The 108,903-nt window shown below is 42.0% G+C and overlaps 1 protein-coding gene across 1 annotated transcript; it reads right to left on the bottom strand.

Moving 5' to 3' along the window:
* Positions 1 to 5,432: 5,432 nt before the first annotated feature.
* On the bottom strand, positions 5,433 to 67,775 carry PGBD5 (piggyBac transposable element derived 5). Its single transcript, XM_072331607.1, has 7 exons — positions 67,094 to 67,775; positions 41,045 to 41,472; positions 32,668 to 32,802; positions 22,488 to 22,668; positions 16,157 to 16,354; positions 10,765 to 10,870; positions 5,433 to 8,966 (listed from the first exon to the last, which is right to left on the bottom strand). Exons 1-7 carry the CDS (start codon positions 67,773 to 67,775, stop codon positions 8,771 to 8,773), a joined length of 1,926 nt encoding a protein of 641 aa, XP_072187708.1. The 3' UTR covers positions 5,433 to 8,770.
* Positions 67,776 to 108,903: the final 41,128 nt, after the last annotated feature.

The following is a 108,903-nucleotide window of genomic DNA, read 5'->3' as shown; positions in this document are numbered from 1 at the left end:
GTGACAGCGCTGAGGTTACACATGTGTATGTGTCTCAGTGTTAATCATAATGTGTTCATAATTTCACAAATTAAATTCCTTGTGTCATTCAATTAACGTGCTAAAGATGACTCGTGCTGCTGCTCGCAGCTCCGATGACAGCCCGATTACACACAGCGTCAGCTCAGGTCACGGCGCATCCAGGGACCGGAGAGCACAGTGCTGGGAGCAGTCCTACCACAATGGAGGGTTTAAATGAATTCCCACTTGGCTCATCACAGCTAAATGTGTTGGCCAGCATGTGGCGGGGGCCTGTGGTCATCTCTTTTGGTCAGCTCTGGCACAGAGTGGCCTGTGGAGTGATGTACCTGTTGGCACCAGGATGGCACGTTCAGGCTGCCCCTTCGGCCACCTGTCTGCCGGTACAGTTGTAGAGCTCAGAGCTGCTGAGCACGCCAGACTCTCCTCCCCTTCCTTTACTGATAGTAGAAGGAGCAACCTGAGAAAAACAGCCACGTAATAGAGGCTGGGTCCATGGGGATGTTAAGTAGCTAAGGTCAAGGGATGCACTGCCAGTTGCTTTTGGTCATGTTCTACGTTCACTAAAAATCCATAATTTTTCTTTGGACAATTTAGATGCAAACTAAACTTCTTCCCTTGGAAAATACTGGTTGCTTGGAAGAAATAGACTGTGAGCAAGGTGAAGGTACAGCAGGCACCCGATGCATCCCAGCAAGAGGTCAGTGCTGAGCCACACACACTATACAGCCTGGTCCTTGTGGGGGACACAGGCACATGGCATGGGGGAAATCTCTCCTTCATTTGCTGGACTGTGACCTCACTTAAGTTTTCTCTTGCAAGGTTTCTGCTTCCTTTGTGGATTGGGGTTTCAACCATGTGATGTGCGTTTAGCTTTTTCTGCTAATGCCACACACTTGGCATGTGGGTGATGCTTCCAGTGGGTACTACTGGTGGTGCAGATAAAGCTTGGCAAGGCAGAGCAGCAAGGATAAAGGGCCCGTACCATTTAGCAGACATTGGAGCCCATGTCCCTGTGCTCAGCCCACAGGGCAGCTGGAGGCACTGCGTGGGGTGTTGAGGGCAGCAGGGCCGTTCCCTTTCTGTGTGCAGCATGTGTTGGGGGCCTGGGGCTCTGTCTACACTCAGTTCCTTCATAGAATATGTATTTGTACTCAGTGTCTGGGTAAAGGCATCGGGTTTTCAGTCTATAGCAGTCTGAGAGTGAGAATGTGTAATTTATCTGTGGGTATTTTCCCCAGGTCCTTTCACCTACACGAATTGCCAAAGCTATTCTAGAAAAGAACGAGGCAGAAAAGCAACCGGTAATATATCTGACTGTATTTCAAAGTTGCTGATTGTAAACAAACATCGTTGAAGAAATAAATTCACATGACAAGATATCAGAGTGATACTATAAATCCATTCTGTTATTGTTGCCACACTTCACTTTTTTTTTTTGTTTTTTGTTTTTTTTTGAACTCAGAATTTAGCTCATGGTGTACAAAACTCGTAAAAATTTATTGCAAGCGTGCCTTTGTGTAGAACAAAACCGGTGTCACAAAAGTAGTTCCCTGTCCCATGCAGAAACACAGCTGTGGATGGCTCTGTGAAGAGCTCACACACATGCATTTCCCCGAAAGACGTGGCTGTTAGAAAACTGCTCGGAGAAATTAAAAAGAAAAGGAAGCGATTGCAGCGTTTGCTTTACCTCTGGAATTTACATCTGCAGCAGAAATCTCTGGAATTTTTAGGAATATGGACCTTTGCAACAGAATTGTGATCGCTGATGTGAGCGCAGCCCGAAGGAGCTGAGGCCAACCTTTGTGTTTGGTGCAGTTGCCACATTAGATGGAATGTTGCTTTAACATTTTAAATAGAAATGAGAATGAGATGGGGAGATTCCTTTGCCAGAATTCCCATCTCTTCCCATGGTACCCCCTCAGCCTACCTCCCTCCCTTGCACTCCTTGCTCTTTGACTTCCGATGTGCACAGTGTAAGCAAAGGCATGGAGCGAGGCTAGCAGTGGAGCGGCTGTGCAGAGTGGTCGTATTGAACATCAACCTTTTCTTTTGGACTCAAGGCAGCAGGGGAAGGGGAGTGCACATGCTGACAGGTAAGTTAGAAGGGATCATCTGGCTCCTCTCCTCTGCATGCCCAACCTCTTCTGTTCCCTCTGCCTCTTCACTGCACCAATTAGCCTCACCTCATCTTTGGTTGCCCCTGGTCTCTCTTCAGAACACAGGGTGAAGTTATTTTTTAACTTCTGTACTGAAATGCCAGGCAAACATTTGGCTTATAAACAGAGGAAAAATCCAGGCTGCGAAAGTAAGTGCGAGACCTGCAATTTGTTTTCTATCAACGGAGTAACTTGGTTTCACAGAGAGATGCAAACAGTTCAACACGCTTTGCACACACCTTGGCACAGATTAATTGAAGAAAAAGGACTACATCGTGACTTTGACACCGAGAGGGTGGAGGCTCTGGACAGATGAACCTAGTGTACCGGGCTCTTCTTCCTTGTTTCTAGGCTTTTTTGGTAATGAGTGAAACTGAGTGCTCTGCTTGAAATCCAGAGCGTTCTGTAAATTCTTGAAGAGTAGAAGCGTTTGCAGGCTTTTTGTTTCTGATGAACAGAGGTGTTTGGGCACTCACCTTGCCTCTCTCTGCTTATCCAATTGGATCCTGAATGTCCCAACCCTACAGCACGGTGCCACGGTCCTTTTGCATTAGGTTCTCCATCCAGATTCCCCAAGCATTCCAGGATTGTTGCAATTACATCAAATGAGCACTTTTGCAGAGTCATGTTTTCACGGATAGAATTTTTGCACTACACATGGTGTGGACCACTTTGACATCTAATGCTAGCAGTCATTGCTTCAGAAGAGTGATACAAAAGGGATTTACCACGTAAGGCCTTTCAGTGATACCTAACAGCTGCTCACCAGCCCTATCAAACTGGTAAGTGTGAAGGGTTTAAGTAAAAGATGAGGGGAAAAAAAAAAAAGAGAGAAAGGAAAAAGAAAACCAAACCACTGACAAGAAAAACAAACTGTAATACCTTGGACAGTGCTGAGAGCTGTCATAGACATTCCAATGGGAGCAGTGGGGAGGCGATGCCGAAATCTCTTGGGCCCACATGAAACCTGGTGGAGCAGCACTAACGGGGCAAAACAGGAACACCTTCACAGTGACTGCAATTTCTAAAGGCTTCGGAAACGATACCCTGTTCCATCTGTGATTTTCAAAATATCAGGAAGGATCAGTTGAAGTAATACTACAGAAGGAAATGGAAAGGCCAACTCTGTGTTGTCACCTCTTCTAGGTGGTGAACTGACCAAGAGCTGGTGGGATGACTGAGATAAGCTCAGGGAAGTTCTTCAGGGCTAAATTTTGGAAGAATTAGAGTTTTTGTGTGGAAGCGTGGGTATTCTCAGCTGTTCCCCAACAGTGAGACGACCACATAAGGGCCATTCCAGTTTGAGTTCATGATGCTTCTGGAAAGCAAGGCAGATTTGGGAAGAGCCTTTACGAGAGGAAATATATACCGAGTAGCACTGGCAACAGGCTTACATCCAAGCTGGATTTTTTTTCTCTGTGCAAAATAGCCTAGTTAATAGGAAGGCCAAATACATAAATGTTTTGAAGCTGAAGTTTCTCACCTTTCAAAACATCAGGAATGTTTTTTTTGACACTTGCATGTTTTTCTCAACCAGACTGAGATGTATTTGTGTTTAACAGACAATCTCACACCAGTCATAGCAATCAGAAATTGCTGTGGTACATTCCACAGCAGGGATGGATGGAAGACTTCATACTTTCCTCAAGACTGCCTTAGTAATTATTTCTCTGAATTCTGCACTGATGTCTAGTCTTCAGCAGAGCTTTGGATTCTCTGTTTATTTCCCTGCTTCCTCCTCCCCTGGCAGGTTGGGCTGCTCTGTTCTATTCAGCTTCCTCCTACTTTCAGCACAGCTTGGATTTGACTCACATAGGCCTATATATGCAAAGAACCGGTGCTGTGCTCCCACAGCCCTTGCTGCAGAGCAGGATGATGTCTGTCCTGCTCCCAGTTTTAGTCTGGAAAAGCAGATCTGACAAAGAACAAAGTTGCTGAAAATGCAGAACATGGACTTAATCAGCAAGAGTGCAAGCCCCGTTATACAGTTTCATCATGCATTTATCTCTGCTGTGCCTCACTGATTATGAAGGGGAAAGCTCCTATATGAAGGGATAATAGTGTCTGATGACTACCGCCGTCGTAAGAGCACTTTCCAAGAGGTAGACACACAGAGCTATCAGTGCAGCATAAACCTCTGCTCATCACTGAAATCAGCCACAGGACTAGTGGATGCTGAGACATGCAAGACACAGAGCCAATGGAGGACTTACTCACTAGCTCAAGGCAGTCTACTAAATACTAGAAGGAAAAAATATATATATCCCTTCAGCAAAAATAAAAAGCCACAGCCATAGAAGTACAGCTGAAGGTGATGAAAGGGCTTGGAGTTGCTCTCTTTCATGCCAGTCTGGAAATGGGTAAATGTATTTTTCTGAAGAAAACAAAGTTGTACCCTATTAGTGGCACTGGGATGTCACGGTAAATGAAGAAGAGCTGGGGCCAGAGAAAAGAAGTGGAAAACAGCCAAGAGGTGTCTTTAAATTGTGCCATAGTGTCGAGTGCACAAACGGGCTGAAGTAAAAAATGGCAGAGTTTCTGCAAGCCCTTGGAGCGTTTTTCAACTAAGACAACAGCAGTGGAAACCGTTTCACGGTGGCTTCTGAGATCTTGTCACATTGTTATATTATGCACTAGGAAAGAAATGCTTTCCAAGAATGGATCGTGGCAGGACAGAGATTTCTTGAAAGAAGCACTGTGCATAGAAGGTGGTCAGGATGTCTCACTGATGGTCTTCGTACTCTGGAACAGAGTTTGCGTACCATACTTAAATCATGTTCAGAAGTACATGTGAATTAAAATTCAGTTCAGCAGGAGAGACACGAGCCTTCCTGCTCCCACATCTACTTCAGCTTCAAACCCTCTTTCCTACCTCTGTGACCCGCTTAGCATTTCCACTGTCTTTTAGCCACTGCTGTGCTTTAAGGTCCCTTACCCAGATTGTCTCAAGGATACAAAAAAAAACAAGACAGAAAAACGTGGTGTCATTTCACAAGCTATTGCACAATTAACATACACGCGCACAGTACAACTAGCATCCTTGCACTACTTTGAGACTAAACCATTTTTTTTCCCCTTTAACTAGGGAGAAGCTTTAGTGTTACAGGTGGATGGGAAAACCAAATCTGAGTCAGCCAGTGTGCAGTAAAGGAAATGCTACAGAATCTAAGCTGCGAGAAGCAAACTTTTACTTTATAACCTCATTCAATTTCTTCCTTAATTATTTTGCTGTTTTTTGTTTTTGTTTTTTTTTTTAATAGTAACTTAGAGAAAGTGCAAGATGCTTTTTCAACAAGGAGAAATCCTAACGTCCCTCAACCCTATCCACTCCAAGTCAACAGATGGAGAAGATAAGGTGGAACAGTTATCCATGGGTATAAACTATGCTTTGGTGGGTTCTGCTTGTTGGCTTTCAGAGCCAAAATTCAGGCATTTTGTACATATAAATATATATAAATATTTTTGCTTACTTATGGAATGTTTGTGCATGCGTTGGGCACCAGTTCAAAATGATGAAGGATGATTAAGGCTAAGAAAATGAAATTCATTGCAAAGCTATAATTTTGTTTAAATTTTTCTCCTTTGCAAAAGGAGACTAAAGCATCTTCCCTGTAATAGTCAGCCACTGTGTAATCCCCCATCAACACCAATTCTAGGGAAAACTACTCAGGACCCAGTCCCTGAGGCAAAAAGCTAGGACCTCGTCATTTTAGCTCAAGTAATCCACATAATTAACGACGTAAGTAAGTAGAAAAACTCAATGTTCCAAAGCCTTGGACCTACTGACACCTGAAAAAGAAAAGGCATTTTCTAAATGGGAAGGCATAGATCCAGGCCTTCAAGCATACACGGTAATGACGTAACAATTTGCAAAGGGCTCCAGCTCTAGCTGAAGGGGCTACGACATAGCTGGAGAGTGCTGTGCTTGCTCCTCGGACACACAAAGCAGCTCCTAGGAAGCCCTGCCAGCCTCTCTGTTGCTGCTGGGGGCATCAGCATCTTGCAAATGCTCTGGTCTAGCAGGGGAATGAAAGGAAGCTGGGCTCGCAGCAGCTACTGTTCATGCAACATTTGACCTGCAGAGTTCCTGCCACACCTTTCCTTATGATACTAACTCTGACTGCCATATAAACTTACAAGGCATAATGAAGTTGTCACTACTCATCCTGTCACAATGAAAGCTGGCATTGCCTGAGCAGAGAGCTTGCAACAATAACACCGTTTACTTTCAGGTATCTCTGTGGAGTTTCTTCAGAAATAGAAACTGAGGGCTGGACATTTGTTTTCTATGTTTCGTGTTAGCCTCACCCCCACCAGGATATTAAGACTGGTAAGACCCAGCCACGCCACACATTCAGTCTGCAGAAGGATCATCTCCATTCCCTGCTGGGACAAGGAGATTTGAACTCATCCTCAGGGTCCTGCATAGCCCAGCATTACCAAAGACTTACAGCGGTACAAACCCTCCCCTTCCTCTTGAGCCTCTGAGGCTTCCAGTTGTAACCTACACGGTTGTAACCTTTGCTATTCTCTTTTCCAGGATGGAGATGCTGTGGACTGCCAAGTGAAAACAGGCGCTTAAGAAACCTGCAGTTTGTCACTCATCTTGAGGCTGGCAGGCAGAGCAGGACAGGTGGGGTGGTCTCCAGGTTGTACTGCAGGCAGAACCACTGAGGTGCTGGCTGTCCCTTTACTTTCCCTGCAACCAGGTGAGATCTGCCTAAGCGTACTCCAAAAATCAAGACGTTGGTGGAAACAGAAAGCTGTCAGCGCATGGATTCTCTCTGGGCCAGTCAGTGATTTACCAGCCCCTGCTGATTTGCACAATGGGCATTTGCAGTGCCTTGGCATCTCTGATGGTCACAGCAATTGAAATCATAGAGTTCTGAAATTCATGTTCATGACCCTTTATATAAACTGGTGAGGTTTATACTGATCATTACATCAATCAATTGCTCCATTCCTCTTAAATCAGCCCAAGTCATTCTTTCGTAAAACTTCTCAGGAAATGCTAAGCTTGGAGACCAAAAATCAGTTGGTCCCTAAAGCAACGTGGTTTATGTCCTGTAAGGTAACACAATCCTGTCTGTTTCCATCACTGCTAACCTTTAGAATACAGAGGGGTTTTTGGTGATTGAGTTCTGGACTGAAATCAATAATGTGTAGAGAGCAGGGCAGTATTTCACCTCCATATCAGTTCTCTCCTGTTTCAGCCACACTTCCCTCTCTCTTCACTGCTTCCCAAAGCTTTACTGCCTTCAGATTCCACCAACGCCAAACTGTAGCAGCTCAGCCACAGGCACCAGCACGTGACAATGCTTGTCCTCTACAGTGACTCAGAACAGGTGAACTCTTTGGGCTTGCTCTGTTTTAGTGATGTTTAACTTCTAGCTGTAACTGGACTTCTTTCTTTTTGCAAAACACAACACTATGTTATTTTGATAAACAAGTAATCTGCTTAATTACAGCTACTGCAACAAGCCCTTTGTTCTAGTGAGAAGAATTCCTACAGAACATCCCGCAGTGATCATGCGAAACACACAGCTATTAGTGAATTACTCTCTTCCTGCCAACTGTGTGCCAAAATGAAGTTCCAAAATGACCTGAAAAGCCTTGACACTTATGAAAGGAAATCAAACAAATTGTTTTTTGTTATCCACTTAACAGTCCATTATGTCAGACTTTAAAGCAACATACAAGACAGTTGAAATCAAGGAAACATATGACTGTTATGTTCTTATTTCTGACCTGTATACCAACCATGGCAGTTAAGATGTGAGGCAGTATTAATTCACTCACTGTTCATGTATAAAATGTTTCATCTTAGTTAAAAAAAAATAATGAATCAGTGTCATGTTTTTCCATTTTAAATGTACTCATGTATTTGGTTTCTTCTAATCTTACTGCGTTCTATGGGGGATCAAATCGCCTTACGCTTCAAAAAGAAAGAAGAGAAAGAAAAAAGTCTTGACCAGTTCCCAGTTCCTGGCTGCCTGCCTTAAAGGTCTTGTTTGTCAACATGCCTATCTGGGATTCGTGTCTTGGAACTGCTTCTTTTAGCACACTGTGAGGACAGCAATGATTCCTACAAGGTGGTTGGCACTCTCAACCACAGCCCACGGTACAGACTTAACACTACTTGTACCAGAATTGAGTAACTCCAAATAAGGTACTTGTACCAGAATTGAGTAACTCCAAATAAGGTACAGAGTTCTATGCAATGCCCACCTGGGCCTGCTGAGCTATCTCAGCTCGTGGCAAGCACTGAGCCCAAGCATGACTTTACAAGATGACCCTGTTTAATGAATAGCATCGAGAGACAACTAATTTAAGTTCATTTCTGGTGTACAGATACCCACAGGGCATTCGCATATGCAATTCTGTGTCAGCGTTTCTTGTGGCACTTTCTGCGGAACGTTTACACATCCAGCTGCTACTAGGAACAAAGTTTCCACCTCTCTAGTGGCATCACTTGGTGTTTTTGGATAAGGACAGCACTGGTGGTGTCAGAAGTTCCTTCCTTTGCTGTTCCAGGTGTGGTATTTTCTTCTGCTTACCTTCCACCTCCTGCCTATGCCACCAAGAACATTACATCAATGGGAGGGTGAGGTGTCATCCAAGCCCAGAAGCTCCTTTACAAGTCTTTCACCAAACTGTGCGCGGCTATACCTCGTCACGTGGTAGGCCTCTGACATTTTGTAGAGGATGTAGGCATTGTTTATAGCAATGCTGATGGCAAACCAGAATACTTGCTGCCAGGTCTTGTTCGGCTTGTGGGAAATAAAATACCTACCAAGAGAAAAGGCAACAAACAAACAAATAAACAGTATTCAGCCATCACTTTCATCTGAATGCAAGGAATAACCCTAGAAGAGGATTATGCAAAATAGAAGCAGGGCCAGTACTTACTGCCAAGTGCAAGTATGATCTTCAAGAATTCTGTACTTTGTATTTGCAATCATTTACAGTTAGTTGCCTGTCTCTTCAGTTTTGGAAATTTCTAGCAGTGTCCTTGTTTCAGGAGACAAAACTTCAGCAGCATTCACCTCTGCACACAGCAAAAAAAAACGAATGCCATGCTCCTAGAGCATGCATGTGACAAACGCCCAAGTGCTGGGAGCCACTGGTCTAAATCCCTTAAAACTGTAATTAAAAGAAAAGACTCAGGCCTGTTAGAATCATAGAATTACCCAGGTTGGAAAAGGCCTGAAAGATCATCAAGTCCAACCGCAGCCTAACCATAGTACCCAAACTCTAACAACCCTCTGCTAAATCATATCTCTCAGCACCACATCCAAACGGCTCTTAAACACGTCCAGGGATGGCGACTCAACCAAATCCCTGGGGAGCCTATTCCAGTGTTTAACTACCCTTTCTGCAAAGAAGTGTTTCCTAACATCCAACCTAAACTTACTTTGGTGCAACTTGAGGCCATTTCCCCTTGTCCTGTCACTTGTCACCAGTTTAGGGAAGGCTGCTGATGCCTCTCCTCTCAATTATTTCAATTGTAAGAGAAAAATTATTTCTGCTGTTGTCAACAGTATGTGGGAGGATATGGGGGCAGAGACAGAGCACCTCCTCTCCATAAGGCAAGAGAACTAGGACAGACTGACAGCCTTATATTTAGGTTCTGACTAATTCTAGGACTTCCAGAATATTCTCTTCAGTCATAAGATTTTCCACTTTTCCATTTTCTCTTTTTTTTTTTTTTAAATCTACTACCTCATCTCTTTCTTTGTGCTGCTTTCCACACACCAAATTCTTGCTACTTTGCTCAGATTAACTTAGAAAATCTCTGCTGCTTTTTCTCCTCAGTATCTAGCTCATGAAATCGTCTGCACCTCACTACTACTCCCACTGCCAAGCTTCCCCGCTGCTGTTCTTACTTGTCTCTGTTTCTCCATTACATTAAGAGCTAGCAATGAGCACACCAAAAGGAATCCAGGAGCCCAAATATCTGTACTCTGCTCTGCCAATTCACCTGGATTGGCTCTGTATTCACAGCTGAGCATCTTTTGGCTCAGGGTAGCTCAAATATCACCAAGACAGATCCTCACCTCCTGCTGATAGGAGTGGAGAGCTGAGCTATCCTGAGAGACTTGGAGACCTTTGCTGAATTCTCAACTTAGTCTTGAATTTGATGTGGCCAAGAACACCATCAGCCTCTTGGCTCATCTTCCCAGCTTCTCTTACAAGTCATTTTCAAGAAGCTAAGAACATAAGACTCATAATTTTCTTTTTTTAGACTGGTAGGTAGGTGGGTAGAGCCAAAAGGAGACTAGCAGGCCTTACGAGATTATTCAGAAGGTGAACGGAAGCAGTAAAAAAATGCAATGTGCTTAATGATGAGTGCTCATTCATCTCTGTATTCCTGCAGAGATTCCCTACAGCATGGCTAGCAATGCAGCTCTCACCACTATGCAGAGGCAGATTCTGGTCTTTGACTGGAACAAGAGTTTTGACAGAAATGAATTAAGTCAAAGCAGGACTGTGCTCTCAGCTGCAGTTCCACATGGAGAACTCAGTCCAGCCATGGGGAAGGATTGAAAGAAATAAACACCCTCACACCCAACCCATTCTCACTTACTTGCTGTATTTGTCGTCGTATTTGCAGATATAGCTAAGGTGAGCAGCAAATGCTTCAACCGCCAAAGGGCATGGAATTTCTCCGCTTTTTCTCTTAATTATAACCCCTGCATCAATTAGAAACATAGCAGTTTTAAATCCACATGATAGGTGTGGCCATTGAAAGATACAGTTTACATACACTGAGCATTATATAATACAATCTTGCAAGTTTCTGTCCCAAAATCAGGAGGCGGCCCCTCTGTTACCTGCAACAGAGATGCTAATTTGACCAATTTTTTTCTTTGGTAATACACTGAACAAGGGAAAAAGGGAGATGAATCAATATTTAGTTGGAGGTGACAAGGTGTTAGGGAGACAAATGTTCTCACCGTATTTCAGGTAAAAACCCACCACCCTAGTCACACAGCAGCCCGCTACCAATAGCGTATCAGTCTCTCTTCTGTAAGTTCACAGTGAGTTGTGATCAGCTCTAGAGCTGTGACTTGGTATTTCCTGCTTTGAGCTCTAGCAGTCCTAAACAGTGAAATGCGTCCCTTCCTCAGATCTGCCCCTGAAGACCAAGAGCAACAGGGTTTCCCCACTCCAGTGGGTGCTACTTGGCAAAAAAAAACGCAAACTAAACCAAACCAAATACAAGAATCGCCTCAGTTTGTTCCGTGTGTCTTTCTCCGAGCTTCTTCCAGTGCTACCACAGTATTTATGAGCCCAATACTCTCATAAGAAATTGCCCCAGCTCTTTGCTTTGTGACTCCAGGCTGCAGAAGGGAAGGACGAATGGAGTAAAGTTGAAGTACCTTATTAAGTTGGTTCCCTTGTTTCCATGTTCCTTCAGCATTTGACAGTCAGGTCTACAAGGCATGGGCCACCTCTTGCTCCATGACTACAGCTGACTGCCTAGGGATGATCCTTACTTCCTACTGGGCACAAGAGTGTTTTTCTCCAACTCTAGAGAAGCAAAGGCTTGGCTGCATTCTTTCTCAGCAGTGTTTCAGTACAGATCCTAGGCTTCCTCACTTCTCCATCCTTCAAACTCCTTCCTTCAGCCAACTCTTTTACAGCCATCCCTAAAATGCTCCTCACGTTTTGATTGCAGACTTCACCATTTCATTCCTTCAGCTGGAAGTCTCATTCCATCCATAATCTCCGTCAAGCCCCCCGCACTGTCCTAGCTGGCAGGCTCTATTTTGAAGCAAGACTTGTGACATATATGAAATGTCACGTTACTGCTGAGCCATGCAACAATTTATTTGGGGTTTTTAAATTCTGATTTTCCATGAGTCCAAAACAATATCACCTTTAAAACATTCAACACTCTCACCTCTTCCCCTCCAGAATAGGGCGTAAATGTCCCCTCTCCTCTCCCCCTCCTCTGGCGAATTTCTATTTCCTTTGCAATTTGCTTTGTATTCACAATCCTTAACAATGCATTGTGACGGCAGCTACGTGGGCACCACACACTCCCTCTCACTTTCTATTATGTTCTGCACAACCGTTCCTCTGTACTGAGAACATTAAGTAGCTTCATATGCACATTATTTTTATGTCCTCCAGGCAGCCACAAGGCTGCCCCTCCAGGGAGGCAACTGCTGGAGCTGGGTCATTCCTAGCTGCAAGACTCTGTGGCAGGAGGCCCCAAGCAAGCTGACTCACCCGCACCTCTGATGAGTTATTTCCCCTCCTGGTCCTCCCTCGGTATCACTCTGCTCAGTCCTTGGCAGCCCTTCCCAGGGGAGCACACCGCCTGTGCTGCAGCCGGCGCCTGCCTGCTGCTCTGGTGCAAGCTGCTGGAGTCAACTTTAGGTTTGGATTGTTTCACGTTCCAAGTGCCATATGACTTTTGATCTGGATGTACATTTGTTACGGTTCTTTCTCAGAGCTGCAGACAGCTTAATTTAAGCTCAAGGCTTAAATTTAAGTTCAAGGCTTAATTTAAGTTCAAGGGCTTGCCCTCGTTCCATCTATCCCTCTTGCCATACCTGAATACAACCCCATAATTTCAATCTCACAAAGGATATGTGTAAATTTAAGGTTATAATCCTAGAGCTTCCCTGTCCTGAAACATATTTTTAAACATTCAGCATCTTAACCCAGACTTTCCAATTCAGAATTAGATTTTTTTCAGGAAACAAAGATGTCATCACAAAGGCATCCCTCGCTCCATCTCCAGGACTAAGAACAACACTGGGACTTGCTTATCAAAGCAGTGTACACAAATGCAGTGCTTTCACAGCATCTCCCATCTTTTCATTGTTCCCTCTGTACAATCCTCAAGACGGGGTGGGCAGAAATGGCACAGACAGCAAGGAGAAGCTAATGTGAGTTTCCCAGGGAACTGCAGCATTTGATACTGGCTGTGTCAGTAGGATGTTATTAGCACCTAGCTCCCGATAGTGCCTTCTTGTCATTACCACTGTCTCCTCTCCAGCTGCCTCTCCATGCTCCCCTTGTCTCTCTCTAGCTTTCTATCTAGTCCACACTTGTAAGTGTTAAACCCTACATCTACCTTTTACCACCACCAGTCACTGGTGAGATGCTACCACGTCACTTACAGCTTTTTGGCCCTTGCCCTCTGCACGTGTAGCTCAGACTTCATTTTCCATCATTAGCTAACTTTTAACATATAAACAGTTTCTAAGTAGAGCTTAAGTAGAGCTGGCATCTGTGAAAGCTCTTCTCAAAAAGAAGCTCCTTCTCAAAAGGAGAATATGTTTTTGCTTAAACACAATACACTTGAAAGAAATCGGCCCAGCCCTCTAATAGCTTGCAAAGGAGCTGATGCTTCCAGCTCTGCATGCTGCCAAAGCCCTAGGATTTTCATGGTCTCCAGCAGGCTGGGAACACCACACAACACCAGGGACCCTGAGGCTCCCCATTCCCTCCATAGGCCAGAAAACCCAGGATTCCCTGAGTACGTGGTCATCCTGCTGTGCAGCAATTGAGGTTGCTGCCTCCACTGTTTTGCATTGTTAAAAATAAATAAAAATAAATAGGAGAGGATTTTTGTTATTTCTAGAACACAGCCCTCAAGATGTGTGCCAAGCAGGCTCCAGATCTTGAGTGGAAAACAAAATGCAGCCATGTCCCCCAGACAGGAAGGTCTGGACCAGCTTATCACCTGGTCTACATTAAGAGTAACTTTTTACTCTCTGGGAATCCTGATCTCTTTTGACTTCTGTAGTACTGAGACCAAGAAAAATTCAACTCAATTTAAAGCTTAAGGGAAATTAAAAGAACACTGAATTTTGGTCTAGGTAGAAAAATTGTACTTTATAGCAGAGTAAACAGGACTTTTTTTTTGCAAGACTAAGGGAGTAAGACTCACCCTTTAGCATCCAAGATGATGTATTATGACACACTGTTTCAAAACATCTGTAATAAACAGCGTGCTGCATCTGTGAATAGCATTCATAGGTAACTGTGACAAGAGTAACTGCTCTCCCATTGCCTCTGGCTTAGGTGGGATTTGCCTTCCAGGTATATGCAAGGTTTACCTTCCCTACTTTCCTTTAAATTGCAATACATAGCTCACTATATTAGCTCCACTCACCTTTGTTCTCATGCTAGGTTTTGCTTTGTCCATCTCATCTTTTATGTTTTTATGTTTTCTTTTCATGGCCTCTCCACTCTCACTAATGTTTATGCTCAGGGTGGAAATGCAGTTTACTATCAAGTAATCCCGCGGGCTCCATTCTCTATCTGACTGCTCCATGTAGGTTTCACTCCCATTTACTCCTTACTCCTCTCCCACTTAACACACTTGCTCAGCAGGTCTGTGCTTCAGGCTTACCTCAAGGTAAGCCTTTCTTCCTCCTCCGTGTCTCCATCATTTAGAAGGGACTATGGTGGTCAAGTTGCCTTCATCAACTCTTACTGCACTGACTTCAGAGATACCAAATTAGAGGCAAGCAATCTGGTCTCATACCCTCCTGCTGAACCTCCATCTGTTCTCAGATCTTCACCGGACACCCCAGCGTAGCTCTGAAAAGCCCTCTCAGTTTTCTGCTCTGATTCACCCTGAACTATCTTGGCTGTCCCAGCATGTGTTTGGTGAGCACTGTATTGTGCAGGTCTTGCCCAACACATGCACAAGTCCTAACCAAAGAGCCTTAAACCACCTTGCACTTGAAACCTACAATCCCGCTCAGGCTACAACCTGCCCAAAGTCATTCACAGACAGAACTACTCGCACTGCTGTGTGCTGCCTGGGAGGGCCACCACCAACTGCAGCCTGCTTGTGGCCCCTCTCTGAAAGGGGCAATTAGCACTGACCTTCATAAAGAGAACAGTTTTCTAATGAGCTCTCTTTTCAGTACCATTTATGCATTACAACTGCAGGCTCCATGCTAGCACAGACTATTTGACATTTAGTGATAACTCTTACACATCTAGCACACTTGACAAAGTGCATTCAGGAGGCAGCACAAATCCTGACAGTGACTGCTCTCATGGGGCAGCAGTGTTCCAGAGACTGGCTTTGGAAGCATTGCTGAAGTGTTGCTTCTCCTTCATGTGCCATGCCTTTGGCATCAGCTCTCAGACACCAAGCTCGCCCTGTCACCAAAGCCCACCTACTGCATAGCTGGTGGTAGAGATAGATGGTGGTGGGGCTCAGAACGTGAGCAGGCGTGATACTTGTGAATTGGTGGCTTTACATTTAGTGGTTTGTCTCAGGCAGTTCCACATAACTCTGATTAATAAAACAAAGAGAAACTGAAGCAACATTTTCACTGATGCTGATTTTCAAGGAGTTAGGTGGTCGCGTTGCATCTTATAGTTTCTAAATGGTCTTTAAAGTATTTATGTATTTTTGAAATTGAAAAGATTTTAGTCATCAAGAAGCTTTTTTGCCATCATTTGAACTGTTCAAGTTACCTGTTTTTGTTTCTTTTCCATCAACTGCTAAAATCAATGTAACGTAACAGCCTTAATTTGCTTCTGGCAAAAAGACATTTGTTTGTGACTGTATTTCTACTGGACACGATACATTAATTGTAGGACCTACTCAGTTCTAAGTACATCATGTCATTTATTAATTTTTCTACAGCAGCAATCCCATGAGATGTTTTGCAAATGTGACTAGTATAGCACCATGCCATAACACACCCCCTCTCTGACCACCAGCAGAAATATCATCTTTATACCTAAAAGGCTGCAGTCTTTACCAGTACAGTCAAAGGATGCTGCATTAGCAGTAAGCTTTTAACCTTTGCATAGGAAAATATAATAGCTGTAAGAAGACACAAAAGGGCAGTCATCACTACTGCAATCATTTCTCTAGGATATTATGATCAAGCTCTTTGTTCAGGCTTATAATCAAACTCCATGACTCATCTTGCCCTGTCACTTAAAGCATGTGCACTTTCCACATGAGCAGCAGGAATATTGCTTACCTTGTTGAACCGGTGAATAGGCGTTAGTCAGAAAACGGAAGTGCCCTTTGTTGTACCAGCAGATCAAGGACATGTTTCCCTTCATTCTTATTCTGTATTGTCCTCTGGACTGGGGAGTGTCAGGGTTGTTCAGCATGGATGGAGGTAGGCCTGTACAGTCGCTCTTCCTGGCGCTCAGCAACCCACAGCAGTAAATCTCTGCATGTGAAAAAAGAACTCCCTATCAGCAAAACATCGCATGGACCCAAAAAGCAGGAGCAGCAGAACAAGTCCAACTGACCCGACTAGAAAACAGCTTGTCCTACAATGCTGTAATCCAGCAAACACATCAGCCAATTGGCCTCTGCCTGCAGTACCTAACATTTGTGTCCATTCTGAATGGTTCTGGAAACTGAGACAAGTACAGAAAGCCTGCTTTTAAGATGAAATGTACTGACATTTCCTGCACAGACACAGTGCAGCAACAAGGAGAAGAATGCAGGGTGTCTTCTCAACAATGACATCTATAAGCCATGTAATATTCTTCACAACACGTTTTAAATTGGACTGCAAAATATAAGCAGTGATATGTATAATGGATCAGAATTTATGATCCAAGAGAGTCTTCGATTTTTAACTGAGAGAATAAATTGTGGAGGAAGCAAGGAGGGAAAGAAAGCTGTAACATCTTTGCCGTTAACTGAAATTAATTCTCCTACATTGCTCCTATTATACTTTTCATAATATACACAGCCGACAAACTCTGGTTTAATCTGCTGCTTCACTGTGCCATCCAGTTCTTGTTCTTTATCTTGGCATTTCTTGTACCTGAATAATCTGGTTTGTTAAAGAAATCATGGATAAGCAATTAAGACTTACTGAAACCATGGGTCAATGTCAAAAAATATGCATGCTCTAAATGATGGAGAAGATGGAAACACAAAGTTTCATGAGAACAGCTTTTAGGGAAAGGAGATAAAAACCCTGCGGTAGGTTTTCTTTGGTTGGTCATCCGGTTCCCACCAAGCCACACTCTCACTCTCCTCCTCAGCAGGAGTGGGCAAAAACATACAGTGGACAAGCTCATGAGCTGAGATAAGCACAGGTAGGTCATTCATCAGTTACTGTCAAGGACAAAACAGACTTGGCCTGAGGAAGATTAATTTGACAACTGATAACAGAGTAGGATTGTGAGAACTAAAACCAAACTATAAGCTCCCCCCACAGCCCCTATTCCCAAGCTCATCTTAGCTCCCGTTTCTCCTCCTGAATAACATCCAGTGCTACAAAGTATATCTCAGTTGCAGCCAGGTAGGAACAGACAAGATTTTGAATATCCATTAATAATGAAAATGCTTGAACTTCTCACTGGGTCATGAAATAGTAATGGTCTGCTTTCAAGGAGAAGGAGATCTTCTCAGGCAAGTTAATTAAACTCGAGGAAATTCTGGATAGAAATTTCCTCAGTGTCCCTAGGCTTTGCTTTAACCCACCTGCGTAGAGAAAATGGATGGGCATGGAAGCAGGTGACATCTGTGCACATCATTCATATGGCAGCTGAGGTCTGTGGTAGTCTGAAGCTAATGCGTCAGCTAAGACTGTTTAATCAATTTTCTCATCAGGCTTAATTTTCCACAACGGATAATTGGATATCCTTAAAGGGAAAATGCTGTGACAGATTAGAGTTTCAGGATCCCAAGGAACACATTACCTGTTGGATTTCCACTTACATGACCCTTTGGCTTCTGTCTGTAATGATGCAAGTTCTTGAGGGCAGCAGGTGTAGCCTTTGCCCTTGGTTCATATAGAGCTTGGCATTCTAAGCATACTCAGTAGCTAGGGCTCACAAACATTACAGGAATACTGATACAGTAATAGCAAATACTCAAGGATTCATCTAGCTTTTGTGGGCACACCTATGAGAATCTAAGACTTTTCCATCTGAAGCGTAAGACACGTCAGAAGAAGGTCAACCAACACAGCTCTGGGGCTGCTTGATTCTGAAAGAGGAAGACCTGATTGGTTATTTCTAAGGAAAGAAATCAATCTTTTGAAATCTATAATTTCCCTGTACAAAAGACAAGAAAAGCCTCATGGCAACAGGCCTGGAATCAATACAGGAGGAATTGCACCTGCTTTTTGTTTATTATTTATTTCTTATCTTGCTATAAGTTACGCAAATACTGTAGAGGTCATGTTCCTGCAAACATAGGTGTTAACATACTGAATTTTTATAAAGCTTTCTTCTAGCCAATAGTAAGACTTTCCTGCTGTAATAATGCATCAGCCTGAGAAGTTTCCTGAGCTGCCTAAGGTTTATGACTCACTGAAGGGGTGATACTAACTCTCTCCAGGAGACTGCAGCAGTATAAAATCGAGCCAATAACTACATTATTGTGCTAGAGCTTCAAAATAGTAACAGACATCTCTGAAATCCCATAATAATTAATTGCAGCTTTCCCTCTAGCTCAGGCGGTAAGCCTGGAGAAAACCTTCAGCAGATATTTCAGTCCCCACGCAGAATAATGGGAACCATTTCCTCTCTCAGAAGCACACAGCATAACCTCTCTGCTATGCAGCAAAGAAAGGCACAGCACTTCTGCAGGTTTACTGGTGTCTCTCATCATGGATGACGCCCTTAATCTATAGTTTTTTAAAAACATCCAGTTACTATAGCAATAGAAGCAAGAAAAATTAAGCCCATCTGGATCAATGAAGTTTTTGCATGTAATTAAGCCTAAATCACAACAGGTGTTTGTCGCATGCACAGGAGACAAGGAGATAGGCTCTCCACTGTACAGTAACTGTACAGAAATGCAAACACCTAAACTAGCCTGGGCAGTGACTAAAGCAACAAGAGAAAGTGTGGCAGAGTGACCCAGGTTCATTCCCAGGGTCTCCAGGCCACAGAGATCTTGTGTGGAAGCCTATTTCACCATGTATTCCAATGGTGCAAATGATCCATTTGCAGAGGTGCCCAGGCTGAAATCAGTTCAGGCAAAAGTACACATTTTTCAATCACATATCTTGCATGCAAGGGTCATGTTAGAGTCGGGGAAACTGAGGGGCCTGTTGCAACAAGGAGATGTGAGCTTGCTTTAGTCCACATGCTTGCAGTTAAAGGATCCTGCAATGATTCTGTAAGCACCAAGGTCACCCAGGCTGACTACTCCTGCAGCTTGAGTACAGAGCCAGCTGCTCCTGCTGGTTTAGAAAGCACAACAGGGACTTTTAGGGTTCATATCCTCAAGGGAAACATGAGACTTTGGGATGTGCTATCCTCTGTAGGGAATAACACTTTTGCTTTGAGGAGTGAAAAGGAATATGCACTATGAATGACTGTCACAGCAAATAACAGCAGTTGTCTGCTAAAAGAACAGAGAATTTGGGGCATTTCAGTGCAGGTTTCCAGTTCTATTCAGAAGCCAGAAAAAGAAACGTTTTGAATGTTCCTTGAAAAAGAAAATGAATCTATTCAGGTTTTAGATTTTCAAATAGATCAAAGTTCCCAGTCTTATTTTCCAAAGCTTCTGCATCTCTTGCTATCTCCAAAGACCTTAGAATTATATTCATTGATAGCCCTTCATATTACTAGATGCATATTCTGTACTGTGGTACAGAGAAGGCTTTCTAAAAAGAACACCATGATTTTGCAGTAATGCATGGGTGGCATAGGAAAAGCTAACAATAGTTACAGTTCCACAAAAGTCTTCATAGGATCCCGATAGATTATAGGATAATTCAGGTTGGAAGGCAACTCAGGAGGCCTCCAGTCCAAACCCCTACTGAAAGTAGGATCGGCTCTGAGGGCAAACAGGACTGCTTTCTCTCATCTGAAAGACAAAGCAAGTGCAAGGTGCTGCACTTGGGTTGAGGCAATTCCAGTTACAAATACAGACTGGGAGAATTTACTGAGAGCAGACCTGCAGAAAAGGACTTGGGGGTCCTCACAGATGAAAAGCCAGACATGAAGCAGCGGTGTATGCTTGCAGCCCAGAAGGCTAACTGTATCCAAGACTACTTCAAAAGAGGGGGGGGCAGAAGGGCAAGGGAGGGAATTGTCCACTTCTGCTTTTCCCTTGTGAAGCCCCATTTGAGAACTGTGTAAAGGCCTGAGGCCCCAGAAGGAAAAGGATGCAGAGCTGCTGGAGTGTGTCCAGAGAAGGGCTACAAAGATGATCAAAGGGCTGGAGTACTTCTCCTATGAAGAAAGGTTAAGGGAGTTGGGCGAAGCTTGGAGAAGAGAAGGCTATGGGCAGACCTCACAAGCAATTTTAGGTTAGGTGTTAAGAATACATTTTTTACTCAGGGGATGGTGAGGAGCTGGAACAGGTTACCCAGATAGGATATATAAGCGTCCCTCCTCTGAAGGTATTCAAGGCCAGTTTGGATGGGGCCCTGGTCAGCCTGATTCAATGGTTGACAGCCCTGCCCAAGTCAGGAGGTTTGGAACTAGATGATATTTAAGGGCCTCTCCAATTTAAGCCATTTCATGATTCTATAATATAGGAACTCCAAGTTATTTTTCAGAGCCAGCAAAGGAAGTGATAGATTGTACCAGATCAGAACTTTAATTTTGCAAGCAGTTGTCAAATATTGGAAATGTCTCATGAAGCAATATAACAAATCATGAGTCAAACTGAAATCAATATAGTAATAGAATACTGAATCAGATAGTAAGTCCAAATTGCATGTGGTAAGAACGTTATTACTGAATGTTCTACCTGCTAGAAATTGCTAATTAGAATTATCTGCTCAGTGTAAGACCCAGGAGTAATTTACCTCTAAAAACAGCGTGAATTATCTGTAAATAGATAACATGCAACTGGTTTAGTAGCCACATACCTTCTCCACTGAGGTCATGGACTAACGGGGTCATGCCATATATGTCTTTGTCCTTTCCCAGCTGAACACAAACAGCGTGACTTCTTGTCTGTCACTCTTCGTGCTTAAACCTGACACATTTCATGTGCAAGGAGTATGTAGGTTATCCTGTATTTTTTCTAACCGTTCATTTTGCATTCTAGCTTTGTTACTCAAAAAATGTAATGGTTACAACTGCCTAAGGATGAAAACACTCATTTTCTACAGAACAGAGGAGCAATTCCAGTGCGCCATAAATACGCTCAACTTTTTTCCATGTGGCTGTTTGCAGCACTTGGAAAATCCACAGCTTCTTCTGTGATAATACAGTGGTATCCTACTGCAATCTGTGAGCTTCCCGTTTACCTAACATAACTTAGGAGCTAAATTCTGCACCTCCGACAGACCTCAGTGACAGCACAGCTTGAAATACAGGACTGAGGGGCATAGCAACAGCACTGGGATGGCTGACTGGTGTTCTCATTTCAGATGAGAATCAAAATGTTGTCTCAATCCCAAGTTGTTTTCCATGCTTTGGAGCACATTGTGTTACTATAATGGTACAGGTGGGTTTAAGCTTCTGCAATGGAATACACGCCAAAAGCAAAAGTCAGTCATCAGCTGTGCACTGAAAAGGGGAACAACCCTGTAGCCTCCAGCAGGGTGCATCCTCAAGTGTTTCATGCACCACACTGACCCTGAAAGGCCGTGCTGACTGAACAACTAGCTGAGAATTACACTGAGATGACTTTTATCTGATTGCTGGAGAGCAAGAGCTTATAATTCAAGGGGAGCCGCAAGTCTTTAGCACCTCTGAAGGCAAGGTAGCAGGCAGATATTTCACATAAGGTGAAGAGGCATTTGACAGAAAAGATGTCCTGAGGTTACTCTCTGCGCTAGCAAGATACTGGCAGGAAGAGCCATGCTGGTGTAACGAAGGGCATTTCTCCTGACAAATGCAGAGTTTTATTATGCTTTTCAACTATCAACTTTCCTACCGAGGCTTATTTGTACTAGCAAGAAGCCAAGCTAGAGCTTTTGCAATGATATAAAACCATCATCCAAAGAAGTCCCATCTAAGCGATACTAAACCAGCAACGACTTTTAAAGACACACCTTTAAGGATTCATTGCATCCATAGTCTTTTAGCAAGAGGAACAGAAAAATCACAGGTAGATAGGGAAATGCCTTTAAAAGTCCCCTAGGTCATATAGAAGATCAGACCTCACATTTCTAAGGTAAAGAGCAAAAGTCAGGACTTTTAAATACCCTCATTTTAGCTCAGAAGATTTAAAGAGCATAGATGGAACTTAAAAAGTACTCTTCATCGTACCTTTCCATGAATGAAATCTCTTCCAAGGGCTGACCAACTTACCCAAACATGGAATTGAGATCTCACTGAAGCCTTTTGCAAGGTTCTTTTTAATTCAGTGGCAGGAAGCCCCTAGGGCTGTCATCATTAAAACCCAGTGAGTCACTCAATACACACCTTGCTTCTCAAATTCTTCAAAGAGATTGAGGCTGGTAATGCTTGGGCCAGTGAAGATAATATAGTTCTTCCCAGAGGCATTCTGACAAAGGCTTTTGGCCACCATACTGTGCAGCTGTGGTTTGTTCTTCAAAGCATCCAGCCCATCAGCAGCACCGCCTTCTTTGAGATGGACGTAAATCTTAAAGAAGAAACAGAGAGAAAAGACAAAAGATTATAATGAATCCAGAGGAAGCAGATGCAATGGCCAGCACATCTGCTCAAAGGGAGATGATGCAGATCTTGGCAGCAGATACTCTTGCTAATCTGCAGATATCTAAAGCACAGTTGTCCTGTCTTTGGACTTACCTGAGTCACTGAAGAGGAATTGTCTCAGGTCATATATAAAACATGCAATATAATTAACACATATAAATAACAAAACTTTTATTATTATTTTTTAATTAAAATACTAAAAAAAAAAAACCAACAAAAAAAAACCCAAACAAATAAATAAATAAATAAAACCAGGCTGGGCATGAATGATCTAAAGGCTCTTTGTAGGAGCTGTTAGTTTAAAACTAGCCCAGTTTAGCTTTCATAGCTACCAATAAACCCAGTGTCAGCTTAAGGGTTTCCTGAGGTTCCTGTCACTGTTGAGCAGTTTGAAGACTGTTAGCTTGCCAGGAAAAAAAAATCTCAAGTCATATAAAAGATTACGTGTTCTACTGAGTCTGCATAGGCTTTATTGCTGCCAGCAAAAAGACAGCACAGTAACTTCCGTTCCAAAAAAGGCCTCTACAAGATGACCAAAAGGAAATGGCCCATGAGCTTCTCTGCAGTAATGTTCTGATTTATTTCTGTTGGTAGCAGTCACTTAGGCTGCAATACAAGTGTCTGAGCACCCCCATAAGCGAGAAGAGCCAGCAATGTACGTACTTAACCAGCCAGAACATCCTAATCGAACTCTCCAGGCACGGCACTAACTCAGATCCTTTTAGATCAGGATTTGGAGACAACCCACCAAAACAGACTGAACCAAGAAGCAGAGTATGGTGCAATATGCTGTTTTTAATAATGAGATGTCTGGCTCATTTACAGCAGGCTGCAGTTGCTTCAGCATGTGTTCTACTGCTGTGCAATTCACAAAGCTATGCATTTCAAGAGAGCTGCCACCATCACCTGCAGATGGACATGTGTGTTAGAGAGCAGGAACACTTATCCCTCAGTGACTGAACACAGCAAAGTTAGTATACTCACATCAACTGAAAGAGCACTGAAGTAAAGCTCTTCCTTTGTTCTTATAAATGACTCTGCTAGAAGAGGAGACATCTGCATTGCTATGTGCCTTCTGCCTCTGCATTGCCCTCCCTTTGTACAGAAGCTTTTGATTTTATTTCACTGACTGTATTTCAAAAGTGGAACTTTCACCGAAGTTCAACATCTATCAAAATCAGCCACCTGCCTGACCTTCCCCTTGTTGTGAAATTCAGGAGGAATAACCTTCTGGAAAGAAGAACGAGAAGAAGCAGGCCCTGCATTCAGTCATTCCAACAGTGCCGTAACTCCAAGCTACTCTCAAATGTTTATTTTCTGACAAAGCTGTCCAGGTACATCTTTGTGACTTTGGCTCTGAAACATTCATAGAATCACAGAATAGTGTCTGTTGGAAGGGATCCCCAAGGACCATCCAGTTCCAACCCCTTTACCACAGGCAGGGCCTCCAGTCTCCCTATCTGGTACTAGACCAGGCTGCCTAGGGCTCCATTCAACCTGGCCTTGAACACCTCCAGAGATGGGGCATCCACAGCCTATCTGGGCAGCCTGTTCCAGCACCTCATCACACTCTCTGTGAAGAACTTCCCCCTGACATCTTTTAGGAATTCCAGAAGATCTCAGGAATTTCAGTATCTCTCTGAAACTTTCTCAGTATTCATGTGTAGGGAAAAGCAATTGTGCTTTGTATGTTGGAGTGATGAGCGTTTGCTAAACCAGCTTGAGAACTCAGCCATCCAGAACACATAGCATTGCTTTCCTGTATATTTATCTTACCAACATACTCCTTCATAAAAGAAACTTCTTTACAGTGCACAGGGAATAAAAATGCTTGCATGCTTGCAGTAGTTCTCTCTGTAATGTTTTATTATCTCAATGATCTCAGAGAGGAACAAAATTAAATTAAACAGCTTCTCCCTACTTTAGGATGTTGCATCTCCCAGTACTAGTATCCCAAACATATTAATATAATATTCCCTAGCTATTCATTCATCATGAAATAGACCCTGGAGGAGCATGTTAGGTATCAAACCTTTGAGAAACAATACATTTTGAAGTAAACAGTGTGTTAAAGAAGAGAGCTGTGCCAGGATAAACACACACTAATTCCAAAAGTGTAAAGCATATCTTAACAGAAAGTCTTAACTACACATTATTTACATATAAATAAGTATAAATAAACCCTCTTTTGATGTTCTTAGATGAGGGCACAGGCAGAAATGTTCATAGATCCACCATCCTCCATTCACTTCTGAAAGCTGTCAAATTTGTGCTTTCCTCAATGCTAAGCACTCAGGACTAGTTAATTACAGTAAGTTATTTAGATTATTAAATAGGACTCAAGAGAGCAACTTAACAGTGGAATACATACAAAGGGCAGATTGTTCCAAATTTACAGCAAAAGTTGTGCATGATTATTGGTTTCAAAGTTAAGATTAGGTTAGTAGTGCACACCAGCAGAGAGACCGCACAAATAGCCCTTAAAAATCTACAGACAAGGAGGTTAAGAGGACACAAGAAAGTTGCAAACAGACTAGGTCTGACCTTGAGTTAGCAGCTGAGATGAAAACAAAGTGAAAACAAAGCAGGCATCTCTAAGCCTAGGAAAATGCCGTGCACTTTCCCTGCCCTACTGCAGTTAAGTCCAAACCACCCAACAGACTCTGTAACTCCATTGTGTTCCCTGCGGAGGCCCATGCCAAGGGATGAGACAATCTGCTGGCACTGGTGGGTGCCCCAACTGATCCCTCACTATGGGCTGGTTTGGGTTTGCAAACAGCTTCTCTGAAGAGTGTGCCCCCACTCACCATACTCATACCTGGATGATACACATTCCATATGTTCTGTAAGCAGAGCTAACATCTGGCACCCTCCCTTGGCACTCCCATCTGTCTCAAGGGTCCTTGTAATGGTCTCATGGCAATTCTCTGTTTACTGCCCAGTGTCCTTTTCCCAAACATCCACATTTACTGCTGAACATTCCCTCCCCCTCCAATGTCAAAATGCATACTCCTTTTTTTCTCCTTGGGCATTTCTTTGTGTACACAAGCACAGCCTTTGTTCCAGGCGCAATTTTTCTTGTTTTGGAGAATCATCATTCAAAGCTTTGCTGTGTTCAGCTCTACTGGGAGGATGGGTGACGGCAGCATAATGTTGGAAGGCATTAAGGCTGCTGTGAAGCTGTGGCTGGGTACAGACAACTGGCAAAGGCATACCTTCAAATATCCTTCCAAGTATCTAGGATTCCATATGGCCTTTATTTTTCTTCTTTACATCTTCCAATCCAGCTTATTCTATTCTACCGTAAATCACAAAGACCCTTACCACTGAAGCCCACAGCATTCCCCTCACCTTCTGTAATTAATGACTTGTGTTATTGAACAGTTAGCAGTCTGCTGACAAAACGCAGAAGTGCCAGAAACTGAGTGCAAGACCTTCACAGGCACAGTCAGAAGCTGCCCCCAAAATGTTTTTTAAACCATTCACTAGAGCTGCTGGTTTGCCTTGGGGCAGCATCAGAGCTTTGTGCCTCTTGATGTGCTTTAACAGGAAAGCATCATCAGAAGTACAGGCTTGACAACTGCTGCTGGACAGCAGATGGAGATGTTGGCAGTAACACCCTCTGCTTCTGCAGGTGACAGTCAAAGCAGTATTTCTCAAATGTCTGCAGAGATCACATTCACTGTGTAGCTCCTTCTAGTTGATAGCGATCCATTCAGTCTACAACAGCAAATGGGATAATTTCTATAGATGTAACATCATTTCTCTTCAGGACAAATACAGGCTGAAGTTCTTTATCCTGCAGTGATGATAGAACAGAAAAGGAGCTTTCTCTAGCCATCCTTCAGTTCTCTTTATTGGAAGTCTTTAAGTTCTGACATCATTTTATCTGCTGCACCAGATACTTCTTAATCCAGTGTTCCTTAATCCCACGTGCACAATACCAGCTCTGCCTTCTCACACCCTATAACTCATCCCTCAAAACCTCCTATCTTCTGCCTTCAGTGTCCATGCACCATCCTGGCAGTCCTAAAAGCCTTCACAGCCACTGGCTCATTTTCCCATCCACTACAACTTCTTCTGGATCACAGAGCCAAAAGTAGGTATCGCTTAATATACTTCGACAACAGAGTGACAGAGTGTTAAGACTGTGCTTAGCTCTTACAGAACAAGAAAGACACCGCAAACTGTTTTCTTGAAGAGTCCACTTATCTACACAAAGGCAGACAGAGAACACATCACATTTCTGAGCAGGAGATTCCACATGTTGTTGGATAAGAGGCAAATCAAGCACCAGTCATTCAGAAACATAAAATGTTTGGCTACAGAAGTTTGCTACAAAAAGTACTACCAGAGAATGGAAAATCTTAGAGCATCACCCATGCTACAAGCCACCAAGGCTTTCCATGCTTTCTGTTGACAATTTACTCTATGGAAGAGTCACGTGGAAGGTTCATAAGGTCTTGCTAGAAACAAGGCAAAAGCCAATAATTAGAGACAAAATCTTACACTTCTTTGTACACTTCAAAGTGCCCCAGAAACTAAAATGTTGAGTATTCTGTTAATATTCATAGCTCAGATAGCAGACTGAAAGCACATCCCAAATACTTTGCATTCATATGTAACCAAAGCACCTCAGGGTACAATTCTCAAATGAAAAAGGTGACATTTGGAAGAAAAGGGGAGTGAGTAGTAATACGAAGGAGGAAGATTTTGAAGGCTACATTATCTAATAAAGTGTAGACAGTAAACAGTGACAAAACAGAAGCCAGGTTTACAGATTACACTTAATAATGCAAGAGAACAAACGGTACTGTTACACTCATTGGATCCTGAATTGCTATTGGAAAGATAACTTCATTTTTCTGTAGTTTTTCCCAGCCAAATACTGACTTGCACTGCCCTCTAGATCCTGCCCCACTCTGTCTTCCTCCCTTATCCTAAACCCTACCTCTAGCTGTTACTGTTTTCATCACCGCTAGGAGATCCTCCCCTCCAATCCCACCACAAACTCTAGAGCCCATGTTCTCCCCTTCTTTAATGTCCTCTTATCAGCCAACATTTAGGTCTAGATCTTCCTCAGCAGCTGTTGGTTGCCAGTGTACTGATGGTGCTCTTACTGAGACTGGATCTTTTCAGTGATTTTAACCTCTTCTCACTCTCTTCCTACTTGCCCGAAGGCTTTTTCAGATACAGCTTTCAAGGGACAAGAAGCTGTTCCCAGACAGCTTTGGGGGCTGCCTAAAAATCTCTTTCCTTGGTCCCCTCTGCCTCCTATTCTGAACGACTTCAATCTGCATCAACATGCAAATCCAGCTAACAACCCTGTGGACTGCCAAATCTTTGTTCTGCCTATGTACACTCACCAAAATTTCTAATAAGATCTTGGTGATACTGCGGAGAGATGCTGGTAAAGTTGACACTGAAGGTCCGATATGGCTAAAAATAAAGCTTAGTTTTCCTCCTTGACATCCATCCTCCAAGTAATTTGTTCATCACTGGCCAGACACATTTAAGGCAGATTCATTATCCTTAACATCTCTGTGATAAATCCTTAAAAAAGTTATGTGAGAATGTATTTAAGTGATACAAGATAAGTAAAAACACTCTAATATCGTGTAACTGTTAGGGGGATAATATTTAGTAGCTCAAGGGGAAAATATTTACATAAAAAGCATAAAATCTTAAGAAAAAAAAAAACAAATGATGGCAAACAGTTCCACTAAGGACCCAACTCATTTCCAAGGAGCAACAAGGCTGATGGCTGTGGACTTAATGGGGAGCTGTCGCTGTCAAGCAGCATGTTAGCCCTAGCTGCCTACAACCTGTATTAGCCAGCAAATAACATTGTGTGTATCTTGCCTGCAGACTCTGGGCAACTGAAAGGCACCTAAACAAATCTGATGAGCTGAGGGTGGCTTACACCTCCACCTTCTGCTTAGATGTCGAACTTGCCAAGGGAGAGATTATCTTTCTGTTCTGCCTACAGCACCTAGCACATGGGGTAGGATGTGAGGGAACTTCCTGTGGCAATACTATTAATTGTGAGAAGCCCCATAGTTTTTATCCTCCTTTCTCAGGCAGCATTGCAGTGACTGAGTACAGCTGCAGGAAGAAGACTACAGCACTGATCTGCTAGTGGTGAACATTATTGTTAAATCTCCAAGCACTACAGACTGGAACTGCATAATAACATGCCCTCCCAGCGGAAAACTGACACTGAGACCATGGGCCAACACTGGGGGGGATCTTTGCATTAGGTCATATTAAAATGTTTGTTTTTCCCATTCACACAGAAAGACAGTAAGCTTTTGAGCTCCAGAGAAACAAATGGGGCTGACCCACCACACATCTGCAAAACTACCTTCCTGCATAACACTGCGGAGTAAGAGGATTAGAGACTTCTAATTGAGATCTGGGATTCTCAGATGCTGACAACACAGAATCACATGCATTAAAAAGACAGAGCCTGGTGGGAGCCAAAGGGAGAAAGCAGATATGATTTTCCATCCAAACGAAGGCGATCAGATTTCTTGGGATTCCCTCCCAGACAAAGACTGACCTTGAGAACCTGTTCAAAGCAGCCACTACATCTGTGCACATTAGATACAACTGTTTCAGAGACAGAGAAATTACCAGGGTGCTGTTTAAAGAAACCCCTTGGCTCATGCTAATCTCAAAACACAACTTAAATAGGCTGAAACACCAACATTTCTGGGCAGCTTTGCTAAACAAATGCACAGATGGCTAATGCTCCCACAATTCTGACCTTGAGAACCGCATTAATCCCAGGCATATTTACTCTTTGCTTTTCACTTTCAAAAGGATATGGGTAAAAACAATTATAGCTTTAACAGAGACTGAATTCACTTATGTAATATGTTGCAAAATCATAAATTGTTTGGGGGAATCACAGAATTTTCAAGGTTGGAAAAGACCTAGAAGATCATCTAGTCCAACCATTACCAATACTTCCCAGCTAAACCATATTCCTCAAATATGTACCTTCTCAGTTCCTCTAAATTCTGGGAGTTCTTACCCTGTGAAATCAGCAGGGCTAAGAAATACTCTCGTTAACTGTACCCTCCCTATTTGGCATCAAGAATGAACTACTGCATAAAATTAAAAAACTGTGATACATTTGCTTCGTTTTCATTTTTCTGCTGCAACTGAACAATGCAGTAAAGAAATAATGACATGTTGAAGTAGAAAAAGCAGCAAAAGGAAACAGATGTGGCACTGCAGCCTGAGTCAGGAGAGCTGAGGTTTATTCCCAGCCCTGCCACTGGTCTGTCAAGCAACTTCATGCAGCGCAGTGCAGCTTTTCATGGAGTCATTTCTCATGTCTCAAGCAGGGGCCACCCCAGTCTGGTGTACACTCATTAAATACTGCAATGTGGAAAGGCTTGAGCCAATTCTTTTTCTGAATCTCTTCTGACTCATCCCTTCTTTGGGATGAACAGAGGAAGGTGGAAACTTAAGTTCAGACCCAGTACAAGGTTCTAAAGAACTTCATAAATCTGAGAGAGGTGGAATATGGGAAGGGAATATCACCCAAAATAGCCTCAGAGAACAAATTTCATCACAAGTAGCAAGAAACATACATATATCCAAAATGTCATCTCTTCTCACTTTTTCTCTTAATATCATAGTTTTCTAAGTAAATAATTAGGTTGATGAGCTAATTCCATTACCACCTATCATAGAGATTAATATTGCCCAACCAACCCTTTGCAGTGCTCTCTACTGTCTACATATTGCCTTCATTTCATTGATTGATGATGCTCGAGGCTGGAGACTGCCTTTTCGGTTGTCCTTGTGCCATGACTCTGTGGTACTTGGAATAGGCTCTAACAGAATACTTTATCCTTCCTGGCTCTATCGTGTCATGAACCTCTTGAGACTGTTTCCATCCCCAAAAAACAGTCATACATTGTTCAGCTCCCTCTTCTGCCAGGGCTGCCTCACCAATTCATAGCTATGCATTTTTCAGACTTTTGAAATTGAGTTAGCTTGATATATAAAGTATTTGGTGTTATATTTTATCCCAAATAACATGACCCCTGATGTCACTCTGCAGAAAGGATGAGGGGAGAACTTCATCCAGAGGGTTAAAAAAATTCCACATATTTCCAAGTATGTGCAAATTCTTTGACAGCAGACAAGTGACAAACCAGTCAGTCTTTAAACACTGGATTATCTTCTTGATTAGATCAATTCTCTCAATATTTTCAACAAATAAAAAGCTCTTTTTAACACAGCAAATAATCCAACCACCAAACAAGCACTTTAGATGCCTTATGACCTTTTGTAAAAGAGATGTGTAACTGAACACAGTATTTTAAGTATATACCAGTTGAAGACCTTCCTCCTCCTCAGACTAGATATTTCCATTTTAGAAGGAACGTTCATGTTCCTGAGTATTCTTTTTCATACTTCTCTAAGGTCTCTCTCACCCAATCATTTTATCACTGTAATAATCGGAGCCAAATCATGGAATGAAAACAAGAGGCTGTTAAGAAAATCCTGGACGTCATTTGGATGCAAGTGAAGTGTAAGTATCTATTTCATTAATGGAGCAAGAGGTTTAGGGTGATGCTGAGCATCTACTCTGTTTCAATGGCATTTTATTAATTTACTCTCTCAAAGGACAGGAAAGGAGATGCAACGTAATTACAGCTCAGCATCTGATACCTCTGGCGTATCTGAAGACTTACTTGTTCGGTAGTGATTGGCTGTGGAAAACACAGCAAGAGAGATCAGCAAACTTTGTGCTCACTGTTCCAACACCACATTCACCATTACACTCCAGGGTGATAAACTGTGTCTGGAACAGGTGGAGTTCACTTTGGAGATTAAGGACATTACCTCTGTAGAGCAAATGACTCTGAAAGACTTGAGAGTGGAAATTTCCAAGGATGCTTCACAGCATGAACCTATTTTGTGTTGGACAAAACAATTGTTTTAAAACCTGGACAGAAGATGTATTATTCACATTTTCCTCCTGAAGTGCAGAACGCTGCTGGAAGCACAAACATCTGTTCCCAGATAGATTTCAAATTCTCCTACACTGCTACTCAAACAGTTGTAGCAATTCACAGGCTCTACAGCACTGACATGCATTCAAATCTGAGCAGTCTGTGTGTAAGCTGTATTAGCACCTCATGCTGCTCTGGAGCATGCAGGACACCAGAAGCTCTTGGGAAAAAGAAATATCAGAAAAACTACCTGCCCCCTCGCCTCTAGGTATCAAAATAAGTGGGCAGATTTTGATGAGTGCTTAAAAACACACCAGCAACTGAGGAATCTAAGAATTTGAGAAGTAGTCCCCAGTGCTTTGCAGTGCTGAATACAAATCCCTTACCACATCTTCCACTGAAGCTCATATTTCATCTTGAGGTCACATGTGATTTAATCTCTTTGGTTGAGAAGCAGATGTATAAAAAGAGATGTAAAAGGAAACCCTTTTATTAAGTTTCTCACAGAAAAATGGACATCTTTATATCATCCTGACTTAGTCTGTCAGGCATGGCTGGCTATCACAGACAGCATTATTGTGAGGAGGAAGTTGGTCCATTAAAAAGGACAAGAGTCACAGTACCTAGACCTTTCAAAAAATGTTGGATGTACAGACAGAGCCTTTAGTTCCTTTTCAATTTAATTAGCTTAGGGCTGGCAGCCAGTCAGATTGCGTTACAGACAGGAACCCTCAGTTAAATCATCAAGCAATCAGAGCACCAGGAACTTGTCGTCACCCTCCATGGGATCAAGTATCTGAGAACAAGAAGCTCTGCTTCTTGTTGACTGTTATTGACTGTAGCCCATGGCATGGCTATGGATAGAAGCACCTGTCACCACTGGTCTTGCAGTGCATTTGAGGGCTAGCTAGGAACCAAATCAAGAGGTTTGCAGAGGTGAAACCCACCTGGCAGATGAAACCAGTGGATGAGCACTGCCGAACCCAGAGGCTGAATTTCCTCTTTTTCCTCTTACGCAGCTCCCTCTCTGTGCACGTGGCAATGAAAACAGGATCCTCATCAATCAGAGGCTCATGTAGAACCTGCAATTAGACAGGAAAGAAGGTAAAAAAAAGAAAATAGAAGAGTTCATGATTACTGAAAAGAAACAGTGCTTTCAAGTCTTCCAAGGAAATACAATCTTTGCCTTATGCTTGTGCACAACATTTCATACAAAGGAGCAAGACTACTTTTTTTCAGGACTACTACTCAACCAAAAAAATACCCCAGAGCCTGGACAAGCACACTTCTGTGCATGGCTACTGTACATATGGCTCGCAAAGGCACCAAGGCACAGCTCTCTGCTCCTCACCACTTTAACATCCCTCCAAAATGTGTCCTTCTGACACAATCAGCTATATGGTCCAAAATGGGACAGTGTCGAGGTTTGTTGGGGAACTGTCAGTGTCGTACTCCTCCAAGCTTCATCATCAGCTTTATCTTGTTTGGCAGAACGTGTTCCAACCGAACACCTCCTGCCATTTGTTGTAAGGTACTCTCCTTGCTTACAGCAAAAGGAAAGTACACAGCAAAATATGACAGAAGAGAGAAAAAGGTATTTGCTGCCTCTTGTGGATGTGGTGAAGAGATGGAAAATATTTTTCCTGATGGCAGCAGCTTCAGGGAAGGCTCTCTTGCCTCAGGAGCCGAAAAATTTGACAGAGATGGAAACGTAAAAGACTACAGAGAGGAAAAGAAAAAGACAAGATAGGCTGGAGGAAGTAATGAAAAGTGGTGTAAGTGAAGCAATGTTTGCATTCCACATCTTCTCACTTACAGCTGTTTTACTACATTTCTTCCATTAATTATGTACCACAGTGATTAAGTTTTATGCTACGGAGCCCACCTATAGAAAAGTACTGTTACTTCCTTGCAGCTCAAGGGTAGCTACATATACATTCCTGACTATGCAGCGTGTGAACTGCCTGTCAAGGCACTTCCAAGACATTCTGAAGCTGCTGAAAGGCCTCAGCTGAGGAAAGTAGGTTTCTTTTGAACAAACTCAGACAACTGCATCTAAATCTTAGCAATGGAGGTTTCCTACCTAGTACCGTAGGGGAAAGCATCCTAGAAGAACATAATTCATATTATCTCAAAGACTGATGTAAAATAAGTCAGATACATAATGTTCATCTTTTTGTTATGCCCAAAGGAGCCCATTTTTTATTTTATTTTTTTCCAGTAACCATCATCACACAGAGACAGGACTTGGATACAAACATCCACAAGGCAGAGGCTGTCACCCTTAGATGAGCCCTTTCCATATGTGCACGTGTTTCTTTCATGAACATTTGTGTTCATCTGGTGGTGAAAATGAGCAGAATGCTGCATTAAATCTGGGAATTAAATCTGTGCAGAAGTGGTACGTAAGCAGTTAAGCACCACTGATGAGCAGCTGCTGCCCTTTTGAATGCAAGATGCTTGTTGAACATTACTCTGGCAGCCCAAAATAGGCATCCTAGCCCTCTCTGCGCAGCAGTGGCACACTTTCATTTATACACACTCCACTTCTTAACGGCTCATAAAACATGCACAGGACCATCTGAAATCACTCTTGTGAAATGTTCAAATTGTACACCAAAATGCAGATGCAAGCAAGGAGTGTCGCAGACAAAGATATCTGTTCTTAAAGCTGCAGCTTCCCCATTACTTCACTGGAGCAAAATCCCTTTCCTCTCTCAAGATCCACAAGAAATACTCCTCTTCCTTCCTGAATGCCACCTGGGATGCTTCACACTTCCACCTCAAGGAATTCGGACAGTGTTTTGCAAATGATATCCATGTCCTTATTCCTTTTGTTTGGTTCTCTGTTTCTTCTGAGCAGAGAGGAGGACTGCATGCATTGGGATGGAGTTGGATATACTGGTAGAAATCTGTCAGCTTCTGGAAAGCCCCTCTTACCTGCCAGGTGTGTGGTTCAACTGCTGCTATATCTCTTTCTGTGGGATGGCAAGCAGCAGAAAGAACAGGCTCCTTTAAGGGTCATTTGAAGACATTTTGCATCCTCTGACATGAGACAGGCTCTCCCCTCTGCATGTCAGCATCAGTTCTCCTCACAGTACTCTACTGCATTCTATTTACACCCTTTGCCCTCTATCTACCTTCCAATGCAGAGTAAGACCCAGGAGCTGTAAATGCAGAAAATAAACCTGAATTCTGAAAACACCTCCTCATGCTTCCCTTATCCATTTCTATGTTCAGACCAGCCTTTCTCTAGTTTCCAGAGACGCCCCTCCTTTCTGTGATTCAACATTTTAAGTCGTTCCTATTCCTCCAAAAGATGAAAGCTCTACAGAAGTTCCTAGTGAATATCTGGGAGAAGGGACAACAAATGGAAAGAAGGCAGGGATGTGTTCTTGCTGAAATGCAGGAATACGGACAGGCACGGAAATTGAAATGGCAATCCTGGAGCTTGCGCTTCTTCCTTCTTCCAGAGAGCGTGGGGAGACAAGTGTTGCCACCCCAACGTACAAACACTGCTTCAGTATCTGTAAAGGACTTTGCATGCAGAGTGCTGTATGGGTCATGCCTACTGCTGGGACAGCTGACCCCCACCTCTCTTTCAAAGGGGTCAGCTCATTGCTTCTGGCACTGGAATACTTTCCTTTTGAGAAAAGTTATTTCTGTTAGCCAACCCTATTAGTTTATCTTCCCTCCTCCAACTCAAACCATGTTTTGCCAGATCTCCAAGCAAAGTAATATTTCCTGATTCTCTTTCCACATTCTTGCTGTCTCTGCAATGCCCGCTTTTCCAAATGCAGGCTTGCTGCCCCTGTGACATACTCTTTCCTGTTTCTCATCTTCCTAGATAAAATCTACTTTCAGGCTTAATTGACTCCTACACATGTTCCTGGCAGCCCTTTCATCATCTTTGACTCACTCTCCAAGCTCTATCTTCTTCCTACTCTGACTTCTATTGATGCAAGATATCTTGTGGATTTCTTCACAGAAATTTCTCCCATTTTCTTCTCTCAAATCCTATTTTGTTAAGGAGCTTCTCATCTGGCTGTTTCACTCCCTCTCAGCTTTCCACTGTTTTTCATTTTGTTTGTAGCCATCTTCATCATTGCCAGGTCTTCTTGCTAAGATTTCACTCTTCATTTTCCCCTCCATAAGTTCCTTCCACTCTGCAGTGCTGCTCACAATGGCCCAAATAACCTATAGTCAAAGAGCCACTAACTCTACTGTTGTCAGACTTGATGGACTCTAACAGCCTTGGATATGTCCTTTATAGGTCATCTTCCCTTATCTCCATAACCGTCCCTACCACGGGCTGTCTCTTCAGTCTGTTCCTTGGAGGAACTGCCTCAGCTTGCCTTGACTCTGACTTTTGGTTTGTACCATCCAGCTGTGAACAGAGTCCCCTGGGGAACTGCACCTGTATATACAGATTCAGCTATTGCTTCTGCATCAGTACCTTGCATTTCTGCTTTGCTCTAGAGCTCCTCCTGTCTAAACTAAATCTTCTGCTAGCATCTGACCTCTCTGCTTGGATATCTGTCAATTCTAGTTTTGTTATGCTACATTGGAGATCACCTCCTTCCCCTTAAGATAACTCCTTGTTATCTCCCTTTTTGGTCTTAGCAGCCATCCCCCTTCTCCTGCAGTAGATCTCGCTGGCCTGTGCATGTGAATAACAGTCTTTACCTCCAGCCCCTTGCATGATGCTGAGTTAGGCAACGCCTCCATTTTTTTCCATGCCTTCTTAGTAGAAGTTCTGAAATACATAGTTTTTTCAACCCACCCACTTCATACAAGGCCAGAGCCATCCTGCAGCAGTTTGGCCTCAACATAAGGCAATCCTGCTCTAATGATTCCTTCTGGGAAGCCATTCTGCTAGGCCATCACAATAGGCAGTCTCTCTTCTCTGTATTTCTCTCTAATGGCTCTCTTTCTCTGGTATTACAGAAAGCCTCTTTCATTTTCCAAGTCCCGTTCAACCTTTCCATATTTTACTGATCTTCTTTGCCATTGTTTACATGTTATCTGCCACCTCCAGTGGATCCACGATTTCAAGACCTTCTCAAAATGTTCTGCCTGTTTGCTCAGTCTTCAGTTGACTTTCTCAATAAGAATAAATAAAAATCACTTCTTAAAGCACTCCATTGCCAGGAGGTCATTTAAAAATAGCTAAAAAGCTTCATCAATTTCTGCTATCAAACTTTCCCTAAATTCTGGCTTCACCAGAGAATCAACTGGCCAAGATCTATATCAGAAGTTTACCTTGCTATTTAATATTCTAATTGTTACTTTGACTGTTTTTGTCTTGCTCTGTGTCTTGGCTGACCTCATCTGAACGCTTAGGATCTCTGTGTTATGCACACAGAACCCCTAAAACAGAGCAGTCCTGGTCTGCAACCAGGATCATTATGCACAAAGGATCTTTTCTAAATGGGTATACTGAGACATGGACATCCTCTCAGTACCTGAGGGGAGTTTGCAAGCAGGAGGGGAACTGACTTTTCACATGGTCTGATAGTGATAAGACAAGGGGGAATGGCTTTTAACTTAACAGAATCATAGAATCTCAAGGTTGGAAGGGACCTACAAGATCATCTAGTCCAACCGTCCTCCCATTACTGTAGTTACAGCAAACCACTAAACCATATCTCTGTATGATAGAGTATACTCTATATAATAGATTTAGGTTGGATGTTAGGAAGAAATCTTTTTACTCAAGTTGGCGGTGAGGTGCTGGAACAGGTTGCCCAGAGAAGTTATGAATACTCCTTTTCTGGGGGGCATTCAAGGCAGAGTTGGATGGGGCCTTAGAGGTCCCTTCCAGTCTAAGCCATTCTATAATTCTATGAATCATATTCAAATACGAATATCCAAAATGCCAAGCACCAAACAACATTTAATCACGTGGACACAAAATAGCTACAATTTAAAGCCTGTTTTAACTTCTTTATGTTTGCCGAGAAACTGCTGTCTAATGCTGCGAACTGCTTTGGAAGAACTATGATACCACCAAGAATGAAAATCAACAAGCCCCTGAGTAACTCACCAAATTAGAGTGGCACTGCCTCTGGAGCATGAGGTTAGAGTTGCATCTGTTTTTGCCAGGGAGCTCATTACTGCCTGGAGTAAGGATTTCAGTCAGCGGCACAAATGTGCTTAACTGCTCCCAGCTGGTTTCACTGGGTGGACAAAGAAGCGTCTGGTTCCAAGATGCCAAGGAGAGGGATAAGGAAAGTGCACAGAGTTGTGCTCCTGACCTCTCCCATTCTGGTCAGGAGACAGCAATCTTGTCTAGCCACATCCCGCTGACAAGCATATAAATACTCAGCAGGCACAGAAGGATATTTGAGCAGCAATGTTATTTTTCCAAGCTCCTCTGCTTTCTGGAATTCAGCCTATACCCTTGGTAGGTGAGTACCCTTGGATTTGTTGCAGTATACTATCCAAGCTCGCTCAGGGCATCTTCTCTGTTCTCAGGTTTTCCCTTTGTAGCCTAGCTACAAAGCAACAAAGAGATTATACCAGTTCCAGGAACTGAACCCCTAATCTCACCTCTTGTTGTTCAGGTACAGGCAGCAGTGATTTATACATGAATTGTCAGGGAGGGATAGGATGCACAGATTATTCCCATCATTCTTCTACAATCTAGGTCAGAACAATGTTTCTTTTATTTCCAAAATTGAAGCTTGCATTGCTGATACACAATTAAAATGTTCTGGACTTTCAGTGCATTTGTAGGCTAGAAAGTAATTATTTCCTTCTGTTTGCTCAGTATATTTAGCAAAATAATTATAACTCACTAGATGTTTTTCTTTGTTTTGGTATATTGGCATAGATATTTCTCTCCTCTCAGTTTCTTTTCATAAAAAGCTCAGTGTCATTTTTGCATGCACATTTTTTGGAGGGTTGCATGTAAGAAATAGAAACCAACTAAATATTTTCTGAGATAGAAACTCCATTTCAAGTGTCTTTTCTATCCCTCCAAAACGAGAAGATCAAAGCTACAGAAGAAATAACAATGATGGTGGATGCCACACTGCCTGCCTGTCACCAAGACTGCCAACGATGCCCGCAGGAGTGTGTTAAGCATGGCATCTTCCCAACTCACACTGCTAGCAGAAGTCAGTAAAAAGACTACCCAGAAGCCCAAACAGCCTCAGTGCATTCAGCAGCATGGAGCCCAAGCCATTCCTCTGCTCGATGACACTAGCCTAGAGCCTGAGAACTGATTACAGCCCTGGCACAAACCATCTGGATACCAAAAGTCTCATGCTTAAAACACAGGTGTCCCTTAAGCTATAGATGCATTCTGAACTTGAGATTCCATGTATTACTGACTACAGAAATCCAGGCACCTCTTGCCAAAACACTTTCAGAGGCAGCACATCCAAAAGCCCATCTGCATGGCCCTTCCCCTTGTGTTTTCCCTTTGTTTTTGCGAAGCTGAATTATTTCTAACCTCAGTGAGTCTGTCATTCTGGGATTGATGGTTATTGCTGTCTGCTAATCTGTGCTCAGGATCTAATTTCCAGGGCTTCTACTGCAGCTCTGAGCAGATGGGGTCCACATCTCTTGAGACAGGGTGTGTGCAGTTCCTCCTGATGGCACCACAGAGGGCATCCGGAACAAGGCTCCTTCTGGAAGGAGGCCTGGAACATCCCCCAGTAGGCTACTGAAGCTACACCAGACTATTTTTAACAACAAATTCAAAACCTTTTTCTTCCTCTGAGTTATTTTTGAAGTGGTATTTTAGTGCTTTTTGTTCCACTCAATAACACCGACACACGCTGTATAGAAATCTCTGACGTAAACACTGAAAAGGGGGCACAGAAGTGGAAGTGGAGGGAAGAGAATTGGATTATCATTTTTTCTTCCTTTCTTCTTAAAGTAGCATCTCCTTACCAAGCCTAATACAAGCACATACTTTGCTTGTGGAAATTCAGAGGTTTTATCACTGCAAATGAGACTCATCAATTCAGTTCTCAAACCTTGTCTGGGAGAGGGGAAGGGAGAAAGGATATACATGCAAATCAAATTTTATCCCTTAATGGATTTGCACTTTCACCATGTCCCACAGCACCATTATAAGCATTTGCAATTAGACACTGTGATCACATTTCTGAATCCTTTATCTTATGCCCATTGAAGTTAGTGCCCATAAGGATTAGATTTCATATCTTAATGAGAGTTTCATCCCAACAATGTCACGTCTCTAACTGCTTGTTTTGTCTTAATGGAAATGCACCTTGCTAGCATGGCTTAGCAAAACCACTTCTGCTTCCCTTCTCTACATTTATTGCTTTTCAGGCAGTTGAGTTATCCTGGATTATAGAGATATGGTTTTTATTTTCTGAAAAATAGAAAAAAAGCCTTTGATTACTCCCTGGTCACTCCTAATCGTGTTTTTAGGCATAGTTCCATTGCTATGATGTATCTATGTCTAGATGTATATTTTTAATGCTGTGAACAAAAGCCTAATGTTTCAACATGCAAACAGTAAGAAGATGCACCTAACAACATTTCCCAATGACTACATGAAATTGGTGTATATTCTGAAAACAGATCTCACTGAGTAGCTATTTCAAGCAGTCACATATTTCCCTTTTACTCCATTTTCTTTCCGAACTTTTAAATGTGACCAGTAGCAGCAGCTCCAAAAGGAGATTAGTTGTGGCAGAACAAAGTTTAAACAAGCACATGGTACACATTAAGCAAATATATTTTTGCACTTAAAAAAAAAAAATCATTCTTCAACTACACGCTGCAGTCAGACAATTTCTAGCTCTATAAGTTTCTGTCTTCAGCTCATTACATTGTTTGCCCAGTTTCCAGAGCAGTCTCCCTCCAACATGGCTTTCTGCTGTGCCCATGCTAATATCTAGAAATGAATATTCATTAGAGACCTGTTTACTTTGTTTCTGGTAGTCTAGAAATATTTCCAGTTCACTGACACTTTGGTTGGAAACATACACAGCAATAAATCCTTCCATGGGAGCATCATCTATCATCAAAATACAGGACCAGCACAAGGCACAGGCAGCATCACTGAGGGCAGCTGACAGCAGCAGGAAGCAAAGACACCAATTCCCTGCTTATTTTCTCTTTGCCCACTTGAGGGGAGATAGCTGTACTGCTGCTACTTCCCAAGAGGGCCTGGACTATATGGCAAACACCTACCAGCAAGATCAGGGCTGGTCATTCCTAGCAGTCCCTAAGAACGTGAATTCCCAGCTCTTTTCACAGGCAGCCAAACTGCATTTTCAGACACAGCAACACAACCCAGAGAACGTAGGTTATGTTCCTCACAAAGAGATTAACTCTTACCTGGGCTTGTGAAGGTCTAAAAGCAGAGTCAAAGCCATTCTGCAGAGAATCCAGGAAAGGCTGGATTTTGTAGAGTCCATGTGTTGTCTGGCTTGAGCGGAAGGCCACAATGTGGAAGTACTTCAGGATCTTCTCAAACCTTGATTGTGTCATGATAAGTGCAATGCTCTTGTTGCTATAGAAGCCGCTGCTCCATATGCTGAGAACAGACTCACAGTGGTGGATGCTGGTCGATATCATATAGCCTAGGAAAGCCTTCATTTCTGTCAAGGTGACGTCAATCCAGGTATCGTCACTACCGAATCTCTCCTGGTACTTCTTGGCATACATGTTGGTTTGTACCACCATGTTCTTTAGTACATTGTCAGGGACAAAGAGTTGAAAAAAGTCCATGGCACTGGCAGTCAAGGGCATTTTTCGTGTTGGACCTAGAAGAAAAGCAGAAAGGGAAGGAAGCTCACAAGGCATGTTCAACCAACATCAGCAATTTAAAGCAGGACTAACCTGAGTGCTTGGTAGGAATTACCATAGAGTGATGCGAGTTAAATCCCTACCCTCAGTTGTAATGGAAATGCACAGAGCTCAGTCATGACTACTTCAGGTCAATATGCTAGTTTGGACACCATAAGAAAATGAATTTGTGTAGATACAACCATGACAGTTAAAGCAAAGGCTATTCAGACAGGACACTTGGTGAACAAGGCCCAACTGATGGCATGACAGCTAATTCCTTTAGAAGCACGTCCACTGACAGCTTTCAGGAATCTTCACCCTATATTCATTGCCTTTCTCTAGGTGGCTGGTTTCACCATCCCACGTCACATGGAATACTTCTAAGCATTACAGTACGCATCCTGGGGCATCTTCCTCACATAATGCAATAAGCTGTGCAGTCCCATGTGGTAATTACTCCAGCTTTTAAATGATCTTGCACTTTTGCTGCAAGTTTCAAGTATTTATTTTATTCCTTAAGTAGTGGGGGTGGGAAGGAGGCAGTAAGGGTTGGCAGCCCTGTAACAGCGTAACAAGGTTATCCAGTCAGACACTAGATTACATTAAGCCGAATTAGGACCATCAAGCTTGCAACACCAGGGATGCAGACACCAATCCTTACAGCCCTCTCTCCTGTAATCCCTTCCATAAGTTAATTAAGCTCAATTTTAAAAGTGCCCCACGATGGCAGTGCTTGAGTCACCAGGTAATGGCTATAGGGGTAGGGATGTTTCCTGGTCTCTTGAGAAAGCTGTGCAACTGCCAAACACAAAATCAATGCATCTGAGAGAGGCAGCACAGGCAAACCTAAGCACAGGGCAACGCAAATGGCAGCTCTACATCCCTGTGCAAAAGATAGATGGAGTTTATGACCATGACATTAATAGCTGGATTCAGTAAATCTCTGCCTAAGTTTAACTGACAAGCTTAGGACAGCGCTCTTTCTGATCAAAAGCAGAAAGCAGACAGATTCTCATCTGAAGTTCTACTTAATACAGAAGAGTCTTCCTTGTACTGCATGGTTCCTTGGGTCTCAGCATCAGCTGAATCCAGAGCAAGAAGTTTGCCATTCTGTCCTCTGGAGCTTCACTAATGTGTTGGTTAGGTCGCATTCTTTCGTACACCTGTATCTCAGTTTACATTCTTAGTTATAGCAACAACTATGGGTTACAGAAATACTGCATGGTACAGTACTGCATAGGAACCACACAAACTCTATAGTTGAACTTGTTCTCAAAAGCTAGTTAATGCCTAAATGTTTGGCTACAAACTGGTGATCTTGGTCTACTAGAAGTAGAGCAGAAATGACACTAAAACCTTCAGGTTGAAGGGAATGAAAAAATAAATAAATAAATAAAAAGGAAAGAAAAATCCCCAAAACATAACAAAGTGGGTTTTTTTTCCAAGTACAGTGGGGAAAGAAACATATTTAAAGATTTCTTTCCAATTCTAATTTGCAAGATTGGGAAACTAAATGAAATACTTCAGCTGAAAGCACAAGACTAAAAGAACTCCCCGCAAATCATGGCATAGTAAGGACACAGCAGAAAATTTCAGCTTAAATGATAAAAGGTTTTCATCATCAACTGGAAACCATGGGGATAGGATAAATATACTTGTTTAACCTAAACTGCCACTGCAATAGTAAAGTATATTATATAATAGAGTTATTTTCTTTTGATCAGGAGATTTATATTCTGCTAGCACACACTAGACTGTTATAGTTGACATAAAATGTTCTACAAATGATTGTGCATGAATGACTTATAGTACATCACTTCCCCTCTCCCTACAACTTAATCAAGTTTTCATATCCTACAGGAGATATAGCTTTCTGATAACAACACACTGTGCATTCCCAGTTATATACAAAGCCTTGAGTAGCTGTCTGAATTCACCTCCAGTGTCCATGCAATCCTCCCAGGTAGTACATGAAGGTAGCTTTTACATTCTTGCCTTTAGAAGCAGAAGGTGGGATTGAATGGTAACATTTCAAATCTTGCCTATAGCAGCCAAAATGCATTCATAAATCAGTAGGACTTACGATGTAAAATATGCTGGTTTTGGGGCAGCTGCATACAGACAACATGTCTGTGCTGAACCCCATTTTTAGGAAGTCAAGCACAGTCAGAAGTACAAAAAAAGTAACTCTGTATACTATTAAATCTTCAGAAGTTGCACAAGTTTACCTTGAAAAGTGATTATGGCAAATTGCCAGGTAAACTGGATAGGATGCTTTATTTCTTACCCAGCAGATCTGCTCCACCTGCACACATCTCCTGTCCGCTCTCTTAGAAATGAATGTACAAGACTGGAAACCTGTTTGCCTCGCAGAACCCACACAGCTCTAGAAACAAGCTGAATCACTTTCTGACTCAATCATCAACCTAATTGTTGACTAAAAATAATTCTGAAAGCCACTGCATAATTCTATTGTCTTTTAAAGAAGCCTTTATTGGCAAAGTGAGAACATTCGATTCATAATTTACTGATATGTATTAAAGCAAGAGTGACACTGAGTTTCTGTAAGGAGAAAATTGAATTTTTAACATGAATTGGGTTTTGCATAGCTAATGACTACTTTAAGATACATTATTTAAATATGATCCTCTATCTAAGTTCACAAATATATCCCACATACAGAGTAAACCATGTAAGAAACCTAAATATTGCATTTGAACTTTTTAAGCACTTCTACATCGACTTATAACCATAGAATGGTTTGGGATGGAAGGGATCCTTAACATCATCCAGTTCCAAATCCTTGCTATAGGCAGGGACACTTCAATGGCAATTACTCAGAAAACACTGATAGAAAACAATCTCAAAGATGCACATAGACAATGTTTACCTTTCAGAGTTTTATTCAGTCAAATCAAATAGTGGCTTTGAAAAGTCTTCCTTCTCTTTTAATGAATGAGACTTCAATAAATTAAAACACAAAATCCACACTAATTTTCAGTAATTCAGGATGAACATAAGATTATGTCCATACACCAAATTTAGTTTTCTCTCTCTTCCTTTAATTTGCTGTACTAAGAATATATTTGCCTCTTTTTTTTTTTCCTTTAAAAATCATTCAAGATTTCCAACACTACACGGTCAGAGCACAGAAGTGCTCTTGAGTTTCCAAACACGCTACATGACCCAGTGGTCTGAGTATACCCAGGTGGGATCATCACTAGCACTCATGGCTTGCTTTATGTCACATTTTGCACAACAGGGAAAATGACACAATCTACCCGTGTTACAATCCAACATGTAAACACATTTTCCTCCTTCCTTCTCACCTTGACTACCAGGGGAAACTGGCACATGCAATCAGCAGCAGTCACCTTGCAAGTCATTGCTGTCATGCAATCCAATTTTGACCAGATTGGTTGCATTTTCTGTTTTGCACACAAAACTAACTTCACTGCCAAAGCCAACCAGCAGGGAAATCACTATTTAAATCATCAGAACAGCCTCTAGGTAAATGGAGATGCTGAGCAGAGAACGCCATTTGTGATACAACCTGGAAGCACAACTGGAGTGGAGACTGGAGCCCTGCCTCAACAGTGCGCTGCTTGTGCACTCCTAGCTTGTATCAGAAATAGCGCTGCCAGCAGGAGCAGGAACTTATTCCCTTGTACTTGGCTCTGGTGAGGCTGCATCTCAAGTACTATGCTCAGTTTCAGGCCCCTCACTATAAGAAAGACTCTGAGGCCATGGAGACAGTCCAAAGAAGGGCAATGAAGCTGTGAAGGATCTGGAAAGCAAGTCCTACAGGGATCACTTGAGGGTTACAGGGATCAGTTGAGGGAACTGAGATTGTTCAGTCTGGAGATGAGGAAGGCTCAGGGGAGATTTTACTGCTCTCAACAAAAAAAGAGAAAGAGGTTGATGCAAGGTGAGGGTGGCCTTTTCTCCTGCGTAACTAGCCATAGGACTAGAGGGAATGGCCTCAAGTTGCACCAGGGGGGTGTTCAGTTTGGATATTAGGAACAACTTCCCCTCAGAAAGCGTGGTGAGGCCCTGGAACAGGCTGCCCATGGAAGTTGTTGAGTGACTGTCCCTGTCACTGAGGTTCATAATAATATATCCCATTGCCTTGACAGACCCAAGTATGAACATTAAGGTGCATTATATACAGGTATATATGGAAATGTAACCTGAATATCTTAGTTTCTGGCAACTGGGAAGTATTTTCTCTTCTGATATACGGTGCTGCTTTCAAAGCACAAGGTTTGAAAACCCAATTAATTCTATCATCCTAAGTCCAAGCAAGAAAAGACTGTTTCGTATGCCTGGGAAGCTCCCTTTCCAAAAGTACACAACAAGATTTTGAAGTCTTATTTAGAAAAAGTCAAAACATGCTGATAGAAGATTTCTGTCAGAAAATAAACATTTGTCAAAAAAAATAAATCACGAAGCTTTCATAACAAATGTCAATGGATGAAATATAGCAGACAGACTAAACAATTTTCCCAGCTTTCTCAAAGACTACAGAGCAACAGAAAGAACTGGGGGGAAAATAGATATCTATATAGCTAAAAACAATGTCTTATTATTTCCCAAAATAATTGTTTCAAGACTGGTTTCACTCTATGCTCCCTCACCTAAGCTTTGGAAGCACTGGAGCTTATCCAGCCTACTGGAAAAAACAGTTTTTATATTAACTCTGTTCTTAATGGCCTGTGAGAAATGTGCATCAGACCATCTTCAAACCACAGCCAGTCTGACAGCCTCATGACAAGCCTGTCAAGGAAGCTTGAAGTGAGTGCATATAACAATTCTCTTTTGCAGTTTATACCAGATACTGTCCTCCTGCAGAAACTGGGCAGCAAAGCATTCAGGTCTGTAATGCAGTACATTATGCTGCATGCATTTCATTCAGCTTATTAAAAAATAGCAAACAAACCCCCAGCGACAATCTCTCTTTTGTCAAGCCAAAGGAGTCACCCTAACTTACAGCATGTGCAGCTCTGGCCAGTATTTTACAGGAAATAGGATGTTTGCATTTGTTGTTTTGGTGGATTAATTTGACTTTCCTTTAGAAAAAGCTCAGTACAAGAATTCTGTCTAAATTAGCCAAACTATCCATGCTGTGGACTTGCTTAGAACTTAGAGACAGTTGGTGAAGTAACAAATTAAAAAAAACACTGGCTTTTTACATTAGAAATAAGAATTTGGAGAGAGTTCTTCTAAAAATGGGTCTCTTGTTTGACTCTCAGCAGCCCATGCTTCTACATGCTTTTCTTCTAGACACTAATGTGCACTCTTGCCTAGCAACTCAGTTGCACACACTTTTATCTGCATTGTTCCATAGATATATTTATTCCAAACTATTTAGTGAAGTATGATTTGATTGCACTTATTCAAGGTCCATGTGTAAGCACTGACCAATGCCTTCACGTTGGTATGTAATGACTGTAAGCACAACAACTTATTTTTTTTGGCTGTAATTCAGCAGGTTACCACGTGGGATCAGACACCACATAAAAACAGGTAAAGTTCTGGGCATCTTCAGGGGTCCAAGCAGCCAGGTCTTGTGCCCTACCCATTGACTGTTCCATCAGCAGCATTGGCCTAAAAACAAGCATGTGTGAAACGTTGTGGCAACCTTCCATGAAGTGCAGCTTGTTGGGGATTTACACCACAGTGAAAAAAAATCCCCACGTTTAATTGAAAGTATTTGTTTACCATCTTTTAGAGCCTTCAAGCTGCAGCAAGTGAATGAGAGGCTAAAAAGCCCACTGCAGGCAGAGCTGAAACTTATAATTATATACTTCATTTCCATGGTGAGATCTTATAATCTACCAGCCAGCATTATCAGAACTCAACAGAACTTCCCAAACACTGGTACAAGGTTTTATAGCTCAAATCGTTAAAAACAACATCAACAAAAACCCCTTAAATCAGCAGACACGTGCTAAAACAGTACCATACAGCGCCAGCTCACACAGCTCATTATTCATTTGGCTGTGGGACTGAACACACTTGTTCCTTTCTCAGGAATTCCCTCTTCAGCAGCTTCCCTTGCACTTGCAGTTTTATGTTAATTCTATTAATATGTTTTACCACACTCAAACATCAGAGCAGATTGGCTGCTCCTGGCAGTCCAGCTGACACTGCGCATACCCAGCAGGTTGGAGACGACCATTAACATGGTGGCTCCATTCATCATCTCTAATATGGGCTGTACACATCTGGCTGTAGGCACAGCTGTTAGCATTTGCCTGAGATAACTTCACAAAGTAGCATGGATAGATTTATGTTAGCACAACTTCCATTACTAGCAGAGTGATCCCCAGAGCTAAAACCAAGAAAGCTGATCTGGGATAGCCCCATGGGAGGAACCTGAGCTAGGAACTCTTGCTGATGCAATCTGCCTTCACATCTTTCTCTCCAGGGCTTTTGGTCAGTTCAAGTGCACGTCTACAAACAGCATTCATCACTCACAAGCAACTTGCTCATTGTCAGTAACTTCCAGCATTAAGAGTATTTGCTGTCAGAACCCTCACTTTGTAAGGGGAGAAATTTTGTGTTTGAAGAAGGGAAAATAGCCCAGTATGTTTTCCATTAAAATCATCAAGATATTTAATCTATTTTCCATAATTAAAAGTCAATAAGCTAATGAGATGCTGAAAGCCTCCATGTCATCTCCTGCACTAACACATAAAACACACGTATGCCTCTGGAAAACTGACCTTTTGATTTTGAGCAGTTCTCATGAGGAAATTGTTTTCTGCTTTGTCAAAAATTGATTATTTTTTTTTAAAGGACCAAATGTAAAAAAGAAAAAATAATAATTAAAAAAATAATAAAAAAGGAATAAAAAATAATACCAGCTGGAAATCCAGGCAGCTCAGCAAAGCATCAGAGACAATCTTTTCATGCAAAGACCTTCATTTCAGTGCAGAGCCTCCTAATGATTCATCTGCATCCCATATGTGCTAATATAGCTACAGAACTGGGGCTATAAAACTGTGCCCCAGCAGCTACAGCCACTTTCTGGAAAAGAACTGCCAGGACAGGCCTATTGTCCATAAAGCATCGGATGCTGCTTCCCATGTGCAGAAGGAAGCTCCTGCCTTGACATCCACTTGGGAAAGGGTGACAAGGCCACAGCATGACTCTGCATCTGAGTCACAATGCATGGAGCTGGGGCTCCTAGTCCTAGCTACAGCTCAGCTAGGACTTAAAAACTGGAAGTTGGTCACAGAGCCTAGTGCCACGGGCTCTATGGGAATGATATTCAGGTTCTTCTTCCACATTGGCTTCCCTGGGATTTCACTGCTCTCCGTAGTAGTGTGCACATGCACCCCTAGGTGACTTCACAAGCTGCTCAAACTAGTTTTCTGTGCTGTGCAGGCCCCAAACAGTGAAGCAAAGGAAGTCTCATCACTTTGAAGACTAAAAGAATAAGTCAGTGCTACAGTCACTGGCACTCTTGTTTAAGGACTACACCATCTCCATCAGAGAGCATTGCAACACATCTTCACTTACACACTGCTTTTACATTTGCAAGGTTACCCCTTTCAATTCCCCACATTCCAACCCAAAACCCTCCAAAGTGTCAGGACAAGCTCTTACAAACCATGTGCCTTGCCAACAAAGAGCAGGTGAATTAGGTTTAGGGGCAAATGAAGGTCTATTTTCTTAGAGCAGCTAGGAGGATGCACGCAGCAGTTGTTCTCTTACACCTGTCCCTCTGTCAGACTCTCTTTTTCCATCCTTGCTCTACCACCTCCCCTTAGAAGTGACATACAGGTCACACTGCAGGGCACCTGAACATCTCAACTAAGAATAGCCACATGGCTGGCAGCTTAGATGAATGACTTCTGTACATCACACACACCAGCACCCTTAATCCTCTTAGCTCACGCAGGACGCATGACACACATCTCACAGCACTCAAGCTGCTTCCTAATAACTCTTATAAACCCACAACTTCTCACTTTTAAGAAACCAGAGCTTCAACAATAATGTGTGAAAAACAAGAAAGCAATCATCCATACAAAAAGGTGGATTTCCCCACTTGTACTGCCTGTGTTATCTCCTGGCTAATGCACATGCTTGCCAACCCCTGTGACCCAGGGAAGGCTTTTGGAGAGATGTAATTACAGACAGAGCCAGAAACACAATTCAGAGAGAAACATCTTGCAATCAGAGCAGAACCTTGAAGTAGCAGTCCATCAGCAACACAACATTGCTCCTGCAACCTCCTCCCAGCTACTCTGAGTTGCAAGCAGAACTGGTGAGCACCTGACCTCCAACTTCCCCCATTGCCAGCGACAGGCTGCACAGCAGCCAGGCACAAATGCAGCAGAAACAGGTCATGGAAAGAAGGACTGCAGAGAAGAGCATCACACACTCCTCCATAGCTTTTCAGGACAGGCAGGACATGACTCTGGAGCCAAAGTTTGTCTCCTCAAATACAGACTCACTCTTTATTCTGCTGCATCCTGAATTCAGGAAGGGAAAACGTCTGAGCTTGCCAAGCAGGCAACACTTCCCACTAGCCATCCCCATCACTCTAAATACCAGCTCTGCACTGGAGAAGGTTCCCAGCTGACAAACCTGGAAACCAAAGCATTCCTGGCTGGGTAACTTGAGAGCAAGCTTCCCCTTCCTTCCAACTCCCTCACCATCCCGCAATTTAATGTACTTCATGGTTACAGAATCACCTAATACATATGAACACAAATATACTCAAGCTCATCTTTTCCATGTTTCTTGGAACAAATGAACAAATAAATGCCGAAAGACCCTGCAGGATTTAATCACTGTAAGAACACACTTCAACTCATAAAAAGAAGTATCTTGTATCTCTTGTTTTGGACTAACTAGCAATAGAGATTTAATACAGTAGGGATTTCCAAAGAACTTCATTATGTGCTCACATAAAACAATAAAAAAAAAAACATAGTGATGAGATTAAGCAGCAGGATGGAAGACAAAGTCAATAAATTTTATTGGTGTATAAAAATCAGGCCCACACATCAGTTCCTTAAATCTGCATATAATTATGCAGGAGGCACCTGCAAGGTAGATTTAAATTAGCAACATGGGAACAACCACTGCAAAACACAGCCTTCTGTTTGTAAAGTACCAAGCACTTTCCACTAAGTATTCCTACAGAGGCTTCTGGGCATTATCAGAACAGAAATAATAGCTTCCCCTTCTGTAACCACAAACATTTATAGCTGCAGATTCCACAAGCTCACATTTGCTAGCTGTGTTCTTCCTCTTACTTAATGTTTTAATTACATAGGGGGTAAGAAAGTTTCTGAATGCATTTTTGCTCTCATCTTACATGCTGTTGTCTATTTAAAGATAGATTTTCTTAAAGGGTAAAAATAAGATTCTGTTTCTATGTAAAGCTGGTTAATGATTTCATGATATGATGGAAAGGAGTGTATTTACTCAGTGACAAGTAACTGGAAAAGCTCCCACTCAAACAAGGGCTGTGAATTTTGACTACTGTTCAACAACAACAGCAGTTCTTCCTTTCTAAACTGCCTGCTCACCAAGCCAGAGATAATATGTTCCCTGAGTTATGAAACTGGGAGTCAGCCTCCCTGCATGCTTTCCTCTGTTACTGATATGTATGCGTTCATCTGCGTTCCTGCTTCACAATGCCTCAGGCTGACAGTAGGCTTTGTGTCCCGTTTTCATTTGTACCCTTCTGTAAGTTTCCATCCTTCCCCAGGCTGCTGGGCTCACTCTGACCTCACCCCTGATCTACACACTCTCCCCCCTTCCTCCTGCATTTCTGAGATGCTGATGTTCCTCAGAGCTTCCTTTTCTGTTGACATTTTTGCTGAAGGGACAGGATGAGGTGAGGCTTCCTATAGCAGGAATCCTGTAAAGTGCGTGCTCGCTGTTTCTAAGGATATATGTTTTAAAACAAGGATTAGCTGCTGGGTATAACAGGTGGTCATCTGGGTAGGTGTTGGTCAGGAGTGTGTCCAATTGTACGTTATTCTCTTATAAATTATAAAGATCTGTGCCTGGTCTGCCAAGAATAAGAGAAACAGAAGTCCAAAATCCCCTTTTGGTTCTTGCTCATACCTCAAGCACAGTACTAATACCCGCAGTCACAAGTTTACACATCCATTTTCTACTACCCCCTTTCTGGCAAGGAGCACCTAACTAGCAGGTAAACACAAATCAAATTCTGCAATTACTGGTCAAGGAGGCCTGCAGCTGGAGACTCCTCTCTTTCAGTCTGAAGTCAATGCTACCTTACATTCATAGAATCGTAGAGTCATTTGAGTTGGAAGGGACCTCAACAGCAATCTAGCTCAGCTCCCAGGCAGTGACCAAGGACACCTACAGCTGAATCAGGGTGCTCAGAGACCCATCCACCCTGACACTGAATATTGAAAGCCATAACCCCTGCCTCTTTTCCTGCAATTCTCAGGTATAAGCATGCTGTACCTACACCCTCCTCAACCATCATCAACGTAGTGAAAGAAGCATTCAAAATCTAAAGCATAGACTCAAATTCTGATGGCCTAGAAACAATACAGCAAAAGGTTTAAGTATTTCTGCAAGTGAACAAATGCAGACTCATTCTTCTATACAGTCCATCTACTCACACCACAAAAAACAACATAATTCCATGGCGTATGTGGCACACCTCACACAGAGCTGCTGTTCCAAGTCCCCTTCTTCAACTTTGCCAGTCCTTGCCAGCAAAGAAGAGCCCAGGTTCTGTGTGAGGATTACTCAACAGCCTTCATCTAGCACCACAACATTTCCTACAAGGAATACTCAGTCTCTTCGGCGTTTTGCAGCCTCCACTTAAACAACAAATGAGTGAGGATTATTTAAGGAAGTCTCTGCTCACAAACAGCAAAGCCTGTCTCTTCCTCATGGCTGATACTCAAGTTTTTCTGCCTCTTTACTACTGCCTTTCCTATAGAGCTGAGACCTCCCTCCATGCCCTTGCTGCAGCACTATCTCAGTCAGTGTCTGCTTGTCAGAAACCCTGGTGTTGGCTCACGCCTCCTGGAGAGATCAGCCCATGCTGCTGCTCCAGCCAGAACAACGGAATCACAGCTTCACTGTCAGGATGAATGTCATCTATTTCCAGACCTCCTTTCATTTTTTGTTTGTTTTTTTTTTGTGTTTGTTTGTTTTTCAGCACTCTTTGAATACAGAGTCCCACAGTAAAACGAGTATCTGAAAACCTCCCCTTTTGACTGCTAAGTCTCACTGCTCTCTTGGCTCTGTGTGCAGGAATAGCAAGGCAAACAAAGAAAAGAATCTGTCTCCACAGGGAGCATCCTGCTTCCTAAGCTTTCCAGACTTCACTGCCACAGCTGTTTATATATTAAAGACAGATTTCCTCCTTTGTATAGCCCTTCCATTTCTTCAGCTGCTTGTTGCTGTGTTCACAAAAGTCTCACGTTTAAGCTATGTTTCTCTCCATTCATACTTTATTTATAATAGTTGACTGTCTCAAAATAGAATTAAGAAAAGTAACAGACATGCTGTGTCTCATTCAATCCCATCAGCTTCTTCCACGATCTCTGATGTAGTTCCTTCTTCCTCATCATGAATTGCCCTGAATACACAGCATTTTCCCTTCCACGTCAGGAATTATGTTCCCCCTCAGGGTCAGGTTGTACTAGATCTTAAGTGCTATAACCCCCCATCAATGTTTTAGTGGAAAATAAATAAATAAAAGTTAGCAAGGCCTGGATTTTTTAATAACCTAGTGTTATCAAAGCCTCAGGCACCCCAGGCAAGCTAAAATGTTACTTATCTGGGGAGGAGGGAGGGAGAGATGAACATTCTGCTTTGCAACACTGCTAAATACCAGATCTCATAGTACTACCATCAGACAGAGCCAAGCTACCTCACAGAAATTTTCTACATGCACCTGTTTTGAAGCAGCATAGCAGAGCTGCACACAGATGACTGCAGTCCTGCTCACTGGGCACTGACCAGAAATGAATGTTGGCCATACTACGAATGCTTCATTGACCTCAGATAAGTGTTCTCCAACTTGAGGTACCACAAACCCAGAGAGCACACACAGCAATCTATACTGGTGCAGGAAGAAAATATTCTTTGTATCATTAAGTAATAAAAATGTAAACAGTGTTTATTTAATCTCTATCACATGTCTTTAATTTCCATTTTTGAGTACGAGTGTATGTTATTTACAAGCACAGTAGCACACATGTACAATCTAAGGATAAATATACATCAAAAAACTTCTACTGATAGAGGCCCACAACCAACCAACTTAAGAGACTATTACTTTAGAGTACTCCAATAATAATATCCAGGACTAAAGCAGCCCACCTGACTCACTCAAACCCTCACTTCAGCAGAGTGAGGAGCGTGCACTTGAATTCTATCAGTCCCAGAAAGGCCTGATCTACCAATAGGTTTTATACCAGTATATCCAGTTTGCTCTGAAATGAAGTTGGTTCCATTTCTGACTCCCAGAAAACTGTTTTTCTTGAAAGAACAAGGCAGCAATCGTACTGAACAGAGGCACTTTAACACTGAAGCTGTTAAACTAATGCAAGTCTGCTTATAGTATGTTACTGTATTATCATTAAAGTAGTATTGCATTCACATACAGAAAAGCTTAGGATTTAAGCATGAGTTTATGGCCTTTCCTAGATTCAAAGTATAACATGTTTTTTTTAACATCCCTTGACACTCAACTTTGACTTTCAATTTGCACTGCTGATGAATCAAAAGGATCTTTAACAGCCTTGTGTTGTTCTCTAAAGGAAATAAATTTCCAGAGCACAAACTTGTTGTGCAGTCAGCCATTGAAATTATTAATCCTATAAGCAAGACTGAGCCTGCAATATGCATAGTGGTAGGAAAGGAGGGAAACCATTTTTGTACCACACAAATCCTCTGTAGCCATTCCCACAGCCTTCTCATCATCCCTTCAGGGCCTTATGACTGTCACTCAATAGACCGTGATGACTTCTCAAACCTTGGCAAGCAGATTACAACTGATTTGTTCTTCAGGGAGCATGGGTGCTCCCTTTTGATCATGGGTCTTACTTAACATTAGTTTCTACCACTTAGATCTGATACCAAATTGATTGCCACTGTTTTTATAAGAATGCAATTTTTAAAGGAGCAATTCAGTCACGCATTCAATGGCAAGTTGTGTAACATCAGGCCTCTAAGCTCCTCATACAGTCAAAGCAAACAGGTTATGCCTTTTGATAAACACACTAAAGGGATTGCCAATACCTTGGAAAAAAAGTATATGTTCCCCTCTGTCATTTGAGTGGCCAAACTCCTCGTATACTACAAAAGATAAGGTGGAATGACTTCACATTTGAAGCTGCTTTACTTAACCTGTGATTCCTCTTAAATCCACCTTTATTCATCACATGAGAACAAGGACAAGGAAGGAAATGACAAGAGAAAAGCTATGGCTCCTGTGTCCTGTGGATTGGGAAAAGTCAAGTGAAATTCTCCCTGGTGACAAGGGAACACTTGTGTTTGTGCACATTTAACACTTTTTACTCCTGAAGTTCAACTAAGGGACAAAAAAGCAGCAGATATTTCATGAGATATTCTTTTGAGTGACAACAAATAAGGCTGGCAGTAGGAGTATGTGACTGTTGTTTAAAAGGAAGCTCCAGACTCCAGATCTACACTGAAAGCTTTTTGCTCGTAAGAAATAAATAGAGTTGCCTTACAGAGCTAAACAGTTTTTCCTTGGCGATTATTCATTTGGTCTTGCTTTATCCTTGTTATATTTTACTTTAATTATCTTGATAGTTTTGATCAATTCCTGCTGATTAGCTGGAAACTCAAACACAGGCATAGGTCTGGATGCCAGTTTGCTCTTCCACACAGAGCTGCTTTTCCAAGTGGTTCAGCTGCACTCCTAGCAGCTCAGCCTGCTTTACTTTCATACTGCACACTTTGGCAAGAACCCTTCCTGTCATTCTCCCAAGTAACCTACACCCATTCCTAGAGAAGCAGGTCTGCATTTCAAAGCAGAAATCAGCTGGTAAAAAAATGTTGAGGGTACAGGTGGGGAGTTAGCTGACAACACTGCTCTGCTTTAGGGTCTCAGGCTTCTGTCTAGCAAAGACCATTTGAGGCAGGTAATCACAATAGCTTGAAGTCAAGCAAGTTGTTCTTGGGCACCAGCCCCACACTTCACTGAAATGAATGCTTGTGAGGTTAGGCATATTTGTGATAACCAAGCATTGCTCTAAACACAATTGTTAGTGGTAGCAGTACTACAATGTCAAAAAGAGCCCTTGAAGACATAGCAAAATTCAAAACAAACAAGCAAACAAAAAAAGAGCTGGAAGACATTGCTTAGTCAAGACCTTACTTTCTCTTATCCTAATTTACAGACAAGGCAACTTGTAGCAACTGTCTACAGCAGTGATCAGAGAAAGCAAAGTTTCAAATGAATCTGTCTCACTAGGAAACAGTTACGTTCCATCAGTATAATTATTTAGGACACAGAACAACAGTGAGTTCAGCTAATCTAAAGAGGAAAAGGAAAGCAACAGACACCAATACTGCTTACACAAACTTGTGTTTTTTTTTAACTAGATGTCACTTGCTTTTGACTGCTTTCTTCTGCTTCTGGAAGCAATGTCTGAGCAATGACAGGCTGTCAAAGGCGGTTGTGCAAGCAGGGGAAGATGGCATTGGAACCCAATCCACACCCTTGTTCATACAGTGAGGGAAGAGATGGGAGAATATTTCTTAACTGCTCAACGCAATGAATTTGAGCTATTACATAGTGCATTAGCCTCTAAAATTCTACTAGGCTCTTGTGCTGGGCAGCAGGAGTACAGATGCATTCACACGTCAATCCCACTATTATGCTGCCTTAGAAATCCATGCAGAGGCAGCAGACACCTCAAAGCTCTGCCTTCATTTAAAAAGGAAGGTGAGTTAATCACAGGATAACCAAAGCTACAGAAAAGCACCGCTCTGATTAGATATGACACTCAAATTTTGCTGAGCTGCATGAAGTGTTAACAAGTTGGAAAGAATGCTAAGTTTAATGCTGTGGTGGGTGTGACAGTTGTTCACATATTGCATCTCCCACACTGAGATCTCAAACATCAGCTGTAGCAAGTGTCATTGAGCAATGTGGTCTAGGAGCATCTGGCCATACTGCAATATGCTAGAAGTACCAGCTGCCATATATATATGTGGACACAAGAACAGGCAGAGGCTGCTTTCACATGACTTCATCTCAACATCAACAGGCTTTTTAATAGAATCATTAAGGCTAGGAAAGGCCATGAAGATCATCAAGTCCAACCATCAACCCATCACCACCATGCCCACAGATCATGTCCCTCAGCACCACATATTTGCTGCAGGACAGGCCCTTCTCACTACAAATTTGTTGTCTAATAAGGATTGAATCTGAACAAACTACATCTAAGCAGGGGCATTTCAAAGCACTCTCACCCCTCATTGCCTATTTTTGCTTAAGGTAGGTGAGAACTCAGTATCTGGAAGACCTTTGCCTCCTCCTCCCATAGGAAAAAAAGCCTGAGTTACTAAGAAGCAAAATGTGAACAACGAATTCCTGCCCCAGACTACCTGCAATTTTAACATGGACAGTGAAGACACGGAATCCAGCAGAGCTCAGAATAACAAAAAAGGCAGTTCATAATGACTAAAAATACAATGCTAAAACGTGAAGGATTAGTAAGACCTATATTAAGGTGTAGGAGAAATGGTCACTTTTATGACAAAGGATTTTCTAGAAAGAGAAACAGTTAGAGAAAGTAAATGCTGTAGCAGAGAAGAGGTTAGGAAAAGGTTATAGTACAGATTAAAAGGATTCACTAGCAATGGAAAGTTTCAAAGTAAAGTATAACAAAAGCTGTTCAAAACTTGTTTCCTAGCTCCTTTTCTGATTAAAGCATTGTGCTAAAGCATTCTCCCTTTAGCTGCCCATTTCAGCCTGAAAAGAAAAAAAAAAATCCCATCTCCCTTTTATCTTAGGAAGAAAGCTGACATTAGAACAATTGGTAGCACGCTGCTCAATGTCAAGCTGCTCCAGGTCAATACTGGGACCCTTTTTCTCCCTTTTGTGCCAGCAAAAGACGGAAAGAGAAGACATCATTTGTATTTTAAAATTTGACTTTTTGACTTCTGTATCTGCTCATAAAATGCTCATCAAATGGTTCTACTTCAGCATATAACACAAATAGGTGCTTTTAGGAAAAAGAAAGAAAAAAAGCTCATTCAGTTCCTTGCCATTGATTCAATGAGTGACATTCAACAGTTAAAAGAACAGAAGAAAGAACTGAACACTGATATAATCTCACCAGCAACATCACCAGGGTAAGTACATTTTAAATTCTTAGAATCTTTCATTTTTGGTGCCCAGTTTTACAGCGCCATTTAAAAAATACACATAGCTGAATATTTCACACCCACCATCTGCCCCAGAAAACAAGTAGTTTTCAGATTTGCACTCACAGAGCTCAAAGTGGTTCGTATTTATCCCAGTCTAGTGGAATTAGGGAATTAGATACTTCTGGCTATATTCCTGCATCTCCTAATCAAAAACAGCTGTGTCTTATACAGAAAGAGCTAAAAGGCGCTTTTGCAAAATAAAATGGAGAGAAAGAGGGATGAAGAAATAAGCAAGGTCAGTGAATTTTTCAGGACAAATTCACGATAAGCTAGGTGTGATTCAGCTGTCAAGGCAAGGATTTTGCCTTGGCTTTCAAGACAACTAATGAGGTTCATCAGAGGATAAGTTTCTTGAGTCTGGGGATAGAATAACATGAGCTACGATGCCTGTGGCAGAAACAAAAACAAATAATTAAAATGTTGCAGGTTAGTTAATTTTTTTTTTTTTTGTCTTATTCCTCAAATACTAGTAGCCTCATAACAAGATCCAAAGTGAATCCAAGTTCAAGGTATCAGGGTAAGCTAAAAAAGCAAAAGAACAACAACAAAAAACAAGTACAATCTAAGAGAGGAGACCTGGTAACTTTAAGCTTCTTACTCATATCCAACATTTCTTCAAGACTGAACAGATCTGAGTGGAAAGAATAACAACCACGAGCACTGACACAAATTCAGAGCAGTATTACTTACTTGTATTACAGACAGGATACCCTACAATCAGACTTGAGGTATATATCAGGAAAAGAGACAACCTAAGCACAATCATATTCTTCACAAGATGAAACAACCTTGCAAAGCTCACAGAGAAGTGAGGAAACAACCTTCTGAGAAACATACACATTCTGTTGTCTTTCCTTGTCAAGGCACCTATTCGATAGTCATCAGTTACTGCAGGTGACTGGATCATGGACTTAGTTGGGCATATTACAGACCTGTGCCTGTCTTCCTCCTCCACATCTGTTCTCACACTTTACAGTAGTGTTCTTGGTATTTACTTGCAAGAAGGGTCTTCATACCTCAATAGAGTCATAGACAAAAGCAACTACAGACTTGAGCACTACTGGATGTTACAACAACTAAAAGATTCCCAGGTGCTGTGAGGATAACAATGAAAGTATTTGGGTAATGCTGTATCCAAAAATTAGTTTTTAAACACACAAAATGAGGCCTAAAATTAATCACTTGAGTAGAGATACAATATCACTGACATACAACTAATTACCCTAGCATGTGATAGAGACAGAAATGCGACAGAAACGTGATAGAGACTCTATTACTTGTTACTTACACGTCTCTGAGTAACAGCCATGTAAGCCTGGACCACTGTACCAGAGTAAGAGGAAAGGGAGAGTTTCAGCCTAACAGATGAGAAGGCCTTCTGTGAGCACATAGTTTCTTCCTGCAAGATATACAGCTTCACTCCATTCCCAAAGCCAAGGCAGATGATGTAAGCAGCAAGTCTTTTCCTAGCACTCCAACATACAGCTTAGCACTGAGCAGCTTTCCTAGTGTAAAGAGTGCTGGCAAGGAACATGAGAAGTCATTTAATACAAGTCTAAACCAGTGACTGGTGTACATACTGGGTGTCAATCTATTACAATAGGTTAGTAAAGCTTGTTCTTAGGTTTCCAGAGACAAACCAAGTCTGCCACAGTATTACACTGGCTGAGAGCTTCTATCATGACTAATTTAATTCTCCATCAATTCAGCTTAAGCCTGTTATTCCTTGTATTCAATTTCCATAGCAGATAAGGCAGATAATGCCCTTTTCTACAATAGCCTTTACTTATCCACATGGCCACTTAGTTTATAAACAGAATGCTGAAACGTGGTCCAGTTGGTAGATTTTCTCCTTCTTGATCCTGTCTCTTTCTCGACTGTTTACCTCCCACCCAAGGTGGTGACCCAGACTCACTCTCTCCTAAATGGCAGGTCAGACTTATCACAAATCTTGTAAGCTTTTCCATTTGAATACTTGAGGAGGATGTTTGTCTTTTCACAAAAATATGACACTGAGTCACATTCATCTTGTGCTCAGCTTCATCCTCCTGTTCCCTTTCTATCTAAACACTTCTTCCCCTTCTCCTCCATTTTTCCATTTCCACTGTTAATCACTGCTGCCTTCACACTATGTGTTTCTTGCTCTACCCTTTCTCTCCCCCAGGCTATTTCAAGCTGTCATGAACTGCATGAGTTCTGAGCCTGTCCTCTGGTGTACATGGAGCCCTTCCCAGTTTTGTTTTATCTAAAAGTTTGATGAACAAGTTCAGTAAGCTTCAAATTTTCAGTAAACCAAAAATGATTTTTCCATCAAAATCCCTAAGCTTTAGCCAGATCTTCATACCACATTTTCAGAGATACTAACCCAGGCAAGACACATTTCAGTGCACACTCTTCAAGACCAGACTGGGAACCTATCAACCCAATCCAAAGATAATTCATTTTTGCCAGGCCACTGCAGCAAGGCAAGCTGTAAGATCCACCGCCTTGATCTCTGGGGAAGGCTGCCCATCTCTTGCCTGGCAATACCAATCAAGTTAAACAGTTCTGCCCCGGTACTGACAGAACAAGTGATCCTAGAGCCCCACCCCAACTACCACAAACCATATGCATAAAAGCATACATGATTTCAATGCATGTAACTCCTTCAAGGTAATTTTTCAAGGCATTAATTGACAAGATAACCATTGCCCAAACCCAACATGAACAGGCTGCATCCTGCAAGCAGAGAGCATCATAACAATGAGAACAGCTACATATCCACAGCAACACACAGATCTCTGACTGCACAGCTCCAGATGCTTCCCAGTGGGATGTCAGCCAGCATTTACCACTCAAAAACAAACAAACAAACAAAAAAAAAACGCAGATGACTCCACACACTGGATAGACAAATTTTCCACAGCACTGAATTTCATAAGTAACTTAGAAAAAAGAAAAATACTCTCTTTTCATGCTGCAATTTAATCTATTTCATACACACCCACCTCTCCGCCATATGTAATCACAAATGAATCACAGTTATAACAGCATCTACTTTAAGTCTGTTTTATGTTCTTTCTCCCCTTCCCCTCCAACAACATCAAAAACCAACCAAAACCATTTGTACCCGCTGACTGGCCCACTGTATCTTTCATCTCAGTTCAGTAATCTTTTTGTTCAAAACAACTACTTTCCCCCACCCATACAGGCATAAGATACTCTTTGCTTCAGTGGCTCCTATTTATCCTTCTGTGACAAGATTTTTGCTTCTCTACTGTATGATACATCAACAACACTCCAGTTTTACCAGTTCTCAACTGCACAGCTACAGCCGTTCATTGCTGGCTGAATAGAAGCTCCATGTGTTTGTTCTTTATCCTTCTTAAAAGAAAGTTTGTCAGTACAAATCATATGAATCCATATAATGCCCAGGAGAACAAAACTGAAGGCAAGTTTTCTATCAGGTGCCATTAATATCAGTCATCTTCACAGAAAATCAGGGGTGATAATTCAGAAATATTTATATAAGGCCAAAACAAGCTAAAGAGCCCTCTAAAACTGTTCCCCTGCAGTCCCTTGCTCTTGAAGCTATGGCTTCATTCTTACAAGACCCATTGAGTTACATATCTGTTCATTTTCAGATAAAGACAGTGACTGATTAACATCCTGTTTAAAGTGGGAGCTTGGATAAGTTCCTAGAAAGGATGCCTTGCCACAAAGAAGTGAGATGTCAAATGGCAGCATTCTCATGCATCTGTCTTATGTATTCTTTTGGAGTCCATCTGTTCTATTTTCTAATATGATGCAGAAATTTCAGCAGTATTAGGAAGGATAAGGTATTCTAGGGACTATATTCCTTTGACCTCTAGATAAGATGTAAAACTGCATCCATTATTATCTTCCCTTTGGGAAGCACCTTTTATTTCCAAACTGCTAAACCCATCTGCTCCAAGTTTTTGGAAGACAAGCATGGGAGGAAAACTAAACAAAATACCTTAACAAACAAGTACAAATTTCCCACTTCTACAGCAACCTGGACAGCTTCTTGTGGCCCAGTCTATACATAATTAGCATGTCAACTCAGCTATTAGCTTCCTTATTAGGCACAGGAGAGAGGCCAGTTTCCTCTCCAGGTTGACTTGGAGGTAAACAGAGAAGGGAAGCTGTCAACGTCACAGAAACAGTACAGCACACAAGTGGACGTGAGTATTTGTAGGGAGTAAAGTATTTCTTTGAGATGACCCCATAAATAACTGCAAGGGGAAAAGATTTGTTTGATGCAGTACAAAATCAAGCAGTAAATAAGTTTTTTCCCTGTAGACTTTCAGCCAGTGTCTATAGAAGACCTTAATTTGCAGCATTTGTAGATCTAAGTGTCTCAGGTACTGACCAGAACTGGCTCTCTGTATAAAAGCAGAGAAGAATTGGTACTTCTTTGAAATATCAACAGTATGTTATTCACAAAATTTACACACAATCACAGAGCTACACAAAAAGGATGGGAACACAGCTAAACTGCAGTAAACTTTAGAGTTAAGAAGGCTGTCATGAACCTGTATTACAGTGATGACGGAAGCAGGAAAGTGTGTTCTAAAACCATACAGAAAGTATATTTAGATTTCATAAGAGGTATGATGCATTAAGCCCTTGCATAATTCGCATCTTTAACAAAACATTAAACCTTTAAGTCACGCAATAGATGACCTGGAAAATTGTATATATTAATTGTATAAATACATCTTTCTGATGTATTTATCATAAAACATAGCAGCATCACAAAACGTCCAGGAAGCTATAAATAACTTTTACTTAGAATGCAAGAACAACTCATACAGATATGCCATTTTCCATGACAATTTAAATCCTTGCTTCTCTGACAGTAGCTGGAGCATGCTATTATCCTGTACGCAGGCTCATTTCATCACTCAGACAATGCAATCTCCATTGAGCAGAAGATCATCTCTCGTGTGCTGGCCATCATATTTCCCACCACATGGTCCTTTTGGAAAAAACTTACTCTCCTAAAAAGTATATTAAAAATTACTTTAAATATTAATTTAAACCTCTTCTAACAAGGGGATCCTGTCTGCCAGACACGGACTATGCAACTTCTTGAGTGCAAGCTGTTCCATTGGAGTGTGTTCTCCAGAGATATCTTACAGCACATTCTGTGTTTGACAAATACTCTGGAAGCCCATAAAAAGCTAGCTATGCTCTCCAAATGCAACCTGCTGAGGAAGAGCTGTCTCAAACTGTCAGCAAGGAACAGCCTTTACATTTTGTCCTTGGGTTTAGGTCTAAGAACAGATTTCTGAGAACACAAAAATGAAGAAAACAGTAGCACTGATTGGCTGTAACTTTGAGGACTTCAGCAATAATTTTTAATCAGTCTTCACCTCTACTGCTGCCACCCTAAAACGTGATCTCTAACAACAGGATGGCTTTTACATCTAGAATCCAATTTTCTAATCACTGGATATAGGGATATGGTAAGCATTAAACTCTAGGGGGACAATATCAGCTACCCTGTTCCGGGACACCCAGATGCAGTAATACAAGGATATTCGTATTTCTAAGACCCTCCGAGAAGAAAGACCAAAAGCAATAGTGCCTGTGTTTTACAAAAAGCTTCCTGGGCAGATTTCTAGGCAAATAGAGGAAAGCACTACTCAAAGCCACCCAACTCTTTTCACCTCTATACTTCCATTTCTCTCATCACTGAAGGATGTTCACTCCATGGCTTTCAGGGCTACAGAGAAGAGCACTATCACTATAGCTCCTGTTAGGGACAGGTAACGTCAGTAGGTGGTGATTCAGGGTGATGGCAGCAAGCCTGCTGGAGCTCAAGATGCATTTGGACAATGCTGTCATAAATAGGATTTGAACTTTGGGTGCTCCTATGTGGAGCCAAAAGTTAGACTGAATGATCTTTCTGATTCCCTTCCAACCTAGGATTCTGTGAAGAAACAGCACACACTTTAAAATTAGTTTAAGGCAGGAGGAACCCAAAATCTAGGTTTTGTACTGAGTTGCTAGCATTTCCTAGCCTACAACTGAAGTAATACTAGTTGCTTTCTCCCCATTTCAATTCTACTTCCCTTACCGCAGCAGCATTTCCACAGCTCACTCAGTCCTACCCTCAGAGGAAGGGAAGCCAAAGAAAATCCAGCCATCCTTCCTTCCAAAAGGAAAGCAGTGTTTGGGCAGCGGTTAACTCTTTCCAGAAGCCTCTCCCTCCCTCTCTGTAGGTCCACTTTCAAACAAATCAATTTTACCTTCTCTTCCTAGTAAGCTTTCCATTTTCTTCAAACCTTCGTGACAGTGAGAAGGGATATAACAAAACATGCTGAGATCCAACATTTCCTCAAGAAGGTCATCATCCTTTTAAATACACATATTGACCTACCCACAGACCTGCTGGAGCACTCTTTCTCAAGGGAAAGCATTTAAACACCTCCTATACAGTTTATAACACAGTACTTCAGAACTCACATCATTACTCTGAAATCTGTGGCAAGCAACTGAGCTCCCTTGTTTCCTCAACCTATTTTGATCAGAGCTGCATAGTGCTACTATTTATCAGTTTAAAAATCAGGGCATCACAGTATGACTCGTATTTTTCTCAGCAACTGAAGAGAATGATTTTGCAGAATAGCTTAACTGAAAATAACACCAAGAGCCAGCAAACCATCTGTTCTAACCTCAGTGATAGAGTTAACAGCTACCTTAGATTCCCACAAAGGAAGTCAGATAAAGCTATTCATGTTTTTATTATTTCTTTCTTATAATCATTACGGTTGGAAAAGGCCTAAGATCGAGCCAACCATCAGCCCATCCTCCACCATGCTCACTAACCACATCCCTCCGTGCCACATTCACACATTCCTTGAACACCTCCAGGACCAGTCCCATCTCCCTAGGCAGCCTCTTCCAATACTTGACTACTCTTTCAGAGAAGAAATTTTTCCTTATATCCAACCAGAACCTTCCAAGCACAAAAAAAAGACTCCAAGCACCCACTATTTTTATTAAATTGAACAAGAAAAAAAACAACCCAAAACAAACAAAACCAAAAAACATCCTAGTAACTGAAAATGCCTGAAGAAAAAGCAGAAAACAAGTCAGGGATATAAACAGCCTATAATCAAGTGTTGGACAGTACTACTGTCCAGTCACTTTTCTCTCAGCACTCAAAGCTGATTCAGCCCTTTCCCAGTCCATCAGAATGCAGTATGTGGGCAAGGTAGGCATCCCCATGAGTACACACAACTACCTGAGTCCAGACTGAGGGCACACTGAACTGAGACATCACACGCTGCCAGCAGTTCTCACAGCATTTAGACCTCAACTGATATTTCATCTCAGAAATACAGTAAGCCTGATAACTCTAGAGACTAATTCTAGGGCTAAGTACAACGCTTTGTTAAGACATTGAGGCTGGGAAGGGAAAGGCACTAAGTAATTTATTTTTTTAAAGGAAAAAGGTAAAGCAATAGGATTTTCTGCCTCTGGTTAAAAAGAGCTGAGTCCACCTCTTCAGTGCTAACTGCCTCAGTCTCCTGTCCAGTGAAGTGACAGCAGTGACAGTACAAGTATGCTTAGCATGGAGCTAATTATGAGACAATGCATTGACCAAAGCCAGTTGATCTACAGACTAGAATTACAAGAGTTTAGTTGTACAATGCTGTAGTTTCTGTAGTCTGGAATTAGAGTAGTCAATAAATAAATAAGTAATCAGAGTGTACATGCTTCAGAGACATCAAAGCACTACACTATTTGAACTTTTGCCAAACCAAATCACCATGCTATGAGCAGCATGCAGCATCTATTATCATCATTAAGATCAACAGAATGAAAGGGCAGCAGCAAGCTCTACTCCATCTATCACTAGGAGGAAATATTCACAGCAATACCCGTAGGCCTATCTCAAGAGGCTTCTGCATCTATTTCTGACGACCACAGATCAGACTCTTCCATTTCAAAGGAAACCTGAATTCTATAGTTAACTGGTCAACTTAATTTTCCTTCCCAAATCAACAGGAAAATGTGAATCCCAGTTCTATCTGTTAGACTGCATACTGCTATAAAGTAACGATATGAAGAAATAAGCCAGTGGAGGCAGAGAACTTAAATTATAATGACAGAATACTTCACACCACAGAGCCTATGGTCCAGAACACAACTAAGTGAGAATCAAAACTTAAAGAGTCCTTTAAAGAGGCAGATCAGGTTGATACTTAAGGATATTACAGTGTCTAGAGACTTCTAGAGTTAGGGGGAAATGACAGCTTTTTTTTCCAGCCTTGTCTGAAGCATCACAGAACTCTGAGCTCCAGTGCCAGCTCCACCTCGCTCGCTCATCCCCAGCTGCCCCCTCAGGTAGGTTTCTACCTGCCCCACTGCACAAATTCCAGCACACCACACCAAGTGTAGAAGCACTCACCTGCACTTACCTTCCAATAGCAAAGCGAATGAATTAAACACTGTAAAAAAAAACAACAGCGAAGACAAGCAACTCTAGGACAGACAAGCCATCCATCAGCTCAAGAGAGACAGGCAACAGTCCTCACATACCCTTCTGAGACGCAAGTGCTTTCTTCAGCACCTCACCCCTTTGTAACCAGTGACCTGTTTTCACAAAGCTTCTCTCCTTCACGACCAACTGGGATGCTCAGCCCTACCGACAGATGCGTCGTGTCACCTCACGGAAGCCAGCGGTGCAACTCGCTACGCCAGTCATCCCGCAGAGATGCGAGCTGCCCGACCGCCTGCCACTTCACCATCCTCGGCACCCACTTCGGCCACGCACCACGCAGATCGGTTAGGATAAAAGAGTGCGGCACAAAAAGCCACGCAACCGGAAGGGGCTCCGCTCCGCGGGCAGCGGGTCATCCCAGCCGCTCGGCTCCACGCGTGTCCCCACCTGTGGGCACGGCCCTCACAAGCGCAAATCGCTGCCCCGGTAGGATCCCGCACGCCGTCCCTCAGCACCCCGCTGCTGTCCGCGCTCTGCGCCTCGAGGCAGGATGCTTGTGACTAAGCACGCCCGCGGCCCGCACCCCACACGGCAGCCTAACGGCCGGGCCGCCCTCGGGAGGCACCCGCACCCCCGAGGCCCAGAGCCCGCTCAGCACGGCCGCACCATCGCCCAGGCCTCGCTGCCCGCCCCCGCTCCCCGCGTACCGCTGCTATCCTTGAAGCGAGGCGGCGGGACGTCTCGCAGCGACCGCGTCCAGCCGCCCGTCTCCGCGTCCTCCTCCCCTTCCTCCATCGGGCCCGGGCCGCCCGGCACCGCGCCTCCGCCGCCGGCCTGCCGCTGCTGCTGCCGCCGCCGCTCCGCCGGGGCCGCCGCCGGCCTGGGGACGCGACGCCGCGACGCCCTGCTCCGCGGGCACGGCCCCTCCGGGCGCCCCTCGCCCTCCTCGTCGTCCTCCTCGTCCTGGGAAGAGGCGGCGGAGCGGGAGTCGGCCGAGGTGCTGTAGAACGGGTTTCCGCTGCTGTCCTGGCCCGACTCCCCGAAGACGTCGTCGGAGATCTGCAGGCTCTCGTAGCGGGAGCGGGCCGCCTCCAGCAGCGACAGCGCCTTTCGCCGCGCCGGCCCGCCGCCGCCCTCCGCCATCATCTCGGCCGCCGCCAGCAGCCGCCCGCGCTCCCCTCGGGCCGGCTCGGCCGGGTCCTGCGGCCGCAGGCAGCAGCCCAGCAGCAGGAGCGGCTCGGGCACGGCGGCGGGCAGGCAGGCGGATGGGTGAGCCCCGCCACCGCCGGGGCTGAGCCCTGCCTCCCGCTCCCGCCCGCACCACCCGCCCCTGTGTGTATGCAGGGACATGGGGGGAAGGAGCCAGCTCAACATCTCCAAGTACCACATCCAGCCAATTACCGCGGCACTCCTAGCCCGGGAGGTGGGGTTATATGGGAGCCGCGGGCCAGCGCCGACCGCCTACCGGCCGTCCCTCCGCCCGCCGCCGCTCCGCCCATTTAAAACCACAGCGCCGGCTACGGGGCTGCCGTCTCTGCGCACCGCCGCCGGAAGGGGGGGACCCTCCGCCGCGCCGCCCCCGGCACAGCCCCATCCCCTGCTGCACCGAGTCGGTCACCGGCGCGAGTCCGCCGCCACGCCGCCGGCCCGCCGCGGGGCTGGTCCGGGCTGGAGCTGTCCGTCCGGCTCGGTGCTGAAGGCGGCCCCGCCGGAGCGGTGACATTTGTTGCGCACCCGTGACTGATGGAAAAGCAATATGGTGGCACAAAGAGAACGGGGAAGGGAAAGTAAGCGTGCCTTGAGTGGGTTAGTTAAAGACAGCTCAGAATTATCCCCAGAGCGATCTCAGGGTTTCATAAGGCAGCTGAAGTCTCTAGTTATGCACAAGTAATATTCTGTCTGACATTACTGCAATGTTTGAAATCACTGATCAAGGTTTATGATTGTTACCATTGGCACCCCATTGTGCTGCTTACTGTACAAACACTCATTACAAAGACATTCCCTGCCTTCCTTCTTGTCAATGACAGTAACTGTCAAGCCTACCCTCACATCAATGCCTTCAAAATGGCCATGAATCAGTTGCTGTGGTATGCTTATAAGCAATTCGGGCAGAGGGTAACACACATAATTTGTGTTTTTATATGCAATCATTTGGTGTAGGTTAATCTTAAGTTCCGTTACTATGACAAACTTCACACGTTTTATAGTAGTGAATGCTTCTGTCTTTTATAAATGAAGTTTAATGTCCTTCCAATGATTTTCAAGGACTTTTGGACAACGTGGAATATAATAAAAGCTGGAATGTATAAGTGTTTAGAAGTTTAATCTTATGTTCTATTCAGATATTTTTAAAATGCAATGACTTCATTAAAACTTTAAGATTGCGTAGCGCGCATTCAGCCAAGTCCTGAGAAAAGAATCCATCTCCTATGTGTCCTCAAGCAAACAGAAAAGCCTGATGTAATTTGAGGGGTGAGATTTAAGCCATTCTTCTACTATGAAAAATCTCATAAGTGTCCTATTGATTATATTAAAAATTACTAAGTTTCTGTACAAATGGATCTTTCTCCTTTTTTCATTCTTTTTTTATTTTTTATTTATTTATTTATTTATTTTTTCCCCTGCAAGTTCTACCAGCTTAGCCTGTAATGTGGGAATCACACTGAGTTCTTCTCATCTCACTGCTCACCAGAAATCACAGCTCTGTAGGCCAGAGTGCCCTTTTAATCACATCCATGCTAGCCTGCTGTCTTCAGAGTACGCTCACCTGTAATAGATGGTCATTTGAAAACAATGAAATTGCAAAGCTGCCTTTGGAGGTATAACTGGACTTGAAGAATTTTTCTGGCTGGTATCAATGAGCGACTGGCTTGAGCCCCATGGGCACTCATTAAACAAAACATTGTGTAGCCTTGTGATGACCTTCATACACAATGTTTTTTAAGACTGAAAAATTACTTTAAAGATTCTGACAGATTATTTGTACTAGAAACACTAAAATCAACTTCTGGTTTGTGGTTGGATGTAGTTCTCCATCCAGGTGAATTCATCTCAGCATGCAGGTTCTATGAGTGTGTCCATGGACTTTGAAATGTCTCTATACTTTCCATTTTTCAGTAAAACACAACAACAGGAAGAACTGCTCTGAAAAACAGGATAGATAAAGAAGGCTCATGAAAATGAGTTCCAAGTGAAAACATTAATGGAAGCATTTCAGAGTCTGAAGAAACACACACATGTGCAGCTTTTGTTCATGGAAATATCCTCTGTTTCTGTAAAAAGATAAAGGCCGTTCTGTAAAAAGATAAGTAGCTATTCTTCCTGTCCCACAAATAAAGAGATTGCTTTGAGTTTGTTGTATGTGCATGTAGAGGTAAGATCACTTTTGTGAGACAGGACTCTAGAGGCTCCCATGTAGGACTGCATGTTTAGGATTTTATCTTGTAGTAAGCAGTCTAACTCAGAATCATTCATATAAACTACTGGTTGGATTACTATAACCTGAAATACAGGTTCTAGATTGTAAAAGTCACCTCGTATGAAATGCTAGTAGTCATTTGTTTACAAATGTTTGTGGAGAAGCCACGACGGGAAAGGTAGTTCTAACAATGGTCTCATCATACTGCAAGATGTTTTCTGAACAGCTGAGAAAATAGTCATCAGTAGAGGCTTGCAGTTGAAAAAAACTAATTATACAAACCTAATGGAACATAATAAACATAAATGGGTTTTCTCCTTAATCACTAGTGTTTAGTTTCTAGAAAACACTGCTATAGTAAACTGACTTTTGTATCCATGGCAACCTGTGGGTCAACTTTTAATTTGTATTAGGAGAAAATGTTGGGATTTTTTTCTTCCTTGACATTTTCTATTTTTATTGCAAAAATAGCGGTGCCTCCTATGGTATGCCCTTCTGATAAGGCAAACGTTCAAGGGTAAGACTATGATGGGCCTCAGCCACTCATTGTGTACAGAAGGTCATCAGAGTCTTTAACACTTTCCTTTCCACTGGCCAGCTGCCAATAGCCAATTCCTGAAGTCATCTTTCAACCAAATTATGAAATAATTTGAGGAAGAAGCGTGATGTGCCACATCATGCATAGGGGAGCACACTGTCAGCACAACTGGTCAGATGGCCGTATTCCACGTGTATCAGAAGGCAACAATCTCTTGTTGAAAACCAACATGCTACAAGGAAAGGATTGTGAGTTCTTCTGAGTGGGTCTGTTAAACCCAATACTGTGAGTTTTAAAACTTAATAGGATGAGAAATGTGATGCCTTGAGCTGGTAGTAGGAAGTCCTGTATTTCTCACTTCTTGATAATTTGCTTTTCACAGTTAAACTTCAAGCTCTCTGAGGAAGAGTCTTGTGCTGTGTTTGCACACTACTTTGTGCTGTCAAACCTTGGCTCAGACCCAACAACACATTGACATTTCTGCCTGCTATCTAAGCTTTCTTACTTCCTATTGATTTAATGGTTTGCAGACCTAAGTCCTGGTGTGTGCATGGTCCTTTTGCAGCACAAATTCATCAAGTTGGAATGATATTTATTCAGTTTACAAAGTTATTCTTTTCCAACTTGTGCTCTTCAAATGCAGCCCAGAATCTGAATTTCAAACCATCTTCCATCTCAATGTCTTCCTTAAAGAAGTCTGCACAATCAGAGTTGATTTCTTCATTAAGTATCAGCTGAAGTTGACTCAACTTCTCTCTTCTGCTACTGTACAACCTGAGGTGAGCAGAAAAAAAGCAAGAAAAAACTGCATAAGCACTGAAAACTGTGATAACCTGGTGGAAAAGAAGATAAATATATTGAGTTTGGAAATGCTGGTTTTACCCCACCAGTTCCCTGATAACACACTGCAGTGTGAAATGGAGCCAGCACACAGCTTTCTCCCAAACCCTGGAGAAGAGTCAGCATGGTGCATCAGGCTGTTTCTCAGCGCATCACTATGTGATGCCTGGTTTACCACCCGCTCACAAGGCAGAAATCTATACAATCAGTAGTGTCACATCACTCTCAATTCTCCGCTATAAAGTCTTCTGGTACATGCCTGGCAGCTTGGCAGGGGGAAGAGCAACTCTATACGGACTGATTTGCCTCTGTGCTGCCCTCCATAATACACTCATGCACTCTCTCCATGAAGGAGAGTTGTGGAGTTCTTTCGTCTCCTCCTTATGATTCTCTTATGTGAAATAACACTAGGAAAAAAAAAAAAAGGGGGGGGGGACGACACATTTATTTTGCTTTTGAACCTCTCAGGCAGTTGTAGCATAGGTGATGCTGGCAGCAGTAACAGTGCATGTCTAGATATTTCCTTTTCACACTTAAGTTTCCAAATTCTTAGTAGTGTTTGAACCTTCTTTTGCTTTGACTGATATTTTACATGGTCCAAATACGACGCTAACTTGAAGCTCACGGAAATAAAGCAAGTTACTGTTTTCAAGGGAACACATGTATTTTTCCTATCACACAAAAGGGAGAGGTGAACTTGGACAGTTTTACCACTGAAATGTGTGGGCTGAAATTCAAAATTTAGCAGAGAAATTTGAGTGTTTCAATGATAAATGCTTTTGATTTGCTGGTCTTAGGAGCCTTTGAAATCCCCATTTTGTGCATGGATGTAACATTTTTAGCTAAAGCTATTTCATAAACAACTCTCACCTAAGCTCCGAAGGGAAAGATAAGGTGTGTTGCTCAGGCATGCATGGAAGATTAGCTGTTTCATCAATAATTTATAGAGGGTCCGCAGAGTATGCGGCAACTGTCTGCAGAAGCCCTGTCTTATTCTCCTTGCTCTCTGGTGCGTGAGTGGAGCAGAAACTATATCCAGTAGGCCCAAAGCACAGAAGTGTGCTGACTTTAAAAAAAATCAAACACTGAGTGCTCTAATGCACTTATTTTTCCATTGAAAACCACATCATTTTGAAATGCACTTTTGAAGGGCTGACCCCCTGCTCACACTTCAAAGTAAGCAGATCCAGTAAGGCAGAGCCTCACGTGAGCACTGTTAAGGGCTGAAGTCATTAAGCCAATGCTTTATGACAGTCTGTGTGGAAATCATGTCCAGCCTTTGATCAAGGTGGGAACAGAACCTAGAAAGTGACTGGGATCAGGAGCATCTGTATTTATCTGGTGAATTTTATTATAATGCACAACAGAACCATTAATTTGTCAGAGTATGAAGCCCAATGTTAGTGACAGAAACTTTCTTCTCAGGATCTGCAGCTCACAGTCTGTGACAACATGGCTACTCGTTACCATGCAAGTAATATATCAAAACATACCTGTATTTCTACCACCTACAACAACTTTAGCCACAAGTGATAATTTCAGATCTCATCCTATTTGTCCAACTAGCTCATTTCTTCCACCTATCAGACTGTAAATTTACCTTTCTAAGATAGAATTAGAGTGACAGAATCATTAGATATCAAAAAGACAAAGAATTGATAATTTATATTAAGTGATTAATTAATAATTGCCTTATCAATACATAAGCAAACCATTAAGATTTATAATAATATCATAAAATAAGAAATTGAATAGTCACTTCAAAGTTTTCCTAACATTACGAATGTTATTGGAGATAAGAAACATAGCCTGTAAGAGGATAGAAGACCATAATACACAAAAAACAGTTCTTCAAGCTGTCTCTCCCCTTGTGACTACCTTCCTTTGGTCTACTGAAATGCATTCTGTTTTTTACTACTTTTTTCTAAGACATCTTTCGAAACTACCAAGAAATAAAAAGTATTCCATCTGTGTAGTAGCTGTTGTTCCCCATGCCTACTACAACACATCTGGTAGTTGCCAGTATGTATTGTTTAGCATTATCTAAACAGGCACCAATCCATCAACGGTTTATGCTAAGCCTTCTTATAAGACAGAATCTCCATTTGCTGCTGTTGCTTTTTTGTGCAGTAACTTGTTCAAGAATTACAATCCTATTAAAGTTGGTTGTCCTTGCAAAGCAGAGTAAGTTAAAAAAATATATTTAGACTGAAACTCTGTTGCATTTGATCAGATACGAAACTGATTATGTTTTGCATTTTTAATAGGGTTTAGTTTCTCTCCAGAGAAGAGAAAAAGAAGCTGAAAAAGCAAAATATCTTCTGAGTAGAGAGGTTTGAATTGCTTAAGGATATAAAATGGAATCACATCTTCCCACAAAAATGGAATAGTGTTAGTCATACAGTATGGCAGATGGCTGTTAGTCACCACTGGATTTAGGGTGTTTACCCATTCTGTTCAGTGTTGTCATGAGGGAGATCAGTTCCCAATTAGCTCCTGCAATAGAAGTTCTTTAGAAGTCAAAATTGGATCATAAAATGAAGCAATATTGAAAATGTGAGAGAGGAGAAGGTAAAAGAAAGACAGACTATTTTAATTAAGAAAAATAATTGTTAATCTCAAAAATACCTTCTGTTTAATAACTGTTACCCTGTAAGAGGCAATTTCTTTTTCCATGCAAAGGCTGAAAGTTCAACCATCACGATATAAGTAGTCTTGGCTCTTAAGGGTAATTGAACATCTGCAGCAGTGAATGAAATGCAGAAACACTTCCCAGCTCTCAGGATTTGGCCCATCAACTGATCCTTTTTTGGGCACGTTAATGACTGTTAGCTCAACACATTTTGAATTTCTATTCAGAGATGCACCACTGGAAGCTACCAATTCCAGAAGCTGTAGTCTGTAAATACCCTGTAATATTGTTAGAAATAGGATATTTAAAATACCTCTGGAAAAAAATGTTCATCATTCTCTGTCACAAAGGGTTTATTCACATGCCAGCTTTTCTCCAAATACACACTTGGGATTCAAAAGAGGAACATTTCCAAAGTAGGTTGTCAAAATAAAAATCAGACTTCTTGATACTGCGAGATGGAAAAAACGATCAACTGAAATTCATTTATTAGAAGTTCCCTCTATGTGTTGTTGAACAGAAAGATACAGTACAGAAAAAATAAACGCCAATCAGATTTTTTGCTCTTTTTTTTTTTACCCTTTGTTTGTTTGTTTGCTTGTTTTGCCTTTATGTAGCTTAAATAATTTTGTTACTGCTTGTTACTTTCATTCAAATGGGCACTCAATTACAAACCCTCATACTTTTTCCCAATTTCAGGGTCTTGTTGTTTGATGAAATGATCTCATTTCAGGGCAAGCTTAACATTTTCTTTTAAAAGCCAGTTTCCACTCTCTTAGGTAAATGAGTGAAAACATTCCTACATGATTAAGCCATACTCCAGTTTGGCCCCAATTACTTCCATTGTCTTCCTTCTGACAATACCAAACTGCTAGTTAAATCTAACATAAGAGTCATAAGTGCAGTTCCTTGTTGTGCCTCAGTTTATTGTGGTATATTTTCCCATGGTACAGAACTGCTCACTGAAACTTCATAGTAGAGAATTCCTGTCCTTGGAGCTTGCAGCATTTCCTAATGGCTTTGCTTGGGGATTGCTGTACTCAAACTGGCACAGGTTGGTTGTGGGGATCACTTTGTACTCATTCAATCGCCAGTCAGACATTCAAACTGTAGTTTCTCTGGGGTACCAGCACTGTGTTTCAGTCAGAACATCAGCCAGCTACCAGAGCTCTACAAAGATGATGCAACAACATGTTGACCTGGACTTGTGCAGATCCCTTCCCCAATATCAGGATCTCAGCCTTCTCTGTTGTCTGCTTTCTTAAAAAAAAAGAAAAAGAAATCAATTTTTCTCATATTTACATAATTTAATCCTGCTAAATGAGCCATGCCTTGCTGAGAATGGTCTTTGGTTGTTGATTTTTGCAGTGGTTTTGCTTCTGTTTGAAAAAAACAAAAAAAAAAACAAAAACAAAACCCAACCCAAACCAAAAACAAAAAACCCCACAAAGCTACATATGCTGAAAACAGTAGAACATTCTTGTTCATGGAAGTTCAGACACTGCTATAAATCTGACAGTGCTTCGCATGTCGTGTCTTAGTCTGCTCACTTTCACAAAGGAAATGGGAAAACACAGTGGATACAGGCACGTGATCTTCACTAAACTCTGGAGAGACTTTGATATTTGCAAATACTAAACTATTAGTCCTTGACACAAAGTTGTGCAGTAAGACAGAGTCAAGTAAAGAAGAAAGAGAAAGAAGAGAAAGTTTTATGAATACTCGCTTAGTTGCTGAGTCTTAAAATAGACATTATGCAAAACATTCTGTCTGTGTGCTGTAAAACCACTCATCTCATTTACTTTTCCTCACTTGGGTCATTCGCCTTTTCAAAGCTCTTGATGTGTAACATTAGTCCCTGGAGGAGATTACACAAATAACCCTTGAAAATACAGTGATGATCTGCTTTGAACAACATCTGCATCCTTCTTCATTTCCCCCAGCTGTAAATAGCTGTTACTTGCTCCTCTGGGAAGTCTGCCATCAATGGAAAGAGCCTCCTTCGCAGTCTTTAAGCTGAAGAACACACTGGTTGCCCATGACACCCAACCCTGGATCAGCCTTCTTGATCTCATTTGTTGTCCTTACCTTCAAGAAGCATACCCTCTTGTAGGTAAGGACTGAATAGTCACCACACCACCAAGAAATGTCATGGGAATGCTGATGTCCCTAGTGATGTGGCTGCAGTCACTGTAGCTTCCCTGCTTTCTCCTGGGTAAATGTTCATGTATGATGTTTTCCTAACACACAATCCATGCCATTACCTTCCAGATAGAAGCCAATTTCTAGTTCAAGATTTCTTTCCCTTCTCAGCTGCTACCAGCTTTTTTCTCTATTCTCTGTCTTCTCCAGAAAAACTTCTCAACCTCTTTTGCATCCTGGCCATATTCAACAGTATCAACTACCATAAGAAAGTTTGCACCTCAGGCAAATACTGCCAGAAATATACCCTGCTCCCAGAGACCATTAGTCTTTGCAGTACTTAAAGATTGGTGTGTAAATTACATTTCTCTAGAGCCTTGAACTTCTTAGTAGAATAGACATTTGCTGCAGGCAGCTGCAGCACAAGTCAAACCAATTTATTTAGTGTAGATTAATAATTTGATATAACTATTTTCCAAGGACAATTATGAGGGTTATTTTTGAATGTTCAGTCATTTCACAGTCTTAAATGTGCTCTATGATGAGTACAGCTGGATTTATACTTCTAAGTCATCTTTGTTTCATTTCAACTCTTTTTTTTCCAAGCAGATGCTCTATGAAGATGAGCGGAGGTCAAATCATCAGCTGTTGGCTATAATGCTGTCCTCTTTCAACTAATTCACTGAGCTTCAATCCCATAAATTTTGTTGATTTTGGAATACAGAAACGAAGACTGAAATCTAAAAGAAAAACTTGAGTACTTAGCTGTCTCAGAAATGTCTTCCCAAATATATAGTCTGCAAGATTTATTCTGTGGATCTTGTTAAACAGATCTGTTCAGTATTGGGCATCTTTTGTTTGGTGATATAAGAAAAGAGATACTGATTCCTCTGAGAGAAAATAATAAGTAGAAGCTACTGATAAAATGTGTTACTGTATATTTGCCCTTCTTCAGAAGTAACCTGGATTTATACAGTAGTGGAAAATGCACTCACGTTTTAAAGGAATCTGGATACTCCATCATCACATTTGCAATGTCAATGGATGATTGCTTGTTCACGAGGATATTTGTTTGTGGCAGCTACTTAGAGACATCAGTCAGCAGGTTAGGCCAGGTGATCCGGAGCTGTAACTGTTTCAATCAATAACAGTCAGCCTTACTAGCCTTACTTGGCCATCAGATGTATACTGGACATGTTTAGGAAGCTTCTTATTTGTGCTTGAGTTTCTTCACCCATCCATCTTGGGCAATGAATCAGAAGCCTTGAAATGCAGGCCGGCACTCTGTCCAGCCACAGCCCACATCCAGAGAGCACAAACAAGATCAGTCTTACCTGCACTGTTTTTTTCCTTCAAAAAACCTCAGAAAGACTCTCAGACACAACAGAGAGCCAGCTGCAGGCTGGATGACTTGTTCCAGCAGTGCATGGTAGCTTCAAGTGACTGGATGTGTGCCCATAATGTTCATCAAGAGATCACCATCACTGTGTGACAAGTTGCTTGACAGAGTGACAGATGCCATGCCCACTGCCACACGTGAGTCCAGTCATAAGACAAGAAGTGGGCCATATCTGTGGCTTCCATGGGAAGCATTTTCCTCTGGCGTGAGCACAGAGCCTCCTTTCCATGACAGCTCTGCCGGGAAAGATTACAGGTGTTTTCAGCACTGTCTTAACTTTTTCTGCATCACCTCAGAAGCAGAACTCATTCCCTTGATCAATGTTGAATATAGAGTACATCCATCCATTTCTTTTTCTGTCTCTTAATTTCGTTTTACTATTGATCTCTGCAACCACAAAGAAATCTGTGAGATGTGGACACGGTATTAGGAAGCTGGAAGATACAGTGGCACTCTTTGTCCCCAAGGGCATTCTCAGCAATCTGCAAACGTTAAAAAAGGATGACACCTTCCAAAATCAGTTTATCTTTCAGATCAGCTTATGACACACATCATCAAGATATAAGGTTAATCATCACATCTTTCCAGGATGACTCAACATCCAAGAATTCTTGTGAAAGAGATGGAGCATATGGGAAACTTAATGTAGGAAAGACGACCTGTTGGGGGAAAAGATCAAAAGATAATCTACCAAGATGGAAGGAAGTAAAACAAGAACAATAATGCTAAGGCACATGAGACAGCTCTTGTGCTCACAGCCTCTTCTTGTTAAGGACGATAAACAGAGGCTTGGAAAAGCCAAATGACACAGCACCCTGATGTGAAGCCAGTGAGACCCTGGCCTTGTCTTGTCTACTTTTAGAGATGGATGTTGTAACTACAGTATCTCTGTCTAACGGTCTTGGTAGGGTTCATTTCCAGTCATTTTTTCTAACTGCTTTTTGAGCAGACTCATTCTTCTGGTTTTCTCAACACCCTTCACAAGTTGTGGCAATCAATCCCAGTTTAAGAGCAGTATGTAAAGTATTTCCTTTTTATTAACCTGCCACTTGATCATTTCACATCTGTCAATTCTCCCCCATTCATTTTCTCTGTGGCATCCATGATTTAATGTTTTTTGTACCTTTCCCCAGGCCATCTTCAGAAAGAACAGAGGGTTGGGTGAGAGGAAACTGCAGAGAAGCAAATTACAATGTCAGGGGTAAGAGGTGACCAAGACATTGACCATATGACTTCACTTGTCACAATTGGATGAAGTAGGTATTATCCACAAGGAATAACAGATCATAGTGTAATATCTAATGAGGACAGATGCTAAAATTGTGATAACAGCGGAATTTCAGTGGAGACAGAAGGAGAAGAAAAGGTTACAGAAGGAATGATGAAGCTGTTTGGCACTCAACTGCACCGGGGACCACTTGTCAGAGGGGCCCAGGTGCAGTCTAGGAAGACAAGGGAGGCAATGGCTGAGTGTCAGCAGCTGGCAGGATATACGACTTCATTTCAGCTGCTGTAATGCTGCCTGTATTAAGTACATAATACTGCCAAAGAGAAATGCAAAACTGAAAGATTAGTCCCAACTTCCCTTTCTGTTTTTTTGTTTTGTTTTTTTAATTGAGAGAAGATGAGATGAGTGAATGAAAATATACATTTTGATTAGCATGTTCTACACATTTAGCGACAGCAAGTTCTTTACGTGTAATGCGTTGTCTCTGTTAATGAATTACATATGATTTTACAGCCATTACTGCCTTAGGCTTCCAGCAGTTATCTCTTAGAATATTTCATGTGAAAATTCATGCGCTCCAAGCACTATTACTCTTTACTGCACCTATGGGATGATGATGCACATTTGTTAGCTTTATCTATCCAAATAATTTAATTGTTTCAGTCTCTTGCAATATGACCATCAGTCAAAGTGATTTTTATACTTTTCTATTGACACCACAAATGTCTATGTGATTAAATTAACCTGATTTTCTCCAGAGCAATGTTACTCACTTGTCTTGGAGCAGGATGGAGACTAGAAATTTTCCCTCTATTTACAGTTTTAAATCTAATTTTATCCCCCTTTATTATTTTTGAGTGACTAATTGATTTGACTTCAAAATTGACCGGGAGAATTTGAATTCTAAGAAAAAATAATTCCAGAAAGTCTGGAGAAAATCAGTTATGTGAGTAAATGTCTTCTTTTTCCAGCTATTTTTGATTGAAAACAATTGTTTATCGTAACATGGGGTAATTTCCAGAATGGTCACAACCTGTGTATGCAGTCAACTGGAAAAAATACATACATGTATATTTGGGAATTTTGATTGATGCCCTCATTAGCTCCCTTAAAATTGGGTTTAAAAGCAGGCTTGAGTAGGGGAAAGAAGCCAGCACCATAACAACTGCATATTTGGAAACTGGTTTGCTCTGTCAGCCCTGAAAAACAGGTCAGAGTTGAAAAAGGCATCTTCTTCCAAACAAAATCAACAGCACACTGTCATCCAGATATAATGCAGAGTTACAGCAGGTTTCCCCAGGGAGTGGAAGATACTTGATTTGTCCCATCACCCCACTAGAATTCCCATACAGAGATAGCTGGTGTTGTCCCTTGGATACCAGAGACCAAACAACCTTAAGGGTGGAAGATATCTTGTGTAGTTTCTCTTCTTTCTGGTCATAAGAAGACCAGCTCAGTGCCCCCCGCTGTCCCCAGGCATTAAGAAATGCTAGCACTGCTCCAGGGTAGTGGTCCACGTGTCTGACCATGGCTGGGAGTTCTCCTCAGGCTGCAGCACAGCCACACTAAGGGCACTGCTGGGTGGACTGGACTCAGCTCTGATGGTGCTGACACCACCCAGTTCATCTGAAAAAGGTGCTGGGTACAGGCTGAAGCATCCAGAAAGCCTCTGTGTTTCTCCTTCCCTCACACAGTGCCCTGCCAGAGGTGGTATCTGTATGTTCACATATGTATCCCCAAGGTGAATGAGTCTGGTCTGGAAACCAGGCTAACCTCTGTGTTTAACTGATGCCGCAGGTGGAGTTTTTGTTATCTTGGAACACTAGTCACATGCACATGCACACTGTCATGAATGGCAGTGGAACAGCACAGAAAATCTGCCTCCATCTCCTCCAGTGCTTGAGGTCAGTCTGTCCATGTCCAGAACAAGCAGCTGTTGCCCCTTGTAAAAGCTCTGCCAATTGAGCAGAGGCTCTGGAGAAATTATGAAGTCTCTTGGACATCCACACTTTGGAGTGCACAAAATAAAATACTCAGTAAAGACTGGAGTTCAAGGCCTTTTTTTCCTCATGACAGCTCTGTTTCCACTTCGCTTACTGTTTGTATTCACGCCTTGACTACTTTTAACATCACCTCTTGCAAAGCAGCCTCTTCTCAGATTTGGATTTCAGTCATCCTCTGAAGTAACTAAAAGCTGGAGGCAGCTGGTTCAGGAACCCACAGCCCTAATTGCTGTCCCTGATAGACAGGAGTTTGCCTTTTTATTCCACATGGATGCACCTGGAAATCACAGTAGATCTCTCAGAAAGTCACATCAAAGACTTAATCGGGATAAGAAATCACATCATCTGAAACTGCTTTTCAATGGGCTAAAGTTTCCCCTACACCAACCCAGGGAAAAACGTCAAACCAGACAAGAACTGCATTAATCTTATTTGGCACACTGACAGCTCTGGCCTCATGTGTGTAATTGAATAGCTATTTACTTCACAGATCCAAAAGATATGAGCCAAATGATCACCGGTGTTAGTTCACTGAAATAAATGGAATTAAAGCAGGATGAATCGTCCACAAGAGCCTAAACATAATTCATTAATTTGAAATATTTTTCTCAGCCACTTGGTTGCAATGATCAATATACTTTGGATGGGCTGTTCTGATTTGAGGGGATGGGATGAAGCTTGGAGGAACTGAGCAGTAATTCCAGGTGATGGTGTAGAAATGAACACAAACTTTTCTGGTTGCCGAGCCAGGAGTTTAATCAGATTTATTAGGCTGAACAAAAGGATTAAAGGAGTATTAGAGCATGGTAGAAATTACAGTCTGAACAATGTAGGACAGATCTGCCCTGGGATTATAATTGCTAAATCTCCGAGATTCCAAATGATAACTCGAGTTTCTCATCTGGTGCAATCCTGGGGGCCAGTGTTGAAGGCCCTCTTCAGCCCTCATGCTTTGTGCCAGCCTGGTGGTGCTGGACAACAGCAAAGCTCAAACAGCGGCTTGTGCAGCTCAAAGGGAAAGCGACAGACTTGCGTCAGCAGTGTCAGAGGAATAACATCAAGCACAGGGATCTCTGAAGGACAAGATCAGGTACAGAGACAGATGCATAATGAGGGACCTGTCCTAATTTGGTCCCTTGACCAACATGAGACAGAAGAGATGATCCAGTCCAGGAAGTGCAGGTCTTTTTTGCTCTGTCCCTACTCCTCATCTGCCTTCCCACCACCCAGCAGCACATGGCAGGCTGCAGGAGCTGCTTGAGGGAAGAGGGAGGGAGGAACAGATCCACTCCTCAGGCAGGCTTGCTGTGCTGGCACACCAAGTGACTTGTCAGACATAAAGACACAAGAAGATAGCGGCGGCTTAGGAGAGTGATTGCACTTGACATCCTTTTTTCATGCCCTAAATATTGCTAGAGCTAGGGAGAAGGGCTTAGTAGAATCAGTGTAAAGTATTTAAACATGTTTAAATTTGCCTAAATTCTGAATTCAAAATTGTATTATTATAATTAAATTTCATTTCAATACAAAACAAAATCACTCTTTGCAACTTTGAACTACCTACCCCAAAATACTTAATTTCTGTCCATTCTTTATCGTGCATCCTTTCTGTATGTGTTTGAGAGCCTTCTGAAAAACTGCTCCCTTTGAAGTCTGCATTCAGGACTATCAGCTGCTGAGAAGCCTTTGCCTGTGGCAGAGAGGACCTCTCAGGCTGAAGTCACTTACAACAAAAGTTTGGGATGTTTTTGTTGTTATTTATTTCTGACCTCCTTAACTTGCACACACTTCATTTTGGAGTCTGGGCTCAGAGACATGGAATAATAGAGAGAGATATAATCACCTACACTTACAGCAGTTTCTCTCCCTCATCAGCAATGGTGATGTTTTCCACATTCCAAAAGTTCCCAAATGCCACACAAGAAAATGTCAGAATTTCAGTCCCTGGAGACACCTCACATTCTCAGCCAGTCCAATTTATTTAATCAACAATTTATACTTCTATTAAATTCATTTCAAATTTCACTAGATCCAGGCCCTCCCTCTCCTCTCCTCTCCTCTCCTCTCCTCTCCTCTCCTCTCCTCTCCTCTCCTCTCCTCTCCTCTCCTCTCCTCTCCTCTCCTCTCCTCTCCTCTCCTCTCCTCTCCTCTCCTCTCCTCTCCTCTCCTCTCCTCTCCTCTCCTCTCCTCTCCTCTCCTCTCCTCTCCTCTTCTCTCCTCTCCTCACATCTCCTCTCTTCCTTCCTTTTCTATGCCCATAATTGAAAAATCAGAATTCCTCTCTTCTCCACTCAGCTGCAAGAGAGCGTGAAGGCTGAAGCGTGGAAAAATGGAAAATGAACTGCAAAGAAATGTCTGTATGTGGTTACCTTATTTAACAGAGGTTTGGCTTTTTAATAATCCATCACATGATGACAGAATTAAAGACTGAGGAAAATCTGAAAAAGCAAATAGAAATAGTATAGACCAATTACTAAAATGAAACAGACTAATGCACGCTAGGATAAATGATGCTTGCTTTAAAATAATATCTCATTGAATCAGACATAACTTTTTCTATACTGGAAACTGAAGGAATTACTGTGATTATGCTGGGATGATGCCAGAAGGCAGCCTAACTGCATTTTTAAGCTCGAATGAATCAGCTTTGACTATGAAATGCATTGCAAAATAGGCAAGGACAGCAGCAAATTATAGAAAGTGAGGGAGGAGGGAGGACATTTTGTCACTGGATGGCATGCATGTAAGCACTGATCATCTGTCTTGCTGAGGACAGCCCAGGGAGGTGGGGAAATACCTGCATTCTTAGGAAACAAAATCAAATCTTGGTGCATGGCCGCTGTGACCGTATCTGTTGGCATTTCAGCACAGGTGGCAGCCACAGATCAGTGTGTTCAGCAGTATATTGGGAATGGAGTGGGGTCCTGCAGGAGGAGGCTGATCATCTTCAGGCAGGTGCAGTGCCCAGTGAGCATCCTGCTGACAAGGCAAGCCATGCATTGCAGGCACTGTTTGTAAATAATAATGATAACAGAAATACACCAATGCTTAGAACACAAAATATAGCAGCGTAAGGTGCCAGGGTGAAAAGGGCAGTTACAGATGGAGAGGAATTCAGTCTGAGTTACAGCTTTCCTGTTTCCATGATGCTAACGGCACTGCTCTGTTTTAACTAAAATTAGCTCATATGCCAAGCAGAAATGAATACTGCCTTGCAGTACACAGAAACAACGTGAGCCTGTCATGTATGTGTCTGTCTTAAAACAAGTGTTCTCAGTTGCTGAACCAATAACAGTGGAAGAATACACTCTAGGCAACCTTCTGCTTCTAGAAGACAGGTGCACAGAAGCAAACTGGGTGATCTTGTGGCTCTTTTCCAACCCTGGTGATTCTATGACTCTGTGAAACTATTTTAACCAGTTCTGGGGATGTTTGATGCCTTCTGCTAGAGCATAAAGCAATCTGATGCTGCCTTATAACAGGGGGTGGTTGAATGCTCAGAACTGATTCTCTCATTGCAAAGATTAGGATGTTCACCCTCATAAAAAATACCAGTTTAGGTCCTGTTCAGTCAGTGAAAAGTCTTTTGGAGGAACTAAATAGTACGACCACAGATATTAACATTTAATGGAAGAACCTGAGGCTGGTCTCAAAGCTGCAGAAATTTCTGTAGTGTTAATTTTTGCTTCAGGGTTAGAACAGACTACAGAGTTCACACTGGCATTTTTAGACCTTTGTTGTATTTTTATGTACCACGGGTCCTTTATCTTTTCTTAGGGATTTTCTCAGGGGTTTGAGTCACTATCTGTAGTTTCCGTATAGACTTGAACTTTAAGACATCAGTTACTTTCACAGTGAAATCAGAATTTTCCTGAAAATAAATAAAGATGGGATGGGAAGGGAAGGGAAGGGAAGGAGAGAATGAGAAGGAAGGAAGGAAGGAAGGAAGGAAGGAAGGAAGGAAGGAAGGAAGGAAGGAAGGAAGGAAGGAAGGAAGGAAGGAAGGAAGGAAGGAAGGAAGGAAGGAAGGAAGGAAGGAAGGAAGGAAGGAAGGAAGGAAGGAAGGAAGGAAGGAAGGAAGGAAGGAAGGAAGGAAGGAAGGAAGGAAGGAAGGAAGGAAGGAAGGAAGGAAGGAAGGAAGGAAGGAAGGAAGGAAGGAAGGAAGGAAGGAAGGAAGGAAGGAAGGAAGGAAGGAAGGAAGGAAGGAAGGAAGGAAGGAAGGAATGCATTACTCAGTGTTTTGAAACTTTCTTGTGGCTAATCTTATTCACTAGATGCAGACAGATTCTCTCAGAGTTTTCTTAGGAAAAACAATGCAAACAATTTCATTTGTCTATAGACAAAGAGGTGAAATAGTGGTATTTGTGGTTGCTGGTTGTTTTTGTTTGTTTGTTTAGTAAATCAAGAAATAATTTAATTCTGAGAATTATCTTACTCAAACTACAGATTATCTTTCTGCATGAAGGAGTCCTCTAAAACCAATGAAATATGCTGAAATTGAATACTTAGCTATGCTGAAGGGAAAGAAGACCCAGAGCTGTTTTTTCTACTGATTATTAAACATGAAAAGCTGTGTTGTTTTTTTCTGTTTTCCACGTAAGTCCTGAAGTCACTTTATGAAGACTTATTAAACATTTAGAGTTCATCCAACTGAGACACTACTATACATTCAATGTTTTATTAAAGAACCATATAATCATTTAAGTTGGAAGTGGCCTCTCAGGTCACCTAGTCAAACCACCAGCCCAACCCCATGGTGCCCACTTGCCACATCCCTCAGTGCCACATCCACACAACTCTTGAATACCCCCAGGGACAGTGACCCCACTACTTCCCTGGGCAGCCTGTGCCACTGCCTCACTATCTTTCTGAGAAGAAATGTTTCGTAATGTCCAGTTCAGTATCCAAACTCCAGATAAAGGCTGCTGCAGAGAAAAATAATCTCTATCAATGACAGTATTTTTCTTTTTTATATTACATATCATTAATATTTTTTACCTCAAAATCAAGAAGAATATTACTTTCATTTAGCACTCCAGGGCAATTCATTGGTCGCGTCCTTCAAATTACATATCTAAAAGTGGAACATTTAAAACTCAACCAGAACTTTTCTTATCCGGATTCTTCTTGCTTCCCCTGAGGGGTACACACGTCGCATGCTGTGAGTGTTAAGTCAGAGCTCAGTGGCAGTGGAAGCCTGTAACACTGGCTCATGCGTTGCTCAAGCATGTGTGGGAACAAGCATTGTCCATATCCCATAAGTGAACTAATCAGTGACATCTTTGGGTTCTGATGAAATTAATTTTATCATCTGAAGATGTAGCTCATTGTTTTGAACTAAATAGCTAAGAACAGAGAGCTCTGCATTTCTGATTTCTCACCCTTAATGTTCTTTATCATCTGCTGTAACTGGCTGCTGTCCTGTCTACATCCAAAATACGTGTTGAAGCACCAAAGATATTCAGTACAGGTCAAACACAAAAAAGGACTCCTTCAAGTAAGCTTAAGATGAGAAATGTGTGCCTGCCTTTAAGAAGCAACACAGAGAGGCAAAGCTGGATTCACCTCGGTTTGATATTGGGCATGTCTGACATCCCTGTCAAAAGCACTTGTCACATTGCATTACCTTGGACTAAATTTGCTCCTTCAACCTCTCCCTTATTTTAACATGCTTAAGGAGGACATGGAGGAAAATGTCAGTTCACCAGGACATCTGAGTGCTTTGCTTCTTAAGGTATTCTGAGGGCTGCACGCTAGGGAAGCAGACAGATCAAGCAGAGCTATAGATCTATTGGGATTTTTTCATCTAGAAAACCAAGGAAAGATGTTCACACCAAAAGCCTCTTTGAAAAAAACATCACTGCAGCAACTGTTTGGCATCTGCCTGGAAAGATACTGCTACGGTGAATGGATGAAAGGCATGGTAGCATGAGGTGCACACCGGGTGCATTTGTGCTGCATAACTTAAAGCTGTTTGTCTATAATTTCCTGCGTGACAGAGATAATACCACAGACCATTAGGAGCAGTGTCACCTTTGTCTGCTGCACACAGAGGCAGCACAGACATTTTTGCTGCAAGTGAGAATTTGGAGCTGTTGCTCCCTGTCAGTCTGCTGACCTGATATGACTTATGCTTCAGATCAGCTCAAGTGCAGTGAAGAAAAAGCCTCAGTGAGCACCCAGCTGTAACATTGATGTCTGGGCAGTGTAGCACGCGACCGTAATGGGGAAGTGGTAGTTTGGGGACTGGCTGAAAACATCCATGTTTGTAGGCAGAGCTCAGTCCTGTTGTCATTGGGCATCCCAAAGTCTTCCCAAGCAAAGCCACTGCTGAAAACTGTAGGGAAGCACTTTGGCAAAAAAATCCTTGGCAAATTCTGCTGGGTGGGCGCAAAGCAAACGCTGGGTCCAATTGTGGAAAAGGATGGATTCTGCAGAAACAAGGTATCTTTTACAGCCTTTGTGCACCAGGGGAGATTCAGGCTGGACATTAGGAAATACTAGTTCTCCAAAAGAGTGGTCAGTCACTGGAATGGGCTGCCCAGGGAGGTGGTGGAGTCATTTCCCTGGAGGCGTTCAAAGAACATTTAGATGTTGTGTTGAGCGACATGGCTTAGTGACAACTAGTGGTGATAGATAGAATGTTGGACTGGATGGTCTTGTTGGTCTTTTTCAACCTTGGTGATTCTATGGTTTTGTGATTCTATGATTTCTCTGTTGCTGATGTGGCCATAAGTGAGCTGGAACATAGGAGGTTCCCTCTGAACACCAGAAGCACTTCTGCACTCTGCAGATAGTGGAACACTGGCACAGGATGCCCAGAGGTAGCACAGCCCCCATTAAAACCTTCAATCATGCCACTGGGGCACGGTCCTGCACACCCTGCTCTGGATGTCCCTGCTTGGGCTGGACTGGAGCAGATGGACCCAGAGGTCCCTGCCAGCCTCAGCTACCCCATAATCCAGTGATTTGAAGCTCAGCCTCATATATAATTCAGAGCAGCTCATGGGCTGCCCTATGTTTCGGCGTCTTTGGATCATCCCAGTTCTCCCACAGACACTGCTCCTTCTCCAGTTGGCCCTGGCAAAGGCATCCCCAGATGATGGCAACCCCCAGGAAGAACCAGGGGACCAGCATGGCCCCCTCCAGCCCTCATGACAGTTCCCATCTAGGCAGAAGCCAGCACAGCCAGAGGGTGAACCCTGTCACCAGTAGGCCATTACAGGCCTGTCCGTCATGTTGCCATTAGTGTGATGGAGAGGAACGGCTCTAGCCAGGAAAAGGCATTAGCTGAGGTCATTAATGAAAGGTTCTGGGTATTCTTAGAAAATCGCAGCATTAGTGAGATGATTTGAAATATTTATTAAGGTGGGGAATCGTGTCCGTTTGCAGATTTCTCTCATTACCCTACTTTTTTTTTTACTTTTTTTTTTTTGGCTTGTCGAAGGCTGCGAATCAGGCCTGTGAGGAACCCAGCAGCGGTCTCTTCAATCACAGAAAGTGCTTTTAGAAAACATTATGGTAATGCTCGGCACTAAAAGCTGTTTCTCCCTGAAAAATGAAAAAGAAAAGAAAAATCATTGTGAGAAAATAAGAAAATACTACAGAGAAAAGAGTATTCCCTGCTGGAAAACAGCTTCTTCATCTGCAGATGTTTTTAGAAAGCAAAATCAAGATGGTTTCAAGCAAGGAAATTCAGATGGTGAATGGTAACCAGGTTTGAATACAAGTCATGTCCTACTCAAAGAAGAAGCCAAAATCATTGTTTCCATCACCAGATTTCCTTTTATTTGCCATTAGTGTTTATGACCCAAAAGTATGCAAGCATGGTAAACAAACAGACATTTGGGGCAAATTTTGAGCTAGTTTTTAAAATGATGACAAATGACTATCAAATACACATTTGGAGGTCCTTTGTAGGTACTTGCAAGTCTGGATGCCACAAACTCTGAACTTTCTCCTTAAAGATAGCTTCCAAATGCCCACTGTAACTACTTTCTTTTGCAACTGTCAGAGTCACAGCACCTGGGAGGGGATTTCAAAATAGGTTCTTAAAGCCTATGTGGCATCAGACTCACACAGATGAAACCACTTCTAGAAAAGTCCTCTTTGAAACTTATTCACGTGCACATCTCCAGCTGAGCACAGGCATTCACTCAAAGTGAGTGTGAGTGCAGACAGGAGAGGCCGCTTGTTCCACTTGTAGCAGAAGAGGGGCTGTGAGAGTTATCTAGTGAAAGGGAAAAAATGATGATAGCTTTTGTATTCGTGAGAATTTAGGTGATTGTCACAAATAAGAGACAGAGTGTTTGTCTTTTGTGTAGGAAGCCAGGCAGAAATGGCTGTGTGGGTGTGGAGCTGTGTGCGTGTTTGTTGTGGTTGATTTAGCTCCTGTCAATAATTCTGCTGAGATAAGTAACTGAAGTGCCAGAGGCAAATGAAGGCAGTGAAAGGCACCTATCTGAACTTCTCTGGAATCTGAAATCAAGTGCAATACCTCCACAATTGCAATACCTATCTAAAAGACATTGTCAGTTCTGGGCAGAAACTGAGTTAGACTGGAAAGCTTTCAAAATACAAGAATTTACTACACAAGAAAAACTAGCAAGTGATTCTGCTGCTAATGTTGTTGTTAGTAATCACCGTAATGATTAACCGTCTACCTTCTCCATATCTTCTCCAAAGGAAGATGCTAGGGACCAAAAAGAGATTTAAACAATCCTATAAGCATAGGTTTCATAAATTTCTAGCAAACCTACCACATCTGTTCTTGTCAGTGGGGGAGCACGCTGAAGAAGGAAGCACAGTATGTTATTAATCATTTTTAAATGAAAATGAAGGAGCATAGAACATATAACATACACTGATCTCTGAGTCATTAAGTGAAATCTGCAGGGCTCAAAGTCAGAAAGAAAATACCGACTTAGGATTACACCATGCAAATCTGATAGCACATGGCAGTTTCCCACTAATGCAAAAGAAAGCATTTCATTATTGATAAGTAGAATGCATTTGGTATGTAAGTAGCTGGAGTCAACACAAGTGCTAAGAAGCATATATATTTACCATGCACAGCTGAAAGTGGGTCAGAACACTGGCAGGTGACTTTAAAATCTTCATTTAAAATCCTTAAAATCTTCGTTTCAGACACTGTTTACAGATCTGGATATGCAGCTTCTATACAACTTGGTTATCCATCCCCTTCTTTTAGAGAAGGGACAAAGATGGCATTGGTCATATTCTCAACGTTACAGATAATTGTCTATGGAGATGCAGAAATTCTTTACTATTCTCTCATTGGTTTACGCAGGACTTCTCAGGTGACTATACTCTCATCAGCACAAATAAAGATTAATAAAGCCTACCCCAGGAAGATCTTCCTACCACTGTCATATGACTTTTCTTCTTATTAACAATTATCTGAAATCAGAGCATTGTTGCTTGGATTTAATATTATATATATATATGTATATATATATATATATATAATAGCAAGCATGTGCTTCTGGACTGGAAGAATATCATTTTTGGAAGCAAATCCCCAGATGAATGATTCTGTGCTATATACACAAAATGTATTTCCTTACTTTTCTGTTACTGTTGCTTTTATTGCCATTGCTGTTACTAAAAATACCCTCCAGAAAGTCTCCTTCAAGTGTGTTCTTGCACAAGGAAATTCCTACAGTTTTACATGATTGATTCTTTCAAGATGGAAATTTTTGTGCAGTTGTCCCACTATAGATTTTCATCTTCTGTAAGGCGTGAAGGAATTAGGGAGTCTCTAAAGCCTTTAGAAAGATCATTCCTCAGGGTGACCTCTAGGAACAACAGAGGAGATCAACTGTCTAAATGGAGTTCAACTGAAATTCATCTTCAAAATGCCTTTAACTTGCACTGAAAAATAATGTCTCCCCCAATAATTTAAAATGCTACAGAAAATACATCAACCCCTCTGAAAAAAAAAAAGCCAGTGCACTTCCACCTTAAATGGCCAGAAGGCAAGAATGAAAAATCATCCAAGTTAATAATTTCTGAAGCTCTGAATTGCAGTAATGCCATCTGAGAACCTGTCAGCAGTTGCAAATATGAAGGTAGACCTTGACCAGTTTTGGGTTTTATGCTGCAGGATGTCCTAAAAATAGCTGCAACCCTTGCTGCTTTCGTACATAGATGGTGATGGCCCCCACAGCTTTCCATAACAGATCAGTGAGATGCCAGTGGCACGGGAGGTCATGGTTCCTGGAGCCCCAGTAGGAGAGGAGAGACTTACAGCTGTGCTCATGAAGTGAAACTGCAGCTGAGATGAGAGAAGTTTGCTGAAAAAATGAAGACAAGTTGTAAGCCCTCGGAAACTCATTGACAGGGCAGCCAACTTCATTCACTGATGCATGGGCATGAAATGAAACTGCTTTCTCATCACGAAAATACTGAGGGTTATTTTAATACCTTTCTAATGGGTTTTCATTCCTTTCATTATTCCTCTGTAGTCTTTCCTTTTCCTTTTGTCTGAACAATGCATTTCCTTTTCTCTTTTTCTCTCTCAAGTTTTTAAACTTGTGCCTTTTCTTTCCTTTCAGTAGCTCCACAGATACCCACTGATTCCAGTATGTCACTTAACCTCTCTCTACACCACTAATACACCCACACAAACACATAGCTATTAGTTTTTTTTCTTTTTGCCTGAGAAGTCCAAGTGAATGTGAAGACAATTGGTTGTCTTCAGCTTCAGCCATCTTAGAGTGTAGTTCCAAGTGAAAAGTGATCAGCAAATATGTTGCAAGAAAGGCAGAGAAGATGTCCAGGAGGTTTCTGAAGGTTCTTTTACTAATCTGGAAAGTTTGTGACAACAGTGCTCTCAACAAAAGTTTTGCCTAGATATACAACATCTTCAGCTGAAAGCATGTTTAGTACTGATAATCTTGCTTCACTGGAAAGTGTTTCCAACCGACCTGACACTATGTGGGAAGTTGGAGTACAACTTGCTCCCCCAAATCTGAGATTGATTTGTTTGATCTCCATTCACCCAGCAGGGCAGACTCTGGCCACACAGCAAAGCAACAAGGAGCTGCTCCTCCTGTTTATCCCACCAAGTCTGAGACAGCAGGGATTTATCTTTGGAAGATGTCTGATTTTGTCAGTTTGGCAGTATTGCCGACCAGTTGAGGACTGGGGTACGCATCTGCATGAGCAGTTAATTTGGGGTAAGTGAAGCTGATCAGGTCCCAAGGTCCAGTAGCTGTTACAGAACTTGAAGTTTCCTATTAGGGGTGAGAAAGCATTTGGTGCATGGCTGGAGCAGAGTTTCCAGTTTAGCAAACCTAGTTGCTTTGCACAGGCACCACTTGCTGAATCAAACCAGGAGGTGGTAAGTGAAGACAATCAAGGAATTCTTTTTTAGAGACCTCACTACTTGGACAAAATGAAGGGTCACTGAGATATAGGCCGTGAAGACAACAGCTGAGAGTCACGGCTTCATGTGTCTAACTTCTCAAACTAATAACCCTCCGAGAGAACTCTTGGTAGTCTGAAAAGAAGAGGGGCACACTGTACTATCTGACACAGAAGTTTTGTTATGTGAAATTTAAATTGAAGTCATCCAGACTAAAAGAGTTTTTGGCCTTGTGCACCAAAATAGCAGAAGTCACCACTAGCGCAGCACAACAATACATCATAATGAACAGTCCCTTTTCATGCAGTAAAAACATTTCTTCAGTGATAAACCAGGTGCAAGTCTGTGATGAAAAATGAGAACACTCTACAAAGAAATATTCACTCCTTTCTGTGTCATTCTGTTGGTCACATTAAAACACAGAGGGAAGATATTTTCTCATAAGTGATCAGAACCCTGTCTCAGTCAACTAAAACAATACAGTTTTATATTAGCTAAAATTCCATCTCAACCATTACTTTGTTTCAAATAGATCATTAGGTATTTTTGTTTCCTTGCGTTTTAAAAATGTTAACACTTGAGAAATAGCAGTTTGAGTGAATGGAAGTGCAGGGAATAAAAATAAATTCAATTGAATACCGCATATTTTTAATTAAGTAGGACAATTTGGTGGCAGCAGGTCCACTAACTCTCACAAAGATGGATGGTGCATGTTGCATATTCAAAAAGCCAAAGCTAGAGAATGAAAACTCCAAATATTTTTGAAAACAATTTTCAGCCTCTCTGAGAACGATGTATCATTTATAAATCAAACAGATCAGAGGTTAGCGATAGCATAAAGAGAAAACAGGACGGGTGGGATGAAAGACCTCATCCACCTAGAACTGTATGTCTTCAACCATCAGTCATCAGAAATGAACCTGCTGGGAGGTGAGAACGCGGTATTTCCTCCAGCCTACCTCATCAGTCTTTGGCATCTCTGCCATCACTAACAGGCTGACAAGGAACCAAGCTCTTGGCTCCGACCCATCAGTATTTGTTGAGGGAGAAACTAAGATACCCACCTTCACTGTGTCTGAAGAGCTATATCCACTCTGAATTCATTCCCAGTTTCTAATATGACATTTTAGGACCAAGAGTCATCCATACATATTAAGAGGTCTGATCACGAGAACTGGACCAGGGTGGAGCAGACATACAGGGAAAATTCCTTTGTCTCCATTTGAATTACTAAAGCTTGCAGACATAATCATTCTGTACAAAGATGGACCACATGATACTAGTAAGTCTTGGGCAATACAGCTCTGAACTGGATTTAAACTGACAGTTGGAGAGGAATGAGGTATGGAGCCTCTACCTCAAGTCATCTAATCCTTTTTCTGTGATGTGATTTTAATATAATTCTTTGCATTCACATAGCATGGCTTAAACTCAATTAGCTTTCTGAGCAACATCAGCCATGAGCTGATCATTTAGCCCCTCCAACCTGTTTTGTCTCAGCCCGTCCTAATTTTAGGTCTCCTCAATGTTTTCTCCAGCTGTTTTGTCATGACCTTCAGTAGCTCCAGCTTCACTCCGGCTGACCCAGATACTTTGCTGCTGTAATCTGAATCCCCAGCTCTCAAAGGTCAAAACTCCTTCCTAAGCTTTCAGTTAGCTCTTTCACAGCAAGCTTTTAAAGGAATATAGTTATCATGACATGGGAGAGAAGGAGCTCTTGTCATTAAGAACTGCTTATGATATAAGAGAGAAAATAGGAACAAATGGTCGCTTTTAATAGTGAAAGGAAATTACTAACAAGAATCCAAAAGATGACAGGAGGGTATGAATGCCTAGATGACAAAGTTTTTGTGGACAATATAAGATAATGTAGAAAATCAGTCCTAAAGCAATTAAAGATAATAATAATCTCAGATTACCAGCTGTCTGCAGCTGAGGCTACAAGAAATGGAAGACAGATTGTTTTATATTTGCCCTCTTTCTTACTATCTTTTTCTAAGCATCTAATTGGCCAGTATCAGAGACAGGATGCTGAGCTGTAGGAGTTGTTCTCTCTCTGTATGGGCACCCTCTTGCAATGAAGGAGGAAGGATTGGACAAAAACTTTCTACCAGAAGTGCCTTCGTGCACTGAATGAAGAGAAGAAAGCGCAGAAGTGATTACACAGATGGTAATAATATTTGGAATGCAGAAAGTTGCTTCCAGTGCAGAATCATCTCAAGAAAATTCTAGCCAAGGAAGATGCTTCTTCATATATTGTGTTGCCCAGATCTTTGGACGCAGTGTTAACACAGTGCCTGTGTAAGCTATCCTGCTCAGGGGAATTTTGTGAACCACATGATAAATTATTCTGCTGCACAAGGAGCCAGCTGATGATGATCTCAAGCGAGCTATAAATAAAATGGAAAACATTAAATAAACAAGTCACATGATAGATGTCACTGAGATTAGCTATTATGAGGAATAATAACAACTTCTTGTGGGGAAAAAAAAGAGCATACGCATTAATGGCTTTGCTAATAGGCTGGGCTTTGTGTCAGGTGTAGAAAGCAGACAGCAATAGAAGGAAATATGAGCTACGTGCATTTGTTGTCATGGGCATGCTCTGAATGCAGCAAGCCAAAAGCCAACATAAGGGACTGGCCAAAAGCTGTTTAAACATCTATGAGGGGAAGAAAAAAGGAAGGAAGAGATAATCCAAACAGGATCCTGTATTTCAGGACATAAGGTGGGAAGTGTTAGTCACAGTATCAGGCATGCACTTCTTTCACCCAGTGTGAGGAACCGTCTGTTTGAAAGCTTTGGCTCTACTTCCCAAAGCTATCTGGTACAGTGTGTTTTCAGAGGATGTAGTGAAAGGCCATGGAATGAGGCTTTGAATGGGGGAGCATATCTTGATAGATGGGAAAGTTAATCTACTCCTTTGTTACTGAATCTCAATGATCAGCCTCTCTAAAGTACTGCAAAGAATGGAAATGTCATCACCAGCCTTCCTGTAAAAACAACATTCAGTTCACTTCCATCCATCCAAAGAGTTAAGAAGCCACAACTTTTGCTGGAAGCAATGCTGGCAGAAGATGGAAATTGATGAGGATTCTGAGCTCCCAGGAACAAACAAAAGTCTGAGAAAATGCAAAAGTAGGTGAAAAAGTAGATTCAATCAGGTGAATGTTTTTAAGCCACCTACTTCAAAACTTTCATTTCCCAAAGTTCAGTATCAAACTAAAATATGAAGGCAAAAGCTACAAAACTATTAAAAAGTGGGTAACTCTACACTCCCATCAACTGCAGAAATTTCAGTTCAGGGTGTATGAATAGAACTACATTTACAATCCAGCTCTGACTGACGAATTTTTCAGTTTTATTTAGCTGACATATTTTCACAGCTGTGTGTCATGTTAAAAATGTGACATTGATCAGGATATCAGAACTCAAAAAGAAAGTGCTTTTTATATCGTACAAGGACAGACCAAATATTTCTTGGCTTCCAGTTGTTGCAGAGGAATTCCCCAGTACAAGTACAAGAAGAAAGAGAAAAGTTCAGCACCTCTTTACTTTCAGAAGTCATACCCAGTGAGTTCTACTGTGTCATGATTTATTTCTTCCACTTTTAACAATATCAAGATGTGAGCTCCTCTCACAAAGGCAGTGTTTCCTTTATACACCTACACAACCCACAAACACTCCAGAGAACTGAAGTCTATTCAGTTCTATCTATAAGGCTGCAGTGGTTTATCCAGTAACCACGTATATCAGAATGAACGGAGGGTTCTTTTCTGGAGAGTTCTGTTCCATAGGATTGCAGTCTAGAATTTCCAGATGATGAATACCATGAAGAGCTTCCCCATGATTTCTTTTCTGTCACTGAGTATTTAGTTGGCATTAAGAGAAATAATAAAAAAAATAAATAAAACCCAACAACAATTTATGACAGACACCCAGCAAGGCAAGTTCTGTCCTAAGCAGCTATAGAATTACAGTCAAAGAAAGTAGTCCTACCTGGGAAGTGTCAGGCAGCCTTACCTCCAGGCAGTGATACGAACTTGGTCTGGTTTTTCATGCTTCTTCTCCTTGTTTTTGGTTCCTCTGGGTAACTTTGTGCCCTGTTTTTCACTGGTTGTACTGGCTCAGTATTAGTCTTCTGCAAAATCAATGGGGACAGTAAATTAAAGAATACAGATTAAAAGGAAAAAAGAAGGTTTTTGCCAACCTAATATTAATGGCTTGTCAAGACAGCTGAGCTTGGCATATGAAGGCAGCTTTCTTTGGCTACCCAAAATAATTTCTATCATAATTGTCTTCTTTCACATATTTTTGAAGGATGTGTCTCCAGCACAGAACCATGCAACTGACAATTTATGCTTCTCGTCAGACTAAGGAAACTACAGAAAAAACAGTGCCTAAGCCATTGCAGGGAAACAAGTGGCCATAAGTTTGGTACTAGAACTTTCTTAAGCCACTTGATTAATAATTTAGAAGTGAGGATACTGCAAGGAATCATTTAAATCAGTAAAGCTCGGGGTTCTCACAAACTGCAAAGTCATTGCAATATTCAGTGACTGGAGAAGTTATTTCCCCAGATGACTGTTAAATAACTTCCATAAAACAACCTGCAGCTACTGTGGAGGCAATGATTTTACCAGTTCTGTTGTCCTACAGTGACACCAAGGAGCAGCAGCTCTGGATTTAGGCATACCACCCAGTTGATTTGGGCTTATGTGTGCACTGACCTCGAATGTGATGTTCAGTCTTTGAGGAGTGGGAAATGGTGACAACCAGAACTGGGTTGAGAACAGGGTTCGTAAGCTCTACTTGCTGATGGCCACGAGGCCATCAGCTTGGTAGAGTCAGAGCATAGTTGGTATTTCTGTTACCAGAGAGTCACCTGTTTTATCTGTAGCCTCCACACGCCTTCATTGGCAAGCCCAGGGTAATGGAGCATCCCCTCATGGTAGAACCATCTGTGCACTCAAAGGCCCATACCTCAGTGACCATTCTTCCCATGTAAGGAGAGGAACTTAGCAGATACTGGGAATTAGAGGGACTATAAGGTGAGGAATCCTTTCCCTCTCTGTGAAAGAAAATAAGGCTGAACTGTTCTAGTCTGGTGGTCAAGGATATTCCTGTGAGGCCTGGTAGCTAACACACAGAGTCTGTGTCTTAGACAAGGAGACATTTTCCATCAGCACCACAGCTGAACACTTAAAGAGAACAGTGAATAGAAGAAACATCACTGGGCAGTGAGTTCTTGTAGAAACAAAATTATGCTAATGCAATAAATGATAGTGGTGTAAGAATGTGCTGTATTAGCATTGAAGGAAAGAGTAATTCCCACAGCAGTGCTTTCAGAAACTATCTATTCTTTTTTTAATTTTTTTTTACAGAAGTGTTTGTTAGAATTCAGAGATCTGTCCCAGAGGATATACACGCAGAATAGCTTGCAACATTGACAGGCTCAGAAAACACCAAAACACCGGGATGGTCATATTTCTCTTGTGCCTGCAACATTCTTTTCATGCTAGCCCTGATGTGGGCCAGCTCTGCTAAGTGTCTATCTGCATTATGCCTCACTTCACTGCTCAGAGGTGCAGGCTCCTCAAGCTTTAGCTTAAGGAGAAGGTAGGAAAAGGCTGGAGGTGGGCCATGGACATTCCCAATAGTGATCTTGGTGAAGTTTCCTTATGTTGGTAATAAGGTATTCCTCTTACTCCTGCGGTGTTACTATGACTTGTGTTGGTATCACTGAGTAGAACCCTATGATGGTCTGCTGCTGGCAGAATTCTACAGAGTGGATTGAGATCCCCATAGCTTTTTGACTGGCTTCCCCTATGAGCTCTGTGCAGCTTAATCAAACTCTGCCAGATACTAATGCGGATGCTAATGAACTAATTAACATTTATCAGTAGCTGTGCTTCCTGGGAATGCTATGGGAGCTGCTCTTCACATATGTCACTAGAACAGCCTCTGTTCCTAGCTTAATCAGACATTTCCACCCGTTGTTGTTTTTCTACATTGTCTGGCAAACCTTGATGGAATAGAAGGATAATGTGAACCAAAGATGGTAAAAGTTATACAGCACAGTCATTGTCACTTCACAGATCCCCAGAAGGTGCATCCATCAATGGGAAAGGCAGTGATGGGAGGAGAAAAAGAGGTTCAGCCACCTGAGAGTAGTCTTGAAAATCCCATAAATCAGCCTAAGAAGCTGGGCTTGATCTTTGTGGTAGCATGCTGTAGAGGAATGTTGTGTTTTCCTGGTCTATTTGGTACAGCAAGAATGAAGAATTAAATGCTTGATATATAAATATGATAGACCAATTAATTGAGAATAAAAGGACATCTTCAAAAAATGATTCCAGGTTTTAGGCAAGGCAGAGCTTGTCAAAGAAAGTAAAAAATACCCAAACTATTGGGTATCGTCTTCAAGGAAATGCTGATGTTGCTACAAGATGAAACATTTATAAGGGAGTCCGTGTGTTCAAATTAAAAGAGATGTGGTTAATTGAGAATTGGGGAAGCATGCACAAAACCTACCAAAGGACTGGATCTCTGCAAAGGGAAAAAACATAACATATGGGACAGATTTGCCAAATTCCAATGTGTGATCTGTTCTTCGGAAGAAGACACCAAATAGGCCAAACTCCAGTTCTTGTTATGCTATTTTTGTCCATAGCTAAAATAGAGAGATTTTTCTTGGTTAAAATGAATTTTAAATCTGAACCGGTACTCACATGGATCCATCGGATTATCTGGGCTACTCTTGCAGGGAGATGAAAGTGAAAAATTGGAATGAAAGAGAGGGGAGAGTAAGAGAGCAAAAACTGTAACAGATAAGAGGTGGGAGGGAAGAGAACATGAAGGAATGTCTTTCAGAAAGTGTATGTAGGTAAGAGAGACACTACAGAAAAAAACAGTGAGAAAGACAACATAGCACAAAAAAATGAATCTACCAGATTTCTCTGCTTTCTGAAAATGTCAGAGGGATAAGGCACTAGTGCTGCTAAAACTGTTTTACAGTTGTGGGATGGAAGCATCTTGATGCATTTAGAACAGTCAAAGGATGACTATATAAGTTTCGGGAGGTTTGAAAGAATGATGGTTGGATAGCTAGTACTGGAGACATCCATCCGGCTGTGTATTACCTTTCAGGGCACTGCAGACAGAAATAAAGCTGATAAGTTTTGGTGCAGTTGCCACTTCTTCTGAGTGTCATGCAGTTCTGATCCTAAGACAGGGTCGCAATTTGTTAAAAACATGTTTCTGTCTCTGGTGTGGCAGTGCCCTATTAATCAGTGAGGCAGCGTTAAGGCTCGTGTGAGCAGGTACAATGGTGCCTTGTCATAGGGCATACGACTTTGAGGAAAGGAGGGTCTCAAAGCAGAAACATTTTTAAGGATTTCATAAATAATCTTCCAGGGTCTTTACCTTAAAATCAATCTTAGTTATTTGCAAAGAAGGGGGACGAATAAAATGAAAGTAGTAAAAAATATTTTAAGTAGTGTATTTCAATTTTACTGAATAAAACTCTACTTCTTTTTCCTGTGAAAAAGATGGTATTTTTTGAGTTCTTTCAAAATTGAAATGAAGCATGAAGGCAGAAAACTGCAAAAGCTGCATGCTGTGAGGGGTCAGTTCTTCACTCTTCCACTTCTGCACAGCCATAGACAAGTATCATTACCATTTCTGTGCTTTCATTTCCCTACTAATAACATGGTGGTTACTTTGCAGGAATGAGGTAAAGGTTAAATAACAACGATTTCATATCCACTAGTAGAAAATGCTGGAAAAAAATCAAGTGTTGCTGATAACTGAGTTTCCACAGAAGACAGAGGACAATTGGAGAGAAAGTAGTAAACAATGAATCTGTTGAATGAGTGACCTGAATTTCCCAGATATGATTCACTTCAAATAAGTTATGTTTGTTTTCTTAATTTCTCTAGAGTTAATACCATTTCTTGTCCTTGCTACTGTGCTTTCTATGTCCAAACTCTCTTAGCTGAATAGCCAAAAGGGTGAGGGGAGTGGAAGGAGCGGCACTGCCTCACCCCATGTCACACTAGCCTGCAACATGCCAGTTGATGCTGTGTGGGCCGCTGATATCCCTTCACCTGCACTGATAAATCTGTGTTTTATCACTTTGTGTTAGAGCCATGGAGAGGCAGAAATAGCTGGGGCAAAGTTCTAAGGGCAGGTTCTCATAGCTTTTATTCCCTTGATGTGTAATGTACTATGTGAGTGTCTGAAACACAAAGTGAAGACTTATCTTGAATTTAATGATGCAATTGCCCCATTCCATAGCAAACTGCAGGAATCACTAATTACATCTCTTAGAGGCCAAGCTACTGAGCATACATCAAATGAGAGGCTAGAAAAAAATAATTACTGTTAACAAGTGAACTGAAACTATTATGCAGACTTCCCTGGTGCGCAGAAGCTGCAAGCCATAATCTGAATGAGATGGAGGATAATAAACAGCAAATGTTGTTAGAGCACATGGAATACCTTGTGTCCTCTCTTAAAAAAAATTAAAATATAACCATCTGAGAGGTCAATGCAAAAAAAGACCATCACAGATTTCTGCCCTAGAGTCAGAATGACAAACCAAGATGCTGATGAGACTGCTGTCTGCAGAGCTTTCCGAGCTGAAGGAACAAATTACATTATTGCCACCAACCAGACCAGTGAAGACCAGTTGAAAGTCCTCCTTCCCTTTCACACCCTCTCCGCTTCCAGCTGGTCCTGTCAGCTCAGATGTTGTGAAGAAAACTCTTCTTCTCTGTTGAGGAGTGAATGTGTGCTGTGAAGATTGGCTTGAAATAAAACTGGGCCAGCAGCCAAGCTTGGATTCAGTAGCTCTAAGTCAATTTACCTTCTCCACAGGGATGAGTGTCTACCCCATGGCTGTTCTCACCATTCCTACCTCTCCCACCCTCTCTCTGCTCACCTCCATTGCTCACTTCTGTCTGCAGCCTACTTCCCAAGTCTCTACAGAGCTTTTGTGGGCAGCACAGGTCCTGGCATCATTCAGCCTTTGCATGGGGTGCTGCAGAAGAGGTCTGGGAGTTGCAAACGCGCTACCTCCCACCAGAATGCATCCACTGCTCCCACATCACCATTCCTTGTGACACAGGGCATATTAAGCTACTTCTCCTCCAAGGAGAAAGAGGCATCAAATTATCCTGAATTAAAGCATGCACACAAGTAGTTGCTGCAGAGGGTTTGCCTGATGGGATGCAGGACTGGGCAGAGTGGCACATGATCATAGCAGTGATTGGTTCTTATGTCTTTTGTTTGATTAATGGGGACATTGCAATCACTGTGTCAAAAATAGGTTGTTTTTTTTTTGACATCCCACGTTGTGATTTTGCTTTGAGGCATCTAAGTGCTTTCAGGAATTAGTAAGGGAGAAATTTCAGTAGAATATCTTTCAGAGGTTCAATAAATATCCTTGTTTTTAGATACCATCAAAGACAGAATGTGGGGCCAGCTGAGCTGTCAGTCAGAGTTTCTGTAGCAACTGCTACAGAATCATATATATAAAGAAAAGAAGATCTCAAAAGCTGAACTGGAAACATTTTAGATTTACAAATAGGAATAGAAAAAACATTTTAGGAAAGGGACGTTGCAGCATGGCAGAGAGCTGGGAGAACAAATTGGAACTGAAACCTCCCATGCCATACTTTGTGAGACAAGGAGAGAAAATAGCGGTGAGTTATATTCGTAGCAAGGTGACCCCACGCGCTTTCATGGCTGAACTCACCACCTGCACAAAACAGTCATGGTTTAGGGCCTGTGAGACAGAAATAAATTTTAAACTCGCATTTTCTACACTGCAAGCAGTATTCCTTTCTTCCTTCTGCATTCTCCTGTCCTTGCTGAGTGTGACACTCAGAGCCTGTGATCTTGGGGACTGTTAGAGAAGAAAAGCAGATATGATTATGGTTTTAGTCTACTTACAGCTACTCTAAGTGCACCTCAACCTAGAAAATTCCTCCAGGCTTTTCTCTTCCTTTTTCAAACAATATTGTTATTGTTTTTATGCGAGTGGTAACATGCTCAACTGGGCACCACTTAGTATAGCCATGTAAAATACAGCTTATGAAGTTTCAGATGGATACAAAAGCAAAGGAGATAGATGAAGAGAGGGTCTACATGGCCAAGGTGGAATCCAGCTGTGATTAGCAAGGAAGGAGTCACTGCATAGCACCATACAGCTCAGAGCTACCAAGAACTCTGAAGGCAACAACTTAGAAGCAGGCTTCAGGAAGGCTTGGAGTATAACAGACTTGTTTTCACCATGACTCAGACAGGGGCTATCCCTTCTCTTGTCTTCAATCTACTTTTTTTCCATATTCCCAAATATCCCATAACTCTTCCATGTTCGCTTCCTGTGGTTTCCACACAGCGCTCTCGGACACCTCAGCAGCATCTGCATACAGGTCTGCTGGGTAAGTTCAGCGTTCTCCTCCTTCAGTACCTTTCTTCCTCTGATTTTGTCCCCTTGCTCCCAGCTGAGAGCTCTGTGTGGGCTTCCTCAGTCCTACTGCTTTTTAAACAGTAACTGTGAGTGCCTGTCAAAACCACCAGTCAGTCCTGCTCTGGGCAGCATCCATATCTGGGAGGTGTGAAGCTCTGTTTTAAGGCTGAGAAGTGCTCCTAAATTCTCTAATCATCCATTAAATGCCTTCCCATTGGCCCATGGATTCACCTGCTACTGAAAAGCAGCTGTTGTTCATTCTGTCATCTGGTTATGGGAAAGGAAAGTGAAATAGGAATGGAAGCACCAAGAAAACAAGTGGTGCACTGTATGACTTACAGTGAAGATCATCAGCAAGCAGTGGGAGTGGGAACACTGAGAGCAGCTGACACGGATGCCTCCCCGCACCTCAAGTGCTGTCACCCTGCTAGTTCAGCAAGTAGGGACCACAGGCACTGTCTCTGCACCCTGCACTCTGCCCTCCACCTTTCCATTTCCAGGAGGAACAAGAACCCCAGCAGAGCACACTCAGTGTCATTCATGCAAGGACAACCCATGTGTGCTCCAAAAGTGGAGAATGGCCCTCACTGATCAGTGAGCGAGGATTGGAAGATATTCTTCACAGCAAATGAATATTTAGTGTGTCAGTTTGTTATCAGTCTCCATAGCATAATTTTCCCATTTCTCACAAGAGCCTCATACTCACAGACAGCAGAAAAGACAAAACAATGGTTTTTGCTTTTCAGAAACTATCAAAGGTGGGCACTGTCATCTTGGCACAATGATTTTTTTTATACCAAACACTGACCATTCATCAAAACAAGTCTCTTTAATCTATAAAAAGAAGTAATATCTTGCTGTCAGCCTTCTGTAGAAGAAATGAAAGCTTATTTCAGCTATTTGTGCTCCACATTGCATAGAAATTATCCTGCTGCAAAGGGATAGACTTAATGACCAAATAGGTCATTTCTATTGCTAATTTCTTTGCTTATATCTCAGGAGGTTACATGCTAAAAATTCTTCTTCATAGGAAGAGCTTTCTTATCCTAGTGTACATAATTACACCTCTGGTAAAGCACAGACTTGTTCTACTTTTTTATGACTCATGATTTTTCCTGCCTCGCCTTCAGATGCTGAATGCAATCCATCTCGAAAGGATCTGATTCTTAAGAAGCTTCTGAATATGTGGTCTCTTCAAAGTGTTATAGCCTACGTAAGCCAAACACACTACACAACTAATTGCTTGAACATTTCATTACAGTATCTTTCTACACTGTAGCTGAGGTCAGAGGGAACTTCTTTTAAGAAAGGTACTTGGCTGCAGAAGCGTCCCATTGAGAGCCATTCGTTATGTTTAGACTGCAGAGGACAAGCTGAAAATGGCAGAATCAAGAGAAAATGTGAAGTCATGTCTGATCGTTTATTGCCAGGTTTAAATTGGTTGGTAGCCTAAGTGAGACCTGACAAAGATGGTCTAAGGACAGAATGAGGGCTGCAAATCATAACCTTGTTGCTTTGGGTTTTTTTTTCCCAGCTCTAACCATACAGCATTAAGATGACAGTGACTCGGCCTGCATCTCATCTGCTATATGTCTCAAATATGGTCTTTTCCCACTTAAAAAGTTTTCCTGGGCAGAATGAGAGGATTTTTCACATTTGCCTGTGAATTCTGGGCAGATGGCAGTATTTCTCACTAGCTCCAGCCATGTATGTCTGGAAAGCGGGGGCATTTCCTGAGAGCACCGACAGATCAGCTGTACAGTGCTCAAGATGCAGGACCAACTCACGAGCACAAGGCTGTGCCCATAAATCCTGCACTCCTCGGGAGCATCCACTGGTTAGCATACGCAGCCGATGCATCCACAGGCAGATGAGTGCAGCACCGAACAGTCTGCATTGCTCACTGCAGTCAGCTCAGTCTCACAACTTACTGTGCATTATATGTGTTAATTTGACCAATCCAGCACAGAGCTAGTAATATTTTCTGGGCAGATTTAAAAGGTGGTGATTAATAATGCCAAGACTCACCTACCAGTGTGCTGACTGGAAACAATAGCATAACAAATACAGAAAAAAGAATGACACATACAACATTTCTATGAGGAGTTCTTGAAACTGTCAAGATGGGCACATATTTTTTTCCAAAAATATTTGTATAAAGAGGAGAAAAATTGTTTCTCCAGCAGCAAATCAAATTCAAGGCCTTTATCTACAAGTATATTTTTGGTGATTCCAAGGAAAGGGTAAGGTTTCCTTATATAGCTGCATCAGAAGGGTGCTTTAAATGACAGTGAAGACTGTGAATTTCTGTCTTCTGAGTGTGTATGTGTGTGTGATAGGTGCAGAACTTGAGCTAACAGCTGCCCAAACCTGGTCAAGACCTCATGGATGTTATAGACAGAGAGTGCTGATCAGGCACCAGGTAAAACACTGGGAAAAAATAAAATAAAATAAAATAAAATAAAATAAAATAAAATAAAATAAAATAAAATAAAATAAAATAAAATAAAATAAAATAAAATAAAATAAAATAAAAATTATTCTCTCTTAAAATCACCTTACATGGAGTAGTGCCATGCCAAGTGAATAACAAGTGTCTATCCACACACTTGCTGTCCTAAACAATTGGACATGCTGTAATTGTGAAGCAATCTCTGGGTGAAGCAGGGAAGACCAACACTATGAGTCTACAATTCTAAGAGGAGACTGATGGCTGCCCAGAGAGGCAAACAGTAAGGACGGGATAGGATGGAATGGGAAGGAATGGGATGGAATGGGAAGGAATGGGATGGAATGGGATGGAATGGGATAGAATGGGATGGAATGGGATGGAATGGGATGGAATGGGATGGAATGGGATGGAATGGGATGGAATGGGATGGAATGGGGGAAGCCATATTGCAATTAAGCGCCTTGCTGGCCCTCTTCCCAATAGCTCTGCCAGTGGCAGGCTGCTTTAAATCTTCTTTCATCAGGTAAGCAGCCCTTTCCTGCTGATTCTATTTACTTTTGGGGATGGCTCCCAGCACCGAGCAGCTGAGAGAGGTTGCCAACATTTGGTGACACTTCTCTTACCACTCCCAGAGGAGGAAGGTGGGTGAGGAGCAGAGCTCCCCAGCAGTAACATAGCAGGGTTGGCAGGGAGGGAAGGATCTCACAAAGAGTAGAGGAAGAAATATTTTTCATTTCTCATTTCCACTTTCTTTCCAATCACTTGCTCTGATACAAGCTGAAGTGCCAGTGCATACTTCAGCATAGAAAAATGAGAGGCTGAGACAGAGCCTGATCACAGTGGTTGCTAAGAGAGTAACCTAATTTACAGCAGATGGTGTTTATTGTTACTTCCCATCTGCATAAGGATTAAGAATTCTTCTCAGAAGAAAACAATGCAGCCTGACAGCATCCTGGTAGGAAGGGGCAAAATTAATTCCAATCAAATACAGCTTTTCTCATAAAAGAGATTTTTTTTTTCTTTCCCAGGCCTTTGGGTAAGCTTTACTTCAATAGAGTTTAGGATCATTATTAATTCTTTAATATTACACAGTTTCTTGCCGTGTAGTGTCATTTTTAGAAATGTGGAGGAATGGAGTCAAGTAAAGGTTAAGTACATTGCCTCTGATCAGAAAGAAACTTAATATCAGAGTTGAGATTAAAGTTTCAGCTCCCCAAGGTCTTACAGCAGGATGCTGTTCCACGAAGGAACCAACAACACTTCTTGCAAGCATCTGCCCTTGGCCCAGGGACTGCCAGAAGAAAGCTACAGCCATGCTGTCTATGAATGATCAGTCCCTTAGAATTGCAAATGTCTCTTACATTCAGCTCCCATTGACCAATGTTGACTCAGCATGTCTTTTTGCTCGTAGTAAGAAATTAAATCTTTGTTCTATTGGTATAACCCATGCAAAATCATTAGAGTTATAGCAAGATTATTAGTACACTGAGCCTCATTATACTTTGACTGGATTTTCTTTGCATGCCACACCATAATATTCACATGTTACATACATTAGTATTGCTGCCACTTTCCTTTGAGTTGTGCCTCGGTTTTAGTAAGCAGGCAAGCATCAAAAAGATGATAATTATGAAAGAGCAATGAAACCTTAATCTAGAAATGGAAGGAAAAAAGAGCAGACAGTTAACAGACAAATAAGCAAAAAATAACAGTATTCAAAAAAAACGATGGCAAAAGAATAAAAAAAGAAATTATAGTTTGAGCAAATAGAATCATAGAATCATTTGAGTTGGAAGAGACCTTAAGAGGTCATCTAGTCCAACTAGTCCAAGTTCTTTACAATGAACAGGAGCACCTACAGCTGGATCAGGTTGCCCAGAGCCCTCTCCAGCCTGACTTTTGCAGCAGGCCATACTGTATAAATAGTGTGCCATTTTTTCTGCTCTCTGTTGCTTGGTTATAGAGTTTTGAGCCCAGCACACCCTCTTTTACCTTCTGCAGTTTTTGTTTTGGAATAACAAGCAGTCTGGCTATTTTTCTGGGATTTCTAGAAATGAGACAGACCTTGGCAAATCGCTGGTGGTGCACAAGCAGATTGTCTGGGTACATCAGGGAATTCATGGCATTCTCAGCAAGGGGAAGACAACCAAGGCTGCTGGATCTGACCAAAGCAGCTGCCTGGATGGCAGTAGACAGACATCCCTTGCACAGTGGCTGCACAGTTGATCTCTAAATTCACAGCAAATTGAAGCAGCTGGGTATGCCTGATATCTGGCATATGTGCTTCCATCGCTGAGATTTCTTGAACTCTGGAAATCCTACATACATCTGCAGCATGTATCCTAGTGGTTGATAATTCAATGCAAAAGTCACGACAGCATAAGTCACTGAGTAGGCTGTCTTTTTGAGACTTGCAGTGCAAGTGGCTATTCAATGGCTATTCAAATGGCTATTCAAAAAGGTGCACCAGTAGTGAAACTATGTCATGATGCAGGACAGAAGATGCTTTGCAGTTATTAAAAGTGCACTTAGAGTGCAGTTATTAAAATCCTCAGACGTATTCTTCCTTTTAACTGGTTTATACAATAGTGTCACATTTTAGCCTTTTTCATTATTTCCTCTCCTTTACCGATAATAGGTGAACTCTGTGTGTGTATGTGTGTACACTTACATGCAATATAAAATATACAAACAACCCAACTCATATCAATGCCTTCCCATTTGTAGTTTACCTAGCAGCTTGGTTAATGCTCATGTTTCTTAACTGATACATGCAAAAAAATCATTACAGGCTTTGTTCCTCAAAGTCTTACAATAGGAGATCTGCTTATCACTTATAAAGTCACCCAGTTTAGCACAACTTGGTGATCTCAACCAGCTCTAAGCTTGTTGTACACTGACACAATCTGCTCCCACTCTAAACAGAAATATTTCTCCAGACCGGCTCCTTAAGTCATTTTTTTTTTTTACAGCCTGGAAAATGTACATGGATTTCTACGTTTGTGTGAAGCATTAGTGACATCCAGTGGTGACCAATGCAAATGATAAGAATGCTTAACCCCTGCTCTCAAGGGACACCTAAAATTCCTCCTTCTCCTTCTGTAACAGACAGCTATTTGAAAACAGAGAAAGGCAGAAAAGATGTGTTTCCTGGCTCTTCCACAATACATCCTTACTCTGTGTTTGATTAAACCTCACTGACCATGTTCCACATAATTGTTATTTTTCATCTGTGTCATTTGTTAGAATCCACAGAAGCACTTTGAGAAACCGGGTGGCTGAAGTTGTGGCATCTCTCATCAAAACAGATATAGATTACAATGAAAACCAACTAAACAATCAGATGTGAGACTACTGAGAAGTACTAGCTGTATACATACAAGGGTTTCAGTAGGTAGTCTTCCACAGAGGTGTGTGAATGACAGCATGAGAAGAATGAAGAAGGAACACAGAAAGAAACAAAAGCAACAGCCATAACATAATCCTGATGAAAAGCATCACAGGCACTTTTGGGCAGAGTGCTGTTTGCTCTCCCAATGGAAATAAGTTGATAGCCTCTGAATTTTGGTCAAGAGTCTGTTGAATCAGCCACGGGCAGTTATCTCAGCTCCGAAGCTGCCAATTCTGCGCTGTCTGCAACACTGTTCAGTTTCAAGGAGCCAGCTGAGACACCAACAGCCCAGAGTAAAATTTCAGATTAACTCAAAATAATTAAGTCTAATTTTGAGAGCTTCCATCACAGTCATGGTGAGCATCTCAGAAGGAGTTTTTAATATAAAGTACTAGCTCGTACAGAACACATCAGGGAACAGAGGCTATTCTGCAACATTTTAGCATGACATGCATTCAAGTCATGTTTTAGGCCAGTTCATTTTCAAACTCTACTTCTACATGTATTCACTACAGATCTTACAGCACACGTCGTGCTTAAAGCAAAACAAACCAAACCAAAAGGAACACAATAGATTTTAATATAATCACAAAACAATGGCATTA

The sequence above is a fragment of the Excalfactoria chinensis genome, chromosome 3 (genome assembly GCF_039878825.1).
Source record: "Excalfactoria chinensis isolate bCotChi1 chromosome 3, bCotChi1.hap2, whole genome shotgun sequence".
NCBI lineage: Eukaryota > Metazoa > Chordata > Aves > Galliformes > Phasianidae > Excalfactoria > Excalfactoria chinensis.
Note: the sequence above shows the minus strand (reverse complement) of the source record. Positions and strands in the feature narration are given on the sequence as shown.

Coding starts and splice junctions, on each gene's coding strand:
- PGBD5 (XM_072331607.1), bottom strand. CDS start 67,775: ATGTGGTACTTGGAGATGTTGAGCTGGCTCCTTCCCCCCATGTCCCTG. Junction 10,871..16,156: donor CTATTCACCGGTTCAACAAG/GTAAGCAATATT, acceptor TAATTGATGCAG/GGGTTATAATTAAGAGAAAA. Junction 8,967..10,764: donor TACGACGACAAATACAGCAA/GTAAGTGAGAAT, acceptor TTCTCTTGGTAG/GTATTTTATTTCCCACAAGC.